The following is a 115735-nucleotide window of genomic DNA, read 5'->3' as shown; positions in this document are numbered from 1 at the left end:
TCTGTATTATTACCATTGGTAATATTGTTATGTAGAGTTAGTTTTATTATTTATACGTAAATTAAAAACATGGGGTAATTAAACTGGAAGAGATTTGAATTTCCTCTCACTGTACATACCTTGGTTTAAAAATGGAGTTGAAGGACTTCACGAGTTAAGATTCTCTGCTGCCACTACTTTTCAAATTAACAAAGCTGAAGGAATGGCTGGGAATTTTTCTATCTTGATTTTTTACGTTTAATTTATTTGGTAATCAATTTGATGAGGGTGGGGCGGGTTGGTGGGGGGATGTGACAATTTCTTTTTTAATTTAAGAAGAAGAAAAAAAAAAAGAGGATTTCTGTGGTCTTCAAGACAATGAACACACTTATTATAGAGTTTTTAATTGCATAAATGTACCTATGGAAGTAAAAAAAAACAACAACATAATGTTTCTTTATTTATTCTCTACAATCGCTGTTTTAAAACATATGTCTTTAAAAGAAAATAAAGTACAATTTAGAATTAAAATGTGTGTCTGTTCACATCATGTGATTTACCAAAAAAATCCCATTTTTCCTCTGCATGATGAATCAACACGGTTAGAAGAGATGACAGAATAGACTGTGGTTGTGTCAAAGTTTGGGTGCTGGATCATAAATGAGCTATCCAGGGGAGTTTGCTGCTCTCTGTAGGCCTGAGGAAGTATTGCGCAAAGTGGAAAACATCTGGCCTCCTGTGTTGGTTGCATGTGAAACTGTGGACCAACTTTACCAAGGAACAGGAAGAAAACTACTTGTGCTGATTTGTTGTTGCTACTTGAAGTGCAGTATCATTACAAGTCTGTACAAAATGTCCATTACAATGTCACACAATTATGTTAAATGATTGATAACCCAACCTTGGCCACGAGTTATTGATGACACAGCATGCAAAAATATCCAGGTCAGGTATGGAGAGGATGGAAAAGGCTGAGGTGTGTGTAACCACATTCGGGGCGTGCACTGAGTCCGTCTGCCGCAGCTGTTTGGTTTAGATCCGACTCGTCCAAACATGCCTCGGCCTCCTTTGGCATGCATGAAGTATGAAGGGTGATTAATGCCGTAAAAGGATACCAGGATGAGGAGAGGGAATCTGTTATCTGATCAGGAAAACAGCTGCAAAAGACTGTAGCTTGATGATATAATATAAGTTATATTGCGAAATATAAGCCAGATACATGACCATGACAGGGTATAGGTGGAGATACAATCAAAACCGTTGATGTGTGTGAAGCAGATGGATCCTATTAAAGTCTATGCTGCACGATACACGACGTGGCGAGTTGACTGACCATTTGCCGAATCTGAATTTGCATAATTTTGACTTTACCTCAACTTTATGCAAATTACTCTCTATTGTCTATTTCCTATTCAGCTGTAAAATGAGAAAATGTGTCACCCGGCCACCATAAAACAGTCAAATCAAAACTAAGCACCTGCCAAAGCCTGGAAATAGTGAATGAAGTCTCCCTCTCCCTCTGTTTGTGTTGTAATCCGAACTTCTCCATTGTTTGTTTACATAGTCGAGGTGCCACGCGTGCTTTTAGTGCATGTTTGTGCACGTGAGCATGCTCCACAGGTTATACAGTGGTTACAGCTGATAACGCCTTCACGACCGACAGCGATGTCACGGAAGCATAGCACCCAACCTCAGGTTGTCACTCAGGTAAACACTTTTAGCTCCGTCAGTCCTGTTGCCGTTGTTTGCACAGTTAGCTGCGAGCCACTGGCACAGCCGTCGCCATGTTGAGAGCTGTTGAGAGGCAATCGTCATGCTCCCAATCTTGTGTACAGCACCTTTAATGTGTGGGCTAAGTAAACCACTTAAAGACACTCTTCACTTTCAGTCTGGATATGACCGTACATCAAAGTCCAGTAGAGCAAGAAGAAGATAAGAAGATAACAAAAATGTTGCATTTACATAATGGGAACGATATGAATAGCTACATGGTTAAGACACTTGTAATGTATTTTTATTCATTACATTGAAAGTTGACCTTTTAAATCATAATGATGCTGATGAAAGATAGATAGATTTATATTCATAACATGCCCAACCCTCGTGGGTTTATAAGATACCAAAAATACAGCTGCACTTGGAAACACATTTCATTAAGTTTAATTCAATAAAAAAGTACTCGATCTTAAACAAAACCTTCTGCCTTCTCTCCCAGGCCTGGCAAATAAAACCTGCTGCCATAAACAATTCTAATAAGGAATAGCTCACAAAAATGGCGTAATTATTCTCACTTGTTGTATTTCAACTAATTACATCAGGCCCTGTACTTGACTACAGTCGGGTTATTTCTGCAGCAACATTGAGGTAAATGATAAACAAGTATGTTAATGGATGAATACAACATCCAGTATACATTACACATTTGTAGTAATTCCAAACTATTAACCCCACTCTTTCCACTGGAGGACATGTCTTTCCTCGTCAGCCTCCCTCTCGTGGCACTAACCACCCTTCATACTGCGTAAACGCTCGCGTCACTTTAAGCCCCTCCCCCTCCTGGTCCTATCCTAACGTACTACCCTAATATCCACTATATCCGACCAATTGAACGACCCGGGTAAACGGCAACAAGCCGAGGTCCACTAAGACTACTTTGATAGGACGGAAAAGTGACAAGCATTTGTCCTCGGTGGACAAAAGTGTTTTCGGGAGAAAGTGCGACACAGTTAGAATGTGGCAAAGCTGAGGTTGTAGAGAAGAAGAAGGAGAAAGGGGGTTTTGCAGCTCAGTTAGCGACGGACAAGTTGGAGAGTGTTTTTTTTTTTTTTGATGGCGAGAACTAACGCTACATGAAATCCCCCCCGCGACAACCGGAACAGAGGACGAGCAGCAGCTGCAGGAGAGAGGAGACATTTTAAGAGCAGCTACATTACCGGATACAGTGAGGTGAAGAGAGGTGAGTCTGCTGCACCGTTAGCTCACGTTACACCAAGGACGTGTCACTGGAGGCTGTTAACGCGTCGGTGCACGCTGCTTAAACGCCGTTAAGCTGCTGTGTTTTAGACGGACACGGGTCGGTCTTCCTCTCTGGAGGGTTTATGTGAAGTTTAGCCGGAGTATAACGTTACGCATCAAACTTTGCTCACATGCTCTCGCGTTGACTGGAGCTCTAGTCGGATTCAGCCGTCGGCAGACCGCCGACTCGCTCATCTAAGTTGAGCTAACAGGCCTCGTCCTGGTGTCGGCGGTGTTTGTTTAGGACCAACCACGATAACGGAAGGTCGTGGAAGCGTTCAACACTAAAAAAAAATAAAAACCCAGTGGAGCACAGGTCGCCCCGCGAGAAAATGCAGAAGTTGTGTGCAACAGATAAACGGTCGTGTGTGTGTGTATAGCGTTTCTGGTACAAGTTGTGAATGCGCTAAAAAGTTTTCCAACGTAAACTGTGCAGATGTCGCCAAGAAGAGTTGCTCCTGCGTTATGTTGTTAACCCTTGTGACACAAAATAACGGGTACACGTGTCCCTCCCGTGAAACTAAAGCGTACAACGTGAGTTATTGGACAGTGTTTTGGGGAAACTTTTTCAAAGCTCCATCTCACTGAGTCAGGCAGTCTGTTCCGCTATGTCCGGGAGACTCCCCGCTTGCGCCATTCATGCGCACTCTGCCACTCCCTGCAAGAGTTTACGCAAACAGCGTAGAAGGCCGTGTGACTGACTAACTACTGAGTTTTAAATTGGGACAAACAACCCTGAAGTTAAAATCATACAAAGGCTGAAGGACGCTGCCTGACATTGTTTTAGATATTAGATAGGAGTCATTCTTTTGCGTCCTGCTGTAGTGAAGTGAGTCTTATCTTATTAACCTCTCTGTACAACAGGAGGCATAATCCTTCAAGGTTTTATTAAAGAAAGAAAGAAAACCAACACCGTACAGCTCCCCCTTGTTTAAAGCCCCATTCCACTCATGTTTACACATGCAGTTTGGTAAACCTCTCCTGAGGAGCACTACTGTTGTGTTTGTGCCTCGGGACATAGCTTTCCAAAGTCTGAAAATTCCAGACTTGGGCTGTCTTGCCTGGGCTTGCGGCTTTAACACTTTAAAGGTGCGTCTTGTAATTTTTTTTTTTAAACATTTTGAAACCTGCAGCGTTGTGCACATCTACGTCTAATCTAAACTCTATTGAGCTGCTACATAATTGCGTATCTTGGTGCATTACCATCACTTTAACCACCACGTTTAATTGCGTGAATTTATTGTCAGCTATTGCATCACCCCATGCTCTAAAACCACACATTCTGCCTTGTTAACAGGAAACCGGGGGTGTAGAGAAGAAGCGGGCATAGAGTGCTGCAGGGATGACATGTTTTTGTGGGCCAGCCGCAGTGGTTGGCATCATACCGTCATACAACGGTATATTTCCACTGCAGTTTGAACTATTTCAGAAAATAAACTCTGGAGCAAGCAAAAGTTTCCGTAGCAAGATAATGTTCACAAATGAACACCACTTTTTAGGATTTTCTGAAGAGTGGATTGGCAGAAGTATAAAGCGTTGTGTGACGCTATGCTATAGACGAACTACATCACAGGTGCACGAGCACGAGTGTCCACGACGAGGCCGAAAAGGCGGACTAGACGACGTGCCGATGAGTCGTAGTCTCATTTAGCAACTTGTTGGCAACCGCCTTTTTAAAGACACGTAAAATTCACGAGAGGGACATTTACTGAGACGTTTTATGTCCTCGAACAAAATGTTAAAATCTCTGAAGCTTGTGTTAACCACAGACTTGGCTCATACTAGGGACTAACAGTCAGGACATCTCGGCCTCTGTGCACAGAATTTGACCATTACGATTTAAATCTGTGTCTTGTTAGTCCTTCACTAAATAGATGTTTATTATTATGATAGGAAAAAAACACATCTATTTGAAGCATAGTTATCAGTCAAGACATTGCTCAAGGATGGACTGCAGATGGCCAGCAGTGAGTTTGTTAAGTCTTTCTAGTACAGTTCATACTGTTGCTGAGATTGGAGAAAAATACATTCCAATTAACATAATTAAGACAAAGTCACTCTTCTTGGTGCCTGTCCATAAACAGCACTCCTGTTCCCTGACATTCTACCATCAGTGGCACAGTGCACTTTGGTCTTGAAAATGTGGAGATGTGCATGCACTAGCTGAGTGGTGAGTAATGATAATGGATTAGCTGATAATGCCAGAGAACATATGAGGGACAGCACAACAAACCAATTCATACAGAGTGCAGTAATTGCTTCACTAATGCAGTGTGCACATGCCTGATGGTTTGTTTCCAGGTGGGATAGCATAAATGTTCAGAAATAGCTTTTTTCCCCTTTTTAAAAACGTAAATCATGCTAAGCTGTTAGCACCAGTCTACAAGTCTTACTTGTTTCTAGGGTTGTCCTCGACCAAAGAAATCATTTAGTCGACAGACTAATCGGTTAGTTGATATAATAAACAGATCTGTAAAACAACAAAGAATCACACAAAAGCACCACTTTTAAATCTAGATTTTCGCAAAGGTTTCTTTGCAATAAGTCAAATAAGTCATTCCACCGAAGCAATCCTAGTCGACTAAGACCAAAACGATCGACTATTTGTTACACTTACTGGATGATGCGTCAACATAGCTCAGTACACTAAATTAAATGAAAGTTGACTTTAGCTTGCAGCAGTTGCAGCTGCTAAACCGCTGGTGCCTGACCTGTTCTTCTGTAAACTCTTGAGGAAATCACACACCAGCAGCAGCTTTTAGATGATGTACATTTCTGGCCGGTGCTGCTTCAACACCGTGATATTGACTGCATGTGACCGGTGCACACTTTACTTCTGGTTGCTGCGGTTCGGGGGAATCTTCATCTGCTGTCACATGCAATGATGGTGAATGTTTTAGCTCAGGTCAGGCAAAATAAGTACTTTGCATGTAAGAAGTGGGAAGTACACCTGAGAGCGTTTGCGGCCCCAGTGGGTGGTTTCCAGTTAGACAGAAAATAAAACATCTGTTCCTTTACCCAAATCCCATAATTCACTCCATGACTGAATACAAAACTTGTACTCATTAACATACTTTAACACTTTTCACAGAGAGCCCATTCTCTTTGACGCATTCAAAAGAGCTACCGGGGTCTTTTGTCGTCCAAGCGTGACGATGGACACATAAAGTAAAGTTAGACATGTTTGAATTTGGCAGTTTTGTGGAATAGAAGTAAGAGCTTGTGGTAGATCGCTGACATGAGGTGACACACGGGAGGCAGCAGGTTCACCAACATCCCCACACTGATTAACTTTCAAAGATAGGAGACTTTCACATATCTCCGCTGTGGTTTCAAGGTTGAGGAGAATCCTGTCGAAGTGGAACTCCTCTGCTTGCATGAGTTACATTCATTGTTGGCTTGCAACGGGTTAAAGTCCACACACCCACACTCATTACTAACAGATCTGTTAGGAAATGTGTGACAACTGGAATTTCCCCCAGAAAGACTCAAAACTTTTACTGAAAAAGGGCGATGCTGTAGCAATGTGAGGTAATCTGATGATCGGACTCAAAGTCAGCTGATCCGACATTGTAAAAGGTCACGTGTGACTTAATGTTCGATTGAGGAGTTGCCAGTGATTATAGCCTCACTAATGTCATCTTCGGTCGTTTGATTGCAGATCTTGTTGCTCTTTCTGCTCTCTCGGTAACAAAGCAGTAAACATGTCCTTGAGGCTGTACTTAGGCACCTTAAATTACCCTAAAAGATAACGTTTGCTAATTAGAGATAAACCCAAAGTACAGCTGACAGCTATTTTGTCATAAATAATGGTCAAAGTTGAATTTTCACCCGATGACACGGCGTGTGTTATAAAGAAATCATGAAATCAGGTAAAAAGACAGTATTACAACTTTTTGATAACTTATTTTTTCAGCTGTTCAGCAGCTGTGTACTGCTCCCCATTGAGCGTTTGTTATAGAGGGAGTGATTTCAGACACGTGTCTGAGTAAATATGTCATCCAGCTGCTGGAATTCTTCAAGGAATGGGACTTTGTGCCAAGCTGCAGTCTGGGTCAAAGGGCCTAATAAAATGCTCACAGGCTTTCTGATTACATTGTGTGCAGCATAGCAAAAAAAGAACTTCATCATTCCTCTTCATCTGGCATAGGAAGTGCCTGTAGCAGATGCCCACTGAGATTCATCACCTCCAATCAATACTCATTCCTCTCCGTTTCCTCTTCTTTCTCTCAGGATATTGTCACAGCTGAGTGAGTTGTTATATTTATCAAATGGGGAAAATCTGAATGGAGATCACCAAGCAGACAAAACCCTTTTTTTTTTTAATGACCGGTCTTAATTTCCTTCCACGGGATACGAAATAAACACAAATCCTTTTTCTCCCTCCGCTCCATCTTTTAAGGATGTTGTCCCGGCTTCGCGAGCAGATATGGGCGGACTGGATCTGGTTTCCTGAAGGCCACGGCTGGGCTGACCTGAAGGACCAAGATGGCAAAGTTTTCCCTAAAATGCAGGACCTGTGGGCTACTATACCCATCGCACTGTGCTTCCTGGTCTGCAGACAGATATTTGAGAGGTGGGTCGTCTTTTTAGGATTTGTCACAGTGTCGTTTGCCCGTTAATCTGCCTCTCTACCTTTCTGACTTGCATGTTTCTTCCTGAGCTGACGTTTAAAGCGGTGAGGTTTTTTTCTCTCTCCAGGGCGGTAGCGACTCCTCTCGCCTCCATGCTGGGAGTGAGTGACAAGCAGCGTGTTTATGCTCCTCCAAATCCCGTCCTGGAGTCCTATTTCTGCAGCACATCAAAGCATCCCACACAGGTGAGGATCCGGCCTACTTTAGGAAACTAGCACGGCTTCATACATATTGTGTGTCCGCTGGCAATAGCACAGCTTGAGCCTAATCACAGAATTCAGAGATGTTTGAGGTGTAAATGGATGAGAGAGACGACATGAAATATCCTAGATCTTCAAACCCCGAGCCTCGTGTAACCACTCATCATTTTCTAACTCCAGACATTAAAGACGGTACTGACTCTTCTTTCCATGTCCTGCTTTTTTGTTCTTAGAGCTCCGTAGAGAGTTTAAGCAAACACACCGACTGTTCAGTGCGACAGATCCAGAGGTGGTTCAGGCGGCGGAGAAACCAGGACCGACCCAACAAGCTCAAAAAGTTTCGGGAAGCATGGTAGCTAAACATCCTCCGCCGGACATGAAATACACCCTCAACCCCATTGTCTGTCTTTCATTGTGATCCGTGTGCTTGTAATAACCTGATTAGAATTCTATCTCATGAATTGTTTTCATTGAACATTTGCACGAGACCGCGAACAGTGAAGTCACAATGACATAGGATTTTGATTGTGTTTTAGGAGAGAGCGAGCGTGTTACGATGAGACACGCGCACACTGAGTTAACACTTGTGTGTGTGTGTGTGTGGCTCACTTAAGGCGGACCTGCTACTCTCGTTTTATTTATTTTTTGACGGAGAGCATTAATGGGTCAAAATTATTTTTGTCGGTTAACGATTAAATGTTTAATCATTAACAACCATTGTCATGACCTGCTTTTACAAATATCAGACTCTTTAGAGCAGAGTTTCGCAAGCTCGGGGTCAGGACACCGCCAAGGGCTCGCAGGTTAGATTTCAGGGGTCATGATGTCATTTAGAGCGTTTTGCACTTCTGGCAACACTTCAGTCGGTGGTGTGAAAGCAGCAACAGAATCCCCTTTGACACACTGCACCCAAGTATTTTTTTTTTTTGTTGCAAAACAAGGATAGGAGGATACATGCTGTGCGTTCAAGCAGAAAAACACTGCAAACTGTAAAACACATTGATCAAAGGGATTTTTGTTCTGCCCAATGCGACTCAGTATTGAGTTTGTTGAGGTTCAAACTCCAGTGACGTGTGTGTGTGTGTGTAATGATTAAGGTTTTCATTTTGTCTGTGACGCGTGGTTTTAAAATGTTAGTCCGTTCATCATTTCCTTGTGATTTAAAGTAACTGATAAAGTAAAACAACTGTATTGTCGTCACCTGTCTCTCATAACCCCACATTAGATTTCTGAGGCCGCTGTGTATTCTCTTACAGTTGGAGATTTACGTTTTACCTTATTGCTTTCTTTGCTGGCCTGGCAGTCCTTATTGACGTGAGTACTGTGTCAGAATCTGGCAAAAATCACTACATTTGTCACTTTGTGGAATCATCCCGTGCAATAGTCATAATAACTTGAAACATATTATTGTTCTAATGGCAACTTTTGTCTCCCTGACTTGTTGGGATCTGTTTGCTCCGTACAAACAAAAGTACACAAACGTAGGAAGTTTTATGTTGACCTTGTAACTGTAGTGGATGCCACAAAACCACTGTTTTCCACTTTGTTCTAGTTTGTTGTGTGGGACACTTAAACCCTCATTAATATTGAGTGTCCATTTCTCCTCAGAAACCATGGTTGTATGATATGAAGAAGGTGTGGGATGACTTCCCGAAAATGGTACGTCAGTACAATAACCTGGAACATCTTTCAGAAACGTACTCTTGTTTAGCAAATGACTGAACTAATGGATACAGTTATTGGTTGCATCATATTCTAACAGCCTTTTTCTTCCTGTTTTCTTCCAGCCACTGTTGCCTTCACAGTACTGGTACTACATGATCGAACTAGGCTTCTATATCTCGCTGGTTTTTAGCGTAGCAACGGATGTTAAACGTAAGGTAAGTGAGCTGCATCTTAAGCTTTGTTATCCCGTGTTTGCATCTTTACAGCCCCTCAGAAACCTTCCATCAGGAGCGATTGCTCTCTGAGTGCATGACATAATGAGAATGACCTGTTGTGCTGGCAGTGTGTTTTGAGGTTTGGATATTGATTTCCCCGTTAAGATGTCCTGACTTTATGCACCGTATTGAGTGGAGCTTGTCAGCGTTCGGAACATTATAGATGATGTTCAACTCCACTTCGTCAGTTTGGTAAAGTCTGAGTGATTGAGCAACAAAACTAAACCGTCTCTCCAGTCGGGGGAAGTTGCATCAGGAGGCGCCCTGTGAGTTAATGTGTGACCGGCTCTCTGTGGTGAAATCACACTGCGGAGAGACGGACACCCCGTTTTGTCCACAGGTCTTTAAACGCTGTTGTGAAAGGTGGCCGACCTTCGAGCCCGCCACCTCTGTGCCAGCTCTTGTTTTCTAACTCAAGCTCACCAAATGCGAGGAACTAATCTGTTAAACCAAAACAACAGTTTTCTGGACTTTTGCAGAGTGTTGAAATCAGCAACTAATGTGAGGATTTGCTTCTGTATATGGATTTAGTTTCTTTTTATGGCCGTGAAGCCATATAATGTGCAAACTGTTAATCATTTGTAGATCCAGCATCAATCAATCAGAACACGCACTAGTCGATCAGTGACCGATCTTTACAGTTCGATCAATAAGTGACCAAACGGGTTTTGATTTTTGCCTTTAAACCCTCTCTCTCTCTCCCTCTCTCTCTCTGTCCCTGTCTTTTTTTTTTTCTCCAGGATTTCAAAGAGCAGATAATTCACCATGTAGCCACCATCTCCCTCATCAGTTTCTCCTGGCTGGTTAACTACATCCGGGCAGGGACTTTGATCATGTTGGTCCATGATGCCTCCGACTATTTCATGGAGGTACGACAACATGCTAATATGACAGAAAGAAGGGGTGTTTCACTCATACAAGTTGGCCTGAATGGGTTTTTATTTTACACATATTTGTTTTTTTAGTAAATATAAATAATGTAATGAATTGTTAGTGTTTTTCCACATGTCTATAACGGGGAAATTCTTTTTATTTTGAATTGAATTACAATCACACAGCAGTACACACCATTAAAGCAACCATTTTGCTGCCCTCCCTGCGGTGCCCTCTAGAGGAGAATATATGAAACGGTGAAACTCTCTCTGCCTTTCATTGCAGGCAGCCAAAATGTTCAACTACGCAGGTTGGAGGAAAACCTGCAACTTCATGTTCACCGTGTTTGCTGCAGTTTTCATTTTCTCCCGCCTCGTAATCCTCCCCTTCTGGTAAGAACGATGTTACAGGATTCACCGTGTTAGTCACTGACTTTACTGTAAGATGGGAACATTTGAGAAATGTGTGCAACATGTTGACACGCACTTTCAAATATGTGATTTACAGGCAAGAATTTGAAAAAATAATGACGTATCTCAAAAAGGCTTTTATTCGTGGAAAGGCTGGCATATCTATCTATATTTTTATATATATTTATATATGACATTTTTGCTGGTTATATGAAAAATATAGAATAACACCAGCATCATCCTTTATAATATTTAAGATTAACACATTCATGTTAAGCTGACACTAGCATGCCTCCACTTCAGAAAATCGTGGGGAGGATGTTCATACAACAAAGTCTCTAGTTGCATGTCCACACACACACACACACACACACACACACACACACACACACACACACACACACACACACTCTATCACAATAGCAGCTCAAAGGAGAAAAAAACAGTCATTAAGAAAACAAAAATGCCATTGAGCTGCAATGAAATGCCATGATGAGTTACTTGTGCTCTATTTTAATTATGCACTTTGATCATGGCCTGTTGAAGATGTTGGCATACAGGTAGCTGATGGAAACACGCACTGATTCCTTTTGCAGAGATGTCATGAATTAGCTTGAAGCTAGGGCAACAAATTAATGGAAACGTAACAACGGACACATTGTGTACAGTTCTGGCTCCTCTCAATGGGCTTTTGATGGAGACTGTAGGTGGCTCTGACTGGATTCTCTGTTCTTCCTTTGTCCTCTCGTCCAGGATCATATATACGACGGGGGTGTACCCCTTGACCCTCTACCGCCCCTTCCTCGGCTTCTACTTCTTCAACGGGCTAATGCTCGTGCTGCAGGCTCTGCACATCTTCTGGGCAGTGCTCATCTTGCGCATGGTCGTCAAGTTCCTGCCAGCCAACGTAAGAACTGTCCCTTTCAACTCCCCCCTCGTCCGCTACATAGCACGTCTCACCTCAAAGCAGCTACTGTACACCTGTTTGTGTCTTCTTTTACCCAATAGGAAATTGTCGAGGACGAGCGGAGCGATAAAGAGGAGACCGAGTCGGAAGATGAAGACGATGGTCACGAGCAGAGGGGAAAGTTTAAGAACGGCCACGTGCAGAACGGCCACACTCTCCTGAACAACAACCACAGTAAGGCAGACTGATTGGACTGTGAGCGCTGGAGATGAGGCTGCGTGAGGAGTGACGAGGGGCCCTCACATGTGGCCCTCACCTGAAAGCCAAAGAACGGGAGCGTGGAATGTTGACAGTGCAACAGGCGGCAGCACACACACACACACACACTCACTCATTTATATATATATATATATATACACACACACTCATTTCTTTACCCTCCTTTCTGAAACCCCAGTAGTCCAAAGTGGATCATTTCACTTCTTTGTGGATTACATTAACTTCAATGGGGAGAGGAAGACTGTGGTGCAGAACCACAATGATCTGCTTAGCACCTAAGCAGCAGAGTGGTCGTCTCATTACACACTCGCACCGTCTCCTCTTTTCTCACCTCTCTTGTCTCCTTTTGCTTTATGCTAAGATTTTGTGCTGCTGACCAAGTTGCCACACGCCAAATCTAGCTTTATGTTTTGTGCATGGGAGTGTTTTAAAGGCTGCTGTGGTTAGGACGGGCAACGCCCTTCCTGCACAGTCAGTTAAAACTCTTCCGAGTATTAGTGCCCTTAAAGCTGACTGATTTCTGGTCTAAATAACCACGCTGAGGTCAGAGACATGGTGAGGAGATTCAAGGTGATGTCTTTTCATGGATCATAAGCTGATTTATTTCCTTAAGGTTGATAACAAATTTGTGCGATTCAGTTATTGCAGCTGCCAGTTTGTCATTTAGTTTTTTTTCTAAATTTCATTTGTTTTGATGTTGAAAACAAAATAATCTGAGGTAAATAGTGTTTTTAACAGTCTGAGAAACGTGCGATAAGGTGCTACATCTGCATCGTGTGTTGAAATGTGCCTTAAATGGAAGTTTGTCTTGAATGCTTTGCATTTTTGGGAAGCAGAACGCGCCGAGATCATTTTAAATGTTTTTGTTTATGTTTAATATCGTTTTAGTTGTATGATTTTATTTTGTTTAGTTTTATTTGTTTTCAGGCTAGTCAATGGTTTAAATTTGGGAGCAGTTTGTGTGAGTGCATCCCAAACCAATCCGTAACGGTTTATGAATTCTTTATGGGCAGAAAGAGTCGAGAGCATTTCCATTCAGTGTTGTTTTTTCCCATCCATCCAAAGATGCACTTTATGGTTCCCTCTATAGATCCATGGCTAAATATCTTGTAAACAAGTTTAGTAATAATATTTGATGTCAATTCAAACCAGATTGCCTTTTTAGTTTAGAGGGTATGATTTAAATTTTTGTCATATTTATTCTTGTTATTATCTACCCAAGATGTTTCTCGTTGCCAGTGTTTTGGTACATTTTGTAAAAAGAAAATAAGTTCAATGAAATCTTAAGTAAAGAGGTAAAAGTGAAACACCAAAGTATGGTTTACATTGTTTACTACCATGTGATTTGCAAGTGCCTTCATCATTTCAAGTGTTTATTTTGAAAAAATGTTATTTCTGTCCCATTTGTGTTTATTTCTGCTGTCTTTGTGCCCCATCACGTCCAACACTCCGTGCACTGTAACGCTCTGGGCCTCTAACTTTCCTGCGTCGGCTCACGACAACCAATCGCCTGCAGCTCCCTCTAAAGAGCTTTGCTTCTACAGAGATGGTTTTTAATCTGCATTACATGTTGCTGAGATGTAAAATCATAATGACAATGATGATAAAGATAATTGTGGATAACAATTCTGTCTTTTACGGTTTTCTTTGCTCCGCCAAGATCTGAAATGACAAATAACATTCAAAGTCATTATTAGTGCTTCAGGAAATCTGTTTGCTTTTTTAACCAATTGATTAACTGGGAAAATAAGTGTTAATTCCCCTTAATAATGAAGGAGATGCAATCTTTGTCAACAACTAAAGGCTACTACGATTTCATTATTGACATGTTTGTTGTTTTTGTATTAAATAATTAGTTTAGACGTTAAAATGTCAGACACTAGTGAAACTTGTGCAGGTTTTGTCTGACCACCACACCAAAACCCCAAAATACAGATTCACAAACACAAAAAACATGATTTAAAAAGCTGGAGCCAGAATAAGTTTAGCATTTTGCTCGATACAAATGACTAAAATGGTGAATTGAGTATCCAAATTGTATGTCGATGAACTAACTTATTAAAACATCACTAGGTTACTCACCTCTTCAAGAAGCACTACCCGAGCCTTCCACTCAGCACTTATTGTATTCATAGTTTGTTGCACTTATTGTATTCATTTCTTTCTGTACTGTACTTTGGCTCTGGGTTATGCTCTTAGATGCTTGTTTAAAAAAGGAGATGCACTTATGACTTCTGGTGACGAGTAGTTCTGTTGAATACACTTTTTGTAAGTTGCTTTGGATAAAAGCGACTGCTAAATGACTAATGTAATCACTATTGCAATTTATTCTTTAAAACCAGAAACGGCTGAAGTCATAATGCGGTTATAAAGTGGACTTTTTAGTTTTACTCTAAATACTAAGGACTTTTTATTTCCGGTTATGTGTTGTTTGGTGTCTAAAGGGAAATATACATTTCAAGTGAAAGGCTACAGCCTATAATTCAGGAACTGATAAATGCGCCTCTCATTGGCGACGCCAACATAAACGCACCGTCTTGGGGTAATTCCGTCACTGCGGAAGTGGAGCAAACACAGTCTGGCATGAGCACCATCAATCAGTCACAGCTTCCGCTGGTGTAGAGTGGCCCTGAAGGCACCATGGAGTGATTATAATATCAGATGGCACAGTGTGGTGACACGCTGAGCAGCACCTGGCTGGCACACTTTTGGGAGGCCCACTGCTGCCAAATATGTCTCGAATGTGTTTTATAATCATCCTGAGTGGAGCAGTTGGTCTTCATCCAGCTTGGAAGTTTTGAGAGAGTTCATCAACTTCTTTTTCCATCCATCCTCAAAAGAAACCAGTTCTCGTTTCTTCCTCCGTTCCTCTGCCACTTTCCCCTACAGTACGTTTGGCTTCAGCCGAAAAGACCTTCTTGTCTAATTGCATATGGAGCGGGATCACTTTACCCCTGGTGCCTCCACGCTGTTCTTGTCACTGGCAGCCTCACTGTAACAATCTCCGCTCTAAAGAGGCAGGGTCAATTTCCACCCTGCGCTCGCATCTGGCTCTGTAATTTAATTGCTAATGCATCTCCTGTTTCTGCTGTTCCGACGTCTGAGCTTTCCTTAACACGTCCCCCCCCCCCCCCCCCCCCCCCCCCCCCCTTCTGTGTCCAGTCTTTCTCCTCCTCTTTAAATCTTTGCCGTTCCTTTCACATTACGTTTCTCCTCCTTCCTCTGTTCCCTTTTCAGCCTTGTGTAATGAATAAGCTCGGTGTCGCCTAAGGTGCTTGAGTTATAGTGGTGTGAAGTATAATTGGTGACAGCTATGGAGGTCCTTGTGACAGGAGAACAAAAGCGCTGGGGTGTTTGATTCACTTGTGAACTGTGTAGAGTGTTATTCAATTCCTGTTTAAGTATTAATAAAGGCTTTACATGCCAGGGGGAGGTCGGAAGGTGCAAGTGTATGCTTGGGCGTCTCACATGTGCGTGTGCGTGTGTGTGTATGGCTCACACATACTCTGCTCATTTTTCCTGTGATGATCATGAGAGGAGGGGGGACAGTAAAGTCTTTGGTAACCGATGACTGTCTTGTGTAACTGGAGTAACGAGGAACCTCAGAGGGAGCCCAGACGGAGATGCTATGAAAGCTTTTAAAAGCTTTGGATGAGACTGCAGCAACAAACACCTGAAGACAATGCAGAATGGTGAGTTTTAAAGCTTATCTGTAAAATGAAGTGATAGTATGTTTCATCAGTTTTCTCTAATCTGGTTCTCTTTAAAATCGTGTGCCGCTGTCAGCTTTTACAGTGATTAAAACTATACTTCGTGACCCTGTGGTAATGCTGAATGTGTCTTTAAACACGTTTCAAAAGTATAAGAGATAATTGTTTCTCACCATCAAGTTTCCATAATTTATTTTGTGATCTAATCTGTCTGTTTTATTCAAATTTGAAAAGCTTTGCTGTGTTCCTGTAAATAGCAAACAGACAGAAAAATGATCAACACTGACTGGTAAATATCCCAGAACAATATGTGTTGGGTGTGTTAACTTGACGAATATAAAAGCAGTAGATTTAAAAAGATTAGTGGATTAATCTGAGGGTAAACTCGACAATAAAGGTATGAATCTCATATTTTGATAATCAATTTTCAAGCGAAAATATCAAACATTATCCAGTTCCACGTCGTATGAAATTAAGCATTTGAACTGTTCTTTGTTTAATGTGATAGTGATCCTAAACTATTTGGGATTTGGACTGTTGATTGCGCAAAACAAGCAATTTAGAGACAATATATTTCCAGGATGTTGTGCTGGTAATTTTACAGACAAAATTATTTATAATTGAATCAAGAAAAGAATCTGAAGATGAATCTGTAGTTGATATAATTACAGCTTTAAAGAAAAGAAGAAGTGAGATGAAATGCAACAAAAGTCCCTGACCAGAATCAAACTAGGGACAGATATATAGCCAACCAGGATGCTGAGGACCATGCTTTTTAAGTAACAGGACTTATGTGCCGTCTCTGCATTCAGAAGCTGTAATTTCTTTAATCTTTGTATGTTTTTCTGATTTGTATTTCTGGCATCAAGTAGCCTAATCACCACCATCTCAAGAGCAGCCATGCACACGCCTGTCCTTCTCCCAGAGTGGTGGTGCTGAGCTGACAAAGAAAACAGTGAGAGAAGGATCAGCAGCCGCCTTCGCCCACATGGACCAGGCTCCTCACCCCGCATCACAGTTTGAGGTGGACGTGGACCTGGGCTTCGCTATCTTCTTCCTCTTCCTCCTGTGTTTCTTTCTGCTGGTGACGGTGGTGCGCTGTGTCCAGACTGTGATGGATCCTTACGGCTCCTTCTCCACCTCCACCTACCAGGAGGAGCAGATCACCTGAGAGGGGGGGGGGGGGGGGGGGCTCACTGTCACTGCTACTATGTTAACACATGTTTTTTAGACCATGCAGTTTTGAATGGATTTGAAGTCAACTTCACAGACAGGAGACAGGCCACTGCTGAACAAAAGGGAGTCATCGTTAGGCTACGCTCACGGAAGTCAAAAGACATGTATCAGGTTTTGAGTGTTTCTGTCTTAAATACCTTTCAATTAAGTCATGGGTGGATTACTCAATGGACCTCCCAGAGGTCCAAGACGTCAAGAGGCCTGAACCAGCCAGAAAGCCTTATCACGTTTGTTTGCTCCTGATAATGATCTGAGTCTGTTAATATTAAGCCAATCTTAAGAGCAATCATATATCCTTTTTTATTCCATATTTCTTATTTCTTTTTTAAAAATATGTAATACAGCTGCATTGTGCGTAGGTAGGCAATACGCCTGCATTCCTATATTTTGAAAAAAGTTACAAAATGTACACGTCTGTGACCACTCACTGTAAATGTAATCTGTCCAGGGAATAGCCTGTTAAAAGCAGCAGCGACTACTAAATGTGCTTCTCTGAAGAGACCTGAACCATCCTCTTCAGTAGCAGGCCTACACACACATATGTGCAGCTATCCTGCTAATACTACAAATCCTTTGTCTGAGAGGAAATTGAAACTGCATTTGCTGTGTTGCTCATAGAAAAATATCAACAACAGAAATTACATTTATTATGTTTCACAATAAACGGTTTGCATGTCATGTAACCTCTATATTTGTGAGATATTATTTTTGACTGTTTATAATCCGTAGCCATCCGCTCCCTACCAGCTGGTGGCGGTATTGCGCCATGTTGGTGTTTGCTACCTCTATTAAGAAGAAGAAGAAGAAGAAGAAGCCACAATAGATGCGGAAACCCAAAAAGGAAAGAAAAAAGAAAAAGCAGCAATAGCCACGGTAAAAACAGAACAACAGAAGTCCAAAATAGAGAAAGCTGACGTGGTTGTGCTAATCTTGTGTCATTCACTTTATTAGAAGAATCCATTTCAAGTCATTTTGCATCTTTTATTCCTACATTCGTCACACAAAACCAAAACAACGATTTAACTGCGAGCTTCTCGGGTGAACCTGGTGTATTTTCTAGCTAGCGGTGTATGCTATCGTTGCTAGCCACAAAGCGAGCTTCAGCTACTGCCACATTTCACCTTGTTAATTACACAATCACACAAAACAATTCGCTTATCTGCGCTGTGCTGCGAAGGACACAACATCAGGTGAGTTGCGAATGTTTTGTATCGTATTGACCAACGCGAACGTGTCGCTTTTTGCATAAGACTAAGTAGCGTTAAACGGCTTGGGACGTCAGGTGAAGCTCCCGTAACAAATGTTAGTAACAAATTAACGTACATTTCTCTTATTTTACACCGTGTGATTGTGTGTTGCAGTTATTATGGAGGTGGACGAGATGGAGCTCAAAGAGTCCGACAAGAGGGTCGAAAATCAGACGAAGAGAGATGACGAAAGAGACGATGAAGGTACAACATACTCGTTGTAATTAAAAATTAAACATGGTTGCCTTTTACCAAGTTTAACTACAACCGTGTTGTCCGAAAACGAAGTTCTTGACAATAATGTGTCTAGTCTATGACGAAGTTGTCCTTAATTTATAATGGAAACATTTAAAACAATATATCTGAGATGCAAACAAGCTCCAAATTCTCAAGAAGCTGAAACCAGCAAGTATTTATTTATTTTTTTGCTTGAACAATGAATCAATTATCAAGATAGTTGCCACTAGTTTACAAAGCAGCTCAAGGACACAGTCATTCTGCTGTAGGTGTTCTTTCTTCTGCATGCCACCGTTTCATCAATGCTTTCTTCTTTTCAGAAAATGTGTCAGATTTCCCCTGCAAGTCTGTTGCCTCCACTAATGAATCTCCCAGCAAGGAGACAGAGTTGGACGGTCCCGACTTGCTCAATGTAAAAAGAGCCGTGGTGGTCTTGACCCGACTCCCCGACTACAAGATCAGCGCTCTGCGGCCACCAACGCCTCCGCAGTTCTACAGCGAAGACGACTCCCTCAGCAGCTCCGACTCTGACATGCAGTGGGAACCAGAAGATGATTCTAGTGACGCTGAATTCTCGCTTTCACACAACAAAAAGAGAGCTGGAAGACACGCTACTGCGCCACACACAAGCAGGGCGAACAACAACAACAACGTCAATGGTAATGCCCTGACCTGACCACTGTCATTTATTTGAGGTCATAATTATTTCCCTGAAAATTCCCACGACCACTCATTCATATTTTACCATCCCTCAAGCTCACACATTTTAATGGACACATTTTGTGTTTTTCCACAGCGCCAGACCAAGCCCCTGTCATAATATCATCGGCTTTCGCCCATTGCTCCAATGAAACCACGAAGGTCCGCCCCAACTTGCCGGAAGAAGAGATCCTCGTGGACACGGTGGTCCTGGCCAGGAAGAGAACCATGAGATGGCAACGTGGAAAAATATTGGATATGGTGACAAGGGGTAAGACTGTGCATCTTTTTGGCAGGAAACTGTGCCGCGTATTCAGTGTGTATCTAACACCTGAGTTTTTACTTTCGATAGACTTACTGTTGGTTGAACTTGGTACAAAGGAACTTAGCTTTGTGAAGACTCTAATGTATCATTATTTGTGCTGAAATCAGTAGCTAATTAACTGGTTATTTGAATATCTTTGAGTTTTGGACTCTTCAAAATACAATTTCGAAGACACGACGAGGGGATCTCGGAAAAAGTAGTGGGGTCTTTTTAAAACTATTTTATATACTAACTGATTAATAAAGAAGAAATGGCAGGTTAATTGACGACAAAACTGTTTGTTTTCTTTATACACACAAATGCAGATGCAACACTATGTTCAGAGAGGACAGCGTTCACTTCTGTAATTAATTTGAAGCAAAGAATGAAACAATGGTGGTTTAACTCGTTGACATTTTGTTATTTGCAGAAGATGGACGGTTGAAGTACAAAGTTGGTTTTGAAGAAAAGGGCAAGAGCCTGGTGTCTGGCCACCACATCGCCTTTGACACCACACCGAAGCTGGAGCAGCTGTATGTTGGTGCTCGTGTGGTGGTCAGGTGTCAAGATAACAAGTTCTTCCGGCCTGGTATTTTGGCCGAGCTCCCCAGCAGAAAGAACCGCTTACGGTGTGTGTTTGAATGAGCGTTTGTCCCTACATCTATGAACCACCGTGTGTTTTGGGGAATTTCTAGAGGAAACTAATGCCTCCCTACAGAAAATCAAAATGCTTTAGGTAAGATTTGATTTGATGAAAAACATACTTTTTTTTTTTTGTATTTTCTAGGTTCTTGGTCTTTTTGGATTGTCACGTGGCGGTCTATGTTGGCTTGCCTTTATTCCACCTGGTGTGCAGACCACGTAAGTTTGGCAGTTTTCGCCCTCACTGTTTTTTCACACCCAAATACAACTGTCCTGTGCGTCACTGTAAATTCTCATATCCCGTCCGGGGCCTTTATTTATCTCTACTGCAGAGAGAACGAGACCTTGACCTTTATTTCTATTTCACTGTTTTGTTTCACTCGTCCATTATTTATATGATGTCATGCTTTTACGGTACCGTGGAGAGTTTTTAGTCTTTAGTAGCGTTATGGTGCAGGTGCCTGATTTTGTTTGTATTGTACACATGTAATGGCTGCGTCCCGATGTGTGCGACTTACCCAACCAATCACTAGAGACCAACGTATCTAGCAGAATCTAATGGCATTTTAAATTGACACTGATACTGTTTTTTTGTTTTTTTTTTGAAGTGAGGAAAGCAAAGCAAAATGAAAACAAACTACAATATTGCAAAAACAAGGCCTTCATAGTACTACAGGACACGCCCTCGACTCGGCCTCGGCTTGGTTAGGTTTAGGCACCAAAACCTTTCGGTGCCGAAACTGCTTTTTACTCATTCGGTCTCTTCAAACTCCTCAAATTAACGCGTCCATCCAAGTGTCATGTTTCCATCGCTGCCGATCAGAGCTGGAGCTGATAAATACCTGTGACTCCACCAGAGTCCTTTTGTCCCGGGAATAAATGCAGATGGTAGCCTTTCACACGGCAGACAAAAGCCCGGTGTTATTGCGTGTGAGTGTTTTTTTTTGTTTTTGGTCAGTGGGAACGGGGTTTAAGAGGAGTGTCAGACTCTTTCTTTGTTTTGTTTTTTTACAGTGGAAAATGTGCTTGACGACATTCCAGAATGTCCCCACAAGTCTTTCATGACGCAGTACCTGAAGGACTGGCCGTACCCACATCTAACCCAGTACAGGCCTGGACAGAGCCTCAATGTCGAGTTAAGTGGAGCCCAGCAGAGGTGTGAGGTGCAATTGGTCGACTGCAGCTTGCTGCAGGTTGTGTTTCAGGTCAGTATCGTGTAGCACTGCTGTTGTTCAAACTACTGCTGTTTATATTTGTTTAAATTTCTGTAGTAAGATGTAGTTTTTGTCACTCTCAGGATACTCAACACAAGGAGTGGATCCATCGAGGCTCCATGCGACTTGAACACATGGCAAGGTTTTTGGAAATGAAAGCGGAAGAGAACAGAAATGATTCTGACTAAATGCACACCGACAGGAAACATGATAATGTGGCTAACGCATTCATAGGAAAAAAGAAATCCATTTTCCGTAATATCCTTCATATTCATGCTGAAGGGATGTGCCATTGGATTTTCTTTTTTTTTAGGAATCACTCGCTGATCTGTTTCAGCCCAAAGTAAGACTTGTAAATTAAGAGATGAGTGACTCGAGAACGACATGTGTTCCAATCCTTTGTTTTTTGTTTATTGTTAATACTTTAAGTTGTTGTACATATGTCAAGATATAGCTACTTGGTGGATTGTTGCGCTTCTATGTAAAGTTGTCCACCATTAAAACATAGTGAACAAGTTTGTCCAGAAATGTACATTTATCTTAATAACAGTTAAAGGTAAGTAATATTCAAGGGCAACTATCCACCGTAGTTCTCCTGCACGTTTGGCACACTGGAGATGTTGCAAGCTGGACGACGTCGGATCCTACAAAACTGCACCTTAAGTTCAAACAAGCAACTTTGCATGTCGCAGACAACAATATCAGCTTCCTATTTGAATGTTTATTTCTCTTTTTCACAGTGTGGCACTTCCAGATGTATGATTCGAATGATACATTAAATACAGACTTTGTAGTGATATTTGTTTTGTAATTGTTGCGTTCTGGGAAGCTGGAAATATTTTTGCATCATAATCTTCAGTTGTATGATTTTATGTGAATATGTCCCAACGCATACAATTCATTAAGATGACATATTTATCCAAAGCGACTTACAATTCGATGCGTTCGACCGTGTGGGTATTACAACAAAAATTGCAAAAAAAAAATATTCAGGTACGTCAACTTCATCAAATGTGCTAAACTGCTTTTAGTGCTACATTCATTTTACACGTTAAGGGTGGTGGTGCAGTGAGCAGACGTGTTTTCAGTCTGCGATGGAGACGTGGAGCTTGTCCCGTCATTGTGGAGCCAACGCAGCAAAACGTTTTGAGCTTTTCTAAACGGTTTAGTTCTGGGCCCGTTCTTAATGCGTAAATAACCGTGTTCCAGTTTAGAATGTTGACAATTTGGCTCGAGTCTGATTATTAGTTTTTTTTAAAGCTGTTATAATCTAAATCAGGGACTGTTGGAGAAACACGTTCTTTTAAAAGGCTCAATCGTGACCCAGATGGTCGACTGTGAAGCGCTCATGAATGGATTTCTACATACAAATGGCTTTCCTTCTTACATTCATAAATAAAGACTATTGATGTAATGATGATAGATTAGAATGTGCAGGTTATTGTAAACCCACCATGATCTGTATCATAATGTCACTTTACCCATGCTTACACATGATACAACTAAATAGAAATAAATGCAAGTTTGTAAGCAAGAAACACAAATTTGACAACTTTTTTATAGACTATATCAACTTTTGTGATAAAACTGCTGAACTCACTTTTCTGAAAACTCTTTATGCAATTAAAGCGGCTTTTAATCTGGATTTATTTTCATATCAGGCTTATGATTCACACCTCATGCACCAACATCACTCTTAGACATGTAAGCGGGAGCACAATGTAGAACATAATTGCACCTGAAATAATGCAGGAGCACATAAAATGAGATTATGAATGAATATGTTGCCTCAGTAAAGTTGTGTTTTCCTCACGTAACCTCATGAAAAAACCGCAGGCCTCTCAGAAGAGCTGTAATGATGCACTACATACACACTCTTAGATGAGCGAATACATAGGAGTGGCGAGGACACATTTATATAACAAATATTTACCCGTTGAAGTGACAGTAAACTGAGTGAGACAGAAGATCATTTTCGACTATATCACTTTATTTAAATAAACTAACATTGGGTTCAAGGGCCGATTTAATCATGTAATGACACTTAACATTGATACGATCTTTAACGAATCTGATTCATTAGCTGATTAAGGGCTTTTGAAAAGAAGGCATATTTGAGGAGTTTACTCCTTGTACAGCTCAGCTTTTACAGTTAAGAGTAAGTTTGTCAAATATTTCATTACTTCATAGATTGAGGGGGAAGTCATGTACATAATCCTTGAATCTTCTTTATTTAAAAATTAAGGTTTGTTTAAGCAGTGTTGGCCTTTAACAAATGGGTTATAACTTCATTTAAGTAAACGTATTATTTTAGAGGTGTACGCATAGCTTGAATTAATGCGCTCTACAACGTCCCGGCAACAGATTCTATCCTCCTGAAGGTTTTAATGTTCAGCTCTGAAACTGTTTAAGTGAGCTGTGATAGGTTGTGGAAAGTAACGTATACTTACTAGAATCTTGAGGTATTAGTTATTATTCCACTATATTTCAGATGGAAATATTGTACCTTTTACTGTCCAACATTTATTTCAGAGTTAATAGTTACTTTTCAGATTTAAGGATTTACTTACAAAACATATGATACATTTATAAAGTATGATGCGTTGTTTTACATTGAACTACCCAAGAGTACAGGAAGCATTTCATCAACTTCAACCAGCTAACAACCAATATATTGATGCATCTATTATAATGATCCAATACTATAATAGTATAGCATAACAATATGATATGCATAATGATATCAGTGTTGCCATTCTGTATTTTTAAGCAAGCAACATTTTCAATGCAGGAATTATACCTGAGGTAGAGTACGCCTTCCTCTACATTGTGGGATTGCTTTTTTCCCTGGTGTTGACTTATTTTGAATGAAGTGAGAAAGGTTCCTCTGTACGGCCACAGGGAGCAGCAGTGAGCTAACAGACTGCTGCAGCATCACGAGACGAGGAAGACGCCGCCTCTCCAGAACCCATGTAACGCGCTGTCCATGCTAAACAGGTACGATTTTGTAAACTCTTTGCTTACTTTTACCAGATAAACCCATCAGCGGTGTGTCTAACGGTGGTCATGTAACGTTAACGACTCAGCTGTTGTGTGATGGGAGCGATTACACATCCATATGTCGAGGGGAGAACGTTTCTCTCACACCTCAAGTCTGAGTTTTAAGAAGAGCATGCTTTAAAAAGGTTTATATTGTTGAACTAACGTTAGGTAATTTGACAACTGATTTCTGACTCAGAGCAGATTACTTTACATGTTGAAGTGACTTTAGTGTAGCATAAGGACTGGTGTTACGTCCCAACTGGTGTTCAGACTAACTGGCCGTCCCGCTGTGTGTACCTAACGTCAACGGCTGCTGTCTCCATGGCAGCGCATTTCTGCCACTGAGAGTTAAAAATAAAGATCCTGTTATCTCGACATTTCGACTCACTAGTGCAACAGCTTGTGACGCCGAACGCAGCTTTCAGTATCACTTTCACATTGGTGTAAGAAGCGGCTATAAGGCTGTATAGACATGGGGCAACAAACACATCAGCCCATAACTTAAATCTAATTTCCACGGGCCTGTATTTCAGATGGCATTTACAATAAATAAGTCGGGACATAGATATGTTTTGTTGTTTTAAGGACTATCCTTGTGATGAGGAATGTGTATGGAACTTATGGCAGAGCACAACCTGGCAATGTCTGATGATGTGTTTAAAATTTCGGAATTTCGAGACAGTGAGTCGGAATTTCGAGACAGTGAGTCGGAATTTCGAGATAACAGGATCTTTTGTTTGTTCCTCACAGTGGTGGGAATGGGCTTCCCTCTGTCATTCACAAACATGACATTAGAGATTTTCAGGCTGCATCTCATATCAACTGTGGCTAATATGATTCTAAGTGAGCACTTGCATCACATAAGACATTTTAGAAAATATACATATTTTTGCATTCATATGTATCTAAAGTTACATTTTGGGTTGAGCTTATCTTAGAAAACAGAACATATTTATTAATGTTTTCGGTTCCTCTTAAGGCTTCCGCCCTATTAACCACCGTACGACGCACTATGACTAAGAAATACTTTTTAAAAGTGCCGATGTGTTAAACTTTGTCCAGAAACATAAGCTGCTCATGTGGATAATGGCATGTGAGCTGGTGACGTCACTCTGCAGGTGTGCCCGGAGCCCTAACTATTCAAGCCCTTATTATTCAAATTTGAGTGTTTAGTTTGGCAACGTGCATCATGAGCAACAGAATGTCCTTTTTTGTAAGAATAATTTAGGAACTGCCGACCCCGCCTCGACAACCCCCCTGCTGTACACTGTACCCGCTGTACACTGCTACCGTGGCACATGATTTCACACGTTGTGTGTTGCAGTGATTATGGAAGGGGATGAGATTGAGATGAGCACAGAGGAGCTCCAAACGTGGATCAGAGAGAAGGTGAAGAAGAACAACCTGATGTCCTCAGGTGTGCTGGAGAAATACAACCTGCTGCAGTCTCTGCTGGAAAGGAGGGAGAAACAGTCCGACCACCTCCAGAGGCTCTGCCAGTGAGTGTTTTATCTTCTCTATGCTCTTGTTTCCACCTCTTGTATCGGCCCTTTGGACGAGAATCAACCATTGTGTCCTGTGTGGTTACCCCTGTGGATAACGGCTTCTCGTGTGTTACGACAACTGCCTGTGTGTTGCTTGCGCTCAGTGGAGAGTCGTCTGCTGTCGTTCTGATTTAGATTGCTGGATATAGCAAACTGAAAGGAAAGAACTTCTGATCAGACAATTGCAGCACTACTGTCGTATATTTCAAGCGACAGTGATGTTGAAGAGATGATGAAGGAAGATCCGCGGACACTGCTCTTGCTGGTATAATGAAGTTTATTACAACAAGCAACACATGTCATACGGACGGTTAACACGCCCGGAGAGTCCTCGGTCAATTCAAAATGACTCTCCCGTCCGGAGATAGTTTGTCTCCTTATATACAGATGATGTTTACTCCCTCTCTGAAGGAGAGGACATACCATTCTATAGGATCCCCAGCAAAAACCTGTCTCAGACATGGGCCTCCGGCCCCCCCCTCGTATGCCTGTTCGATAATATAACATCTGGACTTGCCTCCTCCACGGGCCCCCCTTTTTCCATACACCTGCTCCTTGTAAGGACATATTCATGCAAGTATGCTGTTACATAAGATGGAGGAAAATACACTACACTACCTAAACAAAAACCACCTGTTAAGAGTTAACATGGGACTGATAAAGCAGGAGAAACAACTACACCCCGGAATATAAATGCAGCAAATCTGGCTATCCTGAAGAAGACACAAACCGTTTTCTTAACATTACTTAACTGTGTTCTTAAAATCAAAGACCCAATAGTCCAGACTGTTGTAGAATACCCTGCTTTCACATTCATCTATCCATTCTAGCTAGGCCTAACCAAGTCATCAAATGTGTGTATTAAAGAAGAATATATTTGTCTTAAAATGTCAACTTGATTCCTTTTTATTTACTTACTGGTCCCTTCTGTATGACGTACAGTGTTCCTCTTATGTTCTTCGCGTGGTCCATGTTGTCTTTGTCGTTGGTGTCTTTCAGGTCTGTGTCAGCATGTGAGGCGATGGTGAAGAAACAATACTCTTTGCTGGGGTGGGAATACAGAGATTCTGATGATGACGATAATACAACAGGCAAGAAAACACCTACTCTTTATAGGTCTGTGTCAGTTGCTATTGCAAACTGGTTTATCCTAGTTTGTTTGTTTGACCTGTTCTTTCTTTTTCCTTTGTAGGAAATGCTGTTCCCAGCTCTTCTACTGCTAATGGCCTAACTTCTCTGTTACCAAAGCTCCATGGAGAGAAGGGCAAAAATAGCTCTCTCAGTCTAAAGAGAGAACCAGTTGTGGTCTTGACCAGGCTTTCTACACGTGAGCTACCATCTATTTGTCCTCGGACGTCTGAGAATTACGACAGCGAAGAAGAATCCTCAAACTATTCGGATTGTGATGCGCTGTGGGAACCAGATGACGACTCAAGTGATTCAGATTTTAGTCTCTCAAGTGAAATGACTGTGCCCAACAAGAGGAGAAAAATAGATCAAAAGAATAACAGGCTTGCTGAGAGTCATGCAACGCCCCAAGCTGAAACAAATACGGGAGCCAAAAGCAACGTAACTAAAACGTTAACACCCCAAACCAGTACAAACAGCAATGCTAACAGCAATGCTAGTAGCAATGCTAACAGCAATGTGAAGAGCAATGCTAATAGCAATGCTAATAGCAATGTGAAGAGCAACGTAACAAAAACATCAACACCACAAGCAACCACTAACGGTAATGGTCACAAATGTAGAAACATGAACACCCCTACCACTCTAGAAACAACAGACATGTATTTAACTTATTTTAATCAATGTTGATATTAACATATTGTGTTTCTTTTTCAACGACAGGAGTAGGGCCCGTGAACATAACAACTGCTCTTTGCAAAACCTCTGACGAAGCTACCAAGACCCCCCCTAGAGTGCCACTAGGAGAGCTCAAAGTCAACATGTGTATTCTGGCCAGAAGGAGGGCCATGAGCTGGCAGCAGGGGAAAATCCTAGATACAGTTACAAAGGGTAAGAAAAGAAAAAGATTACAGAGAACAATGCATCATTCGTTGTGGGATGTATTATGCAGTTGTGCCTCAGCTAGCAAAAAAAAAACAGGTTTGTCAAAATAGTCACCTGTGTATACACAACAAATGTTCATCTGTGGAATCGGTTACATATAGTTCATACTAGCTAACTATCCAGTTCCATGTTTCCGTGCACATCAAAACATAAATGTAACTAAGAAAATATACCAAAGTACATTTGTCTTGGACACATACAGTCTCTGCTGTTTAGAAAATAAAAAAAAACAAAGTGCACACCTGCTGTTCATGCACAGACTGCCACCAACCAACAAATTACACACTGCCTGTCATACGACACACCACTGGTCATCGTAAGAGAGTGCATATACTGTGCAGTCTAACTAAAAGTATTGCTAAATATATCAGCATGCCCAATTTTGTCTCATTGAATAAAAAGGATTCTAGCAAAACAAACAAGTTGTAAAACATTTATAGGATTAAATGTGTATAATACGGTATCTTTGTTGTTTGAAAGTACTTTCATGTGTGACCTGTGACTGAGGTCAAGTCCACACTAGTACGAATACATCTGTAAAACGCCAATTTTTATGCAATCTCAAACCAGTGTGAAATCTCTGGTTTTCCGTCCCTCCGGTCCATTATTGTCAACGCAATATCTCGGGAAAACTTGCGGCAAATTTCTTCAAATTTGACACAAACGTCCACCTGGAATTTACCACACAGTGTCATAGATTGGGCGCGCTTTGCCCCTGTCCCGAACCAGTCAATCTGCCTCAGAACATACGAACACTGTAGACGGCAACCCTCTATAAAATGAGTTAAAACTCCCAGCGTAGATGTAAAACTTGTACTAAACTCTGTTCTATTGGGATGTGGTTGTAGGCCCGTAATACACATCCCTTTAATCAACTGAATTACAACGTTTTCAAGTGTCGGCCAAGTTTCAAACATCACTTATCTTTTGCAGAGGGCTTTCCGTAACACAACAAAGATGAGGAATTAGCTCATAAAATGTACCCACCACAAAATACAGGTGCAGAGATATGACGTATTTTTAAAAAGGGCTTTGCTTATTAGAAGTGTGGTTTTTGGTTATTTTGCAGACGATGGTAGGGTGAAATACAAGATCCATTTTAAGGACAAGGGGAAGAGCCTAGTCTCTGGTCACCACATCGCCTTTGACTACATGCCAAAGGTGGATCACCTGTTTATCGGCTCTCGTGTGGTGATCAAGTTTCCAGCAGAAGACGGGTGCCGGTATAGCCCCGGTGTCCTGGGAGAGCTCCCCAGCAGAAGAAACCGCATGAGGTGTGTGTGTGTGTGTAATGGAGAACCTTTTAAGACAAAGTCAGTTTAAAATGTGGATGAAGTCACAGTCTCCTAGATAAAATGCAGTTATGTTTGTCGTAGGTAGGTTTTGGTGTAAAAAGAAAGAAAACGTGTTTTTATTTTCCAGGTTCCTGGTCTTTATTGATGATCACAAGCCGTTCTATGTTGGCTTACCTTTACTTCGCCTGGTGAGCCGACCATGTAAGTGTGTGTGTTTTACTCACAGACAGTGACTGTTTGGAAGATTTATTACAGACACAAGATCGTCTGATCTGAAAGTTACATACATTTGGTCAAGTTTGAAAGCTGTTTGTTCTGCTCTACTGCGGTCTAGAACATCAGTTTGTCTCTGTTCTATTCAAATGTTCCAGTAAGCCATGACGGTGTGACAATGAGACGGCTTGTACAGCCCGGCTATGATAGAAATGATAAACTATGGACAGGTTCTAAGGACGGGTGACCCTGAATGGAATCAGAGCTCAAAATACTTGCACCTGTCAAACAGTTGTCCATTGTAAGTACTATTATACCACTAGTAAGCAGAGTGACAGACTTTTTGACTTTTCTCTGTGACAGTGCAGGACCCTTGGGACGATATTCCAGATGGCTTCCACAAGAATTTCATCCAGCGGTATCTGAAGGCCTGGCCTTACCCGCCCAAGACCCAGTACAGGGTTGGACAGACAGTTAAAGTAGAACTTAATGGAGTCATGCAGAAGTGCGAGGTGCATGTGGTCGACTGCAGCTTGATACAGGTCATTGTTTTGGTCAGTATACGAAGAAAATCATTCTTTAAACTCTTTCCAACTTGGTGTATTTTTCCCTATTATAGTTATTAAGACTGCCTGACTGATAATAGTGTGTGTGTGTGTGTCATCAATTTTAGTCAGATCAACATAAGCTGATGATCTACCGAGGGTCCACATGCTTGGAACACATGATTGATATCGGGGTGCCTTTGGAGTTGAAAAAGGACCAAGACCAGAAGAAAGAAATCTCCAAGTTGATGGTAAATAAAATTCTAATACTATAACATTTTTTTATTTAAGTTACTCCTACAATCGTATTTATCGCTTCTGTATTTCCCTGTCTTGTATAGGCTACTTCAGAGTCATCACAGTCGGCACACTGATGGGACCGTGAATGTGTTCAGAGAAGTGGATGTTGTGTTCCAAGATGGTGTCCCATGCATTCAGTGAAGGTTGCTCACACAGCTTGAGTTGTCCTCTGGCCAAGCCCGGTTAAGAGCATTTTTATTTTAGCTTTAGTATTTACATAGAAGGTCTCCTGTTAGCCAATATGGCTGTTTTTGTAACTCCAGAGGGGCTAGTATTATTACTCATCTGACTCGTTGCCACCTGCCACGGTCAATGCCCGTTCCTGAGCAGCGCAAAGAGAATGCATTGTTCTTTTATTAGTGTATTTGTATTGTTGTGTTCTTAAATAAAAATGAATTGTTTCATTTTCATCAAGTTTATTGTATCTTTTAACTAACAAAAACATCTACTCCAGATGTGTGCTACATGAGCATAAAAATGCAAACCATGGAAGACATAATTAGATGAAATGTTGGACGTGATGAAAACAAAATCACTCATGGCAAGTCAAAATTATAGAAATTGTGAGTCCAAATGATTGAATATGTCAACTATAAGTTAGTAAAATTGTGAGATAAGTACAAACTAATGAAATTATGTAATGTATCCAATTTAACAGTATAGACTTGGTCAAAATTATGATATTTCTATTCAAATTTCTTAGATGAACACCTCAGATGAACAAATTGTATGGAAGCAAGTTCAAATTCAAATTCGGACTAAATCATATAATAGAATACAAGTAATGTTAAAGACCGAGTCTGGCTAAATATATCAGTCACATTTCACATTAATCAAAACTTTGCAAACTTGCCATTTTGATGATCAAAAACATGCATTAACTGTGTCTTCTGCAGGCTCAGAGTATTGCACTAACTCGTCATGTGGTCGTGTGGTTGTGAATGACGGAGGCGTTCCCACCAGTCTGAACCAGAACTCGCTCTACAGCGAAGGCAACAGAGAACTGCTGCTAGCAACAGAGCTTTGAACATCGAGCTAGCGAGAAGATAACAGAGAAAACTGGAACGCCATCACGGATTTCTTGTGGGACAAACGCACAGGCCTCGCTGCTAAAACGGTAAAGTACAGTTACGAGCAGTTTTGTGCCGTTACGTAAGCCGCATTCCGACCATACGGTTAGTACGACAGCTACCGAAAGTGTCTGTTGTGTTAACTGATGAACGTAGCTAAGCTAAGATGGCGGTCAAAGTATTTACGTTAGCTTATGTTAGCAGAGCATGCTAACAGACAGTGTCGGTCCGTTAGCTGGTTCGAGTTTAAAGCAATTGTGTCTGTTAATGTGCTGGTGTTTGAAAACGGGACATGTTTATTGACTGTACTTCATGCCTCGGTGTTAAAGGACATTAACAGCGTCAACTGCAGTGTCAATAACGCATCGTCTTAGCGTCAACGCTGTATGTACGCTAACCTGTGGTGGGTTTTTTAACAGTTGGCTAAATATGATCAACAGGGGTTTTTTTAAAAATGCATTCCTGCAGTTGATCCCTCGTCTCTGTTCACATACTTTGAGGCCTAAAAGTTGTCTGTCTTGCTGCAGCTGTTCTTGCACAGTTTTGTAGACTGCATGCTTCATCTGTATGCTCGTAAGAGTTGGTGTTAAACGAGTGGTTCTGTGATCAGCTGTAACGCAAATGTAACGTTTGGTCTCCGACACAACCAGGTTTATTAAACCGAATTTGTTGAGCAAGCAAATTGTCGTCAATCAGCCCATTTGATCTGATTTTAAAGAGCCATTTGATTTTTAGCTTTAATGAACAATGTAGTACGACTTCTCATACAAATGAAAAGGTGTGTTTCAGGCTGGTTATGCAGTTAATTTGTAATGTTATCGGTTCTTTTTTGTTTCCTACTATTGCCCACCTACTGACCCCCACAAATCACTTAGTGTCTGACAGTGGACAGCTGTCCCACTGATGTCAATATTTGGCAGGAAGTCAAATGTGAACAGGCGTAAATATTAAAAGGGGTCTTCAATTGTTCCCTTTTAGATTTGAATTCAACAAGCATTTTACGAAAATGTTTTGAACACTCAACAATGTTTTGTTTCTCCTAATAATCCACCAGATGCCTCACACGAGACGGTACTCGTCTTCGGACAGAGACAGTCGAAGCAGCTACCAAGACCGTTACAGAGACAGAGGACGAAGACACCGGAACAGAAGATCACCGTCTTACTCCTCCAGCAGTGACCGAGACCGAGACCGAGACAGAAGGGGACGGGGACACAGACAGGAAGGAAGCTTTGTACGCTCAAGGAGGTACGTTTGAGTACCGTGAGACATATGTAGTTTAACTGTCACACTATCATTTTACATACCATGATAATCATTTTCTGCCACAAGTACAAACTGCAGATATTTTTTATTCAGTCGTAGTTATGACAATCGCTCAACGGAGCACCGGCCATTTGACCGAAGATACTGCGAGGGATACCGGCGCTTGGATCAGAACCGAGATCAAGACCGCGACAGAGAAAGGGAGCCGCACGGAGCCGCCGAAAGTTACTATCCACGCGACTTCTCCCCAAACATGTACGACTACCGGCGTGGCCGCGAGGGGGAGTCGTACCGGCGGAAAGGCAGCAGGCGTAAGCACAAACGAAGGCGGCGTAGAACCAGGTCCTATAGCCCATCCTCCTCGGTGAGTACAGCCAGTCCCGAGATTGTGTTTTAACTCTCCTCATCCTCTCTCCTTCCATCTCTGTCTCTTCCAATCAGCTCTTTCTGTCTCTGTTTTTCTCTAACCATTTCTTCCCCACAGCCCCAGGAATTGGTAAGTAGTAAAATCTTTATGATTTGTTTTCATCCTTTTCAGAGGGGTTTTGTTTAATTTTTGTTTTTGTTTAGGTGGGGTTTTTTTTTTTGCTTAAATTGGCATTTCTTTTTGGCAGAGCATTTTCATTTTTATGCAGATAGTTTTTTTCAGTAGTTCATTAAACGATCAAGCGCTAATTCTTGATGCTCTTCAGATACATGCTCATCACATCTTTCCTAACTTTTTGCTTGAAAGCCTAGTTACACCTGGTCACACTTCATTCCTGTCAGTGGCCCTACCTTTCATAAGATTTAATAGTGTATGTCGTCACTCCTTTTGTAAAAGGCTTACGAGTCTGTGGTAACAGTTGGTTGGCCACTTGTGAACGTTAGTGCAGATAGGCTGAAAAAAAAGTGAAAATGTTCTACCAAACACTGCAACATTTAGGTTGAAATAGAATGCAGACTTTTGTTAAAACTCCCTGACATTTGAAATGTCTTTGTATTTTTTGTGTGGGTTGTATTTGACCACACATGTGTTTTAAGTAACATAAATTTAAGTGAGCAAGGGGTTGAATTTGCTTTAGTATACATGCTGGGGGGGTTATCTTTAAACAGTACCTGCTTGATTACATATGGTCCTCTCATTTTATTTTCCATCTTATTTGCTCTGAAAAGTCAACCTCATAAGTTATATTACTGTTTTTATTGGTTTTTGCGTTGATGAATGGATATGCCAGTTGCTTCCTTGTTTGTAAGCAGCTGTGGTTTAAGATAGAGGGAGGAGAGGAGCAGAGGACAACATGTAATCTTTGACTTGTTCCCTTGCACTATATCCCTATCGTTATATATTTCCTTCACGTGGTGTCATGCGTGAATCGCCCCATGACCACCAAACCCACCTACTACTACCACCAACACCACCCTCCTCTTCCCTCCTCGTCCACCTGACGCCATTGCTGCGGCTGCCCCTGAAAACCCCCCTGTTCCCTCCGGTCGTGTCGTGACCTGCTGATGGCGGTTTGGGTGTGAAAACAGCGGAGCGACAGCCGGACGCGGGCACTGAGTGTGAGGGACGACGAGGAAGGGCACCTGATCTGTCGGAGTGGGGACGTCCTGCAAGAGAGATGTACTCACTGCCACTACTCTATCGTAACCATTCTCCATATGAGTATTAAAGCATAGAGCATTTACATGACATGGGAGTGCCTGATGATGATGATGCCTCGCTAGAATGCTCTTCGCTCTAGCTGAAATAGCAGGGTGGATTGCAAGAATGTCGAAGATTTTGAGAGGGACTAGATACCTTCTCCGTTTTGTTCTAGGATTTTAAGCTGTGGAGCATTTTCTGTGTTTCACAGGTTACTTGACTTTCCTAAACATAGATTCCCATTTGCAGGCATTGTCTCTGTTGCGTTGCAGATTAAAACTCGGTTACAGTTCTACATCTGTAACCTAAGATAGCTGCTTTCCACTCTGAGGGTTCCAGGGATTTTTCTTTTTTTCTTTTTTTTTTATAGTAGAAATCTAACATGCACATCACTTTTAATATGTTCCTAGTACAACCAGCGCACATTTAGACAGTGAATGTAACCCGTTTGTCATTTTCAGTATCATGCGATGTTTAGTAGAAATACTAATCATGTTTCCTGTTTTACTCAACACCCCCCTCCCCCCCGTGTCCTTTTTGGGGCAAAAACGGCCACATCTTATTTTTCGATGACTGCAAATTGGTCATCAACGGAATGGAGCGCTTTACATACGCTCCCTTATTTTCTTCACATGTATCATAGTGCAATGCATATAATTATCATAGATTACCTCACATTGTCTCGAGCCTGCCCGATTGAATAGGCGGCCATTTGAAGAAGGGATGGGCGCTAGAATTGATACGCCTGTCTACACTTTTGCATTATGTATTCCTGCTTACGGCCACATGTCTAATGCTATCGCTCTTTCTTTTCCCCGCCCTCCTTCTCTTCCTTTTCTCTCTATGGTGTGTTGCAGATGAGATTGTCAACACTTTGGGGGAAGGCACCTTTGGGAGGGTGATGCAGTGCATAGACCATCGCAGGTATGTGTCAGTTGACATCAGTTGAAGAGCTGTCACCGGCTCACTGTGCTTGATTTTTTTTTAGGAAAGTGTCTTTGTGTCATGCCTTACGGATAAAAAAAAATCTGCCTAATTCGATCATGAAAAGAATATTTAGCCGTGATTTTCCATCTTTACAGTGGTTGTTTTAATTTAACATTTTCATGGTCAGGGCCTTAAGAAAGTGACACTTGCAGATTCTTTGTTCATGCCTGGTCACCAACTGAATTATCTTCATTATCAAGATGCTTTTTGCAAGCAGGGAGTTCTCATATTTCCATCATACACTGAAACGATAATGGATATCAGAGACTTTGCTGTCACCGTCATATTATTACGTGTTATGTAAAGTTAAATCATGTCACTTTTGTGTCTGAAATTCAGTCAGGCCCTTTTCTGGGACTCAAAGTGTCCCATTGTATGTTTTATTTTAAATTTAATTTCCTGTTTTTGGCTTCATATTATCGTATGTTTCACAGGGGAGGAGCCTCTGTTGCTCTGAAAATTATCAAAAATGTGGAGAAGTACAAAGAAGCAGCTCGCCTGGAGATAAATGTCCTCGAGAAGATCAACGAAAAGGACCCTGATAACAAATTGTGAGTTCTGACGGAGTATAACCAAAACCACTTTCATAATTAGCACTTGGCGATAAGCCATAGCATTCACCTGTGCTCACATTAGGTGTCACCATTCCAGTTTTGCTGGTCAATAAAAGCCTCATTGTTTCCTGGCAGCTTTCATCAGCCAAGAAAAATATTTGATTTAGCCGAATGACCCACTTAATCACTGTAACACTTCCTGTATCTTGTTTATCTTGCAGCCTGTGTGTACAGATGTATGACTGGTTTGACTACCACGGTCACATGTGCATCTCCTTTGAGCTGCTCGCTCTCAGCACCTTCGACTTCCTAAAGGAAACCAACTACCTGCCCTATTCAATTGGTCAGGTCAGACACATGGCCTACCAAATCTGTCTTGCTGTGAAGTGTAAGTTTTTATTTTGAATGTCCTTTTATTTGGTTTTAGGACAAAGGAAAACTTTTCTGATTTGGGAATTAAGAATGCAATTAATGCAGCATGTGTACTGTATTTAAATGCAACCAATGTAGCATGTTCAGTGTAGACAAAGAGACTCGTAACTTCAACGTCTGTGATTTTGCATTAAAGGTTTTTTGTCTTAATGTCCCTAAAATAAGTTTAGCTTAGCAACAAACGACAATCTATTCAAGATGTTTTTCCTCATGCCCTATTTATTTATTACACCATACCTATATTATTATTATCATCATTATACATTGTCTATTGTAATCTGAAATAAATTAAGATCAGCACACTGGATGATTAACCACTTTACTCATGTCTCTTCTCTTTAGTTCTCCATGACAATAAGCTGACACACACGGACTTAAAGCCGGAGAACATCCTGTTTGTCAACTCAGAATTTACAATGTGCTTAAACGTCGAGAAGGTAAGCAGCAATAGACAACAACGGTGAAAGACATTCATTGTGTATTGACTTTAGTGGCCATTTTTACTATGATACTGGACATTATTAAACTTTTGTTAAAATGTTACTGATATATATATAAATATATATATATATATATATATATATATGCTTAGAGGTCTCCTCTAACCCACAGCTGCAGTTTAATAAAAACTTCCATAAACGGCACTACTTACAGACACTATTTACATAATACTTTGTAGGAAAGTCCATCAAAACCCAACTGTTCTGAGAAACACTGTGTTCTTACTTGCAGAAGCGAGAGGAGCGGATGGTCACGAGCACGGCAGTACGTGTGGTGGACTTTGGCAGTGCTACTTTTGACCATGAGCACCACAGCACCATTGTGTCCACGCGGCATTACCGGGCCCCCGAGGTCATTCTAGGTGAGGATGTCCGCAGGCAACACCACTTCTCAGAATGGCTTTTATGATTATCTCGGCTCCAACTAAAACGGTCTCAGACATTCAAACGGGGACGTCGGTTTGTTTCAGTCGGCACAAGTCGGTCGTCGTTCCTACTTTGCTCCGTCGACCAAAGATTTGCCTGCAAGTTCTTGTAGAAGCGGGCTGCGTCCTACAAGTTGATACAAGCACAGTTCAGTATCTGGCTGCAGTATCGGCAGCCATCATATATTCACATTAGGTCTGCCGGATTTAAAGAATCTAATATAGAAAGTGCTGCTTGAGTAATTCAGAAATGATATCATCCCATGGTTTGTCCAGCAGAGTGCACTACCACTCATAATACAGTGACAGGCTGCCTGCTAAAGGCAGTTACACATTACAAATACCAAGAGATGAAATGTTTTCTTTTTGGAACAGAAAGCAGCAAACCTAACCAACCACTCAGTCCAGCACTCGGCATTGGGCCGGCATGATGGGAAATGTGAGCCGCCCCGATCGCTAATCATCACGATGGCATTTTAAACTGCTTAAATTAGCCTAGTGGCTAGCAGACTCGTCCTTACTCGTAGCTCTTCTCCTCTTACTTGTTTTTAAGTCGGTGCATCTCCCGACGAAACAACAGGGTTTAATTTTAGCCTGCATGTAATTTTGTTTTTTTTCAGTGTAACTTTATTGAAAAAGACCAGCTAGTATTGTAAGCGAGGGCAACAGGTTATGGGAGTGCCAATCGTTTGAATGCTGTTGCTCTCACCCACTTTGTGCACAAAGCTCCGCCCTCAGTGAGACACGGAGGAGCAAAGGACAGGAACTAGCGCGACAGTAAAGACTCACAATGAGCTGAAAATAAAACGAGTGCACATAAAGTAGGTCATTAAAATATTTAATTTCTTTCTGTCTGGCACTGTTAGGGGGAAAGACTGACGTTTATTGTTAAACTCTACAATATTAGGCCCAGGTAATGTAAGGAGTACAAATTGACACAACACCACTTTAGCCTATGAATTAATGCCCTCTAGGTTCCAGTCTTTTATTGGAAGCGCGTGGTATTCATGCAATAAACAGGATTGCCTTATGTAGCCTAAAGGCCGAGTCACTTGAACGATCCTTTCTGATGTTGGCAAGCGTCCAGTCTGGAGCAGTTAATGAATGACAATGAAAGTTACGTTTTGTGTAGTACACAGTTCTTATTAAACCGTGACAACATAAACGCACACAAAACCCACCCACGGCAATGTGACAAGCTTGCTAGTGTTGATGGGAACGTTACAACACAAGCTAACCAGTCAGCAGCCGACGTTTGAGTTTACAGTGAGTGAAGTGACCACAACGTTGCTCTAACTATGAGGTCTCTGCAACAGCAAAACCACTTGACTGGTTGGCGGAGGCAAACATGCACGAGGTGGTTATTCTAGTTGTGGATGTTTTCATTCATTCAATGCATGTTGTCGTCCCTCAGAGCTGGGTTGGAGCCATCCCTGTGACGTGTGGAGCATTGGCTGTATCCTGTTTGAGTACTACCTGGGCTTCACCTTGTATCAGGTACACATGCACCCCTCCTGCAGCGAAGACTGTCTGTGTCTTTGAAACTATATGTAGCAGCAGAACCAGCCTTGGTTAAACCCGGATTATCTTCTGAATCGGTCTTTACGTCTCTAGTCTGTGCCTCTTTCCTGCTGAATAATTGTTGTGTAACTCCTATTTCGTTCAGACTCATGACAACAGGGAGCATTTGGCCATGATGGAGAGGATCCTGGGACCGGTGCCCTCTAGGATGATTCGTAAGACGAGGTGAGGGAACACACAAACTCAGCAAAGTAATAAACGTGCCTGTAACATACATGAATACAACTTTCTTTAAATACAAAAACAACATGCTCACTGAACTCTGAACCTTCTCAGAAAGCAGAAGTATTTCTATCGGGGCCGTCTGGACTGGGACGAGAGCTCCTCGGCAGGGAAATACGTCAGAGAAAACTGCAAACCCTTACGGGTAAGAGGGATGGATGTGGAGGGGGGAAAGGATGAAATGTGATTAGCAGGACTGAAACATGAAAATGGTGCTTTTGTACTGCAGTTCTTCTCATGAGAGTTTCTGAGTGTCCCTCTTACTGTTTCTTGTTACCCTTCCTTCTTCCCGCCATCAGCGGTACTTGCTGTCGGAGGCGGAGGAGCACCACCAGCTGTTTGACCTCATTGAAAGCATGTTGGAGTACGAGCCCTCCAAGAGGCTGGCGCTGGCCGACTCGCTCAAACACCCTTTCTTTGAGAACGGAGCGATTAGCGAGGCAGGAAGCAGCAAAAACTGGGAGGGCAACCGGGACATCAGCCGGTGACCCATGAGCCTCCAAAGACTGAATGACAGGGGAGATCAAGTCTTTTCTATATGGAGCGGGTGAACTGTTAAATTATACGGCGCTTCTGGTGTTTTCTGTCGTATGTCATTAAAGCATGGACACCTTAACTTCTCGCTCCTCTTGACGTTCACCTCTGCAGCCACGAGAGGCATGTTTTTTTTGCAGCAGAGAGACCAAAATATCCCACAAAAGACTGCAGGAGAGTTGAAAAGAATAAATCTTTTATAGCCGTCACAGCCTGAATAGAGGACAATTATATGGAAGATTGTTTGTACCCAAAGTAGCCCTCTATGCAGCGCCTGTCTTCCTTTTGACTTCCGAACTACCTTTCTCCCTTCCGTCCGTCCGTCCGTCCGGCTATTATTTTCATCAGCATGTAAAGAAAAATAATTCACATTTATAAGGAAATAAGCACTACAAAACCGGTTACACCAAAACTCACTTTTCGGAGAAGAAATGTCTTCCTATTCTGAAGTCAAAGGAAAGGGTAAAAAGGAGAGAGAGAGCTGTATGCAGCGCAAGTCCTCACTCGCATTATTCTAAACATGGAGACATGCAAGATATTCTATTATGCTAACATCAGATTCAAATTGAATGTCATATTTCCTTGGAAATTGCAAGTATCCCCAGGAGAGACGAATGTCTTCGGGTTTTTGTTTACGTTTTTCTTAAGTGAACACTTGCTTTGCATATCATTTTTCATGTTTTCTGTTTATTTTTCTAAAAGGATTATCCCTTATACGGAGACTCTTAATCTTGGGTCGATGGGTCTGTTATTATTCGCCGATGAGATGATGATGTTGACGGGCACCCCGCACGCACACACAGGCCTATTGTCTTATTGATAGTTATATGTTTCTTATGTTATGCAATGCTTTGTGTGTGTGTGTGTGTGTGTGTGTGTAGGGGTGGGATGGTGTGAGTGAGACGGTGAATAGTTCAGCATTAGTCATGGGAATGTTCTTGCATACTTTTAAACACACACAACATAAACTGCCTTTTCCGTGTGTGATTTGGTCGGACCTGAAGTCTCTTATTTAGGTTAAGCACACAGCTCCTGGTTGTAGCCAATGAGCCACACACACACACACAAGTCCTGTTGCCGGTATTTATTTGATTTATAATAGGTCATATTGCCCAACCCCCACCTGTACATGACTTGTTTTTTTTTGTATGAAATTAAAGCGTATAAAAATGTATATATGTACGATTCTGTAGAATTAAAGTTAAGTCCTCCTTACCAAAGGCTTTCTGGTGCGCTGAGTATCGGTTTAGGCCTCTGGTAGCTAAAGGGAGGCGCTCTGTCTTTACATACCGTCACTGTGTCTGAGTCCATCTCTGATCTCTCTGACTAACTGCTGGATGATGTTCAAAAGTCAGGTGTGTCTGAACTGTGCAAGTGAAGGCGGTGTCTACATTCCATTCAAAGTGATGTGCTTATTTGATCTTTAAAATGAATACAGATAAAGATATTGCTTGAAGAAAATTAACATTACTTGAATTGAGAAAAACATTTTTCACAGGCATGCAGACCAGTATACAGTAAGATATTCATATGTTGACTTTATTGCCATCATTCTTTCGCCCTCTTATTGACGGGTCTTAACGTTTTGTTTTTTATTAGTAAAACTACTTTTGATTTTGTTGGTAAGTCCCCTTGGTGGTCACATGTACAGGTATTGTATGCTTCCTCTTATACTTCATTTCTTGTTGGTCAATTACTGTTGGGAGCTTACTGATCTCTCTCTGACTTCCTTCCAAAACTTAAGTTAAGCTGTCGCCCTGTCTTTACAGGAAGAGTGGAAAACCCGGAAGATCTGCTGCAGCAGGTGTACCAATGCCTCGTTACGTAAGCGTTCCCATCTGTCGGTGAAGCACCGGTGCTCTATTCACCTCACTCACTGTCCCCGTTCTTTCTCCCTCCACTCTCCTGTGAGTGAATGGATTATTATGGGCTCTACAGTCCTAATTATTATCTGTGGCTGTAGGGCGTTAAGACCAGATATTGCCAAAGGACAGGACGGTGACCGGTAATAACATCCCATTTTGTGAATGTGATATCTCAGGAACGCCAAAAGGAAATTTCTTCAAATGTTAAACATCCTCTTGGACTCAAAGATGAACCTCGCAGAGCAAGTGTTGGGCTATAACTAAGTAATTCATGTGCTAATTACAACTCCTCACTAATGTCTAACAGGATAAAATAATTACTTTTTTTGGATACATTGATGTAAACTGCAGTTTGACTGGTTGACTTTTGATGGCTCACTACTGTATACTATCAAGATGACATACTAAAAAATGTTTGACATACTATATACTGTCTTTTTATGACATACTGACTATTTTGACATACTATGACTTCATTGGCTAAGCTTTGACCTTCATGACTTTCTATGACACTATACTGATTTTTAATGGCTTTTGTCAACATGACATACTATGACTTTAAATGACGTAAAACATTGACCTGTTTGTCCCGTCATGACATACTGCACTTGCATGACATTTTCGACATATACTATATATTCTTTTTGTTCTTTTTCGAAATAATATACTATGACTTTATAAGGACTTTTTTTAAACATACTATACAGTGTCTGTCTTTGACTTTTTTTAGACATACTGTACTATTAAAGAATTCACTCTTCTATGACTTTTCTTCGACATACTCTACTGTGAATTTTGAATTACTTTTTTCGACGTAGTATACTATTTCATTTTTATGACACTTTTCAATGTACTATATTATGACTTTTACTTTAATATGACCTTTACGACTTAATATACTGTGACATATTTTGACATATTATACTATGGCTAAAGTCATAGTATAGCATGTCAAATAAGTCATAAAAAGTCATTGTATAGTATGTCGAAAATGACTTTTTCGACATACTATACAATTTCTTTCTGTTATGCTGTGACTTTTTATAACTTATTTAGACAAACTATACTATGACCTTTTTCAACATATCATACATTATACTTTTTGATATTTTTCAACAAACTATACTATGACATTTTAATCACTTTTTATGACTTTTTTCAATACACTACTATTCTATGACTTTTTTATGACATACTTTACTATGTCATAAAATTACTATACTATTTTTTTTTTTTGGCATACTATACTACATTATGTCTTTTTCATGGCTTTTTGACATACTATACTTTATTTTTTCTGTCATTTTTATGACATACTATACTTTGACATACTCTTTTCTTTACCGACATACTATACTGACATTTCAATGAACATTTCGCTTTAACTTTTCTGTCATATTATACTGACTTTTTATGGCATACAACACTATTTCATATGTGACAAAGTATATTGTGGCTTTCCATGACTTGATTTTTTAATGACATACTACACTATCTCTTTTCTGGCAACAAGTGATCGTACAACAACAAGTTAAAAGGGATTCAAACAGAGGGAAATACTTACAAAAATAGACCATGCTGGTACAGCCGTCGGATTAACGGCTTTTGAACTTTTTGCCAGAAGAGTGCCCTGGACTTTTTATTTTTAGCTTCAGTGTTCCCCGCCAAGGAGTGCACTTGAACTTTAACCTTTTTTTTAATACTGTACTATACATTTTGACTTTCCTGAAGTTGAGAATGTGACTTTTGAACTAAGACCGGCCAGCCTATTTGAAGTCAAACCTCCAACTGTAAACACAAGTTTATGAGAGCCATTTCAATGGTTTAATTTAAACAAACCGTTAATGAGATAAACTGTTACGTCTTCAGCTAATCTTGTTTGAGGATCAGGGAGTCATCAGTCAAATCCCCATAAGACCAGTCGGTGACAGCGGTGTATAGCCTACATGTACTGAAGTACTGGAAGCAATGCAACCAATGGATACTATCAGCTGATTGTGTCTACAGGAGATACCACTTGCAGGTGAGTCCCATTCTCTTATTATAGGCATGTACAGCGACTTGTGTTCATTTGCACTTTTGAAACAGAAACAAGACGGATTTGTAGACTATAAGTTGATTTAAGACGCTAACTGTAAATTGACGGTATATGACGTTCAGGTGCTTTTACTTCATTGACATTTAAAAAATAAAATGAAGGCAACATGAGAAAATATTGCTGTAAGTGGTCATAATTGTGATTCTTTGTTGCAGATAAAAAAACCTCATTCCTGGTTTGAAAATAAAGAAAAGCAACAACGCAGACTTTTGTTCCTGGACTTTGAAAGAGTCAAATCAGCGTATAATCCCGTGAGCTGTCACAAAGCCTGGGAAACCCCACCTGCTACTCCACACAAACAACATCCGCACGGGACAACTCTTGAAATGGATTCCCTAATGTCGCTGGGTGCCCCTCTGAAGCAGTTCACCAGCTGCGTGTCAGTGAAGCGCCCCTCCACCAAGAGAGTGGCCAAGGGCAGCCAGTCTGTCCGCAGGCTCAGCTTCACCCGCAGGAAGAGCGTCAGCAGGAGGAGAAGCCTTCCCTGCAGCAGCCAGAAAGTCCCCGACTCCTGGCTCAGACTGTACCAGGATGACCTGAAGAGAGAAAGGTATGGGGCAACACGTTTATTCATGGTCATCCGCTTTGAAACAGGCATTCTAGACACAAACAGATATTTTGTCATCCAGTGATTTATCTATTTTTGTGCTAATAATTTTTAAAGGATGGGTTTTAATTCTTTTCTGACAGTGTGACAACTCGTTAAGAAATTCAGTTACCGTCTTGTTATCCAGCTGAGACTCCTGGCAAGGACACATTTGGATTAAATGAGGATAAGGCTGTGCCTCACGTGAATAAGCTGCTTGCCCATGTGCTGTTCTTAAATGTTGCTCTGTGCCGTTTGCCAAAGGAAACGCCAGCAAGACATGCTGGCCAAGAAGAACGCAGAGAGGACAGTTAGAAAGACTCACTTCAGGAGCCACCACTGCCTCCCAAGGGTAAGGGAACAATAAAATCAAAAAATGACAAAGACATTTGGTTGTCGGTATATACAATCTTGACATACCTTCTCTTCCACATGCAGCAGACCACCACTGGCAGAAAGCCAGCCCCAGTGAAGGACGAGTCCTTCTTCGGAGCCTTCCAAGGCCTCAGTCTGGATGGACTGCTGGGAAACGGCAGTGGGTCTCCCGCTGCCTCGATGCCTGCTGTTAGTGGAGATCAGTGCAATGTTATGTGAGGAACATTTAAGGACAATCGGACTGTTCAAATGATCCGAATGCTCAAGAGATTTGAAGGACAAAGGGCTGATGGAGGGAAGGTGTTTTGAGTTGAAAATAAAACCATAACCCAAGACAAAGACAAGGCTACCTGTCTTCATTTCTTTTTTTTTAGTAAAGACAATATTGCTTTTTGTTCTCGATTCCTTGATGGTTGTTTTGCATTGCACTCTGTATTAGTCTTTGTAAAGATTCGGTCTCCTTTTGAAAAATGAATACACAAAATTGAACAAATGACATGTTGGCCTTGAATTGTATGGCTCCAGGGTTCTCACTCCTGAGCTGCTTTCATTACGTGTTATTTGAAATCCAAAGCAGAAACTAAACAGGTAATTGGATTTTATTCAACATAAATAAGAAGTTCTGTGCAACAAACACCAGTCAGATGTTTTAGTATTTAAATGAATACATGCAGAACTAAGACACAAAATGCAAAACCTGCATTTATACTGTTGACTTATATTTCTGTGAACTGCAGGACGGTCCAGAAATATTTTCCTATTCTGCTCCGATCTGACAGCATATTTCACGGTTGTGTGTAAAACCGGTCAGTGTTGTGTCTGCCTGGTCATTTCTGTAATTACAACCAGATTCTCAAAACGAATGCCACATACCTTTTAGACATCATCTCCCAAATCTAGTCATGTTAGAATCAGCTTTGAAGACCAGTGTAACGTAGGCTTTTTAACACCAAGCTTTATTTAGTTAAAAAAAATAAAGAACAAAAACAATGACAAACCACATTTTTCTCATCAGTTACGGAAGAGGAAGATCCATAATTTCTCTTTCTTACATGAGGCAGGTATGATCTCTGGGTCCAGATCACAAATATGTACATTAGAAAACCAAGTACAAAACTACGTTTGTCAGGATGAGGACGTTTTCGCACGACAAGTATCCCAATGACTGCGATGACGACTTCACAGTGGACTGCAGACGACGAGATGAGGACACAGAACTGGGTTTTTTCATAACAGTGGGTTGAATCTAAAAGTCCCATTTTACAGCATCATTCCCTCTGTTCCATCTTGACTTTCGGGGGCTTGAGGAAGGACCTGTTCTTTTTTTCCTTGCTCTTTTTGCCTTTGGCCTGGAAGCTCCTCCAACTGTCCACACGCCCATCTCTCGTTTCCTGACAAAATGTGTTGCCAAAAAAATGGTCATTTAAGGAATGCCAAAAGCAATCATGTTTCAGCTTAAACGTAACCACAGTTACAAGAACGCACCTCAAAGTTTTTCTGCCATTCTCTGTCCCGCTTTGCTTTCTCTGCCGTCTCGATTTCTTCCTCTCTCGCCCTTTTCCTGGTAAATGAAGAGAAAGTTTAAATCAATGTCTGTCTAAAATGTCATTACTTCATCATTTACCTCTTAACGAGACGCGCGTGTTAAATTGTTGAATTATGGCCAGAAATGTGTTTCATGACGTCACAGCGACCTGGACTTTTGACGCCAGAATCTAATAGATTCATTCTCGAGCCTCAAATTTTAAGAAATTCCCTCCAGGCCAGAGGTATCGCGTTTGCACGAATTCTACGTACATACAGACGGACAAACCGGAAACATAATGCTTCCGACCACAGCTGTAAGGGTTAAAAAACTCATGACATTCTGAATGAAGGGCTTTTCTGTTTCAATAGTGAAATCTGTGATGACATTTTGATATTAGAGTCACAATTTACATGATTCAGACATTTAGATAAAGAGGAGAAGGCGGGTTACCAGCTTTTAAATCCTTAAGAACAAAAAACAACGGTTGTAAACATGTTGCGTGTGTTATTTACCTTTCGTGCATGTCCTTTGCTTCCCTTTCCTTCCTCTTGATTTCAAGCTCTGCGAACAGCTTCATGGTCTGTTTGTACACGGCCTGCTTAAACTGGAAAAGGACAACTTAAGTCTTGTAAAACCCTTATTTAGTAGCATGACAAATATTTGCTATATTACCATTGTGAAAATCCTATTAGTCTAAAATAATCAACTGATAAAAATACACAATGCTTTAATAGTTTGACCGCTATAACCAACTGCATGTCCAATGAAACCAATTACTATCTTGACTGAAATTATGTCCAATAGATATTATTTAAAAAAAAATTATATTTACTTTCAATTTATATTTTCAACACTAACGTCCCAGTATGTGTGTTTTTCTTCAATGTCGACTCACCATTTCAGGGTCGTCCTCCTCCACATCCAATGACTTCCCATCCTTCTTCAACTGTTTCTTTTTCTCCTTGACCTGTCGGGAGCACATCATAGCAGAATATAAAATGTTAAGACAAATACAGCTCAGGAGATCTGAGTAACATGGAGGCAATAATGCCCTGAATGTTTGAACGGTGAGGAAACGTGTTCAACACTCACGTTGTGCTCCACATACTCCTGTCCCGCATGGACCACATCTAAGGCTCTCTTCCTCTGTTCTGGTTCCAGTAGGAGTTTGTATGCCTTGTCCACGGCTACAACAGACACACATTCAGGGGAAATTAAAGTTCATTTTTCCATCTACTGGCAGCAGAGGAAGGAGCTGGATGTCAACATGAAACAAGTTCCTCAGTTTAAAGACAGCAGATACATGTAGTCAGGAATGTACCTTCAAAGGATTTCTGTGCTCTGATTTGATCATCCTGATTTTTGTCTGGATGGACCAAAATGGACAACTGCAGAGTTAAAGGAAACAAAATATTAGGAAACAAAACAACATTATGACACTATCACCAAATCAGCAGGCAAGCTGCCTCTTCACAGAGGAGAATGATAAAATGTTTTGGGTTGTTTTGTTTCGCTCACCGCCCGAAATCTTTTCTTCAATTCATCATCTGTTGCCTCAGGATCAATTTGCAGCACCTGGAAATGTTGTGAACATCGGTATGTTTATTCAACAAAAGGTATATTATCCAAAGAGAGAATCCAATCATTATTATGCTGGAATCAAAATAGTTATGAGAGCAATGAGGGCTCCACAACAGCATGTTTGTCAGCCTAATGTAAACCAAAACCATCCCAAAGATCAACACGTGAGGTATTTGTTTCTCTGATAGCGTTTTGGGGAAATATACATGGTTGCAACATCATGTCAGTAACAACAAAAATAAAGATTTTTGACCAATTAAGTCAAGAATTTAATTTCAATCAATATCATTTTACTGCATTGGAAGTCGTTTATTAAATAAGGATTTATTAAGGATTATTGTTATATAGATATGATTGTTTTCCTCACATTTGATGTCATAAATCAGTACTTGAGGTCATTCGCCTATTGTTACCTTTGGGTCTAGTAACTGTGATCGGCATCCAACTGGACTAATAACATTTATAAACTGACAAAACAATTTAAATAAACACTTTATTGGTGGCACACGTACCTCAAAGGGATTGAGGTTGAAGTAGGATGCTCCAGGTCTGAGTAGTCGTTCAATCTGCTGCTTGGAGGTTAACACGGAGTCTCTCTTCTCGATCTGCTTCACCTGTTCAAGACAATGACAACTTTCAAAATACAGCCTCAGTCAAAATGCACAGTCCAGCTGCAGCTGCACTCACTGGTGCTGTTGTTAATAGCACGTTCTCCTGATGATGCACTAGATAAGCCAGCATTCAGGAGTGACAGCTGATCAAACAGCAGGTTGCTCTGCATCTTTTCTGGGAGTCAGACCTCATTCATTTGATATCTATGAAACAGTGACTAGCCAAAGCGTAACGCCAGACACTCGACCCTGCTAACGTGAGACAGAGGGCTGAGATCACCTGCCTCGAGAAGCATTTTAAGTGAAGTGACTAGTGGGGGTTGAGAAGAGGAAACTAAAAGACATAGACGCGCTTTTGGCGGTGTCCTTATAACCCCAGAAAGACGTGTCTGCTCACAAAACATCTCTCAGTAAACGTTAGCTCCTTATCGTTAGCTGAAGGCAATGTCTGCGAGGCCTGTAGGTGCTCAGCGCGAGCGCTGATGCGTAACTTCAGTTGATGCACGGAGAGCGAGCGGCACTTTAAAAACACAGAAACTCACATAAGATGTATCGTACCTCCGTGTAAAAGTTTTGAAACAATTCATCCGACACATTTTCGGTAGAAGGTTCTCCTCCGGCGGCCGCCATCTTCCCCCCCTGATCTACATGTGACGTTGTAGCGTCACGTGACCATGCGGTCTCCTTAATGCTAGTTGTCTCAACAGTGCACGCGCTACACAGAAGAACATCTTTATGAATGAGTTTAACGTTACGTCAAAAATAATTTAACTATAGGTTTGAACTGGAATTAATACAAACGGAAGGTTGCGTTAGAAAGGCTCGTTATTTTGGTTTCATTGTGATAAATGGAGAAAAATGCAGGATAATAAGTGTGTTATCATGCATTTGTTATCAACAAACTTTACAGAGTATATCAATTTGCGAGGCTTGCATTGTGTTTTCTCTGACATAAATTTACGACTGCATTTCTTCAAAATATAACCCGAATTTTAAGGCTCCCAATCCCAGAGACAGCCCTAACTAACCCTGTATACAGCTTTAACTAAACCATGATTATGCAGGAGAGGACAAGCACTGTCAGTGGTCTACCTGTACTGATCCTGTTCACTGTTTACATGCCCACCCATCATCTCCATCTGTTTGACTGGTGAGAAACATCTTCATCTACTATAGGAACCACTACTGAACTCCATGACGTTGTATTTTGAAGACTCTAGTAGAAGTTGTGCACATGCTGTAGTTTTTAAATTACCAATCACTAGGTCCATGTGAATATAATAATAAAATAAACATACATACACAAACACACATTTTTACTTGGGTAATAACATGTATTGAACAATCAAGAGCAACAGATGATTCCCCTTTACATGAATACTGATTTAATCTGGATAAGGAAGGAGCAGTCTGCTGGATGGAGCTCTTGATTATGTTCATCAACTGTATCCTCCTACGCTTCTGGAGTAAGTGGAAAGACATTAACCGTTAGAATAAAGGCATTTCAAGACTAATGCACTACTCGTCACACCTCTTATGAATCCCAGTTATGGCCGTTACAACTTTTGTTGAAACATGTTTTAATGTGACGTTTACATTGATTGAGACTTGGGAAGTTTCTCCAACACATACGTAGCTCCACCAATCCAAAAATGATTCCTCACCTGTGCAGTCTGCTGAGCAGGGAACAGGGTAGCCAGTCCGTGTTCCCATGAGTACCGGACCTCAAGTGTACAGTCCAGTAAGTGTGGACCCTGTGACGATGCTGGCTCGCAGCTCGTTGAGGACGGCCTCCTGACTCGGAGCTAGAAAAGGGCCACACAGACGAGGGCATGTTGACAAATCTTGGGTCAAACAGCTTCCAAGCATCGGCATGACCAGCGAGACTGCGTCGTCTGTAACATGATGTAATGCATCTGTAACTGGAAAGAAGAAGAAGCCAGACTTGTGACTTGATGCAGAGTTAATATTCTGAAAACTAACCCTAACAGAACGAATTGGCTCTGCGAAGCAAAGAGGTCGTAACATTCTAAATCATGTCAAAAAGTAAAAGTAGAAACATGTTGAGACCTTCTGAGCATTAGTACAGATAATGAACAATCTTACCAATCAGTCCCTTCCATTTGTGTGAACTCATTCACATGGATGGGGGCAGCTCCTTTACTGCCTAGTGACAAGAGGCAACATATAAAAGACACAGTTCTGAAGTGAGAAACTGTAAAGGAAACTCCAGCATTTGATGGCACTTCAGTACAAACCAAAATGTGCGATACAATAAGCTTTCTGATGCAACGCCGTGCTCCCTGTTTCAGTCTTACCTGTGCAATATGAACACTGTAGCACTACTACTGCCATCGTGTGGCGTTCAGGGGTACAGACATCTCTTTTGGAGGCACAGCCATTGTTCCAACGTCAGCCAATTTGATCCGCTTTTCATTTAGTATCCCGACTACTATTTAAATCAATGTCAACAACAGCTCCTCTACTTAATATACGTGTATTAATTTACACCGTTCCAGCTCAGGAAATGGCCAATAAAAGCAGTGTTGGATAAAGGAACAATGGATCTCTAGTCGTGCTCGGTGTGCAATTACTACCTCTAGCGGCATTGGAGGGGAAATGCCCGCCCAGCCCACCACCACCACCACCACCAACCTCTATTCACAGAATGTGTGCAGACAGCTGAGGTGTGGTTTTGGTGCAGTGAGCAAAGGTTTTGTGGGTTTATAGCTTGGCTTACCAAATCCTTGACTGTATGCCTTCTGGCTGCTTAATCCAGTCTAAAGGAACGGCCATTTGGCTCTAAATGAGTGTTTGACTTTTCAATTGGCTTACAGGGACACATGTGCACGGCTGTGAAGGAAAAGAATTGCACCGCTCCCGTGTTCTCTACGCCCCCAGAAACATGCTGGGAACACAATTAATTTGAACATTTCCAATGATTCTCGGGTCAACTTTAGTGATTTGTGTTCTTCATATCCTGGAGAAAAGAAAATCCCACTACTAAGCTTGATTCGCAGTGCAGTAAATTAGGAAGGAAACAATAAAAAAAAAACAAAGTATAATTAAGGCTAGTGTTTCTCGAGTGATTACAAGAAGCTACAGGAGAGGAGACAGTACTCTGTGCAAGGCTAGCTCACCCTCGAGTACCGTTCAGGGGAGTTCCTCATTCTAGCGGTGCCGCTCTCATTGCTTCTCCACCTAGGCAGGTTGGAATAAGAGGACAGACACATGAAACAAGATACAATGATACCATGGTACCAAATGACAAAAACACTATTTACAGTAAACAGATTCTGACAGGTGGTCGCTTGCTTTGGCAACATTTTTTTGAATTTTAACCCCTTTGGATGGTCAGATCCTTGGTGTCCTCTGAAAGGAGAGCAGATGGTTGAGATGATGTGCAGATTTTTTTTTTTAGAAATTAAAAACAAATGAATTGGAAACAACTCGGCACACAAGTACAAATCCATTCAAGGTCAAATGTGTTGTAACTGTTAGAGTGTCAGTATCTGGACCATACCAGTGCAAGTGACATTTCACCGTTATACAGGACTGTCCATGCCTGTAAGGTTTGTGTTAACAGGTGAACATAGTATATGCTTCAGTAAACGTCTGCCTCGATAAACACCACTCGGGTTAAAAAAGGTGTAAAACAACAAATAAGGCACAGCGAATTCACACCTGTGAAAAGAATCCATGGTTTCTTCTACTCAATTACTTCTCTTCTTGAAGCATTCTCAAAATTTAACAAAAATAAATCACCCATAGGGAGCACTCCGTGTTTTTTCTTTCTTCATGAACAGCGGAGAACAGCATTTAGTGAGGGTGAGCTAACATTTACTAAAGCATACACTGTTTACCTGTGCACACAAATTGTAATAGACAGGTACAATCTTGAGTAATTAAAAGCCAAAATTGCCAAAAGTTTGGTCCTTTAACAGTTGTTTGAATTTCTTTAATATTCACAATTTAAATTCTGAGTGCAGGAAATGACAGTAGTCTGATGTAACATGCACTGGAAATTAAAGGGTTAAAATCCTGTGTTCATCCAAAACACCTTTCAAATTCTCTTGTGCAATTTCAGTCTTTTGTAATTATCCGTTGAGAATTTGACTTGGAAAAGAAGATCTTCATCCAGATACGGGAATTGATAATCAAATAGCGAATGACAACACTGAATTTGAGTATCTGACAATTGACTGATGCTCAGCTTAGTTTTATTGAAACGGAACAAACGTAAAAGTTATAAATACAAAGAACATCAGAACAAACTGCTATGGCTCTTAAGGTAAGCCAAACCAAATTCTATTGGGCAAGTTCAAAGAAAACATAGGAAGTTATGGTATCAGTTTAAAAAAAACACAATTTGTCTATCTCTAGAAATGCTAGGCATACACTTTGAACGTTACAAAACTTTGATTTCTTCCTTCCTGTGGATTCTTTTCTCCACCATTGCAAAAAAATGAAGTATGAAGCTCTAACCATATGCATTTATTTACAAGCAAGTCCCTAAGCAACTATGAGAAACCACAAATAAAGGGAGTACAAGAAGGGGAAGGAGGAAAGGGGCACGGGCAAAAACGTCCTGCTAGGCAATATCACTATTTAATGTCCTCTCAGACTTTTGAGAACGAATGTCCACTTTTTTTTTTTTTGTAAATGTTCATTGTTGGCTTTAAAAGAATCAGGAACAAAACGTAACAATAAAAGTGTTTTGTGTGGGTTTTCTTTTTTTTTTTTTTTTTTAAAGACACATGTCCCAAAGTAACCGTAGGAGTAAGAAATGATTCACCACAACGGTTACGTTCCCTTCTTCAGCCAAAAGGCTTTCCAGCCAATCACCTCGAGCCAATTCTGGAGTCTGTCCGTTTTTCTCTGACATATATACAGATTTTTTTTTCATGAGGGGTGAAGAATAAAAAGTCAATCAAAAAATTGTGGCCAATCTCCTTTTCTTTTCTTTTTTTTTTAACTCTTGTTTTTCACTTTTTTTTTTTTGTTGTCACTTTGCCAAATACCTTTGGGTGCATCTACTTCCACTGCTGCCCATAAGAATCCTGTGAAAACTCCATGGTGTCATTACTGTAACCATAGTTACCAGAATAGTCGGCCCCTTGCTGCAGGGGCTGCTGGGCGATGGGCTGGGACCCCCAGTTCTGTTGGTTGTTGGTCTGGCGGCGCTTGGAGTCAGGCTGGTTAAACACGTCTGCCTTCCTCTTTCCGCCGACGTTGCCGCCACGGTTGCCCCTGGCCCCGCGAGGACCGCGACCCCTCTGCGGCTGGAAAGGGGCTCCGCGCCCCCCGCGGCCGCCCCTCGGTCCACCGGGCGGGGGCCCTCTTTGGGCGTAGCCCCCTCGACCTCGTGCCGGGGGCGCTCCCCCGCGAGCTCTAGGCGGAGGAGGCCCGCCCCTGCTGGGACGAGTACCGCGGCCCCTCATGCTGTACACGTCTTCGTAGCCGTAGTACGGGTCTTCATAGCCACCGCGGTAGTCGTGATAGTCATAGCCATAGTAGTCATCATAGTAGTCATCATATCCATAGTAATCTGGAGGATAGGCATAGCCCCCTCGGCCACCACGACCCCTGCCTCGGCCAGGTGGCGGCATGCGTGGAGGTGGGTAGTAGTAGTAGTCGTCATACCTGCAGAGGGGAGCATAGAGTTACATTTAATGCGTTCCTTATGAGAGAAGAAGTCGGGCCGTAGACGAGTCACATGTCTCTCTCACCCTGAATTCCTGGTGGTCTGCCGAGCTGCTTGGCGCTCTTTTCTCTTCTTGTCTGGGGGCTTTGCCAAGACTATCTCAATTTCCTCTCCTCCAAGCTCCTTCCCATTCATCTCATCCATTGCCTGGACAAATAAAATAAAACAATCCATTAACTGTAGCATACATCACAATCAACAGACATGCTAAATATCTCGTCCAAAGCATGAAAACTACTCACCTTTACGGCAGCATCCCTTTCTTCGAAATGGACAAAAGCGTAGTCTTTCAATTTCTTCACTCGCTCCAGCTTTCCAAACTGAGAGAAGGTTTTTTCAAGGAGCTCTTCAGTCACTGCTGTGGCCAGTTTCCTTACAAAGAGCACCTTGACCTACAAGACAGGAAAAACAGGGAGGTTTGTTACCCTGAACCTGGGCCACTGGGGCGTGCTCACATGCACCAACAGCCACTAACTGTCACAGATGTGCACCAACATGCACGCACGGCCCGTCAACACAGTAAGGAAAGCTCGGATAACAACACACACGGAGGGAGAACAATCTCATTCTCTGCTCAGCTAGACATAACTCCACCATATCTCACCATAAATAGTTTGTTTGCGGCTACATTAGTGTTTAGAATGTTAAATACAGCTCCTTTAAAGAGGAAGACATAAGACTAACCTTGGCCATCACGTCCGGGTCTGGCTCAGCCACAGGGTCGGCCCACTCCACAGTGACGGGGTTCCCCCACACCTTGACCTTGCCACTCATGAGGCGGCGGCGAGCCTGCGCTGCGGACTTGTGATCCTCGTACTCCAGGAAACAGAAGCCACGGTTTTTCTTCTTGTCGTCTGGCTGGTGGTACAATATCACCTCTTGGAGACCCTCTGTGCAACACAACAATATCATCTCTAACTTCCAAAACAGTTGTCGGGTTTATCATCGTTAATGACTTTGAATTTGTTTTAATGAGTTTCATAGACAAATTTCTCTCTTTTGAAACTGACCTGTAACTTTTCCAAAGTCTTCCAATATGCTTTCCCTTGTCTTGTTCTTTGGAATTGATCCAACAAACAGGCGATTGTTTGCAACAGATATACACACTCCCAAGTACTTGCCAGGGCGGATTTCATGGTTATCACACTGAAAATAAAAACGGGGAGGCCAAAAACTGTGAAATTCATTGTACATGAACAGTACAGTAAAGCATAAAGCAATTTGAAGCTTGAATTATTCTTGTTTTTAAAGTTACACTCCAGAGATCTTGCCTAAAATGTCTAGAGCAGTCCTTTAAAACTAACTCTGTTGTTATATGGTTTGAGATGCTTCTTCCAAAGTCGTGCTATTCTACTTACAAGCTTTACAGCCTTTTGTGCATCATCCTTATTGCAGTAGGTAATGAAGGCATAGCCTCTATTCTGACCAGAGAGAGGGTCCATCATTAGCCTGAGGTCCCAGATGGGACCAGCAGACTCAAAGAGCGGCACCAGCTCATCTTCATACAAATCCCTCGGGATTTTCCCGACAAACACCTGATGAAGAAGAGAGAAACAGGTGAACAAGTGTAAGGATGTGTTAAGTCCAACATGCAGCATGTTCTGCAGGACTCTGAATGTTACTGCAGCACAGACATATATACACACACACATATATATATATATATATATATATTTATCTACCTCAGTTCCAATCCCTGGTTGTATTCCTTTGAACACATCCTCAGGTGGGGGACCTCCATATTTTCTCTGCCCTGTGGTGACATCCAGGGTATATCCGGTCCGCTCCAACAGAGCCTGAAAAACACAAAACATTAACCGGGTTGCATGGCTGCAGAGGCATGTTTATATGACATTCGTGCACAACAAAGCTCAGTCACATGACTTTGTGTACCTTTATTTTTGCTTCATCTGGGCCCTTGGTGGACTCTTGCACTTTACTTCCTTGTTTTTCTCTCTGTCTGTAAGTCTTCATCACTCCACAAAGGAACGCACTTTTATTCTACATTTAAAAGAAACAAACAAATGAGTTGTTACTTATAGTGTACACAGACATACAAATCCAATCAAAGACAAAAGGAGATGCCATCGATCCATGTGGTTACCTGTACGTGGGACAGGTCGCTCTCTTTGAATTGTTGCAGCACAGTCAGCGCTCCCTCCTCATTGAATTCACGCAGTGCATCAATGGCCCTTTCATCCAGGTCAACATACTCCACCAAGCCTGCAATTACAAAAGCATGTTCACTACCGGGCTGAGCTACAGGAGTGACATCTCACAGCTCTTTAAATCAAAACAACTATCACCCACCTGTCTGGAAGATGTTGTCTAGACTTTCGGCTACTTTCTGGGGCAGCCCAGCGTCCACGAGCGTCTGGTAGTTCTCCGTGTGTGTTGTGGTCACATCCATGGGCTCCTCTTCTTCCTTCAGAGGAGCAGAGCCGCCGTTCACCTCCGCAGCAGCCATCGTCCTGTCATACAGCAACGAAGAAATACAATGTATTCAGTTAAACAAAAGAACGTATTGTTCTTGAATAGGACAGACCCACAAATACTGGGCTTTTCATTGTCATTATCCTAAAATAAATGTGTTTAAATTCATCTTTATACAACTGCTGCAAAGCGAATTGTTTATTTAGTTATTTGATGGCCCGTATAACTTTACTGTCAATAAATAACAATAGAAGGCATTTCTAAAACCCGTAACACCCGTCTAGCAGTGACTGGATTAGTTAAAAACACAGTCCCTGATAGATTGATGCGATAGCAGCTATCGCGCGGTAACACAACACGGTCACTTAAAGAAAGCACCGACGGCTAACGTTACCGTCCCGCCCCCCTCACATGCAGCTAGCTAACGAGGACACATTTATCAGCACATCTACATGCACAGGGTCCGACTTGGCGAACGCAGCTTTCGAAAGTCAAATGCATTAAAAACGAAAACAAATTTCGGAGCAAAATCGCTCTCCAACGTGTTTTATGTTGAGCCGACAATAACAGTGGTTAGCAGTCTAGCGGCTCATACTTAGGCCTCATCGTGCAGAGACAGCTTTCGTGCACACACACACAAACACACGCTCCGTATAAGGTGCAAACGGATAGTTAGCAAAACTCACCGGTCTAATTCGGGACACTAACAGTGGCGTGTGTTAAAATGCGGAACGATTATTTTGTCGCGCGTACAAAAAATTGTCCAATATGAATAATACGTTTTAGTCTAAACCACGAGACAAATTTCCAGACAGCTATGGTCTCGTCGTCGGCTCGCCCGAACAACGCAACCGCTTAGCAAACATCGCGAGATGTCAACAATACCGCGCTGAGGGGGCGGGTGTGTTCGTTTAGACTCATTGTTTGGAGTCTGACTCCTGTGGCTTTATGCTGAGCACGTAGCTGATCCAAATACAACACAATACAATCACAATCTTAGCGGCTACACAAACACATCTTACAAAATGTGTGAGACATAGGCTTACGTTAAAGATACATCCCAGCTAAGCGGCTGCCACTTTCAACCTGAGCGCGGAGGTTCAAAGTGAGCGCCTCATCAACTATACATGTATGCAGTCTATGTACAGGTCCAGCCTGATTATTCTAACTACAGCTACTCAAATCCCAATACACAGCTGACATTTGACGATAATCAAGAGGAATACAGCGATGCACAGACATGTTCAAAAGTCTTCATGAAATATCAAAAATGAAAGGCTTTATTGGTTTATTGATATTTATGATGTCAGTATGAAGTGTCATACAGGACCTGCCTTGACAAGCAGTAAATAAATCAATATTGGATTATGATTGATTTGGTAATCAGAGGGTCGGAAGGAGAAATTACAACAGGCTTCCCAGCTTTAGTCATCATGGTTCAGCTTTCTGATTTTGCCCTTGTGACGGTCAATCTCCTTTCCTAGGCGCTCAATCTCCTTTTTGTGGTGCTCAATCTCCTCCACATGATGCTTCTTCAGCGCCTCCATCTGCTCCCTCTCCTTCTGCCTGCAGGTGGAAACACAGTGATGAAAAACCGGGTTCAAAAGGTGTGGAACCTGTTATTACCTGCAGCTTACTACTAATATAACTGGTGCACTGTATAGAGCCTTTATGGGAGGTTTAAGGGGGTTTATAGTTGTCATTACAAAACGTGCCAATGAGTGGCCATCGGGGGACCCTTTTCCAATTTTTTTGGGGGGGGCCACAAACCTGTACCTGGTTTGCCTCTCCTGACGGTGAGCCCCTGTTACTTACCTGAAGTACAGCTCCTCCTCTGCCACTTGTCGCTTTCCAAATGCACCACCTGCCGCCCTCACAGCGCCTCCTCCGCCCCCACCTTTGCCTGCGCCCTTGCCCAATTCGCCAAGCTGGAATAAGCAGAATGAATCCTCACATTTCACATAAAAGTCACCGCCTGCCACAAATCGGTGTATGAATGTGTGTTTGAACGGGTGAATGAGAGGCAAAGTGTAAAGCAATAAGGTGGAAAGGTGTCACATAAATACAGTCCATTTACCAAACATATTTAACAAATTAGAACATATAAAAAATCCTGTTCGCTCATTGTGTAAACCTAAAACAATCAATGCATTCATTGCTGTAAAACGGTTGTGTCTCTTTGTTAGTTGCTTCAGTAAACTCATTAATTTATCTGGATGCATGGTAGTTTCTATCGGCTCATACTAACAATAAAACAATTTGATGACAGACTTTGAACTTCTTTATCTGTTAAGGAAATATATCTATAAATTAAAAGTTTTCCTAAACTTACACTTTTTATTATGCAATCAAACAACCTCTGCAACAGCACAGAAAACAACTCCATCGCTCTTATTTAATGTCTTATTAATTAATTGCGTTGTTACGCTGCCTCTGCTGAAGGTTACAAACCTATAACTGATAGTTAACCTATTCATCGGTCACTTTGTTTGCTCCTCATTCAAATAGGACTGTGTATGAATACAGCCAGCTGACCGTGACGGGAACCTTTCATAATTCACCAGTAACACAGAAGCTTTTTTTTATGTTGTTGTTGCTGAGAATGATGATTAACAACGTTTCTAACGCTACATTGTATTCATGACGTAGTCCCCTCGTGCCTACGCAGCAAAGTCATCAATGACCCCGCACAATTAGTTGATCCCTGAACGCAACACGTCAACAACTAGCTGCCCGGGGCTAACTTCCTCCGACACCAACAACTTTACTGATATTAGCAAGCTAATGCTAACATTCAAGAAGTCATCTGACTTGACAACATTCGGACGTTGTGTTACCTGATCAGACGCCATTCTAATCTGAGAGGCGACGCATCTCCTTATGTTTGCTCTAAGAAGGAACCTTGACATTGTGCTGATATTGTTATTCGCAGCTGCAACAGGGCAGAGACCACTTTTGGTGTTTCCTCTGTCCCGGCTCGAAATGCGGAAATGTTAAATAGACGTCTCCTCCTGTGGGTGTGGAAAGCATGGATGTATAGATGAAGACCAGCCCCTCCGTGCGCCTGTTGCTGCCGCCAGGCGGCGAGGGGTGAGAACTGCAGGAGTTATGTGCAGTGGGCTCTGCACAAAGATAATACTGTATAGGCTACACTTGAAATGTGCAGTTGGGATCATGCAGCTGCACTTGCCAACACGCTATAAACTGCCAACTAGTTAACTGTACTGTATTAAACCTCACGCTCATGCAGATTAGAAACAATTATATTTGTAAATGATCTTTGTTATGTTGTCACATGCCAGTAAATAGATTTATTTCTTTGAAATACAACGTTCATACCTAAGTAAAATGCCCATACTCATTTATTGTTGGAAAATTAATTATTTTGAAGGATTTGCAAGAATAACAATCTAATTTGTACAATTTCAACTGACCTGCTCTGCACTGACTCTGGCTATCACAAGCAATTCATTATAATTATTAATTTGAAGTATGTTAATTCATTTCCCTGTCATTAGCAATACATTAAATACGTCTTTCCTGGAAACATTTCCAAATAGTATGAATGTTTCATATATTCCATGGTGGGATTTATGATTATTTTGTTTATATATTCCATGTTTCTCACACAGAACTGAAGAAGCACTATGTAAAGCTAGTTACCCCCCCCCCCCCCCCCCCCCCCCCCCCCCCCCCACACACACACACACACACACACACACACGCACCTTTTCAACCAATGAATCCTGTTTAAAAACCGAGCAGCATAAACAGATCTTCAAACCAGGTCTCAAGTCCATGCAAACAGTAGGAAAACAAGCACACACCCATAGGCTGTCACTGATTTAAAAGCCCGTCTTATTCAGAACATTACCTAAGCTTTCTAACAATACATAACACAACTAAATTATAGTACATTTTTTAGTCCTAAAAAGCTTCACAGACCTATCTAATTAATTTCATGGTCATATTTTGTAAGCACTGTCTGCAGACCTGTGACATCGTTGTGTTGTGGCATTATTATTTAAAAGGATAAGACCCGGTGCTCATCTGTGGAGTGCTGGATGAGGCACACTCAGCAGCACAAAGAGAAGCTTTGCACAGTAAAGGGAGGTCAGTGGGTGTTTGAGTACAGATGAGTCATAATGGAGTCCCATTGAAAAAGAGTCCTCCCTGCTAGACAATGCACAGCCCAGCACAGTGTCGTACGAGCTCACCTTTGGTGCCTGACACTCCCCTTTCATCGTCTGAATCCTTCAGAGTTGATGGTCAATGAGCAAATGTAGGAGGGGTGCTTTTGTGATGACGTTCTTGCATCCTGTCAAGCTGTTTAAGTTCGGAAATGACCACGATGATCCGGAAGCTCCAGGGAAAAGAGAAGCGTATACTTGTTGAGCCACTGTGTTCTGCCGTGCAACAGCCATGGTCAAAAATATGGCGGTATGAAACAAAGACAAGGGAAGTCTGAAAGCGTGTGCACGACAGAGTAAGAACAGGGTCAATGAGAAAACACTCAAGGAGGTTACTTGCTTTTGCAGGTTAGATTTGAACACTTAAAGATGCATTTTAGACATTACCTTACATTAGGCACAGCAGTAAGAGAAAACTGCACAAGAGAGGTAGTAACACCCTTGCAACAAATGGTGGCAGTATACTCTCGTACAGATGGAGACCATCCGCTTTTGCAGTGAATATGTGATAAGCTTCATGTATAACAATTCCCTCTTCACTTGAAATGGATGTGCTGCACTCATTTTGTTTCAAATGAGGGTAAACATTGAGTTTCACATAGAACATTGAATATATATTTATATTAAATATTAACAGAGGTTGCTGGTTGTGCTGCATAACAGCATTAGAAAACAAAATCACGGATACATCCTTCAAAAAGGAAAATACGAATAATGAGGGCAGCATCCTTGATGCTAAACTGATTGACACATATATTATTCCCATTTTAATACATTTTAATGTCAAATTACACCTGAGTATACAATTAATTCTTGTTGAATAGAACCGGAAGTCCATTTGTCGTGTCTGGGAGAAAATATCAGCTAACACACGAAGGCCAACTGAACTTTTAAGGGACTTTTTTTGTGTGTGGCCGTGCACATTTGTGCATTTCTTTCTATGGTCATGTATGGACTTCCGGTCCACTGGATACAGAGCAGCCAGCAGTTAACTGGATCCTTTCAGAGCTGCTCACCTCGCAGGCTCAAGTGTTGCCATAGGAAATAGTATCCTGGCAACAGCACTAACCTGAGCAAAGACAAAGTAAGGTCATGCAGACAACAAGATGTGGTACAATGTTCCTGAACAAGTCATTTCGTAACCTCTGCTCGCAAGAAATTCAGTATAATTGTGTCGTACTTCTTTTTTTGCATTATTATTCCATATAACATAACACACATTATTCCTGCAAGGCTCCATTTAAGATGGAGATTTAATATCCACATGTTTGGATGTCAGGCATAATGATTTTAATGTGTCCTGCTTCTACCAGTGCACTATCAATAATATGATTGAAAAGAGCTCTTATCTGAAATCCATTCCTCCTGGAAAAAAAGCATGTTGGTACCCCTGGGGATGTAAGGGAAAGGGTTACATATTGAGTTAATAGCACTGTGTTGGTTTTGAGTCACTTTAGAAAGGTACTGGAATGAAATATGCATTTATTTCCTAGAAGCCTGTTGAGCATATTTAAAAAAAATCAAATAAATGGAAATTTGAATTGCATTGCAGGAAAATGTACACTATGCTGTTTTGTAAGCATGAACCCATGTTGGTATTTTAAAGTGTTCAGACGTCTTGGTTTCGTCTATGTGCACTCAGCTCATCTAATTCTCCAAAACCTGCTGAAACTCCGTGTTCCTAATCGTCCTCATGAACAAGCCTGGATGTTGCCACTGTTGCCATGGCGACTATCAGGGTTGATAAAGGGGTCCAGATTGTTTGTGTACATACAGGGTCCTTTGGACATTAGGCTATTCACCCGATTCGCAGGCAGCCTTGCAATAATTAACAGTGAATTGACTCATTTAGCGAACTGATTACAAGGTGTTCAATGTGAGTGAGTCCACAAACAGACAATCAGTTCTTTTTGAAAGTTAAGGCGGCCGACATCACTTTTCCCCCGACTTGGCAGCACAGACTCAGACTGCTCCCTATAAGTGCAGCTGTAGCATTTGCTAATAGATTTAGCTTTGCATCCCATAACATTGACAATTAGCCACTTTGTACAATCACAGAATTGACTGTATAATAGTAAGACTCACATGTATATGTAGTTGCTCTGTTCGGCTATAATTCGGCGCTAAATGCTAATGTCACGATGCTGGCATGCTTATAGCAGGTATGTATACCATCTTCAACGTCTTAATTTGGCGTGTTAGCTCAGCATGCTAATATTTGCTGATTAGCACTTTACGCAAAGTAGCATTCACTAATAGCTGCATTGTAATGTTAAAGCTTGCACTCTAATTGCATTGATAATTGGCCATGATGTACAATCACAGAATTTTCTGGAATAGTGATGAGACAAACAATAAATAAATTAAATTATAATATTCTCTGGTCTACAGCAATGCTACCTACTCTGTTACTTCAGAGCTAAATGCTAATGTCATGATGCTGGCATGCTTATAGCAGGTATAATGTTTATCATATTCACCATCTTAATTTGGTGTGTTAATTTAGCATGCTGCCGGTTGCTAAATAGCACTAAACATAAAGTAGGCTATAATTGGGGCTGCTGTCAACAGTCTATGGTAAATGGTCATCTTGACCTGAAAATGGCGCTATATGAAAAATCAAGGGATTAGAAAAGTATTACCAACATCCTGAATGGGGCATGACAATGTGTGGATTAACTGCAATTAACTGCAAACTGCTCTTGCAGACACGATTGTCTCTTGTGACCACATTGAGCCTCTTTGTTCCAGCTGATTGTATTGGACACAATGTCATCCATAATTCAATATTTAAGCTGCCTGCCTTCCAGTTCAACCCCTGGGGTTAGCATATGGTCTGAAGGTAAGACTAGTGGTACCCTACAGAAAAAAACACTCTCAAGAGACTGCTGGCATTTAGCTATGACGCACAAACACAGCTGTAATCCACCATATTTGACTTCTTGTCATTCAGAGGTAAATCAGGAGGGAAAGTGTGAGAAAAAGAGAATGTGTGTGTAAAAGAGAGAGAGAGAGAGAGAGAAAGACACACCAACAGTGTTAGATATGTGTAAGTGCTTATTTCAAATTTGTGAGTGACCATATAAAATCAACCCCCGTGGTCCGTGATTGCTTTAAATATGTATTGGCAGTCAAGAGAAACAGATAAGCCTTGCATTCAGATCTGTTGTGCTCTGGGAAACAAGAGTATGATTTGAGCTGAGAACATGCTGTGCCACAGCTGAAAACAATGGATTTTGCTAATCTTCAGAGCTCAAGTTTTGTTCTCCAGCAAGGAAATGAAACTCACAGTTCTGTAACAAACACAGCAGGACACAGTACCTTGTTATTAAGACTGGTTATCTCTGAGTACTTCTTTGGGGCGTAATTATGAATATTACACATTTTAAACTCATACTTTCAATATTAATAATATGAATATAAAACCTTATAGGATTATAAGATAGTTCTTATGATATGGGAGTATTCATTACATCAATACCACAAAATAATTCAGAGTCAAGAACACTATTTCAGTGTTCTATTTAGCAGCGGTTCATATCACATGACCTTCTTCAGCACATTCAGGAGTTTTCCCAGTTTTTGTGGATTTGAACGTTCTATTTCTCTCTACACAAATCTTAAAATCAATTTATTTTGTTAAGGGACCAGAATTGATGATGTCCGATTATACAATTCCATGACAAAGCTGACAAACTCGATCTACTGACAAAGACTGTGTCATGTGATTAAAAGCTCCAAAACAGCCACTAAATGGACCTCGTGACGAGAACCTGTTGCTGTTTCCAAGTGTTATTGCTGGAATCGTGGTTTGTGATACTTTTATTGTGTTCACACCTACATGTAAATAATAATATATTACATGACATACACAAGCATAAAGCTGATGTTGAGTGAGCGGGTGGTGCTTTAGTGACTTGCTTGTCGACAGGTTGCACTGATACTACAAAAGACATGACTGGTTCCAGAGATTTAATCCATAAACCAATCCATAACTGTCTCTCTAATTACTGATTCTGTCCAGCATCTCAGATCAAATGTCACCTCACAATGTCATACAGGTGACATGCAGATCGCAGCATTAATGGGTTCATGCTGTGGCAAACCAGGGGGAAAAGCTGAGCAGACACAGCCCAGGAGGCGGATCCCCAACCTCAGGTTGGGGGAGGTGATAGAGGGAGTATACTACCCAGTGCAGGTGCTGCAGCCACTAGGCACGTGGCAGTGGTCACACCTGCAGCCCATGAGCTAATTAGAGGGAGTATATGTTCACAGGGCTGAGCAGCAGCAGCGGAACAGACTGGGCAGAAGAATAGAAGGATCTCCTGAACCTCTGGAGAGGAGCTGCAGCAGACAGGAGGTAACTCAGCGGACTCACCTCACCTCTCTCCTCTCCTCTCCTCTCCTCTGCTCTGCCCAAACAGGACGGAGGAATCGTCTCCCACTGGGTGTAGACCAAAGGCCAAAGACCCCGACCGGGAGGAACCTTTTGTTGAGTTTGACCCTATATCCCTTTACCCCACCCTGCTTATTAAAGGACACTTTTTGTTATATGGTTACTGTCTCTGAGTCACCTGTTTTATCTCTAAATCTTGCCTCCACGTCCCCGGGTTGCCACAATGCATAAAGAGCCAAAGCTATATATTTACTTTCACTGCTCCCCTCATGCTTTTCTTGTTGTCATTGTGCTGAATCGTAATAACAATAAATACCTCTTTAGAAATTAAAATACATTAAAATACCACCTATGAAATTACAAATCGTTATTCAGGGAGAACTCAAACGATAAAGTGAATCAAGTCATCTCTTTTTCATTGTCTTTCATTTCCTCAAGTTTAATATTTATATGAACTACAGGAGATGAAAACAGTTCAGAATGCAGCCTTGCTGCTGCGCTCTACACGATGATTACAATAATTGCATGTACTGCTGACAATCATTAACAGGACATTACTGCCGGTGGAAAGAAATGGCGCCTTCTCTGTCTGTTCTTTCACTTCTCTTTGGGAGTTTAAAGACCTTCTCTTCTTCGCCCGTCTTAAGGATTAGCATCTGCTGTTTCTATAGCAACAGCCTTCAATTAACAGACAGCCAGGACCTCGCTGTTACTGCCAGCAAGGTGCTAATTGATACTGGATTTCACGTCGCGAGGGGTAGGGGGTTGAGATGAGAAGTAAGAGTTGTGTGCATGTGTGTGTGTGTGTGTGTCGGATGATGGGGGGAGGTTAGTCATCAGCTTTAGGATGTTATTAGCATTGGGACTCTGTTTTACACACACACACACACACACACACACACACACACACACACACACACACACACACACACACACACACACACACACACACACACACACACACACACACACACACACACACACACACACACACACACACACACACACACACACACACACACACACAGAGAGAGAAAGAGAGAAAGAGACAGTATTTGCATATACTAATTATTGTGATTTTGATTGGATTTGATTTTCTAATGGCTGTGAGAGAGGTTGCATCCTTATAGATATTAAACTTACAATAGTCTAGTCCTCTTTGTGGCTGCATACAAACTGTCTATGTGTGTTTATGTTGGTATACACTATAACTGACAGCTGCAACCAATTGTACCTTGAAGGGAAGCTGTGTGTCATGAAGAAAGGCTGCAGATTCATGCTTTAAAAACGAACAAAACATGAGTTAATAGATTATACTTGTAAATTCCCCTTTTCTGCATGTTATCTATTCTGTCTGTCTCCAGTTCATCCATTTTCAGTCAGTCTGTCTTCTTCTTCAGGTCATGACATGAAGAAAATACAAATAATGAAGGGCCACAGTCACTCCAATGGCATCTTTTCGGAGTCACACGCACAATAGTGCTGTGATTTGCCATGAGCAGGCTGCGCAGACTTCACACTTTTGGTGTGATAATAAATTAGCACAAAATGTTCCATAAATGTTCCATAAAGCTAAATATATATATAAAGCTTTATACGCAGTGAACGATGGCATCTACAGTAAAGCATCATTTGCACACAAGCCAGTCTGCTCTCCAGCTGACCTCACAAAATGAGCAGCGCTTAACAAATGGGAGGATGTAAATCTCCTCTTGCGTATGCCTTGCAGCAGAATTACAGCAAACTGGTTCAATTAAAACGAAGAATGAGAGCTGATTATATGGAGGAGAAGGAAAGCAGAGTGGCAATACTGCAGACAAAACTAAATTTATACCGTCGACAACGTGTCCTATTTTTAAAGAGGTCAGAATCATATTCTGGCCCCTGTCAAATTTGTTTGTTTTTTCATTACTCAACTTCACAGGTTTTTTTTCCCTCCGTAATGATTTGCCTCCCTGCAAAGCCTGAAAATAGAACAGAGGAGAATTGCACTTTTATCATCTTGAGAGATTGCTGTTTCTGTACCTGCAAATCACGACTATATTTAGACAGCTAAATGTTTGCCAGAGGCTTTAAAACAGCATGGGTTCAAAATCCATTTCTACTTGTAATGTCTCTCTTCATGCATATTGCCGCATGACATTTAAAGTTGTATTTCACCATTCTAATGTGTTTATTTGCAAGGTGGACTGGAAAGAAAGAGAAATAATTGCCCATCTAGTAATTTCAGTTTGCATGATTGTGATTTCACTTTTAGGTGCTGATGTGATTTTCGTGCTTTAGATATCTGCAGGAGAAGTCGTTTGTTCTATTGGACTTCAGAAGAGCCGTGATTTCAACTTGTATTTCACCGTTATAACGAGTCTGCCTTCCAATAATCAAGGATCGGATTCTTCATGTAATATAGTTTTGTTTTTATTAGAAATAAGTCACATTCATTTTGTGCTGTGAAAACTGTACCAATACAGGAGGTAAAACAGAACACAAACAATGTTGTGACAAGGAAATACAAATGGGGATTCAGTACAAGTAACTCGAGGTACGATTGGGACATGGGACTTTGACAGGGAAGGGAATTTGGCTGGTAGTACATACTATCGAGTTACTGACAAGGTTATCAAAAACACACTGTTACAGAGACATAAGGTTCAATTACTCATCGCGACAAGGCGAAGAGTAATAACAAATATCCTGAAGCACAGTTTATATTCATAGGCTATCATTCATTCTATACAAGTACAATTATCTACTTGTCACAGAGAGCTCCAAATATGGAGCCTTGCGCTAACAAATCTCTAGTGAATAAATTCCTTGAATTACTAATACAGATTTGTTATACAATATTCTCAGAATGCATCTATATGCTCTGTAAATATGAGGAAGATGGTATAAAAGTGTGGAAACATTGGTAAGAAAAAATTCGGCCTAAATCATTAAATCAGTCTTGCTTGAGCATCAAGCACCCATCATATTGCACTATTTCACACTGATGGCGGAAAACACAAATGTGTTGAAGTCTCGAGGACCTGGCGCTGCAGTGGAAGTCATATCAGCGCCAGGAACCTCTGCTCGGTCCAGGAGTCCTGCAAGGCTGAGAAACAAAAGGGCACTGATGAAAGGTCTCGCTGACCCCTTGAATCCACATGTATGACATGGAAGAGCCTGCATCTTATGCCAGCTGAGAGGGGCTGGGTTTCCAACCGGACCACATCTCCTCACATTTCGACCCAGCGTTTCGCCAGAGTGCACTGCTCTTCCTGTGTGAGAGTCTGTGTTCATCCTGGTGCTGGTGTTTTGGTATTGAAGTAGAATGCTGGAGACACCAGGACATTTTGGGTAACGAACCAACTCCATCACCGCTCAGTATGTTTGTCCCGATGCAGTCCACATGGGCTCACAACACGTTAAAGATGCATTGAATCTTTTTTTTTTTTTTTTTTGGAGCCTAATGCTGTGGGTCACAGCACAAAAACAATATAAATTGTGCCTGACAGTCATGAAGGGGAAGAAGAATCTAAATATAGACTATAAAGTCAATAATGACAATAACAATGCTAATCATAACACTGATGTTGGAATGATCATTGGAATAATAATAACCATGGTGAAAACTGCAGTGAGACGCTCCATCAGTATGATTACGCCTGCTCTCCAGAAGAAGAGTCATTTTCTCAGTACAGAGAGTCTCATGGAAGAGGTTCATTTTAGTCTGTTTGAAGAAGTTCCAGGTGTGAAGCAGAACAAACTATGTGTGCCCTTCAACCAAAGTGCAGTGTGTTGGACTCCAAGCATCAAACTGGTCCCTTATGCTCTTTTGCCTTGTCCTATTTTGGAAGGTAAGTTGGCTGGAAGAGGAGTAGCCAAGAGTTTGCGGTTGTTCCTCCGGAGAAGTGGGGAGGACACGCCGCTTCACGTCAACTAATTTTTCTCCAAAGTTCAGTTGAAGGAAAAAAAGGAGCACAGACATGTTGACCACATCTTCTGAACCCAGGCTGAAGAGATCAGGAAACTCCCAGTGAAGCGGTAATGGAACCATAGCCAGTCCCGGTCAATGGAAACCACTGATCGCTCCGCTAACCCTCTGACATTCAGAGCACTCTGACACAAGATGCTCTAAGTCCGCACAGAGACGCTACATTAAACATCCCACCACACCCACTCCTCCAGCACTCCTTCTCTCCTTTCCTTCCTGCTTTGGTTGAGGGTTTGAAGACATTGATTCTGGGACCTACTTTCTCCCATCCTCAGTGTCCTCTACTCTATCCATACAGGATCACATTCCTAAACCAAAAAGGTGAACGAGGTGAAATCAGGTGGCTTCTCTGGCCCCCTTCCTCCCCCTCAGACCTCTGTCTGCAGGTCGATGATGTCCTGCCCCACCATAGGGATGGTGGTGCTGGCCTTCTCCCACTCCACAGAGTGCAGCTCCAGAGGCGAGGCAGCAAGGGGCTCCAGGTCTTTACGCACCCATGCAGGGGGCGACTGCTGTATTCCCCTGACTCCCTCCCATGGCCTCTCCAGAGGACCCTGCTGTTTGTCCTGTTGAGGTAGAAAGAGGAGGCACTTTAACATGGTGTCAGCCATCAGCCCATAGAAAATTCCTGATTTAATCAAAATGAAATGGGCTTCATTACATCAGAGGTGATTTTCTAATAATGAAAGCAATTTGTGTGATTTGGGGAAATTATTCCTCCTTGAGGCAAAGTGTAATATCTGATTATGTGTCTGGCAGTAAAATTTGAGATTGTGAGTTTGTATATAAACACTCACACTGTGGTTCGTTTTGTCACTTCCTCCTGAAGACACACTCCATCTCACAGACTGTAAGAAGGAAAGGAAGAGAATACATCCTTAATCAAATGACCTCAAAGTAATGACAACCACAGTTTAATACACAAATCACTGGTTGTTTTATAAGGTCATTATTACAACAACAAATGTTGTTTAACGTTAGCATTGCCTCTGTTGTGTTTCCCGTGTTTTCTTCTGCATCTCCTGAAAATGAATGCCTATGCAAATGGATGATCAGCATCATATAATGATATGTTACCTTGCTGTCAGAAGCAGGTGACTCTCTGTCTTTCTCAGCATGATGTAGCTTCCTGTTTAGGTCCTGGAACATGTTCTGGTGGCGTTTCTTTGTGTGCATTATTTTCTGGAGAAGACAATGAAAAAAAAAAACGTTTTACTCTCAAAATATAAATGCTTGCTATGAAACATTCAATACACATCACATTCCATTCATAATGTTTTTAAAAGCCAGATTCTAAACAATATTTACCTCAAAGTCCAACTCAGCATAACGGGATTTCTGTCTCTGCAAAGACAACAAACGACACAGAAAGTTGGTTTAGTTTCAGATAGATGTTAGAAACATTGCGCACAAATGCATACAACAAGTCTTCTGCAAGAGGTCACACTATTCCATCTCCTCTTACCTCCAAGGAGCTCATGGACAGCGTGGAGATGGTCTCACTCTTGGACATCATGGAGTTCATGGACTCAAAGGTGTTCTCCAGGCTGCTGTGGGTGATGTGAGACTCACTGGACATGTTGTGAATGTTCTGGATGGGCGAGTCTCTCTCCGAGTACGACACGCTGACCTGGTCAAGGGGGATGGACTTGATCCCGAAGGCAGCCTGGGGCTCGGCAAAGGGCCCGCTGAGGTGCATTAGCCTGGCCTGTGGCAGCTGCTCCACGCTGATGTTGTATTTCATGGGGTCATCCTTGGGCTTGGACCTCAGGGTGGAGGTGGTGTTGGGCATGAGGACGTAACTGCTGCCATCGGAGAGGCTTCCCTCGGCCTGAGCCCGAGCGAGATCGGCGTCCAGCTGCTTGAAAAGCTCCCCCTCGCACACGTACACGGGTTTCCCGCAGGATGGGTCGACTCCTCCCACCAGCCGGCTCTTCTCTCTCTTCAGGGTGAGGGTGTGGCTGGAATATTCGGGAACTGCATGCATGTGGCTCTTACTCGGGTTGGATGGCAAAGTGTGGAAGTTGGAGCCCATGGGAAGAGGCAGCTGAGGTGGAGGCATTTTCTCCTCAGAGGAACTCTTCATTCCTTTTAAGAGAAATGGTACGAGAGAGTTAAAAAACAATAAAGAACCACGTCACGCCTGAAAGATTGGTCAAATAAATATGTTCTCTTTTTATGCATGATCAGATGTTTTAAGTGCAAGGCTCACAGAAATTGAAATGCAAATGGGAAAATGGTTAAGAGCATGAGGAAAACGCTGTAAAATGTAAAAGGGTCCTCACCTTGTCTGCTTGAATCTCCATCCTTTTCGTTGTCAGACTGCTGATAAAAGAATAAAAAAAGTCTATCAGTGCATGAAATGTATTTACATATTCATTTTGGGATAAAATGCAAGAGGTACTCAAGACATTAAAAAGGCAATAAGCCAAGAAATTTACCATAAGCTGATTGTGGCCATTGTGAACGGAACTGCCAGAGTCTCCATTGCCGTCGTCCTTGCGGTCGACCACTCTGCACTTTACAGCTTCTTGAACCTAATGGACGGAGGGAAAACTTCAGGAAATTGCACTCAGATCCCAGCTCATGTGACATCATCAAGCAAAACAAACCACTAGAAACAACATTCCTTTTTATTTACTTCATCTCGTCTGAATGTTTTTCCTTACCTCTCTACGGAGGATGCAGTGAACCATGACAATGATGAAACCCTCCAGAGAGTCGAAGACGGCAAAGAGGATCTGGAAGAGGGCAGAGCGGCGGTCGGTGATGGCCAGTACGGCAGACATCCAGGTGAGGGCCAAGAGGGGCAGAACCACGCAGGAGCTCCACAGTGATGCTCTGCAAGAAGAAAAACAACAGATTAGAATCAAGGGACTTCTGTTTCTCTCTATTCCCTCCTGTTGTTTGATTGTGAGGCTTGATATCAAAGCACATCATCAATATACCTGTAATGGCACTGATGAGGGCGATAAGCGCAATACTCTGGTGTACAGAGAAGATCAATAGGACCTACCCTGCTCTCTCCTTCAGCTTCACATCGGTGATGCCGTCCTTGGATACCAGCTTGTTGAAGACCAGAATACCAATGACCATATTCACCTGTGATTGCAAAAGGAAAAAAAAAATGGATGAGACAATGTAATAATAGGTAATGCATTTATACAAGCAGACTAGGTATTGTGATGGATCGGGACGCGAAAGTCAGAAAACGTACCAAAACAACAGCTGCAGCAGGGCCAACAAAGGAGTAGAGGAGTCCGCCCTCAAGAGACAGCCAGCAGCTACAAAAGAGAAGGAGGAAGAATGTTAATGCTTGTGCTAAGGGAAGAGCTTTTCAGAATAAATGCAGAGAAGAGAGACAGCCCGAAAAGGGAAAAAGGTTGAGACTGGACTCACTAGTTGACAGTGCCGTATCCCTTGGCTTTGGTGAAACCCACAGACACAGCCACCACCAGTGCAGGAAGGCCTGTAAGATAGAAAATACGCAAAGAGGAGGGGGACAGTTAGAACCCGAGAAGATCAAAAGCTTGCAAAAAAAATGATGCAACAGGAGGTGGAAAAAAAAGAGAGACAAACAGAAAGAAAGGTGCTCTTACCCCAGCCTAAGCATAAGAAGCGCTTGCGGATGATGCGGTTGCGCAGGCGACCAGTGACAGCCATGTAGGACTGCCAAGCTTCTGTCAGCACCCAGCAGAAAGAGGAGAGGAAAAAGAAGTGCAGGAGAGCAGCAACGAGAGTACACACCACCTGTAGGAGCCCAGAGGGGACGAGGGATAGAGAGGAAAGATGAGAAATCTGTGTCATTGGCGCTGCTGCTTCCAAAATCCCCAAAGCAGTGAGTTTCAGAGAGGTTTAAAAGAGAGGTTAGGATAGGCTGGAAGAGTGCCTTACCTTGTTGCGAGCTTGAGTTTGTCCGATGAGAATGAGGGCATTGGAGCATATAATGGAGAGGCAGAAGTTGATGAGGATAACGGAGCGCTCGGAGCGGATGTACCTGGGGTTTTGAAAAGGGAGAGGAAAAGGTTTAGGGATGAGTGGGTAGAGGAGAGAGAAACCAGAGTGTGCAGCGTATAACATTAGAGGCCAACATGGCGGACTTTGCTGGTAGGGTTACTTACTTCCACACAGAGACGTAGATGATGATGAGGAGCAGCAGGGTGAGAGAGGAGACCCCACAGCCAACGATGAGAGTTACGGACGGGAGCAGTGACTTGTCCATGATCTACAGAGAGGAGACAAGACCAAATATGCCGGTTAGAGGTGATTACAAACACACACACATTCATTCAGAGGGGAAACCAACACTGAGATACACACACACACACACACACACACACAGAAACACATGCGTGCACTAGCGAAGCCTCTGGGTGTGCGCTATCTGGAAGAGCAGACAGCTCCCTGTAGGCAAACCGTTGAATGGCACAATCAGGCCACGGCTGAGGCAAGGTGACCCCAAGGTGAACGTGTCAGAAAGATGGAGCGGCAAACCAAACAAATGGTCAGGGTCAGTGCATATCTCCAGCGAGCTTTTGAGTCAGCAAATGAGGAGAGGAGGATACTGCACATATATCTCTCTCCACTAAGCAAAGAGGGGGGGGGTTGTTAAATTCCCAGGGGCAGTTCAGGGCGGGGGGGGGGGGGTCTAATCATAGACGGACATCCTGAGCGCCTCTTTTTCTCTCGCCCTTAGCTGCGTTTCAGCATTTTCTGTGCCGACCAGTCGCTCCTTGCCCGTCTCCGCAGGAGTGAACAGGTGGACCATTACCACCTGGGCATTAATCTGCCACCACCTGCCCACCTGCCCTTCTGATCTCTGACAGCAGCTTAGCGCCTGCCACTGCCAGCGGCGGGGACCGTCCCATGTTTCAAACAGCCGTTGCACCGAGTCTCTGGGGGAGGAAACCGAGGAGGGATTGTCTTTTGCCCCGTCTTCCCTGCTGCTCAATCATCTGGAGGGCCGACGGGTCACTGCTGCACACACAAATCTCAGCTCCTCGAGACTTCACAAAGCCGTCGCTGCCTGGCTATCACACCTACAATCCCCCAGCAGCTAATTGTGTGGTTTCACCGCGCCCATAATCCTCATCCGTCTCACACCTACTCTCGCGGCTTTAATACGGTTTTGAGTTAATCTAACACCTCTGATCATGTTGTCATCGCCGCGAAACGTGCGAGCTGAATGAAAATGGTTCAGGCTTCAGATAATTGACAAATGTCTGATTGCATTTTTGATAATGCATTGAGGGTGGAAAGAGGGGTAAAGGGCTAAGTGGCTCCAAAGGTGAGTGAGAAAATGTCCTCAGATCTAATAAATCTGCAGGTATCAAATCAGCACAGATAGAGGGGGAAGGAACAGACACTGCATTGGCCTTCATTTGATTCATGACGGCCATAAATCCTCATATTGCAAGCGTATGTGAAGCCTGGCTTCACATACGTTTGCCATTGTTAATAGAGAATTTAAATGGTGCAATTCTGAGCCTCAAATGACTGTTTCTCTCCACCTCCATATGTGCTCCACATAGGCTTTTCTGATACCCAAGCACAGCTGGTGAAGTCCGGCCCACGGCAGCCAAAGACTAATTTAGTGTGGCAAATTTGTTTCAAAATCTATCCAACTACATCAGAAGCGCCCCAAAACAGATGGCAGATAGCAGTGAGCTGTCTTTTTGCTTCAGCCTTTACTGAGTCTGGGGAGAGAAACAAAATAACAAGGGCGATACAGTATGTTCTGTTCCCTCTCTTCCCAATCTCTATATCTGGGTTGATGCTTGCACCATGGGCCTCAGAGTGAAATTCAGACAGCCAGTTTGACCTAAATATGAAGCCTGTCTCCTGCCTGTCCTTGACCGAATCACATGTTCTCATTTTAAACAAATGTGCAGAGAGACCCGTAACACAGATTGTCTGCTGTTTTTTGTTATTGTAATTGATTAACCCAGTGGTCAAGGGCATCTGTTGTAACTGTGTGGGCTGCTCCCACTGGACCATCATGTTTCCAACACACATGAGGCTACAGGACTCCTGAAATCAGACCATATCGAATGAGCGCTAACACACTGCAGTATCTGACTGTTTTTCACACCTCCTTTCTCTCTCTCTCTGTCTCTCGCTGGTGTTCTTCACAGGGCTTGTAGAAAGACGTTATTGAAAATGTCCCCGACACACATCAAAGGATGGCTAGAGAGGTGGAAGGAACCATCTATGCATTACCAGACGTCTGTCTCTCATTGGTCCGCCTCTCTGACATTTTCAGCCTCTCTGCTGTGGCCGAAGAGGAAGAATAAGGAAGGGGGGTATAGGGCGGTTGGGGGGGGGTGGATGTAATCGAGAATTCAGAGATATACTGGCAGACTGGAATGATTGGCGCAGCTGCTTTTTTACTGTTGCGGGAGGTTGAAAGGAGGGGGTATGTGCAGCATATAACAAATATGGGAGGCGCTGTCCAGACTGGCAACAGCAAGACAAATCAAATCTTACATTTAGACAACAGGTTGGGGGAGAAAGAAAAGCAGTAGAGTGGGCTTAGCAGCAGAAACACTGCAGTCCATATTCATGAGTTGTTTCAGCACACTAATAAATAAAGGAGACAATTAACAAAATGCACATTTAAAATGTACATTTCCTCAAACTAACAGACATCTGTTGATTGTTTTGTGTGTGTGCAGCAGTCAGATGCACAGCGGAGATGGACAGATCATTTCCTCTTTGCTGGGGGGCTGTTCACAGATGAGGTGTGTGTGTGTGTGTGTGTGTGTGTGTGTGTGTGTGTGTGTGTGTGTGTGTGTGTGTGTGTGGTGTGTGTGTGTGTGTGTGTGTGTGTGTGTGTGTGTGTGTGTGTGTGTCTTCAGAATCTCAGTTATCAAGAATCACACAGGCCGAGTTTGCGCTGCAGAAGCCGTTGCCACGGCAACTGGAGAACGAGCAGCTCTCGAGCCAACACAGTCTACGGGGAACATTACACATTGTCTTTGCGCATGAAACACATCGATGCGTAATGACAAATTTCGGCAAATAAAAGCATTCGGAGCACACAACATTCCCCTGCACTAACACCGTTTACTTAATTTGATATACATTAGTCAAAAAGCATGCATAATGAGAAATTAAATAGAAACCCTGATTGCACAATAATCTAAAAAGTCATTTTGAGTGATTGAATTAAACAATTGGGGTTCAATGTTAGATATTTTTCATGCAAGCAACTGCATTCGCTATTTCCCATAGGTGCGATCAGATGTATTTAGTCGATTATGCAGCTGATTGCAAGCAAATAAGCACCAATTAACGCGCTCGTGCACAATCGACACGCCAATTTGCAGTTCATTACGTCTTCGTTTGAAAATAACGAAATGCAATTCCTCCATATCAACATGTTGCTCGGTTGTTTCCCCTCAATATAAACATTCCGGCTGTAATTCTCCGATCGGCAGAACCTGCACGGAGACAAAGAGCTGCTGGCAGGCAGCGCTACAGCAAACCGCTCGAAAACAACAAGTCCCGTCCGTTCTTCAATGCACCGCATTCCCACGCAACACCGCACGAAACATTTAAGACGAACAATTGACAAGAAAAACACGATCACATTGTTAAAAGACAGAAGACTTACCGAGTCGAAGTTGACGCGCGCTAAAATGGCGAAGGTGGAGAGCCTGTCACACACGCATTTGGTTCTGAATGAATGAACGGGGACCGCTCTGCAGCTCCGAGCAGACCAAGACCCAAGCAGAGAAGAACTGCACAGGGAAGGAGTGGGAAAGGATGGGTTAGGAGAGGAGAGATCTGACAAATCTCTCATGTGAATGTCACATTGTTCTCATATATAGGCTGTATGGTGGAAAACACATATTTAGAGCATGGCCCAATGAGAGTTGAATATTAATTAGCCCAGTGCAGGCAAACACACATTGTTATATACAAATGTAATACTTCAATATTTGTGATCCAGTGAGAGAAAAATAAACATTATTTCCAATTAACTGCATCTCATGCAGGAAAGCCTTGATGGTGGCTTTTCACATTTATGTGATTAATAGCCACCTGCACCATGGTTAATGATGATAGGCCTTCATAAATCTCATTATTAGCATAATCTGGATAATTTATTGACACAGGCAATCTTTCCTCAGCAGACATGAGATGATTGGCAACACTTGGCCTGTGCACTGGGGGGGACAAAGGACAACATGTTCCCTCTTTTGAAAAAAGATGGTGGGGAATGTGAAGAGAATCTCCTTTCCATAGGTCTTCCACAATCTACACTCCAACTGATTCATGATTGTATTTATGCAGTCTATAACAAAATAGAAATGACTTTTCACACAATACAGCTGTCACGATTATCCTCAATAATACTGTGCCAAGCCCGATCAGACAAAATGATTCAATGATCAATAAGTGCTTCAATTGAGGCCATCTTTTAAATGAGATGCACTTATAGTCTGATGACACATCAGCTTCTACAAATCACTGAATCCAACACATTTTGTTCAGAACTTGTTCTGACTGAGATCTGCTTTTGTGTGTGAACAGCGTTGGCAGCAGATGCCAATGAGCACAGAGGAGGTCGAGGCCATGAGCGGCACCCTCAGGCTCTGACTGACTGGTGAATACAGAGGGGCATCATAGCCAGTAGGTCCAGCCTGGTGCAGAGTGTCATGGGGCGCTCAGCCTCGGGGCAAAGGCATCGTGGCGGTTAACTGGAATGGCGTCTAAGCAGGCTTGGCTGCACAGTTTAATGTGTGTTATGTTCGCGCTGTCGTATCAGGCAGATGGGTTAAATGTTGCGTGATGCAAAGAAAGCCAAAAGAAGCAAGTGTGGCCCTGTAAATGGCTCCATATCTTTTGTCACAAAAAGCTGCGGAGCATTTTATCTGGATCCATCTGGTTAAAGTTCATTGGCGGAGGAGATAATGGAGCACTTCCTGTTATCAGACATATGCGGCTCTGCAAAGAAGCGTTGACCCCAAACTCTGCCATCAGCCAGAGCTTCCTCCTCTCCACTGTCTCTATCCTCCCATTAATCACATCCGCTGTCAAAAATGAATCTAATTTGACTAGAGGCACGTTGCCCTCCATGCAGTGGTATAATATATTCTCCCTCAATTCATTTTTGCTTTTGCTTATGTTTGGACTCTGGTTATGTAAAAAGGTGTGTGTGTGTGTGTGCATTTACATTTGTTATCTGTCCTCCACAAGTGTACAACACTATCTAAATGCTAATGGTCCACCTGTGTATTCTTCAGGAGGGCAGAGTGGACCTGGGGCTGATTGATCCAGGCCAGCAGCTCCTGTCATAAATTGTTCAAATGCATCTAAGCATCTTTAAAAACTCCCACGTGCCAAAGCCATTAACCCCGGCGGTGAGATATGAACATGGCTTAGGGAGGGGCTGTCGTTGTCTTTAGATTGACACTCTGCAGTGTGACCTATACGCACGCTGCGATGGGTTTACTCACTGATGTATGTGACGAGGTTCGAAGTGATGCCTATGTGTTTTTCCCTCCGCAGGGTGTGGTTCATTTAATGCGATGCGGGAGACTGCTACATCGAAGTGAAGTGCCACTCAATGAGAACCACTGAGGATCACTGAGGTTGTCATTCACTTGCAACTGTGTATCATGCAGTAAGTATGTCAGACAGCCGAGGGAGGCCTAGTGCTTCTGGCTTGGAGAGATGGGTCAACATGTTGTGGCATTGCTTTGTCCTCCTTGTCGGCAACGATTGACATGAAAAAAAGGATGAAACACCACTGCTCTCTCTGAGGTGAGTGTAGTTCTTGGCTGGGGGTTACATGTTCATATGCAGTGACAGATGCATGACTGATGTCGGCTACAAGTGAGGAGACAAACAACAACAAACAAGTGTGGCTTACAAGGCCACCCGGGACAAAATATAGATGGTTGGACGCACGTTCAAGGAGAAAAACAACTGTGGTCAACACTTACGTTTCACTCTCGTCCCATGAGAGGCATGTCTCATTCATGGTGCCCTAAAAAAAAACAGAGAGGCAGATGGAGAAGTCAGTGTGAGGAGTCTCTGCAGAAAAGGGAAATGTGTAGGTTGGGGTTGGCGTACTAGACACGTGCTAGATGCAACAACTTGCTGCCAGCCACCTGCCCACAATTCTCGTCACCCTAACTGTAATGCACGCACAAAACTAAAAACAGCTTGTTCTTGGCTTGCAAGGACTAATTACTGCGCACGATTTCTCATCATCGTCAACTGGCCTGTTTGGTTCAGCTGTGATCTTTGCCGGGTTTCAACCGACACAAGTATAAGTAAAAGTCACAGTGTCACTGCAAATGTCAACAGAATGTCAGGCTCCGTGTACCGCGGTGAGCAAACACCCAGAGGGGGGTTGATATTTTTCGTAGGGCTCCATTAGATTGGGTAACCATTAGGGACTTACATTGTGGAGGTGGGGGAACTCGATCTCAACGGGGGTGGACAGCAGAGCCTGGGTGGGGTTGACGATCACTGTCACCACCTTGGAGTTGAGGAGGGTGGTGTTGCTGCGGAGAAAGAGAACATTACACAGTCAGCGTCGTCCATGTGAGTCATCATGGTTGAAGGAATATGGTCATGGTTTGACATGAGCTATCTGCAGGGCCTTACACTAAAAAAGTGTAAGCGAGAACACAGGAGTAAATGTGCAGTGAGTGGGGCGCCATCTGGTGACGATATCATATATTTCATGGAGGGCCAGTTGCATGTAAAAGCAGAGTAATCGAATTACCTCTGGAAGGACAGAATAGAGGCGAGGTTTCTGTAGAGGACGATGCCGGTCACAAAAGCCTCGTTGCCATCTGGAAAGACCAAAAAGTCAGCTTAGACTCAAATTCACAAGACTGCACATTGGTTGACGCAGAAAAAAAATGACGTCTGTCTAATCTTACCAGCCTGTTCAATGGACAGAGCATCACGGGACACTGAGATCTTCTCCTCAGAGGTCCTGACCCAGTCCAGCATGCCCCTCCAGCCCTTCACGGGGAAGGTGAAGTTGGAGCTTGTGGTTGTCGGGCGCTTGTGGATGCTCAGCACTGAGATGGACAGAGATAGAGAGGCGGGGGGGGGGGGGCTTTGTTAGTGAGCAGCATTTAGAGGTCACAGCTTTTTTGTACACTGTGTTAGTTGAAGAGTCGACTAATGCCAAGGACATTTTGGTTTGATGCGTCATGTGTGTGTAGTCATTCTCAATTACATCCTGTGAGAATGTCACCTTCACTGAGATCAAACAGTCACACAAGCCACAGAGAGTGGCTCAGAGTGTGAAGTTTACAGTTATTTGCAGTATTTGACAGATTGATACGTTTGTGTAATAGCCATGTGTGCAATGCAAAAGATACTTGCATAACATTTTGGAGATGGCACAAGTAATATGGTGTCGCTGATGGACTGTCAAGAGTGATAACTGATGCATTCTGCTGCTGCCTATATGGACTCAGATTCTCAAGCGAGATTGAGATTGATGCATTCTCCGGCTGGTGAGGGGACAAATCATCCTGACTAGACATGAGCAGAGAGCAGCTGGCAGGGGAAGTGAGGGCTCACCTAAATTCTCGGTGACTTCGTAAATGTCCTGAAAGCCGCTCATTTGCATACCGATCATGTTCACAGAGTCCTCAACAAGGCTGAGGAACTGCTTGATGTTGGCACCCATCTGGATCAAAGAAAAAAAAGAAAAGAAAGGGAAAGGAGGAAAAGTCAGAAAGAGGGAAAATGGGTAAAAAGCAACAGGGGCTCATCCATGATATGCAGTTAACACAATTAACGTAACTGAGCCCTTAGGCAAGGCTACCGTTTATTGACAACATGCCCATATCTAGATTTCCTTTTCTCATGTCAGTCCAGCTTGTACGTTCAGTGCACTCAGCAGTGGAGTGAAAAAATAAGAAAAAATAAAAACACACCGCTTGCTGCTATGCAACCTCAGAACTTCCTTGAGGCCATAAATGGGCAGACTGTTGAATCATACTCAGTTTCTTTTTGTCCTCTCCCTCTCGCTCGGTGGAAGGGAGGGCTGTCTGACGTGCATGTCTCTGACGCAGAACTGCAGCGATGTGGGCGCGAGGCGTGTGTTTGTATGCGATGTGCTGTCCGTGTCCCCTTACAACAGCAATCGGTATGTGGGATGACACGGAGACTCACAGATTGCAAAGTGGGCGTAGTGATTCTCCCTGATTCAATCGCACTCTTTATCCCTCTCTCTCCCCCCCCCCCCCCCTTTCACCTTGAAGTGTTCTCTTGTCGCAGAGGCCTTTGAAACTCGCAATCCAGTTTTCAATTTGTGCACAAATATGTGTTTACAATGCTGCAGTGGGAGTTTTTTGTTTGTTTAACTTTTCTTCACTTGCTCATCTTACTCGGAACTCTATTAACTGTTAGCACTGAATTTAAGTCCTAACCTAAGTGAATTTAACACTAATTTGATTTGAAGAAAGTACATCAACAGGTGGTCGAACAAGTCAAAGTCATGTTTAGTCTGCTGTAACTATAACTACTGAACAAATCTAAATAAAGAGCTGGAACTAGATAAGAAATTGCGCTTCAGACATGTAATTTAATGCTTTTAATGGTGTACTTGTCTATTCTGAGATCATTTTAGCTCTTGGTGGAGTGTTGATCATTGCAAGCGTACCAGTATTGATCCTGTCACATGTTTCACACGAACATTGCATGCACACCTTGACAACTCTCTCCCTGAATTTGTCCTGAACACAGTCATCCCATCGCAGGAACGCTAGCATAAAAGACTCCCCTGCTCATATTCACTCTGGATCTCACACACTCTTATTACGTACCAGCTGTGCCTCTTCCCATTTGTCACGATGCTCCTCCTTCAGTAAGTTGCTGATTGTCTGGACGTAGTTCTGTAGATCATTAAATGGAGGCAGAGGTGTAAGAAGGTACCAAATCCAGCTTAATTAGAAACTATTTTTGGTCAGAGAAGCATTATATTATTCACTGATATGTACACGTTTCAGCTTACCTCGACGTCAGCGTTACTCAATCTCAGTGTGGTTCCCTTGTACTGTTCAGTGGTGTTCTTCAGGATCTCCATGACAGCCAAGAGGTCTCCGCTGTACTTGGCCCCCTCATCGGAGGAGAATCTCAGCCGTGAAATCACCTCGGCGAGCCCGTCCACGCTCTGCCCCATCTGCGCTTTGGAGTTGTAGTCCCTTGACTGCAGAAGAAAGGTCGAGAGGTTAATTTGAATCTTTGACATTTGCTGGTTTGACTTCACTACTGGGAAATTAGCCGTATGAGGACACAACAGATGAGGCATTTAGCATTTTAATTAGGCTCCATATGCGGGGCATACCAGCATCTGAATGTTCTCGTAGTTCTTGGAGACACACTTGATGTAAGTTGGGCTCTCCCAGGAGGCAAGACCTACAGCGTCCAGGCTGCACCGGCGCAAAATCAGACCTGTTGATTGAGAGAAAGTACAAACTTGTAGTTGGCATAATGGGGGATGACAAACAGTCTCACATATAGAAATGAAAAACAGACAAAGTGTAGGCCTATCCTTGCTGTCTCTGTACCTGAAGCATCAGAAGGGCAGGCAAAGGCGGCCATGTCTCCGGCGGGGGTTTTCTTCCACACAACATCTCCGGTGTTCTGCTCAGGGCAGATCTCATGGGGCTCTGTAAAATAACAGGGATAAGGAGGAGGATAAGTACTCTCTTTCTATATTGAATAGTATTGTGGTGCGGCCACCTTTATGCATAGTAATGGAGTCACTAACCGGGGCATCTCTTCTCATTGCAACGCTTCTGCTCTCCCTTTTCACCGGGGCAAGGCTCTCCACCAAAGAAGGGCCCCTCACAGACTCTCTGTCTCTGCTGGCTGCCGCCACCGCAAGTCTTGCTGCAGCTGCCCCAAGAGCTCCACGCATGCCAGCGTCCATCAACTAAAGAGAACATTGCACACCATGAACTCTGCACTGTGATATGTCCAATTCATTTATCTTTTATTTGGAGAGTGACTCTTGAACAAGTGAATTTTGTTTCTTTTTTTTTTTTTCTTACCAGGGCAGTCTTTCAGGAAGCATGTGGCTGACTCTTTCCAGCTGCCGTGGCACTCGGAGCCCCCGTAGGACGGCCCGTTGCACTCCCGTATTCTCTGCATGGTGCCGTTAGAGCAAGAGGTGGTGCATGAGCTCCATGTAGACCACTCATTCCATGATCCGTCCACTGGAGGGAAGCAGAGGATACACAAATACACAAGAGCGTTACAGCGAGCCCGACGACAAGACGGACCTTCGGGCCAAAGGCATCACGGCACACTCACTAATGCTGTTAACGATTCAAAAGACCCACATAAGCCGAGGTTATGTGAAACAGAGAGTTAGAGCTTGGTTAAAGGCCCTTCAAGCAAGGCTGTATGTGCAACAAATGAAACAAAAAGAAACAAATGTGAACGAATAATGATTGATCACATGCAAACACTTTTCATATTCCAGATTTAATTTGACTTTGCAGATCCTCCCTTTCAGACACTAACAGTAATTCAGCTGTAGCGCAGAGAGACATCTGTTGATGGTAATTGTAACAAGGAAAGCTACTGTTGGATAGAAAGAGAAATCCCTTTGTGGAACTACTAAACTTGGTGTTGAAAAAGTCAGAAAAAACTGCAGCTGTGACTTCAAAAATGAGTCAAGTCCTTTCCGCACATGAGTAGGTGGCAGAATGAGAAAACGTCTAATATGTTGGGTGACCATGAGCACACCATGAGTCACCTGCAGTTATTACAAAGCCGCTGACTAATACCCAAAGAGGCTTTTATTCTGTCAATGCGTCAGATGTAATGTCAACCTGCCACTGCAGTTGCTGTTTGTGATGACGGGGATGCCAATGAGCGGCTTAATTGTCGCTCATTAAGAATCAGTTAGCTGAAGTGACAGTCAGTTGTCATGGAGTTTTCAACGTGGTAGTACAAGAAGAAACTGGAATTTCATGACTCACCAGGGCAGACGGCGATGTTGCAGAACTTGGTTTGTTTTGTAGGGCCGCGGCAAGGCTCTCCTCCATTCTGGGGCTGCTTGCATGTGCGGGTACGATCACGATAACCACGACCGCATGTGGAGGAGCACAGGCTCCAGGGGGTCCACTCATCCCAAGCACCATCCACTACACATCGGTAACACAGAGGGATAATATGAAGATGTAAGTTAAGAAGGGCAACTGCTTTTTTTTTATTTAGAGGCTGCACACAACAGGTACGTACATTGTTTAAACTCTCCACTAGGCAGAGCAGTCCTTCACACAATGGCACAAAATGCACCAACTATACAGGAGATTTACTTGCTTTTGGATCGCAGACTTTTTTCCCACAATCCAAATCTCAGTTAGTGAAAGTTCAAAAATGCCTCTCTGAGTGCTTCTCTTCATCTACTTTCCCCCTTTGACTGGTGCTGAGGGAAATCATTAAGGGATAATGGCTTTTCCCTCCATTGTGTACTTCAAAGACTGTCGAAATTGTTTTTCTCCTTTTCTCCCCCCGTCATGCTCAAATCTGAGAGGAGGAACCAGGCACTCACCGGGGCAGACGGCTGTGTTGTTGCAGGGCCGGTTCTCACGCAGTGGTCCCGTGCACTGGGTGGTGAAGGAGGAAGTGGCGCAGACGCGGGTGCGGCTCTGCCAGCCCTCTCCACAGGTGATTGAACATGCGCTCCAGGGGGACCACTCATCTGTCTTAGAATCTACTGTTGAAAAAGAAAACAACCAAAACATGAATTACAGGGTCAGCAAACCAGGCCCTCAACAGTTGCATTGCAGATACTGTGTAAAACATCCATTAACAAGACCTTCCTCTCACCTGTTTGCGTTGCAACAACTCCATGGCTAGAATCATCAGCATTCTCTCTCTTCAAACCGACGATGGCTCGCAGACCCTGGCTCCTGTTGCGCTCTTTGCCTGAGAGAATTGGAAAATTGCACGATTATTGCACTGAATCGGAGCAACCTGCAGCTGTGTGCTCCCAAGCTAATGACTAAATGGCAGGTGGGCTTACCAATGCAGGGCTGAGGGTTGCAGGCCCGTCCCTCTTCTACGGTTCCCTCGCACACGCTGTCCTCGGGCTGGCAGGCTCGGCTGCGCAGCTGAACTCCGCCATCACATTCCTGGCTGCATACTGACCAGCGGCCCCAACCAGCCCAGCCCTCTGCGGGAAGGGAGAAGCAGAGGAGAGATATTGAGCATGGTTGGAAACTGATATTGTTGCAAAAACACAGTTTTATGTGTACAAAAGAGTGACTCAGCAAATATCCTCCCTCTATAACTTCAAATATAAGGACAGGAAGTGAGTTTAATTTTTCTTATGTGCGGAGAAAGGGCAAGGATGATTCTTTGTGCGCACAACGAGCACTCGACAGATGACTCATTTGAAATGGTGATTGTTTGCCTTTAACCACTTGGTCTGAACCGGTGCAGAGTGGTGTGTAAGGCTGACAGGTGCATTGCTATGACGACCACAAGTGCTGCACTTAGAGCTCCGCTGCCAGCTGACTGTGAGGTCTTTGTGCTCTTTCCCACTCCCCCCCGACCCAACACACAAACCTCTATCCCTCCCCAAAACCCAGATTCCTTGCCAAGCGTTAAATGAAACATGCACGCCTTGTACAAAATGGAGAGCCGGTGATGTGTGCGGTCCAGGCAGTCTTGCCAATGAGGCCTGAAGACGCACAATTACTCTAGCACCTTTGATTGACTTCTCATTACTTTGTGGCGGCGGAGTGCACATCCTCCGCCTGTGTCTTTGCTCTACAGACATGGATCATTATCCTCAGCATCTCCTAACACTCAAACACGGAGAGAAACCCCGGGCTGGAGACCGCCTGCAGAGCTGTGGTGTCCTGGAGAACATGATCCCCCTTATCCAGCCTAATGGATGTCATTACAATAACACAGCAAATGGAGGGGGAAAAGACTTTCTGTTTGTTTCTTTAAAGGTGGGATTTTTGGAGGATTTAGTTTTTCTTTCACTGTCTTTCACATGTTACTTAAGTTCACTCTAGAGGTAAATAACCAAACATGTTAGAAACTTACTGATGATTTCAGCATCGCGTTCGATGTCACGGGGAACAGTAATGCATTTCTCAACGTAGACACCGCCTCTGTAGCAGCTCCCTGGCTTCCTCTTTGGGGCTTCCCAGCACTGGCAGGGTGTGTTCATGATGCCACAGGGATAATCGTGGGTGCTACTGGACAGGCACTTCTCCAGCCACTGGCACAGCATCTGGCAGGCAGGCATGCTTGGGTTCCTCTTCCCCACGACCAGAAACTCAGCCTTGAACTCACTGACATCATTCTGCCCCTCCAGCATCTCCACGCCGTTTCTCGAGGCCACTTTGCGGATCTGCAGGAACTGCTTGCTGGACTCCAGGTAAGTGACAGTGGTGGATGCGTCGCACAGCCTCACGACCTCGTCGAAGCTCTCCATGCCCAGATAGGTGCGGGAGGTCTCGATGAAGGAGTCGAACTGGAAGGTCTTGATCTGGCGGGGCACGCAGGAGTCGGTTGGCTTGGTGATTTTCATGTAGACGTTGTAGCGGCGAGGATCAGGGTTCTGCAGGGTCCAGGAGCATGGCGTGGAGTGCAGGGTGGTCGTCGACGAGAATACGCCAAAGAAGCGACTCTGTTCCAGGGTGGCGCAGGTGGCAGAGGCTGGGCCGGAGGGAGTGCAGGAGGTCAAACCGAAGAAGAGTAGTACGAGGGCCACACAGGGGCCGGTAAGAGCTGACCACGCCATTGGGTCGGCTTATATGGAGAACGCTGTCGTTCTTCTTTCTTTGATTGCTGGTTTGACGAGGTCTTTTTTGATGCAAATTACTGCACTTGTTCTTTTGATGTATCTATGAAACCCCTCTGAAGGACTGTTGTATTTGTAGGCTTTAGGGAACCAGACAGTCTGTATCAATGAGGGAGCTGCATGGAAACAGGGGATGAAAAAGAGGAAACAAATCTGTCAGAGTGCTCCAACATCTCAATAATCCAAACAAAACTATACACATGCAGGATAAGAGCCCTGCAAATGAAATGCATTTTTTGCCCACAATATTCATGAGATACATTTTAATTGCACCTATTGTTGAACTGATATTCATGCATTAGGGATTTGCCGCTGATCAGTATCATAGCGTTTCGGGGCAGATTCAGTGATCTAAAATGCCCAGTTCTTCGGGACATAATTGCTTTAGCACTGCAATTACAGTCCTTCACAGCAGGCTGGTATTTCCAAGCTCTTGCTCTCTCCTCCCACACACCGAACTGCGAATCGTGTGCGTCAGTCTGACGTCCACAGAAGCATTGCCACTGGCAACCACAGACGCCATATTAGTTCCACTATTTGTGCAATGCACTCCTCCTATTGAGCAGTAAACTAGAGAAATAGTTACTAAGTATCCATGGCGCAGTGTGAGTGCATACACTGCAGTGGCACCTCAAATTGCTTTGGAAATATTCCCTGCATTGCCTTCTAGAGTGCAGAGTTAAATGAAATATGCATCTAGAGTGACAAATGACGGTCACTCTTGCATATTAACTCAAATGCATGCAGGGTAACGAAGATGCATCACTAAAACCTACTCAAATGATACATATTCATGCACGAAATTCAACCTGCAAACTTGCTTTATGTGGACTTCCCTAAATCTCAGAGAAACTCTGAATGACTAACCCTGTCTGCAGAGAGAGAGAGAGCAGAGTCAATATCAGGATCTTTGTACCTGACTGGACTGGCTGAAATGATGTTGGATGCTCCTTGGAGCACAGAAGAGAGGAGGAAACACTGTTGCTCAGCAACATCTTTCACAGGCAATCAGGATTCTTCCTTCTCATGTTTTCTGTTTTATTCTTTCCTTTGTCACTGATTTCTGTCAGCGACACAGACAGTGATGTCTGCATGAAGGAAGACGTTTATTAATGCTCAGCAATAAATGCCTGCGTGTTCTGTATGTGAGGCTTGATCACAGAGAGGGGGGGGGGGGCATTGCACACAGCAGAACAATTGTCACCTACAGCGACATTCACTGTGAGAAGCACCTGCACTTTTCAGGCACATAACTCATAATTATATTCCTCACATCCCTCCCTCCCTCTCTGCCTCGCCTCTCCGTGAGCAACACAGCAAAGACCTCTGCTTTGTGTAGGTGCTCACCCGCCTCCCAACAACCGGAAGCTCCATGAATGGGCATCTGATGAGGCACACTGTGAAAAAAAAGAGGTCCAGCTGTCGTAGGAGAACTCTGTGTTGCTCTTCTTTCCTCTCGCTTTTTCCCTCCCTCCCTCCCTCCTGACCTTTCTGTCCCTTTCTCTTGCTTATCCATTTGCTGTCGTCAACAACAATTCTGCAAAGCAGGCAGCCCAAAACGTGGGCCATTTGTTGTATGGAGACAGGGTTTATTTTTTTTGCAGATTCGGTGTGAAAAACAGTAAAGAACTGCACAATTCTCATCAGCAGCATGCTCTCCATTTAAGCTGCTGTGCACAGTTTTGCAGTAGCCTGTCTCAGCACAGATACACAATTCATATTAGGTGTATAACTAAAAGAAACAAGTTGCACATTAGAGATGTGCAGGCATTCGATGAGATGGGACATTTCTTTTCTGGCTGCAGATAACTGTGTGCAGGTTGTTAAGTAATGTGCATGACCGAATGAGAAAGTTGTGAAAAGATACGACAACCTGAAGTCAAAGTAGATTAAGACAAACTGATAACTATTCGTCTGATGCATACACCTGAAAGGCTGATATGAGTCGTATGATTTTCCAGCCAGACTGGTAAATTGTCTAAGATAATCTATCCGAATGACTTTGTTCTTTTCTTTGCAAGAATGCTCTGTTTTTTACTGAAGCAAACTTCAGAAAAGCCAAGTTTACAGCCATTACAGGTCATCCTTCATCTGCAAATTGCTCACGCTCTCTCTTCTACTTGCACATGTGTGCAGGAAACAGGACCACCTGGTAGCTTTGTTGCAAATCCATGTGACAGCAAAAACAACAAGCAGCTGAACTAAACAAATCACTGCAGATTGCTGACAGAGACTCCGTGCCTCTTGAGACCATGTTCAAAGAATGTGTGTGTTTGCTTAGATTCAGATTTCAGTACAGAGGCATTTAAATGAATCATGGGTTTCTCTCTATGGTGTATGCAGGATTATTTCCCTCCTTAAAGACAAGGGAAACAAGCAGAGGAATTAAAATCCAGATTGCAGTGCAAGTTTGTGAAAACCTTGATTAAAGCAGTGTTTCATTTAAACACCTACAAGGAGAAATGTTTGAGGTTGTTCCAAGACATCATTGCAAAAGCATCCTCATTGGACAGCAGATGCCTGACATGAAACTTTATGGATTCACATCTTACAGGTCATAACGTTGTAGCATCTTCCACAACGACGGCCCAATATGTCAAGTAATCAAAGTGATACGAGAAAATCAGAAAGTTCTAGACAGCAACCTGTTGCTGCATTCTAACTTTCTGCTGCAGAGCTATGAGATCGTCACAGATCGGCATCACTACGTACTAGAGCACTACAGTAGTGGTACGATACGGTGCTGAAGCTATCGATCAAAAAAAAAAAATTGCTAAAAAATCTGAAAAAGAAACACGCTATGGCGATCAGACAGCTCAAATGTGTGCAGAAAGCAATGCAATAGATGCACGCTGCTCGAAGCCGTTCGGGAGAGTTTCAGCACCACGGACAGCGACAGAATCTGCTGAAACAAACCCCGAAGCTGCAGGACAACATGCATACAGTCATCCTCACTGTGCAAGTTTCGATGTTCCGTCCATCAACACTTAAACATTCAAGCCCGTATTCACAGGAAACAGACATTTACAGGTAAAAGCAAAGACACAAAAGAAAGGCTGGTCGTCTTTCCTTACCTTAAAACACGTTTCTTGGACGTCTCGTCAGTGGCTCTCTATCCCGGTCGCCCAGGTGAGTTGGAGCTGGGCTCCGGTAGCAGCTGCTGAGCGTGTACTCAAAAGTCTGACTCGACTCGAAGTCTTCAGATCTGGCAAAAACTTTCGCAGTGTTCAATGCCGCAGAAAAGATGCGGCAGGTCCAAGTCCGACCCCAGACGGGTCGATCCCAAGTTTCAGTGCAGTCCACTCTCTCAAGCGAAGAAATAATAGTGACTCTAACCAAACTCCAAAGAGTTTACTACCAACTTTGTTTAGCGGCTATGTCCAGAGAAACTGGTGTATAGCGGAGTGACAAATTGGTTGTATCGGAGCTCCAGCAGACAGTCCGTGAAACCAAACGCCGTGGTTTCGCTTGTCTTTTCTATCTAGGCTCCAGAATAAATGTTGGTAATTCTACTCCCGGCTTCGGAGTCTTCTTGCTTGAGGTCTTTGCACTGCAAGTGGGTCCTGTCTCAGTGTAGCTTGTGGCCTCCTCTCCGAGGTATATATATCCAACCCCGCCCCCCCTGCTCCAAGTCGGAGTCAGTGCGTGGATTGCGTACTGAAGTGAATGAGACAGCATCAAGACGGGAGGGGTGGGGAGTGTGCGGGGGAGACGTGTTTGTGTGCGCGCGAGCGCGCGCGTGTGTAAGTGTGAGAGTGACTATGTCAGCGCACACGGAGGAGGGAGGGAGGAGCTTTGAATGTGAAGAGAGGGGAGGGATATGTGCATGGAGACAGAGACAAACGATTATGAGCAGCAAACTACGCAGATATCAACGTAGAGCCAAAGGTACCGGAAAGAGGATCAGCGGAATCGGGGAGCAGTCAGTGCGAAGGGGATGAAACAAGGTGCTTCATTGTTCAAGTGACATGTGAGATTTACATTTTGCAAACATTGCACATGTAAGCTTTGCTCAGCCCTGGCAACTTGATGATATATTAAAAGTGAAATATGAATAGTATAGCTCATTTGTTAATTAATAAGCAACCGTTTTATTTCCCAAGTGCATTTAATTGAATACACACATACATTTTGAGACACTGTTGGATTCTGGCTCACTCGCCAGTTAATTGTGGGAATGAAGGGATTCTCTCTTTCGGGTCAATTAAAAGGCAATCAGAGTTATTGAATAGTCATGTTGGGGTGTTTTCTAAACTCTGCTGTGCAGAGAGCATGTCTTGTTCCGGCGACTGTCATCATGACCGTATCTCGTCGTCCAATTAAAAGAGGCGAGGCGCCGACGGTTCAGTAATGCAGGCGAGGAAACACACTCCCTCCCTCCGCTTGTCTGCCTGTATGTCTGTCTGTCTTCTCTCGCTTTCTCAAAAAAAGAAAAAAGAAAACCCCATACACACACACACACACACACACACACACACACTCACGTGCACAAACAAACACGTGCACACAGGAATTATGGTGATTCTCCATTCCATCCATCCCTGTTCCTCTCTCACCCCATACTCTCTCTCCGGGGATGTGGGCGGATCTGGGTAGTTCTCTCAAAGTGTGAAAGGGATAACCTAATGTGGGCGTCTGCCTGTTGGAGAAAAAAAATCTAGAATTAATACATAACTGTTGAAACAACATGAGTCAGAAAGACAGAGGAACTGATTATGAGTGATCATCAGTGATTGTCCTTCCTCCTCATTACTGTCCCACTGTCTCCTCAAGAAAACTGAGCCTGGTGGGAGTTAGTCATGGTGTGCTGTGGTGTCATGGGAATTTTTAGATCCTACTTGTTGGGGGAAATTACAGTAGCAACATCAGCATGAAAAGAGTAATTTCCTCCTCCATTAATTGGTTTGCCTGGTGCATTTACAGATGTGTACTCTTAGATTCAGAGCATGTATTTGTACCGGGGATTTCTTCACCTAATAGCTTCGTAGTTACGGTGACCTGCAGGACTGGAAATGATGCTCTATTTTCAGCACATTTACCAAATTTGGACACTCCACACAGTGTAAGGTTGCTATTACAGAGACACAATTGTTTCCTGATTGAACTCATGAACATTTATTTAAAAAAAAAAAGCCTTTACATCTGTTCTTGGGGAAACGTAGCCTACCTGGTATGACAAAAGCTGTAAAAGTCGTTTGGGGACAGTTGCATTAAGTGCACTTAAGACTTGTTATATTTTCAGAAGTTCAGCCAAGTTGGTGTCCACATAAACTCTTTAAAAAAAACTTTATGAATTACCTTCAGAAATGAATAAAATGTAGAATTGTGCGTTCTTTGACTGCTGAAACAGTTCGTCATCAACTATTTTGATAATTCGTTAGATAACGATTTTTGCTTTCCTCTGCTTTATATCATTGTTAATTGGATATCCATATGGACCGTTGGTCAGACATAACATGAATGTATGCTTTTTAAGACAAATTGTGATTAAAGTCCAAACAATTAATCAAGCCCCCATGGTATTATCTTTGAATTAATGTTGATTTGTAGCACGTCGCACACAACGTATTGTTATGATCATTTTCTAAACATTAATAAGAGGTATCACTTGTTCTAATCATTAAAACTGTCACTGTCACTTTAAGCAATGAAAAGTAATTTCAAAGTTGTCTCTTTTACACGCATACACTGGTGCAGTAAATGTGTCTTGTAGAGTTACTACTCCATCTTGTCGCCTTATTGCCATCCTCACAGCGTGGATATTTCAGCGAGCAGACAGCCAACCCAAATCCCCTCAGTGAGTTGAACTGTTATGAGTTATGAGAACAGCTGCAGCAAAATTGCATTCGTGATTTGGATTGCAGGGCTATGACGTTGGCACCATGAGAGAAAAAGAAACTGGTAATACTTCACACGTGTGTACAGCCTCAGAGTAAATGAGTCTCTTTGTTTACCGTCGACTGCTAAAAACCAGAGCTGCTGACTGGTGTGAGCATGGCATGCATGCAGCTAATGTGGGTGTAATTGCCAAATACACACAACATGCTTATAAACATTAATATCATTCCAATAAAACCGACGCCCCAAATTGTTGCACCTGCTTATTTGAACATTGAAGGCCTTCTGGTTTGTCAGAGCTCCCTTTAGAGGGAGGCGTGGGCCGCTGCAGGCACAGTTACATAAACAATGCCCATATAAGTGAGTGTAAGAGAAAAAAAGTTTCGAGGAATCACCACTGACCCTCTCGCCTCCACACTCCTTTCCACAGGAGCCAGGACAGCCCTCGCACTACATAAGTATTTTGGAGGCAGGATGAAGCGCTCAAGGACCCAGAAAAAGGCAAATCCCCACATACATAGGATGTAGTTCCCTCACATGAGGTGGGAGAGACTCTCTGGGATCGTAAAAACGGCAACAGGCTCATACAATCATAACAGTGACTATGAGAAGTAGTTGTTTCTCCATCATTTCAGTTTATTTTATTTTTTGACAATGTGCCCGTGTTGTTCGGTCTGTGACACCTTCAGTACGCGCTGTGCTTGAGTTATACCAAAATAAGTGATACAATTTCTCATTCTTGCTTTGCCTTCATGGACCACGTTCCTTGCTGCTATGAGGGTATCTGGACCCTAGATGGTGCTGCTTTTAGATGCTTTATGCTTCCCGAAGGGATGAGGCTGCAGCAGGCTGTGCCTGTGTTCTGCTCATGTGTAAGCCAGCAGAGAAGAGAGGAGAGTTACTTGATCAGAGAGAGAAACCAATATATAGAATATGGAAATAAATTGTCGTAAAGCAATTAACAAATATGTATACTGTATAATATCAGAAAGTTATAGTAACATTTAAAAACACAGAGTTGGCTGTTCCCTCACATGTACATACACTGTTAAGTATGGAGAAGAAGCAGAATATTGAAATACTAAGATGTACTAATTTACTTTGACATGCAGAATCTAGATCACTTGCATGGCGAGTATAGTGAGATGGTAAATGAACATTTTTGGGCGGATTATTACCAAATACGTTGCACAATCTGCTGGCTGCAGTTTGACACAAGAGCATTTGAAGCACTCTATGCTGCACTTTAAGGGAACACAAAGAGAAGAAGCTTAAGCCTCGATTTTGACGCCTATAGTTAAAGTAACTGACGTTCAGGTTATAGCCTGCACTCACATTTTTCCATTTGCCGTCGACCTAGTGGTAGAACATCTAGGGTAGCAAAGTGTGTATTCTACAGGTGCTTGGATAACCGATTCCACTGTGTCAGTGTGTCGAACCCCTGTTATGAAATGTACAAGAAGCAGGTTGTTTTAAAGTGTTTCATACTGCACATCTGCTGCAGCTTTAATAGGACCGGTAATCTGCATGAGGGAGACAGAGCGTGAGTCACAGGAAGAGTGATTAAGAGGATTTTTTTAATTCACATTTGATATACATTTCTTTCTCACTTTTCAACAGTAAGGAGCAGAAATAGAGCAAACACGGTAGAGGGGGAAAAAACGGGGACAAGTTGGTGCTTGTCCGAAAAACAATTTCCTTGCCCTGTGTCTGCAAATCACTACTCGCCAACAAGGCAGAGCTCCACTCTGTTAAGAGGTCTCAGTCCAGTTGTCAGTACAATAAAGATGAACTGCAGCAGCTCATCAACCTCCTCCTCTAAGGCATCTGAGTCACCGGCGAAACGTATACCTGGGATAAAAAGCACAATTTAACAGTAAAAGTTTGAGTAGTTATTGTAAAATAAGGTACAGTAGCTAACAAGTAGTTCCTGAAATCCCCACTTAAGTGCAGACTGTTAGACATCATAACGCACCTGTGTCATTTCCCAGACACTGCATGCTGACCAATTTCCTAACAAATGTATTCTGATTAATGTCATTAATATTTAATGTCATTGATCAAATTAACCACAGCCTCCTCATTATGTACATATTCAGTACACAGCTTCATCCAACATCACTCCAACTGGCAAATAGCTACGGAACGTTATTGACCAAATGGCGTAGGAATGACACAACAATTTGTTAGTCATTGTGTTTGCATTTGAGTGGTGCCCGACTGACTTCTATAACCTAGAAACTAGTTCACATTTTTGAATTTCCGCTTCCCTTATCTTGAAGTCAATGGGTTACTTGAATGGGATTTTGGTTAGATGCCTGGGAAAAGGTCTGCGGTTAACACAAGCTTAATAAGAGATTTTAATGTTTTGTTCTACGATATAAAATGCGTCAGTAAATACCCCTCTCGTGAATTTTGCAGCTTGGATATGTCAATCAAACACAGGACTTGCAACCACGAGACTGGTGTTTGAGACCGGTGTCTCAACGTCTCGTTCTTTTTTAAGTTAAATGAGTGTTTTCCCTTGTTATGTTTAGTTGATTACGTACGTATTTCACTTACTTCATGTAGGTTTTTTAAGCCCAACCATGATATTTTTCCTAAACCCAACTAAGTGGTTGTGTTACGTAAACCTAACTGCGTCAGTTACTGTTGTTTTATTGACGAAACATAACATTTTGCGTTTACAACATGTTTACAACGTGTTTACAACGTGTTTACAACGTGACGATAAGCCATTTCCCGACATGAACCATGTGGCATTTAAATGACACTCTAAAAGCCTAAGATGCACACTAATGACACACGGAAATGTCGGAAAATGTCATGCTATTTATACGCCTTTACATGCGATCGGGTTGAGCTCCAGGACGTCTAGTATGTGAACTGTCAAGGTTTTGCAGAACTATTCTGTGTTTCATGTGTTATGTGTGGTTTTATGTTAAGTGCTGGCTGAGATATCATAGCAACGATTTAAGACAAAGTGTGAAACAAAAGACAAAAACTGAATTATTGGGTGGGTGTTTGCAGGCGTGAGAGATCCTGTAGTCCTCCAACTGCTTTGCTTTGCGTTGCATGGATTTATAATGCTGCTAAAACATCTTTTGTGATATTTTTTTATGTGATATTCACTTTTGAAAATGAATTTCCAATCTTGTTTACTTTCACTGGTGGAGGCCAAAAAAAAGAAAAGCTGTCTCTTTCCATCACAAGAGACGGGCAGAAAATTAACCACTGCCTAATTTCCCTTACAATTACCTGCTCCTCCTTCCTCTGTTCACCCGCAGTCACCCGTAATGAGGTAGGAGTCTCCGTAACAGGTTTATAAGTATCATTAGATGCCCTCTTTCTTCACTCCAAGAGCTCTCCTGAAAGAGTAGAACGTGGGGAAAGGTGACCCAATTTCATAACTACCTTACATACAAATAAAAGCGAACCGTATAAGATAGAATAGAAGGCACAATGTGTTTACAAATACAAGCTGAAGGCATTTTTTGAAAATAAATATGGGATCATACTTTCAGTGACGAAAGGGGGCTTCTTAACGACTAAAGCTGAGAAATAGAGAGAGAGAGAGAGAGAGAGAGAGAGAGAAGAGAATATCTTCAAAAGGCTGTCCATTATATTATATTTTTTTGACACCTTCCATCTCTTATCCAAGTGAAGCCACAGTCACTGCAGGGCAACTTAACTTCTAGGGGACAGAGGCATAGTGTCTTAAGCATTAAAACATTTTAACGGTCTAAAGATTCATATATTTTCAGACTCACTCATATAGTTCAGACCTAGCTGGACAGACACTTATAATCAATGTCCCACAGGGCTCATCAGCAGGTAATAAACTCTGCCACTGTCTCAGTTGTAATGCTGCCTCTTACTGAACATCCTGGGTGGCAGTGCAATTGTTTTGGCGATCAATACGGATGCATTGCCCCAAAATGCTGCCATTTGAGTTGAGGCAGAAAATTGATTTCTTCTAATGCAACACCCAGCAGAGCTCACATGAACCGCCTGACTTTTTCTTAAGAGCAGCAATGAGTTTACCTGGCCTGTCATGCCTGTCAACAGGGCAAATCAGGGCTGCAGGCAAGTGCTTCATATTGGGTTGTGTTGGTTCATATCAGGACGTCACGGGTTCTGCCAAGAACACAAAGCCCATTTTAATCCAGTGGAGGCTTCCCTGGTAATCATCACTTCCCTGCTGTTCACCAACAACAGCAAGCTAAAAGCACACACTGTTCTTAGTCACTGTCACATGTATGAAAGGGACAAGATTCATTAGGAATTGATGGGGCAGGTGTGGATTTAATAAACAACAGAGAGAGAGAGAGAGAGAGATAGGCATGTAGCAGAATGACTCACAGGAGATTCAATACAGTGAGTGCCAGAGGAAGGCCTCTCCACAACAGGTTCTCACGAAATAAACTGATATGGCTGCAGGAAAGACATATATGGTGTTACCTGAGGATGAGTCGTCCAGTAAGTTCCTGGAAACTGGAGAAAGCAGTGATGAGCTGAGCCAGGCTGACCTCGATGCTGCGACTCTAGTTCTTGAAAAGAGAGACACAAATCTCGGGGACCAAAGAGATGAAAGATGTTTCACTCACACTCCAGCAGATCACGGTTTCTTCTTTTACTTCAAACACATTACGAACAGACAATAAAACTGGAAAAAACGTCAAACAGTAAAAAATGACACACCCCGACATTAAAATGAATAACATAATGCCTTTGGAGATATGCTATTTAACTTTCTGGTGGAGAGTTAAGTGAGAGGATCGATATCCCTCTCATATCTGTCCATTAAATATAAGGCTTTACAGAGCAGATGGTTAGCTTAGCTTAGCATAAAGACTGGAAATAGGGGGGATCAGCTAGCTCGCCTGGAGAATTGATTTCAAGAGCAATGTTACATGAACAGCCTACATTACTACCAGTATTATGTAGAAGTACAGTGGAAAGTAACAATATATAAAGGTTGGCATCGCTAACAGGAGGACAGCCTAAACATATCACAGACCTATCTAGACGTAAATGTGTGGAATGAATGTCTTTAGCAAGACAGCGTCACCTCTCTCTGGTTGTACCTGTAGGCTTCAAAGACTAGAATTGGCACTCAGTCCCTCGCTGCTTGGCTTTCATCCCAAAAGACAGGCTGTAAGAGTGATGAAACACAGTGTACCTGCGATGACCAAGTGTCCCAGCTTGGTAACATTCTGTTAACAGTATAACATTGTACAGAGAAACCAGCGGTTCAACAGGAATTACACGTGTTTTCTCCGAAATGAGGTCTGGTTAAAACATGACTAGTGGCAATTATTGATTGTGTAATGTATCACTGAATTTCATAAAATAATTTACTGATGCGAGGGTCCTGAGACAGAGGATGTTGTATCTGTACAGATTCTAACGGCCTCTGAGGGAAATTTGGGATTTTGGGCTAAACTAAATTGAATAATGAACACTACAGAGCGTCTAACCTTCTGTTTGCATTTGGTTCTATCTAACTTTGAATCAGGGAATCTCTGTCTGTCTGTCTGTACGTATCTGGGTAAGTCCTATGAGAACCGTTCGTCTGATCTATTTCACACCTTGCCATACATTTAGGTGCAGACAGCCATGGTTCCCATGAGAATGGATGTTAAAGCAACAGTTCGACGTTTTTTTCGATATATGCGGATTCACTGTCACAGTCAGATGAGAGGATTGATATCACTCGCATGTACACATACACTGGAAACGGGGAGAGACTGTTCGCCTTGCTCAGTCCAAAGTTAACAAAATCTGTCTTCCATCACCTTAAGCTTCCTTATCACTATCCTGTCATCGCTGAGAGGTTGCCAGGCAACCAGGGAGACCCCAGGAAGTTATTGCTTTAAGCCAAGAAGTATCCGTCACTTAATCCTCCGTAAAACTGTGGTTTGTTCTTTCCCTGAAAAGTTAAAGAAGAAAAGTACTTTTCTTGTGAAAGTAAACTTGTTCGAATGCTAATTGTTAGCATGCTAGTTTTAGCCATTGGTCTCAAACCCTTACTTAAGTAAGAAATAATGAACTTATTTCTCTCGTCACTCCGGCCAAGATTGAACGTTTCTGTCCCTCTAGTTGTTGGCGAACCATCTAATAAAAGAAACATCTTCATTTTTGTATCCTTTTTGTTTCACTGGGTGTACAGACTACCATTCTCACAGGGCTGCTAGCATGGTAAACCTTTTATCATTACTGCATTTGGATATCAAACTTTAAGTTTTAAAAATCTATAGTACAGGGAAAGGTGGTATAACTGAATAAAATGTAGTCTTGATTGCACAAATAGCCAAAGACTTTTCATTTTATATTCTGCATAAATGCATGACACATTAAAGTCAAACAAAGGACCAACAGGCAGCTGCCTTGTGTTTCGGGGTAGAGGAACAGGAAGAGGGCTCATATCACGGAGTGCAGAGATTATTATTCACTGCCCTTGCTGTTGTTCTCTGATCTCGTTATTTCCTGAAAATATGCGGATGTCATAATGTGAACACCATTACTTTCTGTGCAGGTTAGCCCTACACAGCTGCTGCAGAGCTTTTATTCTCTTATTCTCTTGCTGCGTTCTCTACCTCTCTGTCTTGCACACATGCAAGGCCGGGGACTGTGGGAGTCTGAAGGATGACTCATCTGTTGCACACCTCATCGTTGCCTGGCCATATTTGGGCTGCCCGGAAATCCATTTTTCTGCACATGTTTTGAGGAGAGAAGCAGACAGTGCGGAGACAAAATGAGCTCCTTTCTTCTTTCTCTTTTCTTCTGTGTGATTTTTCAGAAGAATGACCTCTATTTCGAGCAAGGACAAACACGGGTCCACTTTTACATGGGCATTTCTTTATTGAGGGAACATTTACAGATTTGAGATCAGGCATGATAATATGCATAAGTGTTTTCTCTCTCACACACACACACAAACAGATGTAAACTCATGCATGCATAAATACAGTGCATGTGCTGTCTCTAAATCTATCGCTAACATAAACACACCAGCTAAAAACTGATTTAAAGTCAGAATCACTCCATTCATTAGGCAGATAAGCAAAACAAATTTATTGTTAATGTTCCTTTAAAAAAAATCAGATTTGCTGAATCAATTTGTTCCAACCTGATGTTTGTTGTTGATGGTTAGCCATATTTCTGATGTTAGAACACTAAAACACATTTTGTGCGCACACACAGTGGACATAGCAAATGAAAGGAAGGAGAGAACAGAGAACTAAATAGACTGACTGAGATTTTGTTCAGTGACAGGGAAACATCGAGTATTCAAAGCCTTTTGTAGCAACACGTGACATGTTCACATCTTGACTCACAATGGGACAAAACCGTTCTGAGCACTAAGGTCAGTATACTGATCTATGTGCTTCATTTGATATAGCTGTCCACAGATAAAGAAAGCTATATGTTTACACATATATGTGGGGATATGAGTGGATTTTTCATTTCCGGTGATATGTCTTCTCCCAGCAGCCCGGTCTCCTAAAAATGACGTTCCCATACAGTAAAGTTGCATTTTCTAAACAAAGTCTTTGTCGGGAGGCGTTCTGAAGCGTCAGACAAACACGGGGCTTTCATCCTCCAGATGTGTGAAACCACTTACTTACGTATCAAACATATCTGAACCCAAATCACGTTTAAAAGTACGACCGTAATCTGTTAAAAAATACGTTACCCTCAAAATGTGATTGACAGTGAAGTTTTGTTGTTTGGGAACATCATTTTTAGAAAAGAAAGTTGCTTCAAGCAGTCTTTCCTCCTAACGTTTCAAGTTACCGCACCTTTGGGCTATTGCTGTATACTGCAGTATAGATAGATCGATAGATATCTTTATTTTTGTGTCATGCACATAACATACCCAACCCTCGTGGGTTTATAAGACCCCAAAAACACAGCTGCAGTTGACACACATTTCATTAAGTTAACAAAATGACAGGTTTCTTCCCCGCTCGATCTTAAACAAAACATTCTGCTTTCTCTCTCAGGCCTGGCAAATTAAATCTGCTACAAAAAAAGGTTCCTTTCCTGAAGCACAGCTCAAGTTTTTCATAGTCACCCAGCCAAAAGAAATCAACATAAATGGAAGACATTTGACTAAAGAGTACATCCCTGATGCACTCGTAGATAGGAGAGTATCCCCAAGCTCACACAACAAACAGATTCTGCCTGCAACTAAACCTGCCGGTCTCTGGGCCTGATGGTAACGTTCCTGAGTGTAACTGTGCACATAGGAATCGTTTCTCTTTTGTTTAAGTTATACTTCACATAAAGTGCCGCACTATACTTATTCTTGATGAGACAGTAAGTTTGTTTACACCATTTATCAACAGACCGTTTCTCTCTATGCATGAGAAACAGTTTGGTTCTAATCTCTTGAATATTTCACAAAGTTATCTGTTCTGTTCATATTTAACAGAGATTTCAAACTCTTGTTTGACTCCAGGGATGGCCAGGCAAAATGTCCCAATGAAATATCTTTTTATTAGTCTCTGATCAGACATCTTCACAAGTCTATTCCACAGCCGAAGCATTAGACATTTATGTCTGATGTTTGGAGGTTCCCAACCCACATCTCCACTAATGGCCAAAACAGAAGTAGATTTGGGAACTCCCAAGAACGACGTCATGTGCTCGTCAAGAGTAATGCCAAGACATTTATACGGGTCAGTGTGTGATAGCACTGTTAAACCAAAGTTGAAAACACTGAACTTCTCTCTAATGATTTTGCTCTATATTCGTGTTTTGTCTTGATTCACCACTAGCCTCCATTTCCAGCACCACTTCGCTACAATGTTCAGCATAATCTGCAGATCTTTTTCTGTTCAACCAACCAGTTGTGTATTCATTAACTTGAACATGGGCAACGGTTGCTTGAGAAAGACACTTAATGACAAAATTAAACTTCCCGTGAACACCAGAATCTAATAACCTATATAAAATGTATAAAATATATACACACAGCTAATAAGACTTATACCCTTGTTACTGAGAGGCAGCTTGGGGTCGTTTTTTGAAGATTCAGGAAGTTAATAACAGACTTCTTCCACTGAGTCAGAATAGTGCCACAGTCAAAACAATACTGAAGCAACTCATTTCAACAGCCTCAGCGACTTCAACACTGCACTTCAAATATCATCAATTCCAGTAGCTTTTTTCCTCTTCTATAGAAAAATTTGCATTCAGAAACATTTCACGCTTATGAAGCTTTCCATTAACTCTTTTCAACTTATTATTTCCTTCCTTAAAAGACATCATCAAATGAATTGTTGCAGCCAGAAAACAAATCTGCAAAGTCCTTTTCCCATTTTGGGAGTACAACCCAGGAGACAGAGCTACATTCGCCGTTCTCTATTTGTCCCTCTATGGGTATTTCCCCAAGCTTCCTGGGTCCCAATCTGTCAATCTCATTACAAAATTGTTGGGGATTATGAGTTTGTACATAACAAAATATGCAATGAAAGCCATTTATCAAATTTAAGTTACACAGTATGTAACATCTTGTCAAATGTTCTTTTGCTTTTCCTTGAATTATATCTTGAGCCCAACCTTCAGGAATTTGTTCTTACATTTTAGAAATGATTTTTCAGCTGAATCTTGGTTTGTAAGACATTCTAAAGTCTTTATTGCTATTAAATATTCTCTTAACACATTTATTAAATGCTGTAGAGACACAGACACTCAATGTAGCAAGCGTCCAAATCCATTTGGTTGTTTTTAATACATCCCCACTGCTCAATTATCTCCGGCAATATGATGTTAAATTGGTTAGAGGGCAAAAATGAATCAGGGAGTTGCCTTTGTAATGCAGTTTCTCTGGTGTATGGTAAATGTGAATCATCTTTCACAAAATAAAGTATTGCTTGAAACTTTAACGTTATTAAAGAATGGTCAGATATTTTACATCTATCACCAAGTAAAGAGAAGCCCTCACCTCCTGACCTCTCAATTAACTCATTTAGGGTAAAGACACAGAACCTGACATCATTGTTTAAGCCCTCATGTGGGGTGATGATGTCAGACAGAATAAATATCTGAACTGTTAAATGGCCCAAAAAATAAGTGAGAACTAGTTCCCTTCTAAATAGCAGCTAAAAATAACAAAACGTAATCCTGAACACCCTTTCTTAAATTTGAGTGCTAGTATCCCTTCAACCGTTTTATCCTTTATTTTATCTTCATAAGACTCCGTTTGTTCTTAACTTGAAAACCAACTCCCCCAGATCCTTTAACTGCCTTTATGTGCATTGCTCGATTGAATCCAAACCACCCTGTAAGTGAATGACTTCCTCTCGCTCTAAATGCGTTTCATTAAGTGAGATAATATCAGGGTTATGGTCAAGTAGTGTTTGTTGTCTTAGCTCACAGCTCCAAACGGTCCAGCCGTTAGTGTTCCAATGCACTGGTGTGAGATTGTCAACATTAGTCGCAATAAGATTGTCAACATTTGCGGGTTGGGCAATTACCGTTCAGTTCTCCAGGTTCTGTCTGCCCGTCTCCTTATGCTGGGGGTAGCACTGCTCGCTGGCCCCAGCTGCTCACGTTTTATCAGTCAGGGACTACTCCTCTACCGATGGGAGTTCACTGAGAAGAGTTCTAAAGTTCAAGTTAATCCTCCTCTCCGTGTGTGACTTTGCAGAGGGAATGAAAACATGACCGAATCTTTTATTATCCCTCAGAAGAAGCACAGCCACTTTATCCTGCTGGGTTCAAAATTCCCTCTCGATTACACCTGGATTTGGACGCTGTGTTCCTCTAGGCCTCATCCGCTCCACATGAACGATCTCTGGTACAAGCTCACAGTGTAACCTGTCAGAAAGTAAAGATTTCACTCTCTCCAAAGGGATTTCCCCATCGACTAAAGGAACACACACATCCGACTGGAATTTGGAGGCCGGGCGCTTTGCGTCATCCAGTTTAACCTCCATCCTGTCCATTCTGAAAGCTGATCCAAATCATTGTCTTGAATTTGCCTCATTTTGTTGCCCAACTCAGCTTTCAGCTCCTCTCGGTTTATTGCTGTTTCTATTGGTGTGATCTACCGGCATATAACAGGTTAGGTATGGACGGATAGATGCAAGTAGTTGCCTGATGCGTATGTTATACATCACACTGGACGTCAACGCTGTTGTGTTAAACGTCAGCCTCCTTCGCTCCCGTGATCCCGGTGTGCTCTCTGAAATCCCACTCTGTGGAGGCATTATGCCACCGTTGTTTGGTTCAGTGTGAAAGAGCAGAGCCAGCGTAACGGCTGCTCTTCTTTACAGCAGTATAGTCAAATCCATATCATAAATGTACAAATGTACAAATGTACTGTCTTTATTATGCATCAATCACCAAGTCAAATTTCTTGTAGGTGCAAAAACACATGGCAATAAACCATTTCTGATTGTGGCTCTGAAAGGGGCTGCTACTGTCTCCTAAAAGCACGATGCAAAATGATTTTCATGCAGAGTCTTGGGTTTTTACCAGGTGATAAACTTAACTGACACAGTCTAAAGACTTGCCAGGGGGTGAAATAAGGCCTCTTAATTGGCCATAATGCATTTGCCTGGTTGTGTGTCGGTGCATTATGCAACATCCTTCGTCTCACCCTGAAGAGGAATAAGCAGGAGTGAAAAGAAAAGGAATTAATCTTGGAGAGAGAGAGAGTTATACTCGTATACTCCTAATTCATCTTTCACTCAAATAGTCTTTGGCAAGTTCAGGACGGGCATTAAATACGGCTCTAGATTAAAGACGCCTTTTTAAACCAGATCTATTCAAATAGGCTTTCTCAGACAGGATTTGGAGGAGTCCAAGACTCACCCTCATCTTTGAAAGTGATTTCCTGAAGAAAAATGACAGTTTCAGTCTCAACGACTAATAAGAGGTTTAACCTCCGAGGATAATTAATGATGTTTGTCAATGGAGACACTTGAAGACTGAGGAGTGACGCAAGGCCATGCAGTTGTCAAATACAGAAAAGTTGGTCTAATGGTAATTGTATGTGTGGAGTTGTGTACTATATAATTTTCTTATGACCTCTATGTTTGCGCTGATGTTGTATGAGATCTACTGTTAGCCATTCCATCTGTAGACGTATTCCACTGGCTTAGCCGTGTAGTAATAAAATAACAAACATTAGGTAACATGCATACTTATTTTAACCCAAACCACAATATTTTCTTAAGAGAAAAGGCTGTTCAACATGTAGGTTACTCAAAGCTGTTGTACTACACAGTATTACAGCCTGTAACAAACACATTTACAAAGTTGAAGACCTGACTGTGGATTTTCACCCATCATTTTACTCATTTTGACAACACATTTAGTCATCTGATCATATTGCGTCTGTGTGGTAAAAATATAATTTGGTTTGGCCGCTTGCCAAACCCACCCACAGAGACTGGTGTGAAGTGGGTGGAAGAGAAAAGACTGCTGAAAAAGCCAAACTATTTATTTTCCAATCATGTTCGTGTTTTGTCTTTGTCATCCTTCTCCTGCTCAGCTGGGTTTATTGTTATTGTGGCTTTCTCCTTTTGTTCACTAGATTGATTTGACATCACATGTTGTTCTCCATAAAGTTCCTTGATGTCATTTTTAACTTGAGTGTCTATGCAATTCATCGTTTCATACAAATACAAAAATAAACTTGTGTATCAAACTCCACACATACTTAGCTTTAAATCTGCACACATAGGGAGTGGAAAAGGGGCAGCAGGGTGCACATTACAACATAAAAACACTTATTTGTCTGTTTTTACCATTTATATGTGAATAATAAACTGTAGGAGGTCTACTTTGAGTAAGATGCAAAAGTAAGGTTGGACTCATTTGACTTGTTTACATCTGAATGGCTCTACCAAGGTCAGTTTAGTCACAGCGAACTTGACTTTGCTATCTGGACTCCATAATATTCTGCCGTCTATTTTCAGAAGTAAACACAAACATTACCACTGATGGCGCAGAGTGGTGGCAAATCAATTACGCGGTATACTCATTTTTCAGAGCCAGACATATTCCTTGAAACATTGTTTTGCAAATAACATGTTTAGTTTGCAAAAAAGACGCGAAAACAAGAAAACAAAGAAAGTGTCAGGACATCAACACAGCATCTGTGAGGTAAAGAAAACAAGAAAACAAACACCGAGGGGGGCTGTTGGTAGAAAAACAAGGCTGTGCCGGCTGTCTCTTAAATCAGCCAGTATTGGATTTGGAAATGTTGTGGCATCGTGGATTTATCCAATTTCAACAAAGGTCTTCTGTCTCTGTCTGATCGTCTCAGCATGTTGTCTGTGAAACGTGCGTTTTGTTTGTTCTCTCTGGAGTACTAGATTTTGAAGCTAATGTTTTTTAAACTTTTATTTGAAAAAACACGTCAGAGTCCTTTGAAATCCTCCGGGCCACCAAATTTCACTTGAAATTAGTATAATTGCATTAATTAGGTCATTACTGTTGCACTCATTTTGGAAGCATAAAGACACATTGTGAATGCAATATAATCACAGTCTCCATCCAGGCTATGAGAACAAATTGAGAGAACGAGTGGGAGAGGACATTTTTAATAGAAAATAGGTTTGCCAAAGTATCAGCATACAGCAATGTAATCTGATAGATTAAGGTCTTCAGACGCAGATCTCAAAGTGAATACTGAAGCCCATGGCTGGATGGAACCTGTTAAGCGGCTCCGGAGCAAAGATATGACTCTGATTAAGACAAGCTAGAGTTGAAATGTTCAAAAGCTACACATCAATCAGCGGGTCCCTTTTCGTGTACGTACTCTGTGACCTCCATGTTCCCAGTTAGTTCAGTGCAACCGCCAGTGCACTCCTATGCAGGTGTACTTGCTTCACATTCGCACACTATAAATAAATATAAATAAAATACTAACTCAAATATTTGTTCTAAAACTAACAGTAACGTTAGTGTGTGTTATCACAGGAGCAACATTAACACCAGACCAAACTCATGTTATTGTTGAACGTTAGTCCATTGTGCTAATGCCTGTCTTAGTTTCATTACTTCACCTGACGTGATCAGCTCATCGCATACGAAAGTCTGTTATTCAAACTGTATGGTATTGTTGTATTAGTTTAGTATTACCGTGTTTAGCTAACACACAATAACTGACTTTGTTGTTCTATAAGTCACAAGATTTCCTTTTGTCACATTAAAGCGGAAAATGCATCTTTGTTAACGACAGACATTTAACTAAAGCGAGATGATGTCGTGTGACATGTGTGCAAACACTTGCACTGATATGTTAACATGAGTGATGCACATGCAAACCCACGGTTTCACACTTAATGCTTCTTTTAAGTGTGTTTATCCTGGATGTCATAGAACTTTCCAGAAGTTCAGAACATTGTGTTTCTAATTTTTTACAGTCACTCGTCATCAGAGATTGAGGATACCAGCCGGACGCTGCAGTCCAGTCCTCTTTCAAGGTGTTCTCTCTCCTTATTGTTTTCATTCACGTTCATGCAGTTCAAATTAACTATAGATGTGTATGAGACTTGTTAACAAGCTAGACTGTGGTGCAGTTATATTACACTGTTCTTGATACTATTTTAATTCAGCTGAAGAGGTGCACGACCAAGAAAACCAGCAAAATCCCAGCAGACAGCTGCAGAACACGAGAAAAGCCCAACTGGACTCTGAACAAGTCAACGAGCTGGAGTCAGAAAAGGCTGCCTTGAAGGAGCAGATGGCCGCCAAGGAGCTCAGTTTGGAGCAGAAGACAACGAAAATAATGAAGGCTCTAAAGTCAGAGAGACATTAGGTGCCTATTGCGTGGAAGAACGTTGTGCCGTCAGTTATAGTTACTATTATGGGAAGGAATTATCATTCAATCAGAGTGCTTGATGTGAAAAACTGTAAATAGAATTGCAATTAAATTGAAATGTATTTCCAATATTTTGTTCACTGACACTTACATACGCAGAAGAGATCATTTTTAGAAAATCCCTTCGATATACTGTACCGTCAGTGAGTGTACTTCCTGGCTCAGAGGCCTTCTCACTCCCTCACTGATTCATCTAGTTGCTCCTATGTGCACATACTGAGTCGAATGAGAGTCGCTACGACCATTAAACCCCCTGATTGAAGCAGAAGCAATAAGTACTATGACAGCATCTTTAAATGAGCCAAGAAGGGAATTTACCTCAGCACTCAGATGTAGCTCACCATGACCCTGTTTAAAGGTACCGTTGGCTGTTGGAAATGTGCGTCACGACTCCACGTCAAGGGAAAATTTCTTTGCCTGTAATTGACAGCCAGGAAAGAAAGAGTACTCTCTGTGCAACTGATGTCGTGGTTAGTGCAATCACATATGTAGACACGTAAAAAAAGATTAAGATGCATCTATTAGAGTCCAAAGAGCCTTGAGAGAGCAGCACAAGGTGTGTTGTTACTGATGTGACGCAGGTTTATCAATCTGAAAAGTGTGTGCGCGCCATTAAAATACACATTTTCTTTAATAAAAATGTAATGTCACTCATTTCTTACGTCTTACTGAGGAATATAGAGTTAAGGGAGGATATCAGAAGATAGTTTGACATTTTGGTAAGTATGCATATTGACTTTGTTGTCAGGACTACGATCAAAATATCGATGCTCCAAACGGCTACAAACCGAAATTTGCAAATGACAATTTGTGGGTTTTTAGAATGCATTGTATGGTGTTTTTTTGAGGAACAGCAGTTGATCCATCTATCGAGCCATCACTGCGCCCAGCTGTTTCTGTAGGCGTACAGATTTAAAAAAGATTGATATATTTGAACTTCAGGCTGGCTCTAGTCTTTATGCTAAGCTAAGCTAAATTACCTCTGGCTCTGTAGCTCCAGAGCGAGAACGTGCTCTGAACAGTTCAGAGTATCAAGTCGTATTCCCAGACACACTGCAACTGCGCAAGGACACTGTTAGGATATATATATGCGTATTTATGTATTATGTGTATCAAACGTGTTATATAGATCGATGTCCTTTTACATACTTATGAAGAACAGAACATAAAACAAAACTCTATGTCCTTCCAGTTTGGTCTGAAGAAAGATAAAGAGGCCAAAAAAGACTTGTGTTAAAGGACCTGTGGAAAAAATATTTAAAAAAAAGAAAACCGAGTACAGTAGGATACCGTTATTTTTCAGCCATTTCAATGAATTTATTTACATGGTCACAATATTTAGAATTTAGTATGTTTTGTCAAGGAAATCAAATCCAACCACTTGAACCTTTCTCTATGAAAACCTGCAGGTATTTAAAAGATGTGGCCAGACCAACATTTCATCGCAGGACTTTTTCCCCTCACTACCCCTCATCAAAAAAAGAAAAGAAAAAAAGAACAGATTGTTTGTCTCCGTTTTGGCGCAATCGGTGTTTCCAATCAGTGGAAGCTGCCGTCTGCTCCCTGCAGGGTCAAGGGCAAATTACACACAGCTCAGTCAGGGGCCGAGTATTTTTGGACTTGTTTGTGGTCCAAGGCACACTTCAGAAGTTGTTCTCAACATATTTGTATTTATGTAATGTGCAAACAAAATGAGCGCTGTTTTTTTTTATCTAGCTTTGATTTGTTGTAATAGATGCAATTGCTCTGCAAGCAACTGGTGAAAAATCGACACACAAACACACACAAGAAATGCAAACATTTATATAAATGAACACATGAATCCAAGATAAAGCTAATAGTTGAGAACCAACTCACGGCAAAAAAAACGAAAAAAAACGTTAAGCTACCAGTTTGTTAAAACCCCGTTTGGCAGGTGTTTATCCTCTCCATTTGGTAATAATTCAGAAATAAATGTTGGTTTTTGCAGCTTCTAATATGCCATCAAGTCGTAGTCTTTCATTTTAACTGTTCTATATACCTATTAGGTAGAGTACAGACAAGGGTTTGTGTTAAGCTAACCTTAAAATACATATTTCTCAACCATAAAAGTAACTTTGTTCCCTTGATTTGTTTTCCCCACACTGTGACGTCCTAAGTTACCCTCCTTACACCATCATCCTACATGTGTGTTCTTCCTCTTTACTGTCGTGTTTGTTTACGCAGTATGTAAATGGCCCAAAAATAACAACATGGCCATACTGTGAGGTGTTGCTCGGACAACCAGTGACGAAGAAGTCTGCCCCGTGAGCCTCTGTGTGGTGATGAAACACAACAGCGGGGAGTAAATGATTTTGTGTACAGCTCTTCCCACACTGTCCAAGGCTCAGGCCTGACTCGCTGTCCATCTCAGCCAGAATACCACTTGTATGATACATCGCATGGCCGTACACGTGGTCTGTGACGGATAACTTGGTCAAATGCCTAGAACTGGATGCTGACGGCTGACAGGTCCCTGATACAAGGGACCACTCTAACTTAGCCGTCTTCCTTGCAGAAAGTGCCATAAGGGCTGAATCATCAGTGGGTTTGGCACACAATGGCCGGGGCCTCCCACCCACACAATCACTAAGGGTGGCTCCAATATGGACTCATTTGAGTAGACAAGACGTCAAAGGGAGCCACCCACTGTATTTCCTACGGTTTATCGTAATGTAAGTTGTGTTCAGTATTCATGAAGTCATTAACGTGGTCTTCTGGGGGGCCTGAACTGGATGTATTTATTGCTATTTCATTTACCACCCACTGCTCTCTCACTTTGGGACGCAATCAGGATGTAGAGCTTTCTGAGGCTGCTATGCTCAGGAAAATTACACGAATATGAACTTGTAATATCCATATAGATGTTACATGTAGAAAATAGTCCACGTACACCACTGAAAGTGAAATGAAATAGTTTCTGTAAAAGCATTTATTATCTTTCTTGTCAAGACTAAAATGAAAAGATCAATACCACTTTCAGAGAGTGGTATCAATCTTCTCATCCAACTCTCAGCACGAAAGCATAGAAGTGTATTTCCCAAAATGTCACACTATTTCTCTAAAATGATGACCCTCAAAGCAGTCTGGGTGTCCAACAGTGCAATCAATCTTTTCAAAAGTATGTTTGAATTAACTGCAAGGGTCTACCAAAGAGAAATGGTCCACTTGTTTTACTTTAGGTGGGCCGCCCCGCTTTGCTAAAGGGACTAGCTGACTATATCTGGTGTTGTCGTGCTAAAAGAAAAGGTGGTTGATGCACGCTAAAGTACAACCTGCACACCCACACCTGCGCACACCTCCATACCGGCACTCAAATATTTACACAAATTATCGACACCCACTTGTGCAACCAACCACGCACACGGAGTACAAAGTCAACTCAAACACTGAAGCAGACATTCAAAGGCCATCGCTGTAGAGACTTTGATTTTATTCAGTTGTTGGGAGAAGAAGCATTTGTACTCGGTTTAGCAATGAAATCTGTTTAATCCTTACGACTTCTTCCACAGCCGGTGGCCCTTGTTTGCTCTTCCTCTTGATCTTGCTCCGCGTCTGTTTTGTCCGTCTGCCTCGCATTACCGTCTGTCGCCAAAATCCTAATTGAGATGTGGATCGAAGGAGCTTCTCCCAACTGTTCTGTAAAACAAGATGCATTCATATTTGCTGGGGTCGTAGATATAGTTGGATGGATTACCTTTAAGACGCTAATCGAAATAATGAAGCAGGTTTGGTTAATGCGCCTGAAAAACTGAAGCCCTTCAAATCTGCAACAGCTTACTGCCTGAAATGAAATATTGTTCTTTTCTTTTTAGTGGTACATAGTAATTGCTGTACTAAATAACCTCAGGACCGATAATTCCAGTAATTACCTATATTATCCGGGAAGAGAAGACGCAATCAATGTGAAGTCAGTGTATTCAGGACATTGAGAGGGCGACTGCCTCAGCTTTACACCAAGATTACCTGTAATGGTTTTGCTTTTCTGTGTTTGAATTACAGGTCGTGGTGCTGATATCAAAACCAGCGCTGACATGACACCTGGGTACCTACTCTCTGCCAGACTCGTGACTTCTGTCCTTTTGTAATGCTCACACGCTCTTTTTGTAATGGAGTTGTTTATTACTGAATGGGAATCACAATCCACTTTTCCACCGGAAGTTCTGATGATGGTCTTAAATAGTGATGATAGCGGTTGTTGCTGTTTTTTCGTTTTTTCTTAAAGGGTTTAGGTATTGATTTTAGCTTTTTATTGGAAAGTTGTTGCTTTAATGACCTTCATTTTTGGAGTTAAGCAATATATTAGCAATAATGTACTCTCTGCATTGATTTTAGCTGAATTTAGTGACAGTCCAGCCGTAGAGCATTACTAGTGGTGCCATCCATCCCGTCCTGGCTGCTGTGTTTTTCCATATTTGATATCAATGCACCACCAAACCAACTGTCAAGACCTAATAAGTGGCGTACAATCATTGTGTTGAGATCTGTCCAATTGACAGAACAAGTCTGTCCTAACAAGAGCTAATAAGGGAGCAATATGCAGCGGTAGCAAACATGATAATGTGTCATGGACCAGTGCCTGAGTCATTCACATCTGCTGCCACCTTCACACACTCCCAGCATTTGACTCCAGTTCTGATATAAGGATAATAAGTCTGTCGTCCATTATCACCCTGTTCAGGGTGAATCCAACTTAACCCAGAGGGGAAAGTGCAACAGAGAAGTGTCAAATCTATCTATTTTAGGATGACTTTACCAGTTTTGATAAATAGCTTTTCTGATCTCTAAATGACTTGTGTGGCTCAGTCACCACACATTTTAAATTCATTGGTGTGTACTAACTGACAAAAGCAACCATAACTCTTTATTAAAGCATCAGGCTGGCATTTGTATTGTTTCATCAAAAAAAAGAAGAAAAAACCCTAAGTGGACCAAAACCAACAATGACTTAATCCTGGTTACACATATCCTTTGTACAGCCAAAACCTAACATATGTAGGCAAAGCCATGAACTCCACTGCCATCAATTAAAACTTTAAACAATCGGTCTGTGTTGTTGTTTTTTGTTACACTCTCATCTTTGCCGAGCAGCTCTCTGTGAGCCAAATATCAGTGTGCTCAGGTCCATTGTAATGAAGCATTATGTCACCAGATGTGTTTCTCTTTTACGGTGGATTCTTATTCGTAAGATAGATTCAGTGCAGGTTTGTTTGTTTCATGGGATGTGTTGACAATAATAAAAGATAATGCATTACCAGCATTACCATGTAACCTTATTGACATTTTAGAGCATTAACAGACCTTTCTGTAATCAAAGTAATTTCCATGTGAATAAATGAAGGGTAAAGGGTAAAAGATCGAAACATAAATGGCCCATTCCTTCCATTATGTCAAATTAAGCAGCGGTCTAAAGCGGCACTGGGACCTCAGATAGGGGTCCATTCTGTGCCACGTTTATCCTTCTGCTAAGTTCCTCCCCAGTTGTGTCAGAAACATCCCACCTTTCACACTTGTGGGTGTAGAGAACAGACATTTGACGTTTGGGAAAAGCGATGCTCAGACAAATGCACAGTGTTGCTTCTCCCCAATCTGCTTAAACCAGCAGTAAACCACAGACTGTGGCATTATGAGAACATGATGCGTCATTCTTTTAATGAATAGTGGGAGTTCAAATTAATTTGTTCTTGCCAAATTAACGTCTGATGTATCTGTGATTGGCAAATAACTCATAATGGGTCTGACTGTTTGAAATGCATCATGGAGGACCCAAGAACAAACAGGGACAATGCACATTAAAAAAAAACAGTTGCTGAAGTTGTCTTAATACCAGGGTTTAGGCAGAGCAGGCCTTATTGGGTCACCTCATCCAGTAGCTGAATTTCTTTCTTTGTGTTTTTCAGAAGCTGAAATAATTTTAGTTTTCAAGGTCTTTTTAAACTTTTCACACCACCACCCAAAGCTGTGACCAATGCCCCCCTTTCCTAACTGCATTGCATGGTAGGACAATTAGGTACACCTACAGCACTTCTAAAAAAATGAAGCACTCTTTAGGATGCATGATAACTGTTTTTTATGTATAGTCCGTTTCAACAGAATCACTTTGCTAGGCTACCGCTTGGGTCCATGTTCACTTCCTGTCAGCTGATGTCATTCACATACACTGACACAAGGAGCCTATGAGAGTGCACATTAGGAATGTTTAGCATTACAGCTGTGAAATGGTCGATACATAGTAAATCAGTTTCCTATGCTGCTTAGAATTATTACCTATATTGTGAAATTTAGACAGCTTAGGCTATACATCACAGTCACACATGCACACCCCAGCTCTTTCTGTTACAGTCAGCTTTTCCTCATTATATGCCAACTGTAAAAAACTAAATTACTTGCATTCTCAAGGAGGAAAAATTGCTCTTTGTCTTTGGTGTGGCCTGGAAAAAGCAAACACCATGTGCACCATTCATGTTTCCTTCATGACATCCTATACTTACTGCAGGTCAACAGATCATTTACATAACATACCACATGTTTTTTTTCTCAAAATATCATGTAAGGGAGTTGGTGATTTATCTGATACACATATACCTAAAATAGTCACTTAGGATTCCCTCGCCCCCCACACACACTCACATGCGAGTCATTCAAAAGCAGAATGTGTGTAGGAGACTCAACCATACAAAGAGATATCCGGCTCACACAAATTCTTATCAATTCCAGGGTGATGCATCTTTTTTTCCCTCTCACCCTCCTCCATTCATACATTTATCATGAGGTGTCTTTATGTTTGTCATAGATGTGCGCTAACAATATCAGGGCTTATGTGTGGGTCGCCTTCATCAGATGCCCACTATGCGTTGCGAGGGCAGGCAAAGTCCTAGCGGGTTGAAGCAGGCGGTAAGCGGAGGAGAAGCGGAAAGAGGGCATGACGGGGTCAGCTGGCACACACTGAAGAGTATCCTATTTTTCATGCTGCAGATCCAGGATATTGCAGTATGGGCTTACTGCAAAGAACACATGGGTTTTTAATAATATATCAATGTGTGGAGGTTGGACTACAAATGCGAGGGAGAGAAAAACAGGAAAACTGAGAAAGGGTGATTCTATTGTTTTCATGATGAGGGCCACAATCAGAAACAGTGATTACGCTCTAATGTGGCAATCAGCGTGGAGGGGCAGAAGTAGTGTGGAGCACCACTTAAAACAGAGAAAGCGACACAGATAGGCTGTGGGAGGGGAAGACGAGCTTCATCGGTTTGCCATGGAATCTCCTGGCGATGTCATCTTCCTTAATGACATCACAGTGTCCGCTCGCAGCACTGGAACATTACAGCCAACAGCACAGCGGGAGCTTCCTGGTGATTAATTCAAAACAACCTCCTTCGCTGCTCTCTGATATCTGTTATCAATGTTCTACATGTGGAACAATGACATGTTGAAATGCAAAGCAGTAGTTCATCCATAGAAATAGAATAGGAGTTGTCTACGGTGAGAAGGACAAGCTTCCTAGTGAACTAGCCAGCCACCCTTCTCCTCGGAGCTAGGTCCGAGGAGAATAGTTGAATAATACTTGAATTTGAATTGATCCGACAAATGAAAATGTCAGTTCAGTACATCCCTACAATTACATAATCCACTGACTGGAAAGGACTGAAGAGCTTCATCCTCATCCCCAGTAAATAGAGATATTGGTCTCAAAAATGAATCAAAGTTGTTTGACTTGGGGTTTTCCATTCACAGAGCTGATTAGATGCACTAGTAGACACAAAAGAGTATCAATTGGAAACTTGAGACTCTTGAGAGATCTCATCTGGTGAGCAAAAAATGATGCGCTGGCTCTTTTATGAACCTCTTGCAAGGCAACATGATAATGCCATTAGGGTAAGTCCATTAAAAATAACTGCTGGGATGTTATTCATAATCCAGTTGCTAAGCCAACCGGGACAAAAATAATGTAAAAATAAAACTTGATGACGAGGTGAGTCAGCAGGAGAGCTTCCTGGAACAGCAAAGTTAGCTTAGAAAAAACGATGAAAGGTTCCGTGCTTCTTACTTGTGAGCGCTATGAATAGGTCCAAGTAAACATGGGGACTGACGTGTCCAGCCAAAGTGACGAAAGCCTAGTCCAGCTTCCAAA

General features: G+C 42.3%; 9 protein-coding genes across 13 annotated transcripts; 5 read left to right on the top strand and 4 right to left on the bottom strand.

The window, feature by feature from the left end:
• Positions 1-2590: 2590 nt before the first annotated feature.
• On the top strand, positions 2591-13863 carry cers2a (ceramide synthase 2a). Its single transcript, XM_079175587.1, has 11 exons — positions 2591-2935; positions 7397-7570; positions 7696-7813; positions 8062-8180; positions 9085-9142; positions 9437-9487; positions 9616-9708; positions 10509-10637; positions 10927-11033; positions 11805-11958; positions 12060-13863. The coding sequence occupies exons 2-11, from the start codon at positions 7398-7400 to the stop codon at positions 12204-12206; spliced, it is 1149 nt and encodes a 382-aa protein (XP_079031713.1). The 5' UTR covers positions 2591-2935; position 7397; the 3' UTR covers positions 12207-13863.
• Positions 13864-18003: 4140 nt separating this feature from the next.
• LOC306708455 (histone-lysine N-methyltransferase SETDB1-B-like) lies at positions 18004-22323 on the top strand. Its single transcript, XM_079176294.1, has 8 exons — positions 18004-18056; positions 18545-18634; positions 18988-19326; positions 19464-19637; positions 20101-20299; positions 20458-20531; positions 21327-21517; positions 21610-22323. Exons 2-8 carry the CDS (start codon positions 18550-18552, stop codon positions 21712-21714), a joined length of 1167 nt encoding a protein of 388 aa, XP_079032420.1. The 5' UTR covers positions 18004-18056; positions 18545-18549; the 3' UTR covers positions 21715-22323.
• A 2151-nt stretch (positions 22324-24474) lies between these two features.
• Positions 24475-30918, top strand: LOC306708651 (histone-lysine N-methyltransferase SETDB1-B-like). 3 transcript variants are annotated; one of them, XM_079176530.1, is made up of 10 exons: positions 24475-24523; positions 25893-26067; positions 27112-27203; positions 27305-27844; positions 27964-28131; positions 29255-29459; positions 29608-29681; positions 30057-30235; positions 30367-30489; positions 30580-30918. In XM_079176530.1, exons 2-10 carry the CDS (start codon positions 25898-25900, stop codon positions 30610-30612), a joined length of 1584 nt encoding a protein of 527 aa, XP_079032656.1. In that variant the 5' UTR covers positions 24475-24523; positions 25893-25897; the 3' UTR covers positions 30613-30918. The 3 variants fall into 3 exon arrangements, with proteins under 3 accessions (XP_079032656.1, XP_079032655.1, XP_079032657.1); XM_079176529.1 differs by having other exon boundaries at positions 30057-30247; XM_079176531.1 differs by lacking the exon at positions 24475-24523 and having other exon boundaries at positions 25944-26067; positions 27112-27228; positions 30057-30247.
• A 604-nt stretch (positions 30919-31522) lies between these two features.
• Positions 31523-41020, top strand: clk2a (CDC-like kinase 2a). Of its 2 annotated transcripts, XM_079175999.1 has the most exons (13): positions 31523-31655; positions 32663-32856; positions 32968-33238; positions 34390-34480; positions 35359-35425; positions 35923-36039; positions 36264-36430; positions 36817-36911; positions 37207-37336; positions 38814-38896; positions 39066-39145; positions 39257-39347; positions 39502-41020. In XM_079175999.1, the coding sequence occupies exons 2-13, from the start codon at positions 32663-32665 to the stop codon at positions 39688-39690; spliced, it is 1575 nt and encodes a 524-aa protein (XP_079032125.1). In that variant the 5' UTR covers positions 31523-31655; the 3' UTR covers positions 39691-41020. The 2 variants fall into 2 exon arrangements, with proteins under 2 accessions (XP_079032125.1, XP_079032126.1); XM_079176000.1 differs by lacking the exons at positions 31523-31655; positions 32663-32856; positions 34390-34480 and having other exon boundaries at positions 33111-33238.
• A 2502-nt stretch (positions 41021-43522) lies between these two features.
• LOC306708717 (uncharacterized protein) lies at positions 43523-45088 on the top strand. Its single transcript, XM_079176636.1, has 4 exons — positions 43523-43624; positions 43855-44249; positions 44550-44637; positions 44724-45088. The coding sequence occupies exons 2-4, from the start codon at positions 44026-44028 to the stop codon at positions 44877-44879; spliced, it is 468 nt and encodes a 155-aa protein (XP_079032762.1). The 5' UTR covers positions 43523-43624; positions 43855-44025; the 3' UTR covers positions 44880-45088.
• Positions 45089-45595: 507 nt separating this feature from the next.
• dnajc8 (DnaJ (Hsp40) homolog, subfamily C, member 8) lies at positions 45596-49027 on the bottom strand. Of its 2 annotated transcripts, none has more exons than XM_079176497.1 (9): positions 48939-49027; positions 48282-48383; positions 47707-47763; positions 47510-47576; positions 47281-47375; positions 47084-47155; positions 46701-46792; positions 46146-46221; positions 45596-46051 (listed from the first exon to the last, which is right to left on the bottom strand). In XM_079176497.1, exons 1-9 carry the CDS (start codon positions 49008-49010, stop codon positions 45929-45931), a joined length of 756 nt encoding a protein of 251 aa, XP_079032623.1. In that variant the 5' UTR covers positions 49011-49027; the 3' UTR covers positions 45596-45928. The 2 variants fall into 2 exon arrangements, with proteins under 2 accessions (XP_079032623.1, XP_079032624.1); XM_079176498.1 differs by having other exon boundaries at positions 48923-49011.
• A 4068-nt stretch (positions 49028-53095) lies between these two features.
• Positions 53096-57346, bottom strand: LOC306708544 (heterogeneous nuclear ribonucleoprotein R-like). Its single transcript, XM_079176394.1, has 11 exons — positions 57204-57346; positions 56395-56555; positions 56189-56307; positions 55978-56085; positions 55767-55880; positions 55443-55619; positions 55095-55230; positions 54769-54974; positions 54327-54476; positions 54110-54231; positions 53096-54023 (listed from the first exon to the last, which is right to left on the bottom strand). Exons 2-11 carry the CDS (start codon positions 56549-56551, stop codon positions 53414-53416), a joined length of 1899 nt encoding a protein of 632 aa, XP_079032520.1. The 5' UTR covers positions 56552-56555; positions 57204-57346; the 3' UTR covers positions 53096-53413.
• A 428-nt stretch (positions 57347-57774) lies between these two features.
• On the bottom strand, positions 57775-59516 carry LOC306708632 (ATPase inhibitor, mitochondrial-like). The gene is made up of 3 exons (XM_079176506.1): positions 59355-59516; positions 58333-58445; positions 57775-58083 (listed from the first exon to the last, which is right to left on the bottom strand). Exons 1-3 carry the CDS (start codon positions 59424-59426, stop codon positions 57942-57944), a joined length of 327 nt encoding a protein of 108 aa, XP_079032632.1. The 5' UTR covers positions 59427-59516; the 3' UTR covers positions 57775-57941.
• Positions 59517-69444: 9928 nt separating this feature from the next.
• On the bottom strand, positions 69445-86837 carry LOC306708372 (adhesion G protein-coupled receptor B1-like; the record flags this gene model as incomplete). Its single annotated transcript, XM_079176204.1, has 31 exons — positions 69445-69642; positions 69874-69924; positions 70154-70258; positions 70385-70420; positions 70542-71164; positions 71362-71401; positions 71518-71613; positions 71746-71917; positions 72093-72178; positions 72294-72360; positions 72476-72545; positions 72676-72826; positions 72971-73073; positions 73198-73301; positions 76692-76818; positions 79030-79073; positions 79494-79596; positions 79821-79890; positions 79981-80124; positions 80636-80744; positions 81886-81954; positions 82074-82268; positions 82407-82513; positions 82630-82731; positions 82833-82997; positions 83116-83280; positions 84052-84216; positions 84627-84791; positions 84905-85003; positions 85101-85250; positions 86135-86837. 31 exons carry the CDS (start codon positions 86835-86837, stop codon positions 69445-69447), a joined length of 4584 nt encoding a protein of 1527 aa, XP_079032330.1.
• Positions 86838-115735: the final 28898 nt, after the last annotated feature.

Source organism: Pholis gunnellus (assembly GCF_910591455.1).
Source record: "Pholis gunnellus genome assembly, chromosome: 16".
In the NCBI taxonomy this organism is placed as follows: Eukaryota; Metazoa; Chordata; class Actinopteri; order Perciformes; family Pholidae; genus Pholis; species Pholis gunnellus.
This window is presented reverse-complemented; position numbering and strand designations above follow the sequence as displayed.

Coding starts and splice junctions, on each gene's coding strand:
- cers2a (XM_079175587.1), top strand. CDS start 7,398: ATGTTGTCCCGGCTTCGCGAGCAGATATGGGCGGACTGGATCTGGTTT. Junction 8,181..9,084: donor AAAAAGTTTCGGGAAGCATG/GTAGCTAAACAT, acceptor ATTCTCTTACAG/TTGGAGATTTACGTTTTACC. Junction 9,709..10,508: donor CAACGGATGTTAAACGTAAG/GTAAGTGAGCTG, acceptor TTTTTTCTCCAG/GATTTCAAAGAGCAGATAAT.
- LOC306708455 (XM_079176294.1), top strand. CDS start 18,550: ATGGAGGTGGACGAGATGGAGCTCAAAGAGTCCGACAAGAGGGTCGAA. Junction 19,327..19,463: donor CAACAACAACAACGTCAATG/GTAATGCCCTGA, acceptor GTTTTTCCACAG/CGCCAGACCAAGCCCCTGTC. Junction 19,638..20,100: donor ATTGGATATGGTGACAAGGG/GTAAGACTGTGC, acceptor TGTTATTTGCAG/AAGATGGACGGTTGAAGTAC.
- LOC306708651 (XM_079176529.1), top strand. CDS start 25,898: ATGGAAGGGGATGAGATTGAGATGAGCACAGAGGAGCTCCAAACGTGG. Junction 29,460..29,607: donor AGCAGAAGAAACCGCATGAG/GTGTGTGTGTGT, acceptor TTTATTTTCCAG/GTTCCTGGTCTTTATTGATG. Junction 30,490..30,579: donor AAGAAATCTCCAAGTTGATG/GTAAATAAAATT, acceptor TGTCTTGTATAG/GCTACTTCAGAGTCATCACA.
- clk2a (XM_079175999.1), top strand. CDS start 32,663: ATGCCTCACACGAGACGGTACTCGTCTTCGGACAGAGACAGTCGAAGC. Junction 35,426..35,922: donor CAGTGCATAGACCATCGCAG/GTATGTGTCAGT, acceptor TATGTTTCACAG/GGGAGGAGCCTCTGTTGCTC. Junction 36,431..36,816: donor AATCTGTCTTGCTGTGAAGT/GTAAGTTTTTAT, acceptor TCTTCTCTTTAG/TTCTCCATGACAATAAGCTG.
- LOC306708717 (XM_079176636.1), top strand. CDS start 44,026: ATGGATTCCCTAATGTCGCTGGGTGCCCCTCTGAAGCAGTTCACCAGC. Junction 44,250..44,549: donor GATGACCTGAAGAGAGAAAG/GTATGGGGCAAC, acceptor CGTTTGCCAAAG/GAAACGCCAGCAAGACATGC. Junction 44,638..44,723: donor GCCACCACTGCCTCCCAAGG/GTAAGGGAACAA, acceptor TTCCACATGCAG/CAGACCACCACTGGCAGAAA.
- dnajc8 (XM_079176497.1), bottom strand. CDS start 49,010: ATGGCGGCCGCCGGAGGAGAACCTTCTACCGAAAATGTGTCGGATGAA. Junction 47,376..47,509: donor AGCACAGAAATCCTTTGAAG/GTACATTCCTGA, acceptor TGTCTGTTGTAG/CCGTGGACAAGGCATACAAA. Junction 47,156..47,280: donor AGGAGTATGTGGAGCACAAC/GTGAGTGTTGAA, acceptor TGCTCCCGACAG/GTCAAGGAGAAAAAGAAACA.
- LOC306708544 (XM_079176394.1), bottom strand. CDS start 56,551: ATGGCTGCTGCGGAGGTGAACGGCGGCTCTGCTCCTCTGAAGGAAGAA. Junction 56,308..56,394: donor AGACAACATCTTCCAGACAG/GTGGGTGATAGT, acceptor TTGTAATTGCAG/GCTTGGTGGAGTATGTTGAC. Junction 55,620..55,766: donor AACCAGGGATTGGAACTGAG/GTAGATAAATAT, acceptor CTTCTTCATCAG/GTGTTTGTCGGGAAAATCCC.
- LOC306708632 (XM_079176506.1), bottom strand. CDS start 59,426: ATGTCAAGGTTCCTTCTTAGAGCAAACATAAGGAGATGCGTCGCCTCT. Junction 58,446..59,354: donor TTAGAATGGCGTCTGATCAG/GTAACACAACGT, acceptor TGCTTATTCCAG/CTTGGCGAATTGGGCAAGGG. Junction 58,084..58,332: donor GAGGAGGAGCTGTACTTCAG/GTAAGTAACAGG, acceptor TTCCACCTGCAG/GCAGAAGGAGAGGGAGCAGA.